The following is a 144,179-nucleotide window of genomic DNA, read 5'->3' as shown; positions in this document are numbered from 1 at the left end:
TTCTGAATGTAAACTCACGTAATGATTTTAAGGAGCAAATAACTGATGTTGATTTTTATAGATTATGTAATAGAGAAAGCTCATTAAATGGGTGTTTTTTGCTTAACTTTTGCTTTGTTTTACTCAGTTAATGCTCAATGAAGTTCTTTGTCCTTCATTCAAAGAGGTGAAAAGCATAAAAAAACTGGATTATTCTGTCCAGAAATGAAGAATAGCTGTGGGGGTATTGTGCATGTTCTTTTTTTGTCAGAGCAGGGCTATAAATGAGGAAGTTTGGTGCATTTTTCCATCTTAAACTGCATTTCCATTAATTGTGTTTTGACATAATAATGTAAATCATCTTATGTCCTATTCTATTAAAGTTTTCACTTTTAATGTTCCAAAAAAGGGAACAAATACATAGTCCTTTATTTTAAAATGTTAATAACCTATGTGCAGAACTTCTAACTTTCTTTCCGTTACACCCCAGCTTTAATTCAGTTTGATAATCAGTTGATATGTAGATAGGAAATAAAAAAAGCAGTAAACACAATTAGCAGTACAGCTTGGGCTGTACTGAAATGGTTGCATTTATAGCTGAGCCTTTGCTTTCGCCACTTCCAGACACCTTTCTGATATGCAAATAGTAAAATGCATTGTCCAAAATGTTTCTATATTAGGATATATGCTAAACTAACTTACATGTTCATAGCTATTAAACAATGTGGTTTGTTTGTTTGTTGTAGAATAGATTTTCACCCCTGTGATGTATCATAAATGTTTAATAAGTCCTCAAACCACTGTGAATTAAAAGGTTTGCTGCTGCTTGGTTGATGTTGGGAGTTGTGTTTTATTATAGAAACACATTTAAAATAATCTTATACCCAGATGGTGAAGCTGAAAGTAAATACAAGTAATGATGACAGGTGCAATGAACCATCTTTGCACTGAGTGATGCAATCAGCAGAGTGGATTGATTAGTGTTGGAAACCCTTGGAGAATCAAAGCCACTTTTCCCTTAGTCAGATGACAATTTCCACAAGTGGTTGAGGTTTAAAGATGATCTTTTTTGGATGTGAGGGTTAGTCTGAGGCTTGTGTTAGACAACATTCACATAAAAATAATGATAATAATCAATCTTCTAATAATTAGAGCACCTCAGATATATCTGGAATATTTCTACCCCCCTTCACTCTTTTGGCCTAAACGTATTGATTAAAAACTATACATAATCTGTGCAGGCAGACTTGAAACACTTAATTTTAGTCCTTTTTCATTGGCATTTACTGGGTAAACAAAACCAAAAGTTGTACAATTTCAAAGCGAGGCGTTTTTTCTTTTGTGAAAAACAAAAGTCTTTATCAGACATAATTCTGCCTTCCTTTTCTTTAGTCTCTCTTTTGTTCTTCCACTTCAATGTTGCACTGAAAAACCCCTCTATTGACATGGTTTTTACTTAAGTGGCTCTGATAGTGTTTTCAATAATTCTGAAAAGCTTTTACTCGGCAGGCATTTCCCTGCTATTATCGTCAAACCTTTACCATGTTGTTCAGATACGTTCACTTGCAGTTTTAAATACGGAGATATGTCTACACATTTAAACTGCAAGCAGACTGAATTGCAACCCAGGAAAATTACTTTTACACGACTTTATCTTATTTAAATATTCTTTGAATGACCCAGAACTCCATGCACTTGCTTACACTGCAATTAAGCAAGATGCCATTTATTTCAATAAAGACCATTACTAATATTTCAGGATTAAGCAAATTCAGAAAGATATTACAGTACATATTAACAGTAAACAGTACATATATGCTAAAGGCTCTGCTGCTGTGTATATTGTTCTATTAAAGTAGAAAACCTGCAGAGCTATTGGACTAACAACACACCATTCTCTGACAGTGGCAGTGCTCTGTTGTTTAAAAATCACACAGACCAGCAGGTTAAGGATGCAATTAATAAAGATCCAATTTTAAGACTCTGCGAGACCATGACTGACGCACTGCTGGTCTGATTTTAATGAATAGGGTGGGAAGGGTGCTGGGTGTTATAGACCGGCTGGAGGGGTTCCTGCATTATTCACAAGCGATCCCAAATGCAAGACGTGCCAGAGTGTGGAAGCTATATAATCACACTCGAATCACCTAATCCAAAGCACCAATGCACAAACAAAATCTTCAGTCTCAGTGACTTTAAGTATTTATTTTGTTTCCTGCCACCCCTCTAAAAACAGATGTCTGTTCCTGTGTTGCTCACTGCCTGATGAAGCTTCACCATTTGGCTGACTGTTTCTATATGCTCATCCAAAATAAATACCTTCTAGCAACAGCCTAATTGTAAGGTGTTTAGGGAACATTGGTAAATTGTAGCATCTATCGGCAGCCTGCGTGTGAGGCACTTAGCATAAATATATAAATTACAGCTACAGAAAATAAACTGGGTTACATTCTCCTTCTCTACACAGTGGAGTGCACATTGGTTACATTCCAGGATGCCTAAAAACACATTAAATTTTCAACCTGTTGGAAAGGCAGGAGTGAGATTTGGGCTAAAGAACAAAAAGAATCGCTTGCAGGTATGGCTTAGTTCCCTTCCCCTTATAACATAGAGCTAAGAATTAGATCAAAATCAAAGCTTTCGAGAGACACCGCTTTATATTTTTCCCATATTTGTGAGAAACCTGAATAAATTTTAATGGTGAAAGCATTTCTGATGACGATGAAGACAAGTCTTTGTCTGTCTTTGTGACTGTTCAATGATTTCTGTGACATGAGAAAAATAGCTTAAAACTAGAGACACTTTATTTTTTTTATATTACATCTCAAAAATGAGACGGAATGAAAGAGATAAAGCGTTAGTTAATTTTTTTGTTTGTTTGATGCATTCAAAGTGCTGAGTGTTGTTCCTTGAAAATATATGTAGTTTGCCACATGTATCGGGGGCATTAAACACATTATCATGTTAGACACAGCCTGTCAGATGCTGTAACTGTCTTTGAACAAGAGTCTGTTTTTATGACCAAGAAATGACCTACCTCCAATCACACATCCAGACACACGCTTGCGCACACATGCTCATGTGCATTTCTGCAGATACACAAGTGTCAATTTGAATCTCAGGTTGATTCATGCTACACTGAATCAGATGAATCTCACAGTTTCCCTCATTCTGTCGGCTGACACTGATTTCCTCAGAGGATCGGAAGATGAAAGGAAAATTTAAGTATGTAAAGCCTATAAACCATAGATGAAAGACAAGTGGAATGGGAGGGGGGAAAGAATTATGGCTCGGAGGTAAAGTCGCAGTACTATGAATTGTAAATGTGTCAAGTGACATTACATGACATGGTAAGTACAAGCATGGCGTGCTTAGTTTGTTTTTGCATTTCGGTAAGACCATCATCTCTGCATCCATTTTTGCAGGAAGATGAACATATAGTGAACAATAGCAAGACAAAATGCCGTTGAAGTTATCCCACTGATCCCTGGAACAAGCTCCCGCTGTACTGAAGACGCACAGACAGTGGAATCTTGACTGAGAACACAGTACTAAAAGCTTGCTAGTCTATGCCACTTTTTTTTTTTTTTTTTGTTGCAAGGTAAAGCAAAATCAACAATTTATATATGAAAAATCCATTTCATGTCTCTTCAAAGACACAAGCTACATAAGGGAGCAAAAAGCTAACATCAGGCTACCCTTTGAGCTAGATTTAATCCTAGATTAAGGGCTGTTGTGGAACTGTGGTTTATGCCCGTATCACAGCTGTGCTCATATTTACTATAATGACTTTATCACACATTAGGTTGTGCTATTTTATCAACAGCATTAATTAGATAAAAGCTTTAAGCACCAGCAATAATATAGCTAGTTTGTCTCATTTATTTGCCAGTACAAAACTGGACTATGACTGTATTGTTACTAAGCAAACATTTTCTTGAACACTAGCTTGTTGGATACTTTATGTATGATGTGAAATGTATAAAAGATGGAGGTAACTCCTGAATTTGAAAAATTGAAGGAAATGCTTTAAACTTGCATTCTTTAATGGCCAGCAGGGGGTGACTCTGATTGTAAAAAGACTTGGTATTGGATAAAATGTTATGACCCTCATCCCTCTCATTGTGTGACCTCAGTAAGGACTCGGTCACACTAGTGTGATCAGGAAAATCCTTAACTGGCAAGTAATTGCTGTCTCTCTAGGGCTGATAGCAAAAGTTGTGATCACTTAGAGGTTGAGCGTGCAGAATCCTCAAACTCAGGCTACCTCCAAAAAAAGTCACCCCATCTGACTGCAACTACTCTCAGACTGGTGAAGGTTAGACGAAGAATTAAATGCAGACAGATTGCTAACATGCTGCAATCAGTCAGTCAGTCTATGCCAATGACCACAACTCATCTGGTCCATCATGTGGTAAAAACTACTTTTGGCTGTTCCTTTTTCACAAGGGGATTGCCGCAGTGGGTAGGTCCTCATGTATGATTCGGCAGATTTCCACACAACCCCCCAGGGGATTTGTGTCCCCAGCTAGTTTTAACCAGTTCGAACCACCATCCTTGCAGTTGTTAAGTAAATGTGTAAACTGGTACCCTGCAGAAATACCTGCTATATCAGATAAGAAAACACAAAGCCAAGTTCCTGAGGTTTCTAACTAGCAATTTACAGCAAATTGTGTTAAACTGAATGCAGAAAAGCATGTCTTATTTTGCACCTGGTATGTGTGTGAGTTTGCTGCTAGGAGTTTTTTACTTGCTTGATTTGAGGGGGGGTGTTATCCGAAGAGGTGCATAATTGGCACCCGTGGATGGCTCAAAGCTGTGAGCTCTGTGCCAACACTTTTGCCCTGAGTAAACAGTGTACTGTCACTCTTTGTACTGTCACTGTTTACTGAATATTTAGAGCCCTACAAATCTACTCTGCAATAACACTGGTGTTTTTTGAAACGGAGCAGGACTGAGCTGAACTTATCGGAGCACTGAAATGAAAGAGGGAGCAGGGGAATCCTGATGCAAAGTGCATCTTAGGCTACGTTCACACTGCAGGCGAAAGCGCATCAAATCTGACTTTTTTGACCCTATGCGACCCATATCTGATCATGGTATGACAGTGTGAACGGCATAAATCTGATATTTTCAAATACGATCTGGGTCATTTTCGTATGTGGTACTGAATCCGATACATATCTGATGTTTTAGAAAGCGACTGCTGATAGACTGGTCATGTTGCATTAAATCCGTCTTTTACGTCTCTGACACAAGACAGACGGCAATTATCAGCGCCGGAGAAGACATCGCGAACGCTTTCGGGCCATCCAGTGTAGATGTCAGTGAAACTGTTGGGAAGACAACATTGGAGAAACGTGAACATTTTATTTGTCCTGTATAATCTGCAGATTCTGACAGAAATCTGCAACTATCCTTTGAAGCACCGCTCCTCTCTAAAACAGCAATAAGGACAATTATTAGGCCATATGTAAATAACAAAATAACTTTATAACTTAAAGCAAATTGGGAAACGTAAAGTCCGAAACAAGTCTTTATATTAAGGCCATCAGTCAAACAATACTGTTTGGTCTGGGTCTAAACAGAGCGCGTTGTGTGACGTCTTCTTTTGCGCATGCGGGCCGCTTTGAGGGTTCACACTAGAGCGCGTTTGCTGTCACATTTTATTTGTAGTGTGAACAAGCAGACAAAAAATTGGATTTGATCAAAAAATCTGAATTGAGCATTAAGACCTGCAGTGTGAACGTAGCCTTATTTTCCAGTGTTTCACACTTTTAGTCTCATTTCTACACCCCCTTCCCTCTTTTCTCAGCAGTGTGCAAACACAGAACAACATTCATGTTTCTACCTTTGTTTTATAAGATGTTAGCATTACTTGAATTCATACGCTTAGTGTTCCCAGTCTCATGCTTTCCCCTTTAGACACATGCAGTCAAATGCTACAATACAAATGATTTAGAATTACCAGAATTAAAATATGCAAAAATGACTCTGCTCTGTAATGTATTTTCAGCATCATGGACTGCAAGTTGTAACTGTTGATGATGCAGTGAATGACAATCAGGTCAAGATCTTTTCACTCACGAGGCTGGCTGCTCTCGCTCTCTCTGTCTCTCCTCTCTATTGGCCCATCACAGCAAAACCAACAAACTGTGTGCATAACATTTCTGCAAAGATTTTTTTTATTGCAAGAGCTTCAAACTTCACAAAGTGGGACAGCAGCCCTGGTGCATAACTCCAATTCAGTTTCACACGATTCATTAACACACAGATGGCTTTGGATCTGACATTATCTGTTAATACTGCTTTGTCTTCGTCTACACATCGTACACGTCATCTGTTACACACACAAGGGCGATCGTGGCTCAAGAGTTGGCAGTTCGTCTTGTAATTGGAAGGTTGCCGGTTTGAGCCCCGGCTTGGACAGTTTCGGTCGTTGTGTCCTTGGGCAAGACACTTCACCTGCCACCTACTGGTGATGGTCAGAGGGGTCGATGGCGTGATATGGCAGCCTCGCTTCTGTCAGTCTGCCCCAGGGCAGCTGTGGCTACAACTGTAGCTTGCCTCCACCAGTGTGTGAATGTGAGAGTGAATGAATAGTGGAATTGTAAAAGCGCTTTGAGGGTTTCGAAAAGCGCTATATAAATGCAATCCATTATTATTATTATTATTATTATTATTATTATTACAGACTTCAGGTTTATACAGTAGAATAGTTTGTAACAAAGTAACTCTCCGGATGAATCCTGTGCTCCACCCAAGTCTCAGTTCTCATGAGTATTTTAGATCACTTTAGATCTGACCCAGTCTGTGGTTGAGAAAGTCGCAACCATTGCAGATTCTGCGAGTCCACTCTTGGCTGGCAACAGACGACAACGGATTTGTGATTTATCACAATTAATCGCGGTATTATCGCAAACATATTGAATGTAACTGCCAACTTGACCCATTTAAACTAAAAAGTTATACAAAGTTGACTCTGTATTGTTGCTCTTTTATCCCTATTTTATGGCTGTTTTGTTGGTTTGAAGATGGCACCTGATTGGTTAGTGGTCTCAGACCTGAAACCACTGGAAAAGGGATGGATGTTGCAAGTTGATAACACCTGGTCATCAGTTCATTTTCCTTAGTGTAAATGTAACCTAAACAATTTCACGATTCCTTTTGGTGCTCAATCTCTAGTTTTTAATATTATTAACTAAAACATGAAACTCATTAATAATCACAAGTTAGTTATTTACACTGTCTGTGGTGTATGTCTACACATTGCTGCCCAACTGCTTTCTATCATGTTGACTGACATTTTTTTGTGTGTACAATGTTGTTCATTCATTTTCTCCTCTTCGTCTGCAGAAATTTCTTTTAGTGGGCTTACAGACGAGAAAGACAAATAAGCTTTGGAATACAATTAATTTTCTTATATTCTGCAAATAACCCATTAAAATAATAATCAGAATTCCCAGCAAAAAAACCATCTCACTAATGCCCACTCACTGCCTTGAACTTCCTTGCCTCGAGTGCTGCGTCACAGTTTCTGAACACCAGTAGCTCTCAGGCTCTGTTAGTTGTAAGCCTTGTGTGTCCCTACCTCTTTCTGTATCCCGAGTAACATCTGTGGCTCTGGGCTTTACTTCCATGGGAGCAGTAACTGTCATAGCATTTAGTCTGCTGGGCTGCAAGAGGACTTTTGCACCAGGTGTAAATTTGTTGTTTCTTAAACACAGTGCCCCTAGTTTGTCATAATTCATTTAATGAAAAAGCTTTATTCTTGTGACGTTTCAGGATGAATGAGTCAAGTTTAAGATGCTCATCCCTCTCCTGTATCCAAAGTACAGTACATCTGAATATCAAATACTATTGCAGTGAACTGTTTAGATTTCACCTAGACTAGTTGTTGGGAAATATTTCAAGGTGGTATATTTGCTTTATTCAGCCTTTCTAACCTCTTTGAAAACATTAGAAGATTAGAATTCCAGGTTGTGAGCAAAATTCCTTGAATCTCCAACAAGTAATAACAACTCAATGACCAAACTTAAAGCCCAAAGCAGCAGTTGCTGCTTTTCCGAATGGATTTATAAAACTGCCTCAAGACTGTATTTAGCTTGGTCTTCCTAATGGAACAAAATTTCAGTCTTACCCACTCCTGAAACCAATTCACAGAACAAAGGTTATTTTCCATACAGTATAACACTCATTTTTTAAAGTATGTATATCACATAATGTGGTTGGGTGTAGTTTTTCACGTTTGTCTCAACTCGCTAATTACCACCTTAGCAGTAATAACACGTGAAAGCGTGTGACACAAACTGACAATGGAAAAGATTCACCTTCAAAGTAAAAGAAACATGTTGGCTGCGGCACTGCGCTGAAACTTTGAAGGGAAAACTTCTCTATTGTTGCTTCGTGTCACACTTCTCACAGTTTCACTACTTTTTGTTGACAAGTTCATCCCATCCATTCAATTGCAGCAGTATGCTGGCAACCAAATCAATCACAAAGACAGAATATATGCTTTTCCCTAGCAACAGGTGGTTGCCAGATGGCCACTGACCAGTCTCTAAGCCTCTGTGATTGGAGTGTTATTCACTTGATGGCACATTGTCACGCATCCAAAATAGTAGACACATTATTGTAACATGGTTATTGGTCTGTGTAAATGTGTCAATATAATGTTTGCTACATACTTTGAAGCACCTTGAGGAGATTGCGATTGTGATTTGGCACTAGATAAATGAAACTGAATTGAATTGAACTGGACCCCCCTAGGAAACCCTTGTTACATTTAAGACTCTACTTGCATACTCGCTTTGTGCCATCATTTTTTGGATAATCAAGTGCTATAGATGATATCTCGTTCCACAACATTAGAATAAAAATACAAATCTGTTCACATTTCTCAAGCTGGTAGAAGAGTGACAGGAGCTCTATGTAAGTGCAAGAAGTCTTGTTTGATGTCTGTAGTGTGCAACTTCTCTGCCCTACTTTTTGGTGTGTAATGTGCCTTTGTTTAGAGCAGCATGTAGTGGATAACATTTATAGCACCTGAAATTAGCTGATTCACTGTATAGGAGACTATATGCTGAACTAGTGGAAAAACCAAATATATAACCTTTGTGTAGACTGCAGGATTTTTAGCTGAGTAGAAAGGTGAGTGGAAAGAGGAACAGTGTCAGGTGACACTACTGGTTGGGAAAGCAGGTAGATGAGAGCAACACTTTCTGAAACTGCAGAGTTACAAAACAAAATGACTGAAGCTGTGACTGAGCTGTAAGGGCACTCAGAGAATGCGTCCTCTGCTAATCACGTATTTTTAAACGAGGTGATTCTGTTCCACTCCAAAATTTACTGGGTGTTTTTAAAATTTTCCTCATAAGCAGAATAGTTTCATGCCAGTATGAATCAAGGCAAATGAAGAGAATATCTAAAGCTGAGAGAGCCTCTAAAAAATGCCCTCTATTCTCCATAATTACAGACACCTACATGTAATTGACCTTAATGAGGTGTCTGAGTGTGACGCTGGTATATTAGCTATCTGTGGAGCTCTGTCAAAGACTCAAGTTCAGTGTCATCACAAACCACAGACAGCCGCTTCTCTAAAGCTAATAACTTGATTTGCTCTCATTTTCACGTGGAAGTCTGATATAGTAACATTTGTATAGTTATTTTTCACATAGTTAACTTATGCCATTGTTGATAAAACCTTAATGCTTAGCAGTACAGTCCATATTTACCTGGTCAAGAAACTCCTTGTACTCTTTTGATTCTAGAACTGTAAAATATAGTTTTTGTGGGATGTTATAATAGGAATCTTGTTTAGTATTCCTTATTGCTATCACAGATCCCATTTCATGTTGCTGCTTTATAACCAGCTAGAAGTGCTGTAGCACTCTGATCATTCACCTCTTGTCTGCACATGTAATGGATACCAACCAGTCAACTTTGCACTTCCTCAAAGACCAGTCTGAGATAAGCATCTGGGAGGGCTCGCTTTTCCTTCAGCCACTGATTTGTTCTTTGATTGCCTTTGCCGCTGTTCTTCCAATAGCATCCAGGTGTCAGCCGCACCCCTGCAGAGGCTGATGATGTTATCAAAACGTCCTCCACTTACACTTTTGTCATTATAGAATATGTTATCACACTTTCACATTTTTCTGCAAGCACAACAAAACCCTGTGGTTTTACATTCTCTGCTGGAAAATTACTGAGAATGAGTTTCATCCTGAATTACAGGCAGCCAAGTCATCCCCCTCTCTGTCCTCCTGAGAAGCATCAGCCCTGATGCACTGAGAGAGAGCCAGATTTTAAATGATGTCAGATGGTGTGTTTAGAGCTTTAGAGGAGCAGTGCTAGGCACCAGCGGAATAGGAGCAGCAGCAATTCATTAATAAAATAGCCAAGAAGTGGAGTCCATTTAACCTGCTGAGGTCATCTATATGCACATCTCATCCGATAGAAAATGTGTTTTATGCTTTCATATTTCCCATTAATGTAGCTTTAGTTACTTTATGGGATATGATAACTTTACAGGAAAAGCAAACAGAATTTAGCTGCCTGGAACCCCCGTTTAAATAACTGCAATTTGCTTTGTGCCATGATCGACCTGAGTATTAATCCATGTGTGCTGGTTTTCTCAAACATGTTAATGATGCTCATGCTCTGGAAGCCCAGCGACTTGAAAAGTGAGAACAGCTGAACGTCATCTAGTTTTAAAAGCTGGCACTCTGGTGTTCCTGCGCTCACCATTGTGATATGGCAACTGAGGAGGAAATTTTTGCTGCCAAGAGCGGCACCTTTTCGATGCCAGGAAAATAAATGATCAAAAAAATTTATTAATTTTCAACTTTGGCAACCATTTCCTGGTATTGGTGTTTCACCTTCCTGGGAAGAAAAGACTAGCTGGGCCATAAAGTCAGCATATTTTTGAGTAGAAGCTATTATAATGACCCGCACATGTACACACATCAACTGGTGGATTAGGACAGCTGTCATGTGATCATGTCAAGTGTAGATGGAGAATATTGGAAATATTGGAGTTATTGTTCCAACTTAAATATTTGTCTTTATTTAAAATATAATTGTTTCTTGTCTGTACATTTTTAATACCTGCAGATTGAATAAAGGCTTGTCAAGAGGCAATATTAAATGAAGAGCAGAGGATACCAGCAAACATGCACTAGAGACTCTCCACTGAGCTGACGATATTGCACATAATTATACAAATTATACAGTACTTGTCTGAAAATTTCTCTTTATGATATTTTTAACTGTTGTCTTTGCATAAATGGAACCCACATGCATGACTGGACCGGCTACCAAAACATAAGACTGAGAATCTTGAACTAGAGCACAAACAGAGGGACTTTATTCTCTGAAGTTTGCTGCTGCACAATATTTATCTTCAAACTGTCATTTTGGTCTCTATATTTTGGAACTATAAAACAACACAAGCATTTGCAGACTGGGGTTTGTGCTGCGGTGGAGGATGACACATTCCTTGTCATCTATATTTGTGAAAACTGCAAAAATGCAGTCTCGGCTGGAGTTGTTTCAGAAATAACCTGGGATTTTTTTAAAATTAATTACTTCATTTTTTATTTTTTTTTAATACCATAAAAACCTATTATTATTATTATTATTATTATTATTATTATTAGTAGTAGTAGTAGTAGTAGTAGTAGTAGTAGTAGTAGGAGTAATAGTAATATCAATAGCATTTTTGCAACTTTGATTACATCAAATGATGATTGTCTCAATACACTTAAACAATCTGAAGTCAGTTTCTTCATGACAGCGGCAAGGCAAGGCAAGTTTATTTGTATAGCACAATTCAACAACAAGGTGATTCAAAGTGCTTTACAGAGACATTAGAAACAAGAACAAATAAAAAGCATGATTTAAAATTGAATAAAACAAGCAAATAAACTAACTAACTAATTAACAAACAAACAAACAAACAACAGTATATAAAATCAAAACAGATAAAATCAGAACAGTAGATAAAATCAGTAGTTAAATGTAAGTTTTGAAATTTAAGCTTAAAGTGTGGATTTGGTGCTTTATTCAAATGCAGCTGAGAACAGGTGAGTCTTCAACCTGGATTTAAATAAACTGAGTGTTTCAGCTGATCTGAGGCTTTCTGGGAGTTTGTTCCAGATATAAGGAGCATAAAAGCTGAATGCAGCTTCTCCGTGTCTGGTTCTGACTCTGGGAACTGATAAAAGACTGGATCCAGATGACCTGAGGGATCTGGAAGGTTCATACTGGGTCAGGAGGTCATTGATGTATTTTGGTCCTAAACCATTCAGAGCTTTATAGGCCAGCATCAGAACTTTAAAGTCTATCCTCTGACGGACAGGCAGCCAGTGTAAAGACCTCAGAGCTGGACTGATGTGGTCCACTTTTTTGGTCTTAGTGAGGACTCGAGCAGCAGAGTTCTGAATGAGCTGTAGTTGTCTGACTGATTTTTTTAGGTAGACCTGTAAAGATGCTGTTACAGTAATCAAGCCTACTAAAGATGAATGCATGGACTAGTTTTTCCAGGTCCTGTTGAGACATCAGATCTTTTATCCTTGATATATTCTTGAGGTGATAGTAAGCTGACTTTGTTATTGTCTTAATGTGTTTTTCTAAGTTTAGGTCTGCATCCATCACTACACCCAAATTTCTCGCCTGGTTTGTGGTTTTTAGATGTATAGATTGAAGTTCTCTGGTGACCTGTAATCGTTTTTCTTTGGCGCCAAAGACTATTACCTCAGTTTTGTTTTTGTTTAGCTGGAGAAAATTGTGGCACAACCAGTCATTGATTTCCTCAATGCATTTACCAAGAGCCTGTACAGAGCCTCGGTCTCCTGGTGACATTGTGATATATATTTGTGTGTCATCTGCATAGCTGTGATAGTTTATTTTGTTGTTCTTTATAATCTGTGCCAGTGGGAGCATGTAGATGTTAAACAGAAGGGGTCCCAAGATGGAACCTTGGGGAACTCCACATGTGATACTTGTCTGCTCAGATGTGAAGTTACCTATTGATACAAAGTATTTCCTGTTTTCTACGTATGTTTTGAACCAGTTTAGTACAGTTCCTGAAAGACCTGTCCAGTTCTCCAGTCGTTTGAGTAATATGTTGTGGTCAACTGTATCAAATGCTGCACTGAGATCCAGTAAAACTAGGACTGACATTTTTCCACTGTCTGTATTCAGACATATGTCATTAAACACTTTGGTCAGAGCGGTTTCAGTGCTGTGGTTCTGTCTAAAACCTGACTGGAAGGCATCGTAGCAATTATTCTGTTTTAAGAAGTAACTGAGCTGTTGAGAAACTGCTTTTTCAATGATCTTACTTAAAAACGGGAGATTTGAGATCGGCCTGTAGTTGTTCATTTGTGTCTTGTCAAGATTGTCCTTTTTCAGTATAGGTTTGATTACAGCAGTTTTTAGTGATTCTGGAAACACACCTGATAATAAAGAAAAGTTGACGATCTGTAACAGGTCTGACTCTAAAGTCTTTGAGACCTTTTTGAAAAAACTTGTTGGCAGGACATCTAAACAGCAGGAGGAGGAGTTCAGTTGACCTAAGATGTCCTCCAGGTCTTTGCTGTTAATAGGTTGAAACTGTTTCATGGTGTTTAAACAGTTTTTCGGTGGACACAGTACATATCCTGGATCTGCTGTTGATGTACCAATTGCTTGTCTAATTTTTTGGATTTTTTCAGTGAAGAATTTGGCAAAGTCATTGCAGGCCATGGTCGAATGAAGTTCAGCTGCCACTGACACAGGAGGGTTTGTTAGCCTGTCAACTGTAGAAAATAAGACCCGAGCATTATGGCTGTTTTTAGTGATGATGTCAGAGAAGTAGGACCTCCTTGCATTCCTCAGTTGTAAATTATAATTGTGAAGTTTCTCTTTATAAATGTCCCTTTTACAAGGGAAGTAAAAGTAAGTAAAAACACAATTTTAAGATGGTTGTTGTAACCTGAGGGAAATACAAAAAGCTGTCAACAATGGAGTGATATGTTTTGACCTTAAAGTAATTGAGGTGGACATGAAGCGACACTTGGAATTGTGTTTCAGGCTATTATTTGCCAACTCCTAAGAAAAATATCTGGTTTTGAAAGAGCTAAATATTCCACTTTGTTTACCATGTTGTCATCATGACAACAAACAAATGTCATCACATTTTCATTACTTGTTATAGCAGTATTGGTTTTGATGGCATTTCCCCCAGCTAGTTAAACACTTGTCATTGTAGTACCGAGGTGGTATCAAAGCTATACATTGAATACACAGGCCTTTGATGCTCCGGGGTGATGCTGAAGAAGCAAACAATACATGCTTGAGTGACGAAACCCAAATAACAGAAATATGATGGAAATCTTTTAGAGCTGAAGAGAGTCTGGTGGTAATTTTCAACAGCTAGACATTCTTGATTTAACAGTGATTGATCCGCTCCTTTATCCTTAGTTTTTCCATCGATCTGGCAGATTTCTGTTCTTCAATTCTCTGCAGCATACCTCATATGCAAAGAAGAAATGGTTTCTTTTGCTGGGGTTCTGTGGGGGTTGAGAAAGGTTAGCGGTTGACTGTTGAAAGGTCAGGAAGCAGAAACGAGTTTAGTGATAAGAGTCATCGTGCTCTGAGGGGTTGACGGGCATCGTTGGCGGCACGAACCTTCCCATTACTCATACAGCACACAAACCTCGGGTCTGTCACCTCTGGTGTGACGTGACATTCACCTTCAGCTCCACACACACACACACACACACACACACACACACACACACACCAAGGGAAAAAAAAATACGTATAACAATATATTATTGCATATATTTATAATGCAGAGAAAACAAATGCAAATATTAACCCTCTTGACTTCATAATACAGCAAATAAAGCCAGTTAAAAAAGCTCTTCAATTAAAAAGTGAACTTCCTGAATAGATCAGTCATAATTTTGCTGCATCAGTTATGCAAGCTATGCCAAATGTGTGTTTTTTTTGTTTTTTTTTTAAATACACACCAGAAAGTGAAGCAAAAATGAAACAAATCAGCAGACGAAAACTCACTGCAGAGCATCAAAACCACCCCTCACTCTCCAAGCAATGTTTTTCACATACGTTCAGAAATGGACCCCTTGGCTGTAATAAGCAGTTCATACATTTTACATGTGCCAAATGGAACACTTGGAACAAAATCACACAAAGATAAGTAAATAAAAGAAACAAAGAATGAAAGAAAGTCAATTTCAGCTGCCGCCTTACTCACAAGAGGTCACCACAGCACGTAGTGCCACATATTTGATTTGGCCGCCTTTTTTTTTTTTTTATGCTGGAGTTGTGACGTTGTTAGGTGACTGTGTAAACTACTACACTATGGCACCACTAAAGTGTTGACAAAGAAAACTCTAAAGGTGCAGGAAAAGGTAATAAAAGTAGAATTATTTTCTTTTATTCTGAAAGCGCCTTGTAATACATAACAAGTTATAGAAGCAGCACTCCACCTTGCCTTTAACAGGGGATGTTAATGTCAGAAGAAATTAACATTTTTATCAAAAATAATATTATTCTTGTCATGGTTCAGGGAAAAAGAGCAGCGGCACAACATCAAACAGAAAGGGCCACTTCTTTAATGAATAATTGTTTTAAGCGGCCATCTAGTAAAGACAACAAGATGAGCTATGTCAGGGTTTGTCTGATTCAGATTAGTAGGTGATTGATCAATTAGGCTGTACTTTTGCTTTCAGGTGATTAATCTTAACACACCTTTGCTGGGGAAAAGAAAAAGAATGGGTAGAAATAGTTTTATCACTCACCAAAAGGAGAAAAATTTTAACTAAAGACATGGTATTCACCACTCGGACATGTTTTAGCCATCAGAGAGCACAGGTGTGTTTGGTGTCTGTATTTGAACTTCACCGTCCCTTCTTCCACTTTCTTGATGTTTCAAAAAATGTCTAGAAATTGTGTCATTGTGTTCTGGGCTGTCATGAAGTCATGTCTTCAAACCTTTGGAGCATTTTGCCTTCTGACTGTTTAGAACCTCCAATGTTGTTTAATATGGCCTGACCGTGCTTTTGTAGTAAGTAGCAAAGCAACAGCAGGTAAGTGGGCAGTGCAGCTGGTCTGCCTGTCTGTGCAGAGATTAGCCATATACACAGCTCTTGAATCAGCTTGTTGGTTGCCAGGTTCTGACTTGTAAGCCTCATCTGATTTTTTATATACAGTTTATGGGAATACTTAGTGTCATAGCCAGACACTGAACTTATTGTGTCCCCCAAAGCAAAGGCAAGCAACAACTAAAATGATGTCATTCTGTTGTAAGAAAAGACTTCAACCCTAATTCTGTGACAAAGTGATTTCAGAGCTGGTGGAAGCTGGGCCAAAGCCTCCATGGTGCAGTGATTAATGAACAGAAGGGAAAGCCAGTGGTATAAATCCAACCCATCTTTTTTTTTTTTTTGAAACCCCAGCTTGTCAGAAATAATGAAATGACAGAATGGATGCGACATCCAGGCCAGGGCCAGACCAGCGTGGGGATGCAGCATTATGATGACGTAATGAGATACATTTTGGGTTTGGAAAGCCTGGACTTCAGTGAATTGCTTACAAGCCTTCAGGAGACATGAGTCAGAACCCACGACTGTGATGACCTGTTTTCCTTCATCTCAGGCAATCGCTACATACATTTCTAACTTCTCAGTATCTTGTGTTACTATTTCACTTGCACAAAAATGCACAGTTTAGACCATGTTAATCTTGAAACCGTAGGAAAAGACAATGTTTTTGATATGCATGTCATATGCTTTGATATGCATAATCAAACCAATGCATTTAGTGTTAGGAAAAAGTAAAAAGATGAAGCTTGCCTTTTGTGAAAGATTAGGAAAAGCAAACTCAAATGACCAGAAGATTTGTACTTCCAAATCACATAATTAAATTATGCAGGGACACAAGCGTCTCTATCCATAAATAAAGAGCCCACGTGGGAAATCTGGTTTAACAAGACAAGCAGCAAGGTTGCAATTGCTAACAGGATAATAAAGAGTCATATTCACATTCTGTATTCAGCGGGGATATAGTGTGATTTGTTTGTTAATTAGTGTTTGTATATACAGCTTTCTTTTTGTCAGCTACTTACAGAACTCGCAAAGTGGCAGTAGTAAGAATGCATTTGTGTCTCAAGGAACTGTCAGACTTCATGCAGAACCCTGCTTTCTCTCTCACCACACACACACACACACACACACACACACACACACACACACACACACACACACACACACACACACACACACACACACACACACACACACACACACACACACATCTATGCAGAGACAAGGCTGTTGTGAAATGTCAGCAAGATAAGCAACGCTGGCCTGCTGCTCACTGGAGAGCAAAGAGGGGATGAAAACACAATTACGTTAATGGTGGGTTTTGGTTGTCTGCACTGTAGTCTCACGGCAGCAGGTAGACCTTTATCGTGGCCAGGGTATTGTTCAGCCCACAGGCCACATCCAGCCCTCAGGCTATCTTTGATTGGCCTGTTAGGTCAATGGCAAGTCAGTAATGAAACAGCTTCAAACTTTAATAACATTTGGATAAGTTTAAAGCAAGACTGGAGAGTTAACTCTCTTTTCTTGTGCGCTTAATGCAGCAATATTATGCATTGATTGACACAAGTGATTGTAGGTTAGTTACTTGTGAAATATGTGAACTCACACTAAAGACTGAACAAACATGGATTTATGTTTTTTTTACTATATTTTATAGCAGCTATATTCTTAGCGACCATAGAGAAGGATATATATATATATTTTTAATATTTATCAAATCAAATTCATCCTGAGCATTATTAAATAAGCTGCATAAGCAGCAAAGCATCTTTACTAAACTTCACACATCTGTAGTTGGAATAGTGCAGCTTGTTTCTGCTGCAATCCAAACACAGGACAGAAACAAGAGATTTTGCAAATTAGAAGTCTTAACTTTAGATGATGAGGGAGATGATTAAGGCTGGGTTGCCTGGGGAATGAGTCTACAGAGTGGGGAGCTGGTAAATAGAGAAAGCAGAGATGGACAGGAAAGTGACAGGGCACAAGAGAGAATGGTTAGGCAGAGTGGTTAAACACTAGACTAGAGACAACTCCTTAAATGGGCTGAGAGTGGCCTGAAGTAGAAAATACAATATGGAGAGAGATGGGTGGAGAGCCAGGCTAGATATACTGTAATTATTGTGAGATGATGGAAGGCAGGTGAGCTGGCTGGGAGGTTAATGAGCTGATTACTGGTAGGTTTGCAGAATGAGCAGAACTGGGAGCCAGGTGAAGGATCCACAAAATATGAGAGAAAAAAACAGACAGAGGAAAGTTGCTGAATATGAAAGGGAAAACAAGGAAACATCATTAAGTCGTCAGAATGGGGTCTAGCTATGACTAACATAGCATAACATCCAATGAAATTGCAAGAATAGCAAGTTGAGTGGAAGTTTATCATAGTGTTTTCTGTGGACTCTGCAGTGCTGATATGCTTGAAGATCAAACAAGGACATCACAGAATATCCAGAGCATCAAATGAAAGATGAAGAGTATGCGTTCTCTTTTCCTCTTTGACTCTGAACAAATGCTATGATGTTTAACTCAGTCCACTTACATAAGGATATAAGAAGACAAGTCTTCGTGAAGAAAGACTTTGAGACAAGAATGAGACTGTCATCAATGCTGGTAGTCCCATGGTTATTGCTGGCATTGCTTGAGGTTTTGTGCAAGTTAACCATGTTGTTGTTCTTGCAACTAAGATAAAGAGAAAGAAAAGAGCACTGGATGACAGATAGTTTGTTTCAGATTTATTGAGGATGTGACTGAGAATGTCGATATAGACTACAGATGGCTCAATCTGGGCAGAGGACTAAAATATAAGACCAAAACCCAGAGATTTGGGTGTTTTGTGAGGTGAAAAAAAATTCCCTGAGCTCTCTGATACAGACTGGATGGCAGATTTTGCATTTGCTATTGGTGTAACAGCACTGCTAAATTAAATATTCATAACTGCAAGATTTTCCATCCCTTATCCGGGGAAACCAGGAATTTACTAATTTGGTGGCTGGTTCTGCAGTTGGACACGGGATCTTTCACATCCCATATGAGAATCATAACCCTTGGTTAGAAGCAGAGCAAAGAGCAACCAGTTCATCTTGTGTCCTGGTTAGCCTTAGGCCAAGGACACAGGCAAGGGGCTTTTTGCACATGAAATACATAGTCTGGCCAGAGGTTTCATGAGCTTCTCTGAAGGCAAATGAAGACAACATGTTTACCCACATCCCAACGCTGCGCGATATCGCACCATCAGCCCACCATCTACACATCCATGTGCATGGTCCGTTTACAAGACAGTTTGAAGATTTGAAGAGTGAGAGCATGATTTCTTTATCACGACTTGCAAAGTGAATAATGGACTCAGTGATGTTCAGCTTGAACTCAATGACCTGCCGTCTGATTCACTCCAGCAGAGTACTTCAAGTCAGTACCACTGCTTGTAATTTATTCTCCTCCCGGCGAGGAGACCCTTCTAACATGACAAGGTACATTCAGTTCAAGAGTTCAAGAAAACCAAGAGAAAGATTGTCTCACTGACAGCCAGGTGTCCTAAAACCTGATTTGGTGAATGCATTTAACCAGAGATTAAATTCTTTTTTTGTGATTAACAAGAAAAGAAATAAAAAACAACAACAGCAAAGAAACATCAAATTAAGTTATTAGACGATGAAACAGAATCGGAGACAATTGCCATGTGTATGTATTAGGTCTTTGAATTGATAAACTAGTGACTATGTTGGTGTTTTAACCAGACCTGCTTCACATTATGCAAGTCTTTCTGGAAAAATCCACTTGAATAATTCAGTAGACCTCCATTAATAGCTGCGTGATTGAAAACTTAAATAGTGCACTTACATTAAATGTGCAATAATGTCCTTTTTAGAAGGCATGCCCTAATTGTAACTCATACCAGCAGCTAATAGAATCTACCATCTACCAACATTTCTTTTTATAAATTCATACTGTCTGAACTGCTTTCAGCCTTTTGGTCTGGCATCTGTAGCTTCCAGCTCCTACCTTAGAAAACTCATTGCCAAACCCTGCCTCTATTTAGATTACATGAGACAGCATTTACATCAGGAAGGTGCTAGATGAGTCCAGAGTTATGGCTATAAAATGTCTTTAATGTTTTCTGGTCTCCTGATTGTCTGTCCAAAGTGACAACTTGAGGCTGTGACAGCTGCTGCAGGCAAGCATGTCATTTGACTCGAAATTGTCAGTCAGAAGAAAAAGCAATAAACTATAATGTAATTTTTTTTTTTCAAATCTGACCTTTTCAATAGCAGGACAGCTCCTGACTTCAGAAAAACAAATCAAATTTTTTGATTGAATATAATTATGATATCATGTAGCCGCAAAACAAACTTATAAATAAACATGGTCATGTGGTTTGGATCAGAAACTGGCCACAAGAGGGTTTGTAAAATGCATTTTAGGATATAATATGTTGTTTTGGGAAACTTGCTGGTAGTTCTTCGGGTTTTATTTAAATTTGCAATTAGAATATTATATTCATATTATCAGTGGGAATATAAATAGATATAGTGCACAATATAAGCAATTATAATAATTTTCCACTTTAAAACATACATAAAAAGGCAATCTGTACAACATTTGCTACATTAATTTTTTTGAATCTTTTCTCCATAAGACCCTCAGGTCCTGCATTCTGCAAATATGAACATTACATTGTGAAGACTTTGTTTAGTTCCCAGTGCTCCATTTTCTGTTGTCTACCTTCTGGCTAGTTATTGTTTCTCCTTCTCATCTTCCAAATGTTTTCCATGCCTGCAGCTTTCAGGGACATCTGCTCCTGCCAACCAATGCTTTAACATGTTGTTACATTCTGCTGATCCTCAGGGAATGATTAACACGGCATAGTGTCAGAAATACATGAAAACGTTTGATTTTTCTTATTCAAATTGAGCAGTTGAGTGAGGTTACTGAAACACATACTCAGTAACCCAGTATCTATAGACACAAGAAAGGAAGCTTTGTGTGTCTCATTTTGTTCTTTTGTGCTGTATTAGATTAACAGCTTATGGTTTAGTTGTGTCTCAGAGACAGTTGCACCGATCCTGTGTTATGTTGACTGTAGCATTTGGGGTCTTTGGGATGCTTTTCTTATCCTCATCCTCCATTCTTCTGTGAATATGTTTCTTTCTGAGCGGGATGAGAACAGCTTTCTGCTAAGCTCCAATGTGTGAGCGGTGCTTTCTGAGCTTTGTGCTTTAGTGTAGGTGGTATTTATGTGGAGAGGTTTACAGTGGGATTTTTATTTGTGTCTTGTGTGTCATAAGTTAATGAGCATCATACATCAGACGTTGCTGTCCAATAAGTTGGAAAAATAATTATTTTTATAGCAAGTACAAGAGTAGCTAAGCAGAATGATTTGACCTGATCGGTGTTTGCTTTAATGTGTGATGCGAATACAGCGACGCTAAAAAGAAAATCAAGTGGTGCTTGTGCATATTAATGCAAGACTACCCCTAACGCCTGACAGACCACTACAGACATCATCCATTTATCACACTGTTACACTTCTAAGAGTGATTATCTGCTGCATCACACACTGCATTGTGTTAGGAAAATCTACCTGGAGATGTTAGATTCTTGTAGGCAAGCTGGTTCCTGTGAGCATGAATTTCCTTTACTGTGAGTGGGAAATATTAGTACTGTGTGTTAGTCAGTGTTAAGATTTTAAAAAGGCAGTTAAAACATCTTAGAAATACTTTCACTGTCTCTCATGTTAACTATTATATTTATATGTTTAGATGGTGCAGATGTATTGATTTCAGACTGTGAGAGCCGCGGGTGAAATCCAATAAAGCAAAGCTATTTTAATGCACTGTGGAGGAGAGTTGTTTATGCAAACAAACACTGTTCACTAGATGTATTTTGAGGTGCAGGTAGCAGAATATTTTTGTTGCTATTGATCAGTTCTCCCCAGCTGCATGGCTAGAAGCGCTGTCAGTTTGTCTCCTGCAAGTTGCTCTGAAATATTCTCTCAAACTCAAGGCTCAAAGATTTGGCTTCCAAAATAGTGTAATTTTGTTCATTTGTTAAATCACACTATTCACACTTAAGTCATTTACTGTGTTCCCCCTGTGCCTGAAAGCGTGCTGTAAGAGAGATGATTATCCCATTTTTCTCATCAAGAAAGTGCGATTATAGTCGGGGTTAGCGTAATTATGCTCTTTGCTTCTCAGTAGGTACATTTAGATAACTGGACTGGGTCATCAGAATCACCGCCTACTGTTAATTCGGATTAGTGTGCCCAGCAGAGCTGTTGATGATGGCAATGGTGAGAATGTATGTCTGGGGTAAATGCAGAACAGCAGTTAATAATTTAATGAAATATAAAATATAATCTTAGGGCTGTTCGATATAACGATATATATCGGATGACGATATAAAAACGTCTATCGTTTCATTTTACGCTATCGTTTGTTTCGTGGTGTCGCAAAATAAACTGTTTACTGCAATATTTTTTTTCATCGTTTTGATGGTCACTGTAGTGGCTATATTAATTTCTTAAAGTTCTCTCTTTCTCATATATTTTATATAACCACACTATGGACGGACAAGCGCCTGTTTTTATGCGTTGTGGTTAGCAACAACGACGGTAACAGCATCGCGTGTCCGCTTGTTTCTGTTCCACATAAACCTTTCACAATAAAGCTCAAGATCCTGTTGAGACTTTTCAAAATAAACGGAATCACGTAAAAGAGCAGATTATTTATGGATGAGAATTAAAAAAGAGCCGCCAGGTGCTAAAAAATAAACCTTAGACTCAAATGTTAGAACAGGCTTTTCCCCGCAGCACGCCGTGCAATAAATACTCACAAAGAAAACGGCGGCCTTTACAACTTATGTCTAAAAATGTATAGTTTCATGCATCGGTTAAAACACTCGACTCCAGCTACATGACGTGCAGCTGGAAACACTTCATGCAAGACGAGCTGCCACAGAATTTACAGAAAATGTTACATTTTTGTGATATATATCGTTATCGGGACGATGGAATTCTTATATCGGGATATGAGATTTTGGTCATATCGCACAGCCCTATATAATCGAATTAAGAAAGTGTGACTTTATTTGTTAAAGTCATAGTGAGGGTTTGCTTGCATACTGTATATGGATAAAGTAACCATAAATGCTCAAATCCAAAATTATATAATGGTAAAGTTTCAAATGACTCCGAGGGGATAAAGGATAAGAGGTTTCACCTACTTCTGAGTTTGTCTTTGACAGGTTAAAGCTAGTATCTTCTTTCTTCTTTTTTCAGTTGATCCCTTTAGGGGTCGTCCCAGCAGATCATATGCCTCCATCTTACGCTCTCCGTAGCGTCCTGTTCTGTCACATCAAACCTCTGCATGTCCTCCTTCATACGTCTGTTAAATCTTCTCTGCAGTCTCCTCTTTTCCTCCTGTCTGGCAGCTCCATACTCAACATCCCTAGTACAGTATACCCACCATTCATCCTTAGCACATATCCAAACTATCTCTGCCATTCATTTCTAACTATCCCAGTCCAAATCTTCAACCTTCCTGTTATTTAATTTATTTTTCATCAAATTTCATGAAAACAGAGACATGTCTGTAGACATACAGTATCTGTAGGTCTCTCCCTGTGTTATTTTAAATTGCCAGTGGCCTAAGCTGTCTGATTCTTGCCGAAGACTTGCTTATTCAAAATCATGTTCTGAATAGTTTTGGAAGGACTCTGTAATTTCCAAAAGCAGTAGTGCACCGAGGCTTAGTTAACATTACTTAAACAGGGCTAATTTGCTCTGTGGAGTATATTTAGCTGCAGATTATGATGTACTTCTTAAAAATTTGAACATTTACCGCAAGTAAATGTTTTACACATGTTTATTTAATGCCAGAGTAATCCTATAAATACACCAAATCCACAGGTGCCAACAGAAATCTAAAAGTAAAATGGGCTGTAGAATCAAACACTAGAAACATACCACAAACTCTGACAAAGACTAAGGGAAAGAGACAAGATTATTTATACACCGAGGTGTGAAAAACAGGAACTAACCAAAAGACAAAGACAAGGACACGCACATTCAGACAAAGAAACACTGGAGCACAAAGACACAACAGAATGACGAGCAGCAGGTAGAAGAGTTGGGAAGGCACTGAAGGAACTAAACAGATGACAAATAAACTCAAAATAGAAACTGCAGCTAAATAAAGACTAAAGATTCAAAACTCATCCAGAACAGTGAATCAAACATTGGCATCTACAAATCAGTGAACTTCATGAACTAATTCTAATGACACCATGTGGTAAAGACAGACATCACAATCAATGAATCAAACTCACTGTGAGAATAATAAAGAAATAAAATAGGAATACAAAACTCAGCCTACCAGAACAGCAAAACCCCCTCAGATCACAACAATGTAGAATTCAAAATAAGCTATCATACTTGTGTTTGTTGTAACAAAGGGTCACTGATGTGTTTTCCATATTTTTTATATGACTACAGACTTTAAACCCTTTGTTGGTCGGCGTCTTTTCATTAAAAAAATGTAATATGGACTTGTGTTTCAGCAAAAATTTAAACAGATGGATTATTTCTGAATTTAATACAATCCTGATAATAGAGCAGGGCGATATGACCAAAAATATTTATCACGATATACATTTGAAAATTTGCGATAACGATAACTGACGATATAATTGACACTAGACAAAATACTTTACAACTCCACAACTTTATTAGTGCAAAAAACCCCATCAATGTATTTTCAATTAAACAAGCAGCTGTTTTTTATGGGCATTAAAGTTATATAAAAATGTAACAGTGCAAATGCAAATTCCTTGCTGGCAGTTTAACCAAAAGGCATTTCCAGTGGAAATTGGCTGACATATCCTCAGCATAACCATGTATAATATCCACAAAACTTAAAAAGAGGTTATACACACACAATACGGTAATATTATGTTGAAGCACAGTACATATCACTCCATGAGGCTCCTGCCTACAATAGCCGTAATGCTCCCACAATCCATCAAGCAGTGCGGGTTCGTAGCTTAGCAAAGTCGTACTAAAACATTTGACAGATTTTCGAGCGCCGTATACCACATAAAGTCATTTCGAGGTCAGTAAACACAACCAGAATTCATACATAAGGCCCATTGGATTATAAGGGGCGCTGTCGATTTTCAGAAAAATCAAAGGATTGATTTTAAGTGTGCCGTATTTTCCAAAAAACACAGTAATAATGACGGCCCGCTAGCATGCTCTACCAAAAATAGTGCTTTGTTGTGTATCTGATGGATGAAAGCTAAACCAGTTCCACACCACTGAAGTTGCAGCATTTTTACAAACCAATTCTGGTTCATCCGTTTCATTTAACGATCCGCTTTCACCCTTCTCATTCTGCGTCGCCGCCATGTGTGTATGAAAACAAAGGCACTGCACATCCGTGTTTTACCCATATTCTATCGCGATATTTCATTTTCCTATCGTTGATAAATTACACCGGTATTACCGTAAACGGTATGATATAGCCCAGCCCTACCTGATAATATGTTTTAACCCTATCACACATAGTGGTCACTACAGTGGACCGCTATTCAGAGGCTGTTTTCTTGTATTTGTGTCGGTGTTGATGGTATACTTGCACATAAACAACTACATTGGACACTGATGTATCACTCTATACCCTGCCACCCACTGATTGTTTAATGTTACTATAGATGTATGACGTGCTTTCTTTGTAATTATTGTTATTTAAACCTGTCATGCATGAATTTTGACAACCTCAATCAGGATTTTTTTTCTTAAGTATTTTTATTCATCTTCAGGCATGAAAAGATGAATAAAAATGCTTAAGAAAAAATCCTGATTGAGGTTGTCATAATTCATGCATGACAGGGTTAAAGTGGCTCAGTTTGCAGTTTGTTTAGCCTGCATGAACAGCAGTACCTGAAGATTCAGTTTATTTTTTGGAGTTGGTTACAAGCTGGTTTTCAAATGACCGATGTCTAATTTAGAAGCAAAACTCTTCAGAGATAAATAATTTTGAAAAGATTATGTGTTTTGTTGCTTTTCTGTTCTATCGAGTCTGATGTTTCCTGCATGTTGCCAGTCAGTCATGAATTCACACACATTTTCAATTTATTTTTCAAGCTCAAGGACAGAAATGCCACGGTGGCTTAGAACTGGCATTAACCCTCCAGTTAAATGCCTGTCTGAGTTTCCATTAACCTACACAATGGAACTACCCTACTGATTTTCACAGCTCCACTTTAGTAATAATTGATATTCATGATGTATGTTCTTGCAGCTGCTAGTTAAGCACAGTGTACACACTCAAGCGTGGTGGGTGTTTTAATCTGCTTGGGAACGTGTGCCATATTTAAGTCAACAAATCAGTCAAGCCTCAGCCAAACTGCAGTGATATTTGAAATGAACACATCTTTATAGCACATAGGCTTTAAATGACTGTGTATTATACTGACAAGTAATGTGCTGTTAATTGATTTGAAATGGGCAGTTTCAGCCAGCAAACTGCATAGTGATGACATGGAGCGCTCTAACTGAAAACATTGCTTACTCTTACTGACAATAAAAAAGTTTGTTTTATTTTGCATAATTGATTTAGATATCTCCTCTCTCTTTGTTAAAGGATCGGCTGACAAGAGAAGCAGAAGATTTGGCAGTTTCCAGGTAAGCCATTCAAACATCTACATTTTTCACTCCAGAAAAAAACAGGGAAAGTAGAATTTGAAGAGCTACAATATCGTGGTAATGATTCAGGTAGTTTCCTATGGTGTTTGAGATGGCTGTTGAATACATCTGTTAAGATTATTGCCTGTGCAAGCAGCACACAGCTCTTTAAACCATCTTGTGTTCATACAAAATGTGTGCTTCAGTGCTGGAATTACCTTGACAAAGATGTGATACTTATAAAGGCTTTGGTGCATAGCCTTATAATTACAGAGCCATTCAGTGGCTGATTAGGGAGGAAACACTGCCTAGCCTTTTATGCAGTACATTTGTCTTTAGACAGAGCTTTTACTGCCATTTATTCCATGAACCGTTCAATTTCTTCTTTGCTTTTTCATTTAAGCAAAAACTTTAAATAGATTGAACCATTACTTTAGACATATTCATAGGGTGCATTGTAAGTTTTCTTCTTTTTGTGGTTTTTATTAAAGCGACAGTACTTATTTACATTGCTGTGATCCTTGCACTACACGTGTTGGCTTCCTCTTCTTTGTGTATTTCCCATCTTGATAATTGCCACTTTTTGCACTTTCCAGTTAAAGAATGTATTCCTTTGCTGCATTGGTTGAAATGATCTTGAACAAAATGGGCACACGGATAAGACTGAAAGAGAAAGATAAAATGATCTGTGTATATATATATATTTTTTTTAGATGATACTGTTGCGGCTGTTGAATCTTTTGTTTCTATGGGAACCCAATTAGAATTGAGACTGTTATTTCAGTTCAGTTTAATTTAATTCAGTTTGATTTATATAGCACCAAACTAGCTATTGCTGCAGATGGAATGTCCCAGTATATAGTATCCTTTGCCATGTGTATACATGGAAATCGATAGGTGAGCAGAACTGAAACAATACATCCTCAGCATAACAGAGCAGACATACGTCATCATGAAAGATCTGACAAGATGAACTGACAGACACCACTGGTATCAGCTGTATTCTCATCCCAGTAGTTTCATAACAAACCTGGACCATTCTCAACACGTTACACTCTGTATACTGAGCAATTCTACTACCAAGAGATATTTTCTGCTACATTAGGTAAACCATTTTTAATCTATCTTTGTTTGTTTTATTAAATTTGAGGTATTTTACTGTGTGTTTAACATGTTACATTCAACTTGTACCAAAGGATTTAACTGTATTCTATTTCATTACATTTTTACTTATTGATGTTCTGTATATGGATTTATTTTTTCAATCTACAGTAACCTAACTGCTTTTCTGACCACTGTTTTACAATATACTATAATTGTAAAACAGTGCTTGCTTCTTTCAACCCCTCCACCTCCCCAGCATCCACATGCAGGCTCAAGGAGGATATTTTTTGTGTGATGTATTTGTAGGGATTAATGAGGCTGAAGCCTTAATGACAAACTCTAATTTCTTCTACTGCTTGTCATCATTTCAAATGATTAAACTTAACCCTGCTATGGTCTTTGTTTTTTGGTTACACAGGGAGTCTTGCTGGGTCTGGTGGACTTTTGGGGCTAATAATTCAACATATTCAAACCTTTTTTGTTAAAATTCTCAGTAGATGTCTACTTCATCCCATTTGCAAGTAATATAAACAAAACAGGTTAAATGTGTTCCCTTTACCGTTGTTAAATCACATTTATGAATAGGAATGCAACTCATTTTTGCTTTAAATAGAACACACTATATGAGATTTTCCAGATATTTGCGTGGAACAATATCAACTCAGTTGTTAGATAATGCGGTCTGGCTCTGAGATGAGTTGATCTGCCAGGAGCCCAGCAGACTCTGTGGTTGGCAGTTTGTGCACGGAGGGCACTACTGTATGTCCAGAAATGTTGCCTCTATCTTTTGTTATCTTCTATATTTTTGCTCAGCAATGCTCACTTCTCCCAGTTGGCTATGACCTCTGTTAAGGTAAAGTCAAGTATTCTGGAACTTGGGTCAAGAAATGTTGTACCTGGCACAGGTGTGATAGATGAGCCTGTCAAGAATATGTTGCATATTCTGGGATTCAGTCTCAGTCCAGGGTGACTTTAACTGCCTTAGTATCAGTTACACCAGACTGTGCAGATGTACATATTGCACAATTTTCTGAGCTAAGAAGCTGCTTTTATTTAAGGAGTAACCATTCATCTATTGTCATCCCCAGAATGTAAAGGAGAAAGAGATGATGTATGACCCTGACTACTATTAGAGCAACACAGTTTTATTATGTTGCTGTATTCCTCTGAGTGAGCAGTAGGGGGCAGCATCTTTGGTTAATTCAAGTATATGGGAAAAAAAACTTTTAAGCTACAGTATTTTGATGTGTGACCTCACCAAACACTTCCCTGATGAGTTTGTTGTCTTGGTCGCTGTTTCAAATTCATATTTAAGACAACTTCATATTAATTAATATTAATCAAGGACTTGAGCAGAGCCAAGGTAGACAAAATTGGAACATCCTTCAGATGTATTTTTTTAAGGAAAATGTATGCTTCTAGTTTAAAAATTGAGTAGTCTTAAATAATCAAGCTGATTAGCACTGCGTCATCTTAGTATAGATTATTTAATTCCACTAGGACAATTTTCTATCAGTAGTCAGGTAATATCAAGTGTTTCTGTCACTTTCTGCTAAAGCTTTGGCAGCCACATTTGTTTCACTTATCTTTTTATAAACCACCACGAGGCATTTCGGCAAGGAGGGCTATCAGGTTATTGAATAAATCTCTGTTGTCAGTATTCATTTGTAAAGCTTTCTCACACATTTGCAGCCACATTCTTTGTCTGGGCTGCATTACAAGATGTGGTATATGTGCAGAAAATCCAATAACATTGTCAAAGTGCAATTCTGAATAACATTCTGGCTTTTATTGGCACTTATTCATTTGACTTTTCCAGTATTCAAATATTAATGTGTAACTATTTGTCTGCATAAATTCCAGGACCAAATATAAAACAAAAAAACAGTAGTACAAAACATTAATTCACAATGCATTGAAATGATAGGAGATCACTGGACAGCTCTTTTCTCTATATGTACTAGATTTCCCATCTAGTTGTGTAATAGTTAATATGGCTGTGTACCAGGGAATATCTGCACCCAGCAGTGAAGTAGCTGAAGGATGTGTTATTTGAAGTGTAAGGTTGTTACAAATCTGCGTTGCTCTTTGTTTCAGCAGAAGCTGATTACAAATATTCAGGCACAATGCAATGCCTGCATTTCACTTTTGTCTTGCCATTAGTATTGGTTTGATCCCATCATTCATGCAAATAGCTCAATACTCACCCAAACCTTCCCTAACATACACACATAAACTGATTGTTGAGAAGTAATCTTTGGTAATTGATATTTGCATTATACCATGAATAAAAAGATGAAGCTTTTCTTATTCTGTTCTGTTACATACAAATTAAAGGCACAATGGTCAGCTGCAGTCTTTTGTCATAAGCACTTCTCACAAATTCTCTGTAGAAATTCTTAATCAGCTATGAGCTATTTTATTTTAACCAAAATATGCTGAGTGTGCCCATGACAATAATGCTGCACTTCCCCCAGACAGTCATTAATAAAGCCTTGTGGTTGTGAAAGGAATCACTGATAATTCACCATTATTGCCAGCAGCCCAGAGGGACCCTCTAAGAGTCTGAGTTAAACTCATTACAGGCTTGACTATGCAAGGTTATGGCTTCTCTGAGGAATATTGCCTCCTTCTAAATTTTTGTCCCATGGATTGCCATCATTTAAACTTTTTCTGATAGATAGATTGCGTAACCTTGCGTCATCACCAGCCAGACTATAAGACAATAATAATGAAATTCAAAGAAGAAAAGGAAAATATCATTATCTGTAATAATATGGGACCGATGTTTTTTAAAGACGGCAGTTCCTCAGTCTTTTGTAAGCATTGGAATCCAGACAATATTTCTTTAGCAGTGAGGTGCATTATGGGAATGATATCAACCTTTTACTGAATAACACTGGATCAGTTCAGGTAGCCAAAATCCATGGATTATGTTGAGTGTAATATTTAAAATAAAACGTATATTTTAAATAAAACACACTTAACTGCAACCAACTAAAAGCAATTGCAACAATCTCATCATTTTTAAATTTGCATGTTGCCTGTTGCTTGGAAGATAAACTGTGTGTATAAATGACTGAGCAGCTATATCTGATGTTGTGGAGTCTATTCTGGGAGCACATCTGAGTTATCTAAATGGCTGCTTGGATTCCCTTAAGGGTTGACACATTTTTTTAAGATAAGGTAAAACAGATAATGAGTAAGGCACTGAGGATATCAGCAAAAATGTTTTCAAATATATATATACAGTGCCTAAAAAATGTAAAGATCACTTTTTAATCAGAGTAAGGTATGAAGTTAGTTAAACTTCTGAGATATTGATCTGGTCAGTTAAATAGCAGAGGGAGTTGTTAAGCACTTTCAGCTGCACTACGGCACTGGAGGGGCAACAGTGAGACAACCCCTAAAACAGGAATGTTTTTGCAGGTTGGAGGCCACTGACATTTGTACTTATTTAATTATGTTGACTGGCCATCACCAGGGCCAGTATCTGCTCCTTTGTGTGAAGAAACATATTGAGTTCTGATCCGTACAAAATGACCAACAGCAGGCCACTGATGTAAATGTCTCTGACCATGTGAGGGTGGCCTGAGGGTCTGACATCCTCTATTCGGCCCTGTGCTCACTGCCTGGCACTGTGGAGCCCAGTGGGTATTTGCTATAGAATACTATAATGTAACAGACATGGAAGGGTTTGAGGAAGCCTTGGAGAACATCATGCTGCCTGCATCATTATTCAGGGTGACCAGTAAATGAATCAAAGACCTCTAATTCTAGGTGACAATGCACAGACTGCCAGTAAGTATTGGGATGAGATCCTTGGACCCACTGCCAGACCGTACACTGGCACAGAGGGTTCTGGGTTCCTCTCGGTGCCTGGTCTCAAATGGCGAGAGTATGCAGGCAGTTCCTGCAGGATAAAGCAATTGATACCACTGACTGGCCCTCATGCTACCTTAAACCAATAGAAAACCTCTGGGGACATTATGTTTCACCTCTGGGACATTATGTTTCAGTCCATCCAATGCTGCCAGGTTGCACCTTTGACTATCCAGGCACCATAATCCAGATCTGGGAGAAGATCCCTAAGTAAGTGTCTCATTAGGAGCATGTCCCAGTGTTGTCAGGCATACAGAAAAGCACAGGAAAAAACATTTTGAGTTTCTGCAGAATGGACAGAATAGTCTGACGTAGAGTTGGGCGATATGAGATTTTTTCATATCACGATATGTTTTTTTTTTTTTCATTTCAGGCGATAACGATATCTATCACGATATAAGCCAAATAACTATATTTGTAAGATTTAAATGTGCCGTTGCTCACAAGTAAAATGTGAAATAATCAGCAGCTTGTTTTTATTTAAATATTTATTTCCCATAATAAGTTCAACAGGGTAGATGTACTTAAGGAACATGAGACTTTTTCAGATAAATAAAGGCAAATATTGCAAACTACACAAAAGGCAGCCGCTAAAGCGTTTAAGTTTCAAAATAGAACAAACGAAACAGACTAAATTGTCAATTCCACTTAGAAACAAAATATTAATTCTAAAAATAAATCTTAGTTTGTTTTACAGAAGAACAGACAAAACTGACTAACTTTTGTCAATATCAAATAAACTGAGAACTAAAAGGAAATTCTCAATCTCTCCTTGTTGTATAGCTTAGCTTTTCAAACAGTTTTAACAGTTACTTTAGTCTGACAAAAGCCGAATGACGAATTAGCGCTTCCAGTCAGAGACTGAGGCTACGTCCACGCGTACACGGGTATTTTTGAAAACGGAGATTTTCCGTTTTCGTTTTAAAAAATAATCCCGTCCACACATAAAGGCAGAAATGAAGGAAAACGCTGCTAAGAACATGCCAAAGCAGCAGGTGGCGCTAGATTCCTAACCGTGCAGAAATATTGGCCAATCAGAAGTCTAGAAGCCTCGGTGGGAAAAAGTAAACAAAGCTGGGGCATAGAAGCAGAACCGAGTCGTATGTGTGGACGGACAGTAACTGTGTGTATATGTAAGCATTTAAACACTGCAGAGAGTAGAATTAACAGTATTGTAGAAATTCATTTCACCGAAACAATAACGTGGCGCACAGTGTGACGCATGCACCAGTTCATTGTATTTCCAGACTTGCTTTCGGCACAATTTACAGTGCACGCTACTCTGTATTTTGTCAGACTTGAAATAGCCGAAATACCTTCACACTACGGAACTTCTATGGCTCTTCCGTTCGACAATCTCTCCGGCGTTGGAACCATTATCTGTTTTCTCTTCGGTCACGCTCGGTTGATTTTTCTAGTCGGCACACTCATTTCCTCCATTACGCGCTGGCTCCATTACCCGCTGGCTGCTTCCAAAACAAACACACGTGCGGCTTGGCACTTATGCTGTACGTTACAAGTCACGCGACGTGACGCTGCGGCTGTGATTGGTTCGGCTCTGCGCTACTTAATTTGGATTGGCTGATCTTTTTTTTTCTTTTTCTTTTTTTTTTTTTTTTAAGAGGACAAGAGCGGCGAGGTCTATCGCGATAGCTTAATTTCTCTATCGAGTAAAAGTTATATCGCGATACATATCGTTATCGTTCTATCGCCCAGCTCTAGTCTGACGCATCATTTTTTCACTTTGATTTTCAGGGTATCTTTGAATTCAGCCCTCTGTAGGTTGATCATTTTCATTTCAATCAGACGATGTGGATTTCTTTCCTTTCCTAATACATTTCACAGTACTTATTAGTATAGATATCCATTAAGATTCCACTGAAGTTCTATACCACACATGCTTAACTTATATCTAATGTGAGCTGCATGCATGGACATACACAGAAAAAAAGACAGGAAAAAATTGAGTTAAGTTTCAGGTGTTTGTGTGCATACAGTATATTGTAATGTGTTTTGTATTTGTTTTCCATGTGCAACAACAGTATAATTCTTGCAGCATCCAGGTCCAGTGACATAGGTGCCTCTGCATTCAAGTCCAGAGTCCAGTTTTTTAGTCAAAGATTCCAACAATCTTTCTTGTCTCTGGTTTTCTTCACTCTGCCATGTATATTTTACCGGGTGCACAGAGAGGTGAGATTTGATCTGAGGGTATTAACAGCTGTCACAAGGTAGAGATAAGAAATGACTATGGTGTAGGATCACATATGCACGTATACTAGGGCTGAACGATTATGGAAAATAATCTAATTGCGATTTTTTTTGCCCCAATATTGCGATTGCGATGCGATATGCGATTATTTTTTAAGGTCTTTGTCTTCTGTATTATTAAACAAAGACAAGCAATACATCATATAGTATGGCCAATACTATATTACATTAATTTTAAACTGTTCTTTCCTGGAAGACAGACCTCTGTTATGATGACATGAGGTGATGCATGAATTGATGACTGACATTTTTATTTAACTACTTCAATCACAACAGTATATTTGAACATACACAATAGTTTATTTTTAGCTTACAAACATCTGAGCATAAAGTGCTGACAAGGAACCCTGGTGTAAACATTAAAATGAAAGTCAGTACAATGTGCAGATTGCAGAAATATACATAAAAAAAATCAGTGGCTTTACCACACTCAGTTTTTCGACATCTGTGAACTACTAGACAGTCATTCAATTAAAAAATAATATTAAATAAATAAAACTAATAAATAAAAAATACACACATCTTACTGATCTCTGCAGTCAGTAACATTACACATAAAGTGCAAACATAATAGCAATTGTATAAACACACACACAAACACGCCTTTAAAATTTAAAGGCGTGAAATTGGACGGTCTAGCCTTCTGATTAGCTAATCAGAAGGCTAGTTCTGATTAGCGTCACCGCTGTCTCGGTGGAGTTTAATAAACTCGGCCGTCTGCTTCTTGCTATCTAAAATATAACCAGACACTGGTGTAAATTCTCGACTGTCTCATACTTCTGTTTAATAAGTTTTCTGTTTGACGTTTAGTCAGCTGTGTGAAAACCAAGGAGGAACCCACCCGGGGGATTAATAAAGTTTTATTTTATCTAATCTAATAACTTTAATCTCAGCCAAACCGATTTACTCACGAACAAACAAAACACTGAAAAAAGCCCAACAATAACATTTTTAGGTTGTCTAAGTGACTTATATATTACGTTTAACCCGAGCAGCGAAACTCCGCGGTGATCTGAAAATGATGTGCCGGGAGTTGTGCCGTTCTCGGCCGCATCAGTAACCCTCGAGCTCCCGGCTAGCTGTCGAGCTGGTGGGTAGCAGACGCCTCTGAAAACGTCGAAGCACTTTTGCAAATATGGGATATCTTGATAAACCGAGCAGATATTTGATGTTTACACAACTACTTTCTCGCCTGAAAATATGTTAAAAGTTTATTTTGTGACCCAGAAAGATTAGTATGAGTAATTTTAAAACTTAGTAGCGGCCGCCATTGCTGGAAACTGGAGTTTGGCTGGGCCGTGCTATGAATTCTGGGATATGGTAGTAATTTGGACAGCCTTCGGCACGTCGCTGTGACGTAATCGGTCTACAAATGCGGCCTCAGGAGGATGCAGCCCATGAATTTGGACATGTCCAGAGTATAATCGCAGCCTTTGCGGTTAGAAAATTGCACTTGATCATGTCGCGATATTATCGCAAATGCGATATATCGTTCAGCCCTAACGTATACCAATCTGAGGTGTTAAAAAGAAAGAAAGAAAAAAAGAACTCTGAGTATAGAACTCTTTAGCATGTAATGCAAATCTATGTGGGTGTTATTGTTGTAGAAATAAATTCACTTTTCCTTAATGAAAGCTATTTCCAAGAGGAAACATGCGTTGAAAATTATGTTCTAACTACTAATTGCATGTCCTGAAATGAGCATTCTTTACATTAATCTCTGGGATGCAGAACAAATGTGCACTGCAGTTACACCCATCTATGCTACATCCATGCTGTATGAAATGACTCAAAGCAATGTATTCATCGTCATTCACTTATTTTCATTTACATGAAGCTCTTTATTTAAATTGGTGTATTGCGACTTTGTCCAATGACACGATATTTTAAATTCTGCTCTTTTACTGAGGGACTCAGACACTGGGCGATAGAGTGAATTTAAAATTTATTTAATCTTACATTTATTCCCCTCCTGTCTGTGATGTGACCTTGTGCTGTCTGTTATCCATCACTCTACGGTGTAGACATGGTGGGTGAGCTTTAGTCTTTGTATGAACAGTAGAGAGATGGGTTTTTATACCAGAATTAAAAAATGTATGCATGTTGAAAGCAGCTCATCTAACAGTCCTATAACTATATCTCTAATGTACCCTTGCAAGCATTTCTCCTCTGGTGGATTAGAGTTTGGATGCAGAATGAAGGGGATTGTTTTGTTTATGACTTTACTGCACAGGGCCCTTGTAGACATCTGTGTTTTCTAACAACTCCCACCAGGCGAGCTGTTTTTAGAAGCACCTGTTTACTGAATAAAATCACATTTTCCTGTGGTAAATTTTGAATATTTGTATACATCCAATTTTGTCTCACTAGATATGTAATATTTATTTTCACACTTTGAGTTGTTATTTTTTACGCATATGCACTTTTTTTCGCACTGGGAAATAAGTGGTGCATATATCCAGGCACAAAATCAGAACAGTCCAATTGATGGATCTGACTAACATTCCTGTGACTGACAACCTCTCCCAGTGACTGTGTCATGCTCAGACGTTTTCGTATTCGAGCAACTGTACAAATGCCCAGCTGGAGTCTGGGAGCCCTACAAGGGTCAGGGATCGGACATCGCCTGCATCATCAGATTTGGTGAAATGTCACAGTGGGAACAAAGGCAAATGAAAGAGCTGCTTTTCCCTTTGATGCTGCAACTGAAGTTGAGGGCCATGGCCAATGTTCATGAAGCTGTGCGAATGCTCATAGAGACATTGGAGTGAAAAGGACATTTACCTTCAGATGCTGTTACAGTTCGACATAACTCAGGGGGTTGTAATTTGTAAGAAAAATAAAAACTCACAGTGTGTTAAAAGCAAAGCATCCATGTGCAGCGCAGTTCTTTTGAGAGTGTCTGTATTTGGACGTGTGTGTCTTTACTTTTGGGGGCCATCATTTAAAGTAGCTTTTAGCTGGAACGCATCTTTGTTTGTAATAAATTAAATGAGCTGCCATTTGCCTGTAAAGCTGTACATTTCAATCATTTAAGTTGTTTCATTGAATTCTTTATAAGAAAGTGAAATCCAACTATCAGGGTTTTTTTTTAAATTTCTTTTATAACACAATCAAGAGCTAAATTGGAGCTGGAATTGGAGCTAAAATTAAATGTGCGTTATTTTGACTGAACCGATGTCTTAACCATCAGTTTAACTATCCATCCGATCTGCCTATTACAGCCACATACATAGAGATTTGTAACCATTTTTAAAATCACATCAAGTGGGTTTGAACATTTTTGCTGCGCACAGTATGACTGCAGTAAGTGTCAAGTGGTCCTTTATCGGAGCTTGTTATTGTTGCTGTCCACAGTACTGCCGCTCTCAGTACCGTGGACAGCAACTACAGACTACAAATGCACAATATACTTCATTGTATTACAAGTCCAGTGTTGCTGGGAGACAGCAGCATCCTCGCTTTCACTAGCTTTGTATGAGACTGCTTCTCGTAAGCAGGATGTCAGTGACTGTCTCAGCATCTTCATGAAATAGATGTAGTTTTTGTAAAAAAAAAAAGATAAATGTCTGATTAGTTGGGAAAATCAGAACAGACAACAGCCTTCTTCTAGTCAGTAGCTGTGACCGCATCTGCATGTTAATTTTGCAGATGGAGTAAGCGTCTAATGAGAGGTGAAAATATGAACAGCTTGTTGTGCAGGACAGAGAACCAAAACAGGGAGTTTATAAAGTGTGGACCCACTCCTGAAATTCAGAGAAATTATCTCCAATTGAATATCCGGGAGCACATTCAGCATGAATTTAGGCTGTGGCAGCAGCTCCTGAGCCATGCAGATCGCCAAAGAAGATATCCCCCAAAAGAAAGACTGTGCATTATGAAGGTCTTGAAAAATGTAATATGAATGATAGGCCCACAACTTTGATCAGTTGGTCAGGGAGTTCTTTGTGAAAGCATTTGTAGCTGTGCCACTAGATCAAGAGAAACACCAAGCAACAAAAGAGTGAGGAATCTGAATCTGAATTTGGAAGCTGTGTAGCCAGACTCCATGATAAATAGAGGCTCTGAAGATGAAGCATGCTGGGACTTTATTAAAACTGGAGATAATGGACCAATGATAATTTCTGATAATCTGTGGTCTTTCATTCTTACTACTTCACATCTAACAACTTGAATGGCAACAAGAACGGAACCTCCAATCAGCCTGTCCATGTCATTTCAGTGTTGTTGACAGTGGACAGACCCTGAGGTCTGAGTAAATGATTATTTTGATGTGGCTGCATCATTAGAAATCTATCGCTGCCTCTTCTTGGTCCTTATCTAAGCCTCTCATGTGTATAAATCAAAGTCAGGCCCTAGCGGGGTATCTGTTGCTTCTCCATCTGCCAAGTCATTAATCCAAGGATGTGACCCACGGGCAGGCTTCTCCCATTTGGTTCACCCATTGTTACATGAAAAATAATCTTGGTTTCTCTCCCGCTCCTCCACTGTCTGCATCTTTCTTTTATTTGTTCTAATGGGCTCCTGCTCCGGATTTTCATACCGGAGGATGAGTTACGTGTTGTGCTGGGGATGTTCAGTGGGATTGTGTGTGTCAATGCCCTGTAAATTGCTACACTGTGCATTCAGTCTGTGCTCCAAGGGCACGTTCACAGACTCTTCCACTCCTACGGTGATTTGTAACTTCACATTTCTTCTTTGTCTCCTCTCCAATCCAAGTCTAATGACTATAAATGGACTGCATAAAAGACACAGAGTAGAAATAGAGACAACTGTGTCTTGTCATGCCTAATCATGCCATATATACCCACACCCCTGTTGCCAATCTTGGACATGTACTCCGTTTTTTTTCTCATCTTTCTTTTCTCTGACTATCTCCCAGATTTTTTTCTTTTTCCGGAGACTCCCCCACATCCCTCTGTTATCATCGCCCGGAGAGAAGTTGTGAAATTCATGACATTCAGATCTAGCGGGGCAGGCTGATGGAGGACAAGAATAGTCTTCCGAGATCCTTCTGGAATCAGTCTGTCTTTGATGAGCAAGTAATTCAATGTCAGCGCCTCCGATAATCTCGCTCTTCTAATTTGTAGTAGAGAGAAAATCTCATTTGTTGCATTTGGTTACGGAAGAGTGGATACCTCTGTGCTGCCTGTTTCTGCTCGGTAACCTTACAACCGTACTGACCAGTAATCTGTCCGCAGCCTGAAACAGAATATTGGACATTGTTATGAAGATATAAGGAGATAAAATCTTAATGCTTTGTTCATCAGCTAGTGCGTGTCCTACTCTCGCTCCTTCTCGTTGCTGTGAAACTCATCGTAGGCGGGAGAGACTGTTGCTTGAAGGGAGCAGTCTATCTGCTTAAAATTCAAAGTTGTCTGTGTCAAACGGAGCTCTCAAACGGCCCCTGAGACACTCAGAAGCTTGAGAGGATGAAAAGTAGTTCCCCTGGCTAACAGTGAGGGGTAGTGGTGCTCCAATCCAACTTCATTAATCTTATGCCTTCCCTTTATTTTCACTTTCCTTTGTGTAGTTCCTGCATAAAATTCTGTTCTTTGTTGATGATTCAGTTGCACACTGAGTACTGAATAATGTGTGCTATTTGTAATTTAGAAATTTGTCATCTTGTTGCCTCCAAAATGTAAATAAAGAGAGCTATTATTTTAAAATTTTTATTCCCTGCTGTGTTTGTGATGCCGACCTTGTACGGTTGCAGAGACATAAAAAAGAAGGGGGGAAAAAAGATTAACAGTGCCTAACAGTACAAATTTTGGTGCAGAAAGTTTGACAAGAAGGAAGAGCAAACATGAATAGGCATTTCAAGTCACAGAGGCAGAAAGTGTCCTTACGATCTTGTCAGGGGTGTAGTTGTGTGCACAGCTGGTAAATATTTAATGTGTTGGTGTCCTGCTTTGCTGTTCCCACTGGTGAGGAACTGTACTGTAACAATGCAATAGCCCCTTAAACCTTTAAGTCTATTTAAGAGGAACTTTTGCTGCTCTTAAAATATTTTCACCCATAGAGTTTGGATGTCTAAAGAGCTTCAGAGCAAAATGTGCTTGCCCTCACTAAATTATGGAATTTTAAAAAAGCATGATCTTTTTATTTGGGATGATTTAAAATAAATATTTTTTCAATAACATAAAAATGTCTGTTTTAACAAAACAGTTTACATCAAAACCACAGTTTTTTTTATAAAGGATATACATAGCAGTGGGTGTGGAAAGTGAAGCTGCTGTCTTTACATGGCCAGCAGGGAGAACATCCTTTAATCATTTAGGATGATAAAGCAGGGCTTTGTTTAGGTGGAGCTCACCTTATGACTGACAGGCTGCTATCATGCAGGACTCTTGCATGATAACATTGGTTACTTGGTCAGATCCACGACAATTTTCAAAATAATAACATGGCACCACTGAAAATGCTCAGCTTGGTTCTTCACAACAGAACTTAACATAAGTGGTTTTGTCTGATTTGGTGATGCTCACATTTTACTGTCTCCAGCGTGTCAAACCTTTTCCTTATTTAGAGGAATTTTACAGCCTGCACAAAGCCAAGAATACTCCCATTAAACCCAGCTGTACTTTAACACCGGTGAAACTTGATTTCTGTATTATTTATGTACAGTGCCACTTTAAGTCTCAATAAAGTTCAAAGAAAATCAAACCCTGAACAGTTGCCAATGGCATTCTAGGACTTGCAGTTCATCATTACCTTTAAGCACGACTGGAGCAAAGCGTAGCTTCAGAGCACCACTAACATAGCAGTAAACTTCGAGTCTTGGTAAACTACCGCACATCAGGTTATTGTGTATATATTTATTTATATTTCTTCATACATTCTTATATAGTTCTATATTGTGTATTTTGTTGTACAGTTATTTTATTTTCAACTTTAATTTATATATTTTATCTTATTCTTTCCCAGTTAAATGTACCCTTCATTCTAATTTGTGTTGTACAGTTATTTCATTTTTAACCTTAATTTATATTTTATTCCTTCCTAGTTAAATTTACCCTTTTTAATTTTCATATTTATTTCCTATCTTATTCATAGCCTTTTCCTTTTTTGTTCTCTTTAGGTCACGAGCAGTTGTCCAAGCATTTCACTACATATCGTACTGTGTATGACTGTGTACGTGACAAATAAAATTTGAATTTGAATTTGAGGTAGTGATTTAAAACACTTGCCTGCAGCAAGAACAGCATTGCTAACTGCAATGTAAACTGCAAAGCTACTAAGTTCCTGCACCTTGTGGATAACGAGCGTCTTTAGTGTTCTTACTCTGTCTCCTGCTCTCAAGGTGATTTATATTTTTCTACTGCTGGATGGGGTGGATTGAACCTCATCTCACAGAGGGCACCTTCTCATTACTCTGGACCTCCTTCCATTGCCAGTCAAGTCCTCAAAGTCAAGGCAGGCTCGTTGTTTAGCCAGCCTGCCATGTCTCCTGAATGAAGCGACAGACATGGACTAATTACACCTGGCTGCCCTTTCCCTTTCACCTGTCTCACACAAATCAGTCTGAGTGAATAGTTTTCTTTTTTCCCTTTTTTTTGGTAATACATCATCACGAAGGGCATCTTTTGAGAGACACGAAGGAAAAGCAACAGCAAAAGGAGCTTTTGAAACTACATTTCTGGACACCAGTAATAAGTTTGTTAGCGCAAGTCTGACTCCGGAGAATTGTTCTGTGAGAGATGTGTCATGTCATTATCAGCAGAGGAAGTAGGGCGAGCTGACTGTAATAGAGGAGCAGCCTCTATAAAACATTTTTCTCTAGAAGCTAATTTTTGATTATAGATTATTTAATAAAAATGTATAATAGTCAGAGTCAGTGTGAAGTCTGATAAACAGGCTATATGACAAGATGTAAGAGGAATCAAGACCAGACATGAGGAAGGAAAGAGAGTCAAGAGGAAAGAAAATGAGAGGGGACAAGGAGGAAGAGATATCAGAGAACATCCTTTTTTTTTTTTTAAGTCATTATAAGCAGACTTGTTCCAGCAGATTGGCAGAGATATAATTTTCCACATATCCTAATGTGTGTATCACTTTGACACCTATCTCTTTTTGAAATATTCAGCAGGATCAAGTAGAATTATATTGGTTTTAGTGACGATATCTGACTTTTTTTGTCTTTTGGGAGATGTGTGATCACAGAAAAACACGTGAATGTCTTTTTCGAGCTTGAATTGCCAGGCCAAAAATAGTTCAAGTAAGATGAGAGACTTGCATCTATCAGATCTCATCCTCTTTTGAAGTCTAACTCGGGAGGGAGTAAGCTCAGATGTGGACCTGGAAATTTGATAACTAAGATATTCTTGAGCAAAATTAGTTTTTTATTTACACAGCTTTTACTTTGATTTTTGGGATTTTTTTTCAGTTGCAAGAACTCAAACAGTTTATTTGCTTTCAAGTAATCATTTTCATGGTGGCAAAGGATAATTTTGTCAGACCTCAGTCAAATTAGTATGAGTCATGACAAATGAGTGATTGATGTAAGCTGGAATAGCACCTTATTAAAACATATATAATTCATGCCACTTCACATTTTTCACTTCAAAGTATTAGAAAAGATGTTAAATTCTGTAAATATATAATCAAGGTGCTACTATTAATGCATCATCTGTGACTACCCCCGCTGTGGCATAGTTTTACATAGTAAATCTCAGAATTCGCAGATTCAGGTGTGTCATACACACTGAGGCAGTCAGCTGAACACACCAGATGAGCAGCAGGGAAAAGGCAAATTCCAGAGAACTTTCCAAAGGGTGATACATAATTATGACTGGGCTATAAACAAAGAATAAGTAGCACAGGGAGTCTAAAAAAGGAAAAAAAACACAAGATCTACCAAGTGGCAAAATAATGATGAATGCACTGGGAACAGGTGTAGCAGAAAATTGGAGGGAAGCCTGAAAAACACTAAAAGTAAACCTAACAAGAGTTGGCATAACGAAAGAATAGAAAATAAGAGAGAAAGTGACAAAACTAAACTCCAGAACCATGACACTGTTTAATATTTTCTGCCATTAAATAGCGAATCAAAAAATTTGCTTGGAACAGTTTATTGGGGTTTAGTATCTTGGTTCAAAATGGAGGAGTACAAATTACACCAGCGACTGTCTAACTTGGGGGGTGAACATAATAGCTATAAAAAAAAAAAAAAAAAAAAAAAAAAAAAAAAAAATTATTTATATATATATATATATATATATATATATATATATATATATATAAAAATAATTAAAGCGCTTTAGAGTTAAAAATAAAATGCACTAAGAATGGAGGAAACATGTGTCCATAGCTGTTTCCTCCATTCTTAGTTTAACACCTTGAGGAAGATGCCTTTTGTGGGACACTGGCTAATGTAGGGATTTTTTTGCCCTCTTGCTGTCAGAAGTGGGAATGAAAACGGTGTGTTTGAATTCAAGAAATCATTGTGGTTGTTTCCAGGACAACAGAACAAGACAGCTGGACGCACCTTTCTCTTAATCTGGCAGAGATAGGAGCTACTTAGTCAGAGAGCACAGAGGAGACAGAAAGAGGGAGGGCTGGGTTGTGTACACACACACATAAAATACCAAAAACACACACACTCAGTGAGGGCTGAGTCAAGGAGGGAGGAGAGAAGAGAAAGAGTTAGAGGTGTAGAAAGGAAGGAGAGGCGCACAGAGAAGCTAAGAGAAAAAGAAAAAGGAAGAGGTATGACAGTCCTTGTGTTGTAGTCTGCTCTGATCCTGCACACCACAGGGAAGCCTCATCAGCCATTCAGCAGGATGTCTCAGAGGAAAAGGAGTTTCACATTTGGAGCTTATGGAGGGTAAGATAATAGAGGACTAATCTGTCGGAACATCAATTGATTTTGCAGTTTGCCAGTTGACAGTTGACACTGCTGTCACAGCAGTGTACATGTACCTGTTGCATTGTATTGCCAGCCCTGGAGTAGTGAGAGGAAGGTGTGACTGCTCTGGGACTAGTACTGCATCTGCTCAGCAGCTGCTGAATAAGCTAACAAGGTCATTGACTGGCAGAACTGTGCACTCTTAATTTACACGTGAACCATTAGTAGGGGAAGCTACAAAAGTGCTACAAGGGGAGGTTTGCATATGGTTGTCTCAGTCATGGTGATCTGTTCATCTGTCTTTTTAAAGACCTCACTACTTGTAAGGTATTTAAAAGTGACTGTAGTCAACACAACAGTCTAAATGTATATAACTGGTAGCTTTAAACAGCTTCTAAATCCATACAGATATGTGATCGATAAGGTTATTCAAAGTGCAAACCGTTTTTATTCCAGCAAATAAAGCACTGATTGCCTGTCATCAACCAAAGTGGTGCATAATTAAATATGTGTGATGCTTACTTGATACTGAATAAGGAAGTCAGTGATTGGTGGCAGGGAATAACTAAATACTTCATTAGTATGGGTAAAACAGTGAGAAGAGGTAATTATCTCGACTTTGTATAGTTCCACACTTTTATTAATGTGACAGATGATTTTGAAGCAGTCAGAGTATGGATATTTGAGATGTGCTTTGGTTTATGAACAATGAATAGTGCATTACAATTCATGAGGCAGTGAAATTATTTTAATGTTGTGTCTTGCAGCCTGTGAGTTCTGCCAAGTCAGCCTAGAAAACACTCACGAGACACAAATTTGACATTTTTGTTGTAGAAGTCAGTTTGAAAGGTAGTCTGAGTGCACAAGCAGACACGGGCAACCAATAGCAGGCAAGGAAACATTTGTGGGGCACAGAAACAGCATTTCTGAAACAGCAACAGGCTTCTTGTAATAAAATGAGCAGTGAGATTCAAGGAATGGTCCAAAATAGATATGGAGTGGTGTGATGAAAGTGCACTCACTGTCACCTGAACTGCACTCATCAGATTCTTTTTTTATTTTATTTTTTTTATTTTATTAAGCCTACCACAGATTTGTGTTTTATTTAACTTGATGGGTTTCATATTATCAAATAAGTTAAACATACAGCAATGTTTACATTAAGTTTCTTTTCTGTCAGACATAAAGGGCAGGAGTCAGATTACAATAGATGAATAGTGAGAAAATGATCACAGACCTTAGATGTTAGTTCATCCAGCTGAATGCGCTCATTCCTTGACGAGGCGCCTGTCATCCATCCACAATTCTCAAGAAGCGCCACTCGTCCTACAGTATTGTTCAGGCCTACACACGATGATTGCCTTATGATTCACCCAAGCTGTGCTCAAGGTTAAGGCCAAAGTCATATTTGCTGGCACTTTTCCATTTTCACAGCACAACCTTTATGCATGCTATTTGAAATGTCACCAAATTCTTACTCCTAAAGTACTGAACAATATTCAGTTGAAACCATTTTGTAAAATTGTTAACATAAGACCAGAGTTACAGATACATTTATAATGAACAAAATGATAAAGAAAAATAAACTTGCAACTGGTTGGCAGGTGGCATGAGGTTTCTTGTTGTTGATGGGGAAAGTGGTCACAAAATGTGCATGGTGTTACTCTGGAAAAACTTCTGGCAATTGCTTTGATTGCTAGCAGACTTGTGTGTTTGCATGACAGATAACATCTTGTCTTGAAACCACTGCAAGCTCACTGAGTGATACTGTAACTGTGAAGAGTGTGACACAAACCAGAAATGGAGAGCATCTCCTTAGGGGGAAAATGTGCATTTGCTATCAGAAGGAGGGTGCCATAGATACTGATATGTCATATTAGATAGGAAGGAAAGAAAGACAGAAAGTAAAGTTAGATACTGTTATTATTTTGGAGGGAGTGGTCCTGTTGGTTGACACTATCACTGTCATGCTACAATCAGTAATGTGATTTTAAGACATGCTGATGCATTTGTCATATTATTGTATTACTGTCATAATACTTCTCAACTCAAACACTTTTATTTGCAGGACGAATTAATCTCATTTGATGATGAATGGGATTAATTTGTTCGGCATATGACTCTTTGACTTCGAAGTGGATTTTTAATCCTCAGTAGTGTGTGCAAGCCAATAAACGACAAGAAAAGCTTATCTCTTCCTTTCTGTACTTGACACATTAGAGTACTTTGTTGAATTATAAGCTGGCTAAACTACTAACTCATTGACATTTTGGTTTTTGTAAGCTGGTATTGTAACAAGTGCAAATGAAATTGTTACTATCACCTGAAAACTAAATGCTGTATTCAGCTGTTTTAAATCTCATTTATATAAACATTACATTTGCATTTGTTTCAGTCTGTTACAATCATTTGGTTAGAGCAAGCGAGTGCCTGCAGTTATTTGTCCCACTATAATGTTTTCTCACATTAGGTTGTAGACATTTGATTTTAAATTCAGGAGATTTGTAGCACTGTGCTCACAAGTCTTCTTCTTTTTCACACAAACCAAACCTGAATCTGTTGGAAAGCTCTGTTTGGCTGGGTGTCACAAGAATGAACTGAATCAATTATTTATTATATGAATTGTGGAATAAAAGCAGCAAAATCAGTGGTTGACTCCTAAAGTGCATTGTAACACTCAGCTTGGCTGAGTTGTTAGATAAAGGTGGCCCACTCCAGTTTTGTCCTCGCAGTGCACTGCTGGAACAGTCAAGTTTAGTTTTGATCTGGTATTTGATTTTGTTTCTTACACATTTACTTTGCCCTAACTCTTCCCAGCTATCTGTGATCCAGTCTAGTCTTATGTATGCTTCTGTACAATCGAAAGTAGCCTGGGGATCCTTTAAAAGCATGCATCTGTGTTAGATGAATTAGTGTGTGTTTGTTTCAAGAAAAGAAACGAGCTTTTTCATTTTAATTTGGTTTGTTTTGCAATTGCTTGGGAAATCTGTCTCTGTTTTTAAAAGCCTTGTTGTTGAAAAGCGTATCTCTGGGGAAATAATTTCCTAATGAATAACATTGAAAGGATTCTTAAACAGAAATGGATGGAGCCCAGACCTAGACCATAACATTACCATTCTGCATTTGTTATTTTGTAGTTATTTTGTAGCAGATTAATTTCCGCATACAATTTAAGGGTAATTGCTGTTAGCGGATAGCAACATGGCTATTTCTTTAAAGTGCTTGTAAACAGCTGCAAGGAAAAATGGATGAGGTGGAAAACAACTGGAAATTGCCTCCTATTTGAGCAATTTTACTATCTCCTGTGCCAGCTTCCTTGCTGATATTTTTTTTTTTCTGAACTATGTAAATTTAAAGCAAGCGATTACGTGAAGTAGGACAGATGATTTAAAAAAATAGAGACTTGGTTACGGTTGAGCTATTTTTAACTTTACTATAGGGAACTTTGAACAATATAATACCAAGCTGATGAGTGAATTTCCTAAATTTGAGCTTGTGATTGTAATTATAGAAGCCAGAAAGAATAAGCCAATGATGCTGGTATGTTTACAGGTTTTAGGTTACAGATGGTTGGTTTCCTGCTGGTGAGTAAAGTCTGCTTTAAGCCTAGAGAGAAATGGCAATGGTTCAGCCATGTGAAAGATGATTGGATTGTGCACATATCTGACTGCTCTGTTACAATTTCCCTTGCAGGTATTATACAGTAGCTACCTGAAAATGGTGTTGAGGAGGCTAGTGTGACTGTACAAACAGCCCACCTTTTGTTCTTTGCTATTTTCATCCCTCCAACATTATGTAATGTCGTTTTTTTTGTGTGGCTGTGCTTAATCTGATGGGGAGGTTACTGCTTTGTTTTTTAAGGACCCTAAAAAGTGATCACATACAGCAACCCACAATCTGTTTGTGGATTCTGGTGGAAATATTGCTAAATCAGCTTTTCTTAAATCAATACTACACATTTTAAACCTCAGAGAAAATCACAGAAAATATGAATATAAAATTAAAAACTTGAGAATACTATGATTGTGTGTGTGCTTTGTGTGAGATTGGTAATCACTGTAGAGCCAAATGATAGAGCCTGGACAGTCAAACTCCTACTCTCTTTTGAAGGTTATGTGGTCAGAGAGATCAGAGAGATGGACCTGGAGAGGTCACTGGGTTTAAAGTGAACAGCCTCACAAAAATAATTTGGATTAGGGTGGTTTTTCTGAGTAAGATTCAAAAGCAAATGCCATCGCATCATTTAAATAAAAAATCAATATAACTGTCATAATAACTGTCAAAAATGCTAATCATCATGCAAATTAGAGCTTTATTTGTTTATACTTTTTGTATAGTTGTTGTTTGTTTTTAAACTTTTAACATAATGAAAACCCATGAGCAAACTATGATCATTATACTCCTCTAGCCTTGCAGGATTGTTGGCTTAGGAGTCTCTTTAGTCATTACATTGAGGTGACAGACTTCACTAAAGAAAACAGTTAAAGTGGATGACCTGTTCAGAGGGGCGAGTGAATAGTGGGTGAACACGAGGGTTATCAGCGTTTCTTAATGTGCCATTTTTAAAATCTTTGCATGTGGAGCCTATATCCCGTTTAAAAATGTCCACCTATTTACTGAAGTCATGTTTTGAACTAGTAATGTGTGTTTATACTGCCTACATGAAAAAACAAAGTGAAAACACAAAGGCTGCGGGTGGAAGCTCTAAAAGATGCTTCAGTAGTCATTTTATAACCCCAGCAACACATCTCTGAAAAGTTCAGACAGGGACATATTTGCCACTCTTTTAACAACAATCTGTAAGACCGGGAGTTGAGAGGGATCTGCTAGTCTTTTGGGATAGGAACGCTTAGGATAGGTTATAGGTAAAGATAGGATGCCTGGAAATGTTTTGACCTTTTAAAATAAAATTTCCTTGATATTAAAACATTCAACATGTGCTTCTAGCTTTATTTCAGGCAGCCTACATTTTTCTTCCAGTATTCCTGCAACCTCCAGAAAGCTATTGACTGCTCACAGCTCAACCAGCAGCACGTGCATTGGCACACTCAATTTCTTTTGACATTCTCTTGTTCCCATTTATTATTCACATGATTCATTGTTTATATTAGTAACATGTTTACCATTTGCATTATCACTGTATTACTTTGTGTGTCTTTCAGTATGCGTGTGTGTGTGGCAGTATGACTACTATACTACTATTTAATAACTGGTTTGAAGAAACTTTTTTAGCATGTTTGAGACATTTCATTTCATTTTCATTTTCACTTTATTTGTCAGGGACCATGTACAAACAGAAATAAACATTAATCTTCTTCGAGAAAAACTGCGGAAAGCGCCCAACTAAAATTATAAAAGCCACATGGACTATTCCCCCCAAAAACTGCAACCAATATATTTCTATACCCAGTCAATGGGCAGATAAAGCAAAAACCAGTAACAGACCAAAAACAAAAAAATCATCAGTTAACAACTTTAACACAAATTCAGTTAACTGTTCAATATAATCCCAAAAGGTTGATTCTGTTCATCTGGACGTAGCATTTTGGGAGAAACGTTCAAATATAATAAGACAAATACCTTGTATTAATTATGTATCAGAACATATAGACAGTATCAAATGTATCCAGTTCCTACGCACATAAGTATCAAGTATGATTATGTAACGTCTCAAAGACATATATACTAAAAGAGACCAGAAAACAAAATGTTAAAATTGTGTTCACGTGTGTTTGGACAAATTTTGGCTCTAGGTCACAGTCACAACCATCACAAAGCTGAAAGTTTGCAGATGGTTATTGATATTGTGTTGTAAAGTTATGTGGTTCTGACTAGTAAAGAGTGATTAATAACTTTCATTCTATTTACTTTAGATTATTTCACTTATAGGAAATAACCCACAGAGCTTTCTGTCTGAACAGGCTAATGTATTATTAGATGTTCGCTCTGGACAGAAGTGTTAATATGCCATGATTTAAGCATCATTTTCAATCTCTCAGCTTTGAGGAATTTGTGTAACACTATATGAAAATGTTTGTGAGAATAAAATTAAAATAACCAACTGCAGTGTTTAATGTTTAAGATCAAAAATTATATGAAATGGGAGATTATAAAGCTATTTCTTGGAACGTGTTTCTACTTAAAAGCCTCCAAAATGAAACTCTCAGTCTGTTTCATAGCTTTGAGTTGTTATACTAACCTGTATAGCAGGATGTTTTCTTATGTTTCTCCTATCAGTCAGCCCTTGAGAAAGTTTTGTGTTTCTACAAAAGATGGAGGCGTAATTGTTTATGTTATGGCTAGTTTCTCACCCCTTCTGTTACTACCAAAACAGCATGTTGCTGAGTCAGTAGGAAAACATCATTGATATCGATCAAGCATATTGCTGATGGAAATATTTCCATTCCCCTTTACAACAAACAAAGAAAAAGAACAAAGTCCTGCGTACGTAAAGTTTACAGTCATGAACAAAAGTGACATGTATCCAATGTCAAAACCACAGGCTAGCAGTCTGTGCCATGCAAATGTTAAATGCAATAACGTATTTGATATATCAAACACTGCAGTGATGGTGTTTCACTTTCTTACATCATACCCCTCGTCTCACACACAAGTTTATCCAATATTCTGACAACATACATGCTTATTGAAGGAGGAGAGAAGCAGAGGTTAAGCTAGTATCAGGCTGGTGAACTACACAGGTAGAGGAATCACAGAGACACCAGTGTGGAGACAAGGGCTGTATCCCAATTCAGGGTCTGCAGCCTTAACGGTCCACAAGGGCCGCGTACTCAAACACCGCTAAGTGCGAGGCCTGTAAAATGGGACGGTCTAGCTTCCGTCGCGCTGCCCAGGTTGCCTAGCAACCATGATACTAACAGCTGGAAACTTTTTTGTTTGTTTGTTTCTACATGAGCTTTGATCATTCTCTGTAAGATTAAGGTCAGCTATTGAACGGCGTATATTTTAAAGTAAAGGCTTTAAAACCAAGTTAGTACAAATGTCACATAACTTTGCCGACATGTGGCCAACAGTAATGTTTTAATGTTCTTCGTTATTAAACATTTGCATATAAATAAGTGACATAATATTCAGTACTTGCTTAAAGTTTACTCTTCGGCTGCCCCTCATCCGCCGTTTTTTTTCGGCAAAATTATCCACACCCACCACCGTGCTATGCATTCTGGGATATGTTGGGCCACAAAGTCTACACCGCTACATCCTTAAAATTTAGGGAAATGAAGGACTCATTTGAGGGCTGCTTTTCGAGCAGCCTTCGAATTGGGACAGCCTTCGTCGCGTCGCTGTGACGTAATCGGCCTTAAAATGCAGCCTTTAAGGCTGCAGACCCTGAATTGGGATATAGCCAGAGGCATGCACAAATACCCAGATAAGACATCTACCTCCATTTTTACCACTTAGTTCTGTCCTGCCACCCAGTGGTATGGGCATGCCAAATATCAACCTATTGCATTTTTAAAAAAAGGTAATGATAGTATTAAAGGCATCTGCAGGGCTGAATATAAAAGATATGAATAATATTCTATTCTATTCTGTTGAACTACCAAATATATAGAAGGCTTTCACTTTAACAAAACAGAGAGGATACTTGCACATCCTTGCAAACCACTCTAAACTTCATATCACACATAAGTGCTCTTTCATGTATAGATACAAGCGTTAATATGCTAATATTTATTACATGCTTTGCTTGAAATAGAGTATTTTAAAATTGCAGTATTTCTGCTTTTACTGGAGACAAGGATCAACATGTTTTCTTTACCATTGGCAGGAAGTGCACTACCTCTGTGAGTCTGACATTTAACCAGTTTTTGGAATACGTTGCAGTAGAAAAAATGGGTTAGACTTTGCATTTAATACCTGCACATCCTAAACCCAGAAATCTCATTTATCATTTTTATCATCTTTTTATATACTTGAACCTAACTTGAGTTGGCTTTTTTCTTTGTAAATTTAAAGGAGAGAAAAAGCAGAACGGCTTCTATTATCCTGATGATATTTTCCATTTTCATTCCTTCACCAATAAGTGGAATGAATGCCTGTGATTGTGTTGGCATAAAGTAATTGTTTGACTGGCTTAGCCATGGGGAGAAAGGGATAAGCAGTGGTTATTAGTAGGCTGATTGTCCACCTCTAGCATCTGGTTCTGGAATTTGTCCTTGATCATATGTAGTGTTTCCAAACTGTTAAAATGTGTATTGTTTGCTGATGATACCACTCTGTACTGCTCAGGTAAAAACTTAGAACAGCTTCTGACTACAGCGGAAAAGGAGTTAAATATATTAAAAAACTGGTTTGATGTAAATAAGTTATCATTAAATATAAAGAAAACAAAATTGATTATTTTTGGCACTAGACAAATGAAAAATGTATCTAAAATAAGGGTTAATGGAATTGAAATTGAAAGAGTGTACGAAAATAAATTTCTTGGAGTGATAATTGATGATAAGCTGAGTTGGAAGTCTCATATAAACCACGTGAAAACAAAAATGTCAAAAACCATTGCTATTCCCTATAAAACAAAGCATGTCCTGAACAAAAAATCATTATACACACTTTATTGTACTCTGTTGCTTCCATATATGACTTACTGTCTGGAGATATGGGGTAATGCATATAAAACAAACACTCTTCCTATTTTCAAGTTACAAAAAAGAGCTATAAGAATTATAAACCAATCAAACTATATAGAACCAACTAACATTTTGTTTATTAATCTGAATACCCTGAAATTTTATGATTTAGTTGAATATAAAATGGCACAGATAATGTATAAAGCACAAAATAACTTGCTTTGCCCCAGTACTCAGAAGCTGTTCAAAGTCAGAGAGAGTCAATATGACTTAAGGGGAACATTTCTTTAAAAAAAACAAGATAAGGACAAATATAAAGCAGAGATGTGTTTCTGTTAGAGGAGTTAACCTGTGGAATAGTTATGACAGTGATTTAAAAAGGTGTAGTTCATTTTCCTTGTTTAAAAACATGTTTAAAAATAGAGTATTAGAAACATATATAAATCAAGAATGAAAAGAGCAAAAAGGAGAAAAAAAAACCCTCTTGATTCTTTTGCCTTGATGTAGTTACTTATCTAAGGTGGAAAGTTTTTTTTCTTTGTTTTTTTTTTTTTCTTTTTTTTTGGTTTGTTTGTTTGGTTGGTTGGTTTTTGCTTTGTTTTATTATTTTCTTCAAGCCCTGTGTACAGGAGCTGCATACAAAAAGATATTTTGTGAAAAGGGTTGGCATAATAAGCAAATGCTTCAGCCAATACCTTTTGATTAGCCTTGTCTCATGCTTTCTTTCTTTATGGTAGATTTTTGTTCTGTTTTCACTGTTTGTTTGTTTTTCACTGTTTTCACAGAGATTTGAATTTGAATGCTAATCAATAAAATCAAAATCAAATGAAATCATTTGATTTCAGGATAATGAATGAAAAAAAAAAAACACCAACCACACAGAAAACCTGACTTGTTGACTAACTATAATGTACCAGCAGAAGAAAACCAGCAGAAGAAAAGCACCACTTTGTTCTCTTATCTCATATTTCCTCTTTTCTGTCCCTGGCAACTAATTTGACCAAAAACCACATTTCCTCCATCTTTCTCTCTGCCATTCCTCATATCAACACATAACAGCAACAGTCCACAATTAATGCAGTTAAGCTTTACATGAGTTATGTTTGACATGATTGATATTTCTGGGTTGTGAGGATGCCTGCACAGCCACACAGCCCTCCCTTTCAAGTGAAAATGATATGTCAGGAAAACCTTGAGGGAATTTCTTCAGACTGGGCACAAATGTCCACTTGAATTTGACTGTGAAGTGATTTGATTTTGATTCTTACTGTGAACTCGTAATGAAAAAGAGTTCTTGTAAAGAAAACCAACATGAAATCTTTTAAGTTCATGTGTTATTATGAAAATATTCATCCACGTCATGCAAAATTCTTTGATTTTTCTGTATGTGTGTATAAATATTGTTGTTGTTGAATGTATTAGACCAGCGGTCCCCAACCTTTTTTGCACCACAGACCGGTTTATGCCCGACAATATTTTCACGGACCGGCCTTTAAGGTGTCGCGAATAAATACAACAAAATAAAACTAGTACCGGTACTGAAAAAAAGAAGATTTATTCATAACACACGTGAAAAGACCCAGGAAAACTGAGTTAATGATAAAAACGATAACAAAATAACACTGAAAACTGATAAAAACCCTGAAAACCATACATTTCACACCTGAGCCTCAACTCTCGCGGCCCGGTACCAAACGACTCACGGACCGGTACCGGTCCAAGGCCCGGGGGTTGGGGACTGCTGTATTAGACCACCTGTCCTTAAAACAAGGAAACAGAGTTATCTTAGAAACCTGTGAAAAACTTTTACAATGAAAAAAAATGTTTTAATTGCTAAATTTGCTGAAGTGAAATGAATTAAAAGTAAGATTCACCTATTACACAATGACTGTAATTTGACATCTTTATGTGTTTTACTACTGTACTTTTTCTGCTTTTCGTAAACCAGTACATTGGAAAATTACAACAATAATTATATGTTAGCATTAAAAACTTAATTTCTAAGACCTTCAAAGTATTATTTAATTTAACTTTAGTGTTTTGGAGCAACTGTGACCACATAATTTCTATATATTCTGATTGATTTTGATTCTGATTAACCATTACAGAAACATAAAAAATTATTTTGGAAACACAGGAAATGTATCATCACGGCTATGATCCTACCTGTCTGGGAGATCTCAGACTGTTAGTTGTAATGTTAGCTGTAATGTCGGCTTTCAGCACCGACTTGCCATCGGGTGAGAAAGCCGACATCTCACAGATTCTGATGGGTCGGGTCGGCGCTTTGTGTTTACGTCTTTATGCAGGATCCGTTTACCTGCTCTCATTTCCTGTTTTTGCTGTTTGGTGGTTGTTGGAATAGTTTTGTGAGCTTTAACCATCTTCTGCTTTGCATTTGCGTGGGAGCCCTGTCAAGAAAACCTGTCCATTATGCTAGCAAGGTCCAAGCATTCTTTTTTTTTATTCATACCCCTACTTTGGGAGCCACTGCTTTAACCATTGGATACTGTGCTGACTTGCCTAAACTACAAGCTTGTTTATCTGAAATTAGGGGCTGCTTATCTGATAATTTCCTGCTTCTTAATGCTGATTAGACAGATTTGATGGTCACAATTCAGTAGTTGTCCCAAAACATCACAATCAAAATTTATGACTATGTCATAAATTGCAGCGACAAGGTAATGAACTTGAGCATGTGGTTTGACCCGATGCACTCTTCGAGTCTCACGTAAAAGAGACAATAAGGACTGCCTTTTATCACCTAAAGAACATAGCTAAAATCAGACAAGTTTTATCACTTGACACTGCAGAGGTTCTTGTGCATGCTGTTACGATCCAGCTCAAAAGCCGCAACATAAATAAGGAGACGAACACCAGAATTTAGGTGAGAAGAGGTTTTATCTTAAAATGCATAGCAAGTTTGCTAAAATAGCTGGTACTACCAAGGCAAGGGCTAGTGAGCCTCCCTGAAAGCCTGCTTCAGGTATGCTTTTATAGACACCTGACTAGGTGTGGTCAATTGGCACCAGCTGAACACACTGAGGAGATTAGGGGCTGCAGAGGGGCATAACAATGCATTTGTGTCTTCACGCATTGATTATTGTAGTGCTCTGCTTTCTGGGTAACCGAAGAAAAGTTTTAGAGGTTTACAGATTGTACAAAATGCAGCTGCTTGCATTTTAACCAAAACTGGGAAATTTGAGCACATTACCTCAGTACTGAAATCTCTTCATTGCTTGGCTTGCAGTATTTAAGGTCCTGTTGCTCACCTATAAGGCTTCAAATGGTTTGGCACGTTCATATCTCTCTGACCTTTTGCACCTCTATGTTCCACCCCCTGCTCTCCAATCTCAGGATACTGGCCTTCTAAAAGTTCCTAAAACCAGAAAAAAGGCTACTGGGGAGCGTGATTTTTCTTTCTGTGCCCCATCTTTGTGGAACAACCTCGATGAAGATATTAGGCCGGTTCTTATTGCTATTCCCTTTTGTTTTATCAGTTTTTAAACTGTATTGTTTTTTCTGTATTCTTTATCTTCAAATAGCTGTTCAGCACTTTGTTTGAAAGCGCTTTATAAATGAAGTTATTGTTATTGTTATTAATGTGGGCCCACTGTGTTGTACTTAAAATAGTAAAGCTGCGCTAATTACATTACAATACAGTTAGGGACAGCGAATTATCACCCAAGAGTGTTTTAGGATAAGAATGTGTGTTTGAGTGGGGTTTTTAGAATCAGAATCAGAATATCTTCATTGTCATTGTAACGAGTACAATGAGTACAATGAAGTGTTATCTGTGCAATAAGTTTTTATTTATTTCTGAGTGACTGTGTTTTTAAAAGTTTCTTTTGTAATTATATTTAATTACTTCTTTCTTATATATTCTTCTTTCTTGACATCGCAGGGACTGCACTTAATTTCGTTGAACTTGTTACAATGACAATAAAGATATTCTGATTCAGATGAATGGTCCCGTTATCAGTATGCTACACCACATGCTATAGTTGTGATTAGCATTGTTCTACGCTGATGACACTCAGCTGTACATCTCCGTGTCTCCTGATGACACCAGACCAATGGATGCCCTTTTTAACTGTATTTTAGATATAAAATCTTGGATGGCAGAAAACTTTTTACAGCTTAACCAGGACAAAACTGAAGTTTTAATCGTCGGTCCCGAGGCTCAGAGAGACTCTTGTCTAAATTAGAAGCATTTTCACTATGTCCTTCGCTACAAGTGAAAAACCTGGGTGTTATTTTTGACTCTGAGCTTGGTTTTATCCCACATATTAAACGTGTAACCAAAATTGGATTTTATCATCTAAAAAATATAGCCAGAGTCCGCCCTATTCTCTCTCGGGCCAACACGGAGATGTTGATGCATACTTTTATTACCAGTCACATTGATTACTGTAATGCCCTGCTCTCTGGTCTTCCTAAAAAGAATATTTCAACTGTACAACTTTTACAAAACTCGGCAGCTCGTGTGCTGACGAAGACCAGAGGGCGGGCCCACATTACACCGGTTTTAGAATCGCTGCATTGGCTCCCCGTGTGTTTCAGGATCGATTTTAAAGTTCTTTTATTGGTTTTTAAATGTCTTAATGGTCTTGGGCCTTCTTATCTCTCAGATCTGCTTTTACCATATGAACCCTCGCGGACCCTGAGGTCCTCTGGTACTGGCCTTTTGATTGTCCCTAAAGTCAGGACACATACTCACGGAGAGGCAGCTTTTCAGTGGTATGGTCCTCGTCTGTGGAACAGCCTGCTGGAGGAGCTCAGGGCCGCAGAGAACGTACATGTTTTTAAGAACAGGCTCGAGACCCACCTTTTTAATTTAGCTTTTACTTGACGTTTATTTATTTTATGCTTATTTATTCTATCCTGTTATTCTATTATTAATTTAGGCTTTACCTAATATTTATTGATTTTATTCTTATTCATTTTTTAATCTTCTTACTCTATTTATATTTATATTTATATTGTATCCCGTTCTAATTTATTTTATCGTTTTACCCTGTATATATCCTATTGTGTCATATCTCCAGTGTTTCCACGGAGGGCGCTCTCTGCACCGGGGCTGTGATCGACCGTGGCTGCTGGGGCTCTGGGGGTTCTCTCAGCCTGGCTGGGGGGCTCCTTTGCCTCCCTCCTGCTGTGTGCCCAGCCTGGAGACTGCGGTCTGTGACCATCTCCCGGTGCAGACGGCTCCCTGTTATAGTGTTTCCTCACTTGGCTCATGCGTACCCAGCCCAATTTTACTCTTTAAGTGTGCGTGTGTGTGTGTGTGGGGGGGGGGAATATGTGTGTATTCACATCGTTTATGTTAATGAGAGTGTGGGGAGTGAGTTGGAGGGTGGGATGGGCTGCTTTTAACCATGTAAAGCACTTTGTGCTACATTTTTTTTGTATAAAAAGTTCTTTATAAATAAAGATTGATTGATTGATTGATTGATTGATTGATTGATAGATAGATGATCAATAATTTCGCAAAAAAGAAAAAACATGTAGAGAAAAAGTGCTCTGGAACAAAATTCATAGAGAGTAAAAAGGAAATTAAAGAGGAATCAGTACAGTTAAGAAAAGCTCTGATATTTTCCATGTACAAATAAACAATTTGATAAGTCTGTGTTTACAAGTGGCCAAAAAATATCCACACGGGGGCAGTGCAATACATCTGAGTAAAGAGCAAGGTGCAATAGCCATGTTTACATTTGCAAACTTTTTTATTCATAGGAAAATCAAGGATCATTATCAAGTAACATATTGTCACTTTGTTTCTTTCTAGAGTTGATAAGACCTTTTCCAGGACCAGAAGTTTATGGTAAGTCCCCTCCTTATGAAAAGCAAAGACAATTTAGTTTCACACTTCATTGGTCCCATGCACTCCACTTCACAATGTTGCATTTACAGCACCTTAGGAGACTAAGGCTTTACGACTCTCTTCCCATTCAGCACGGCCAACCAAAAATGTTAATGCATATGAAGCATCAGTTGTCTCAGTAGAGAATTAAACATGAATAGATCTGTTCTGTATGCAGTAGTTTTTCATGGCCAACACAATTATGCTGCAGCAATAAAAATTTGAATATAAAAGATACATTAAAAAAAAACCCACAAACGTACCTTTATCCACTTTAATAATTTCAGAATATTAAAGTGATGATCTCAGTAAAAGATGGCAATGGCTAATAAGGCTGCTGCTTTCCTCTCTAGCTATAAAAGTCACAGATATGCTTGTAATTTTATTGTCACTGGAAAACTCTGTTTGCTCTGATGACTCTGGACATCTGTATATGATCAAAGAGGAGCTTGTAATGTTCCATACTTGGCAGGTAGTCTCACAGCATGTACAGGGAATGTGCGGCTGGAAATACAGGGGCAAGAACAGATGGAAGGAGACAGGAAGCATAAAAATGTGTGTAATACCAGCTGGCCATGTAGAGCACATGCCTCTGAGATCTCAGCCATTGAGAGTTCTCAGAACAATTAATAATACCACTTTTACACAAGTATATCTTTCCAGGTTTCTCTGCTGGATTGAGATTCATTTATGTTTATATGCAAGTTCGTATGTAAATGTTTTACAGTTTCATAAAACATTAAACCAAGGAAACAAAGGTCAGTATCACAAACTGTTTACTATACAATAATCATTTACATGTTTACAATATCATTTGTTTTTTGTAATTAGGCTAAATGCTATTTAGATTTTCTTAATGTGTATATGGCACATGAAAATAGCATTTTTTATTTTTATATTCTTTGTTTTTTTCTTCAGGGGGAATTTGCAAAAAAATGCCTTGGTTTGTTTTTGTACATCAAATAGGCCTTAGAATTAGACAGAAATTGAGTCATAATGAGTTTGGAAAGGACAATAGATGAAATACTGAAAGGAGGAAATTGAAGGTGCATGGATAATTCAAGCTCATTGGAGGAGAATACACCCTCGCACACCCGCTGAATCTCATTATGAGGATTTCAATTTCTCTCGGTTGCAAACAGGTCTGAAGCAGATGCTAATGGTGCCTTGGGGCAGGGCTATGCAGGTACTAGTTATCCACAGCACTGCTTTGTGATTGTAATCACTGAGTCATTATGCCAATTGTGTATTCCATCAGTCTCAGGCTGCATTTAGATTAGAAAGTGGGGGGGGAAAGCAAGATATCAGCAAGATATTTACTATCAAATTATTTGGGGCACAAAGAGGGATTTCTTGAGGAGTTTATTTGTCCATTACATTTTGTTCTAACAGCTCTGCATACTTGGAAAAATCTGAACAACCACCTAAAAGTTTGCAGTCACTGAGGAAATTATACATTTTGATCAGTTAAATCAGTTAAAAAACGTAATGCAAGTGCAAGGCTTACTTATTAAAGGCTTAATACAGTTTAATTCATTTGCAGCGCAGCATTTTAGATCTTCAGTATTCTGGGGTGAATTTATTTTTGTAATCTGCAGAAATTAGTTTTAGATTAGAAAGTAGTTTGAGCAATTTGGATTGATTTGATAGGAAACACACATTTAACTTGCTAACACAGTAGGTCAATAGGGTTAATATCCTGTAGCAGATAACCAGCTGGCTACATCTTGTCTGAATAGCGCTTACATAGTCTGGAACTGCTTTTGTCATGCTGTTGCAAAATGGAAAGATCAACTTAGATCATGTTTATTCTGCATAAATGTCCCACTTTACCATCAAAAAGCAATCACGTTTTTATTTTATCTTCCACATTTAGCATCAAGTTTTTTTTATTTAGAGTTCTTTGCTTTGATCTAAAGGCCCACTATCAGTTTCACTGTTGGAATAATGTTGTTTGGATTGTATTGCAGCGGTCCCCAATCTTTTTTGCGCCACGGACCGGTGTAATATCAGACAATATTTTCACAGACTGGCCTTTCACAGATAAATACAACAAATAAAATGATACGACAAAGAGAAAAGCTGTGGCATTTTGTAAATATAATAATAAATGCGAATTCACTGTGTAATTGTGTAACATTATTAGCAGCGTCCTCCTGAAATGCGCCAACAACATTGAGAGTAAAATCCTCCTCTATCCCCCTTAATACTCTGGTAGCTATGGTAACGTGTAAATATTTCTTTCAAAATAAGACACACAACTACAAAACAAATATAAAGTACATGAAAATATATAGAAAATTTATTCATAACACATTCATAACACATGGGAAAAGACTCAGGGAAACCAAGTTAAGGATAAAAACCCCAAAAACCATAAATGTCAAGTCCGAGCCTTAACTCTCGCGGCCTGGTACCAAACGACTCATGGACCGGTCGGTGGCCCGGGGGTTGGGGACCGCTGTTGTATTGTATCTAAAATAAGCATGACAGTTGTTAGCCTTGTTCAATTGTGAATGTTTTTTTTTCTTTCGAATGATCAAATCATGTTTAAACTGACACACCTGGAACAGGTAACACAATGTGTCAATCAGAAATGGTAAATGGCCTGTATTTGTATAGCGCTTTACTAGTCCCTAAAGCGCTTTACACATCACATACATTCACACACTGGTGATGGCAAGCTACATTGTAGCCACAGCCACCCTGGGGCGCACTGACAGTGGCGAGGCTGCCGGACACTGGCGCCACCAGGCCGTCTCACCACCACCAGTAGGCAACAGGTGAAGTGTCTCGCCCAAGGACACAACGACCAAGACTGTCCGAGCCGGGGCTCGAACTGGCAACCTTCCGATTACAAGGCGAACTCCGAACTCTTGAGCCACGATCGAAAACAGAGGTGATGGCCAATGAGGCTTAGCCTCTGTATGCTCACAGTTATTCCATTAACCTTATGGAGGTTAATGCCTCATATTTGACTCCATTAATCATTAATTATCATACTCAACATTCCCAATCAATTTAATTTATTTTAATTAAAACTATATCTGTTTTTCAATACATGCATATTTCCAAACTTTTGATTGTTAGTGTGTGACTAATTGCATCTCTCCACCTCTGTTACCTAGCCTGTCCCACAGCTATTGTAAGAGGCACAGGACCATGTCGGGAAGATTTACGATATGAGCTCCAAGTGTGTGTCATTAAAACTGGGTTTCTTGGATTCCCTGCCATGTGCCACTGCCTCAAATCCATCACATTATTCTCAACCAGCCAGGAGTACTGTCGGTGTGAGTGAGTGTGACGGTGGACAAACACGCAGTGCCCGCACTTTTCTGTCACTCTTAACGAGCACCAGTATCTCCGTCACCTTACTCTAGAATGCACTTTCAGCTCGTGTTGAGCCCTGAATCACTTGGACAAAGAGGTTCACTTTGTGAAAAGTGAGAAAACACTTATGTTACTGCTAAACTGCTCACAGCACAGTTCCCAATTAAACACTCATTAACTTGATTGCTCTGAATAATGGTGGTGCTTATCTTCCTCAGTCTAAAGATCCTGTTGTGCTGCAATAAGCAGGCCATGCCATGGCATTTCTGCAAGAAATTGTCAATCTGAAAGTGGCCATATTTTCATTCTTAACAACTCAGTTTTCCACTAATGAGGGAAAGCACTGGAATAATGTAGGAGTGATGTATGCAGACTGTGATACTGAAGATACACTGGAAAAATAGTACTTCTTTTATACTGCATCTATATTTGTCATTATAAATTAAAATCACTACTAGTTAACTCATTTGGTACAGGACACACCTGAAGGGGCTTTTATTTTGGGATCGTGGGATATATTTATATTGTGTGTGTGCACAGCTGTTGCCTTGTAGCCATCTAATCTGAACAGTACAACTGCTATGAGCCTAATCAAGCCTTTGACTGACACTAGGAGATGAGTGGTAATGAAGTGCTCTTCAGTGTTAAAAGATGAAAAAGAGTGAGGCGAAGAGGCCTCTAATTGGGTATCCGTGCCACTTCAGATTGCTGTTAATGGCCAGTATTCATCCTAATATGGTGGTCAGTGTCATGGGGAGAAAGCAAACAGGAAGAGAGAGCGTAGCCAATTGCAGCTCAGCGACTGTCAAATGGAAAAACAAACTTGTTGAACCTTTTATATTTTCCACATTGGAACTCCTGTCAGGAGTCATAAACCTAAAAGCATAAATGCAACATAAAGAAACTGTAAAAAGAACTTTCCTAATATTGTGTCATACCCTTTATTTCTTCCTGTGTTGCCTTGGTATCCCACAGATGTTTATTTGGATTCAGATATAACGGGTGAAAAGGCAACTGCATCAAAATGAGTTCATTTTGGTACTCAATGAATTGGACAGTCCTGTATCTGTTGGTACAGAGTTTAACTCACCAGTTATTCTAGGGCAAGTTCATATCGTAGCATTAAACATTTACAACCTCCTACAGTATTTATATATATATATATATAATATGACATGCACAAGGTTATTTGTTCTCTTGTGTTCCTTTTTTGCTCTAAATTATGCTAGTGCACTCTGAAAGCTCATTGGTTGTCTCCTAGCACCAATTTGACCAGATCATCACTTGACTTGAATATCAGTTGCTCTGCGTAGCTGGTGTCACTCTCCTCTAACCTTTGTTCCCTTCATCTTGAGCTTCAGCACTCTGCCCCATTCATACTATTGCCTGTCTTGTTTTTCGCCCTATAGAGGGTCAGTTCTGCCCAAAGGCTACTCTTATATGTCAAGTAAGTGATCGGCTCTTTCTACATTGAACTCAATCATCTCAGTAAAAAACTATCAGTGCTTCCACTGTAATTTAACAATTATTCCTTACTTTTCTGACACCATGAAAATATAATATTAACTTTGGAGAGTGCTTCTACCAGCATAGCATAACACAAGCCTCATGCAGGTTTGCACAAGTCTAATGTAACAAAACTGAAGTTGTGTTCACAGTCTGTGTGCACTTAGTTTTATTTACAGTGGTTTGTTGATTACCTATACTTAACTCATCTTTACCTGTACTGTCAATTAGGATTTTCCAGTTATGGAAAAAGAGATTAAAGGATGCCTCGAAGATAGAAAATAAATGTAAAATTCAATTTAAATGTTTCGAGCTTAAAACAGAAAAAAAAATCACACCCCAAAACAGCCTCTCCAAATATGCTTTTGTTTTATAAGAACCTCTTATCTTATTATTCATATCTTGCATAATACAATTAGTATGACTAATGTTAATTATCTCTAGAGGCTTTCAGTGAGAACAGAACAAAATCCTTTCACAACCTTTTTTGTATCATTTTGAGTGGTGACACAGCACTTGTTTAGACAGTTTTTGTTTTTTTTACAGAAATCAGACAGCTCTATTTTATCATGGGTCAAAAGAAGTGGTATTGACTTTTGTTTTTGTATGTTTATGGGCTGACTATGTGTCATTTTGACTGGTATCCAAACCAAAAAGAGACCTCTCCTGCAACCCTGTGTGTCTATTCCAAAGTAAGTTCACAGATAAAATCATTACAACTCAGTGTGTTTGGAATCTGGTCAACTTATTGAGGTTGTTCTGAGGCCAGAGTCAGAAAGCAGCAGTGCGATGGTACCAGATGGGGGTTGCCTTATTTATTGTATTTAGGACGCCTCTTCAGTTAATTAGATACTAGCATGCAGCTGTGGATGGTAAATGATGACTTTGTTAGGATCTTTTTAAAGTACTGCCCACCTTCTCACTATTCAAATAATTTTCTTGTAGCACAGAAGAGAATAAAATTGTTTTTGTTAGACTGAAGGCTCGCACAAAGGACCGGGTAAACTGGGTAAAGCTTCTCAAGGAGATTACAATAATATTGTAATGTTTAGAGTTGAGCATAATATCTACTCTTTAAATCTCTTATAACATTACAAAAACATCTTGTTCACGTTCTTCCCTGTTGTCTCAATATAAAGACGTTTTTTATTTAATTAATTGAAAAGCTTGAGCTTATTGAGGGGGTAATGGTGCCTGATGTTGTAGTCATTTCAAATTATCAGAAGGTCAACTCCATGTAATCAAGCTCTATTACATCTCACATCAGGAGACGTATCAATTAGCCCCTGCATATATCTCTGTGAGCAGGATGAAAAAAAGAAAAGCTGAATGACGATGATGACGATGGAGGAAATTATGCATCATACCAACAGTATAACTGTTTGACTAGTGTATGCATCAGTGGTTTGCTTTGTGACAGTTATGTGCATTGTTTCTAAATGACACTATCAAATCAGTCCTCACACTTATCCAATGACGTATATGCAATTAGTGTCACATATTTCTAAGCTAATTTCCAAATCCCAGGTTGTCACTGGAGATGAAGCGTGACACTTTCTTTTGTCTGTAAAATGGGGAAGACAATGTCGTTTGGTGATGAGATTTCTAGAATGACTCATAATCACTTGATGTCGTCAGTAGTGATAATTGGTCTGAGTTTTTTTTTTTTCATCTTCCGTACTTTTATTATGCATGTAAATTTAACAACTTCTAATTATCATGTGCTACCTTGATTTTGTGTGCCTGAATCACCATTTTATTATGTGGTACATCAGTTTCCTTCATATTCTTTCTTTTCACATCATATCCTTTAAGTATAATTTCCTTCTCTTTTTGAAGTTAACTATGTTGTTTAGTTTTTGGTTTTTTTGTGCCCTTTTGTGCCACAGGGAAAAGCCAATAAAATCCCAATAGCTCTAATCACCCAATTAGTCACAGAGACACTCAGAAACTTAGGAGTGGTGTTTGTTTCAATCCACTTATGATTCTGTTCCTTCATGATTAGGGCCCTGAAAGTGTAAGGTATTGATTTTAAAACTTTATTTGTAGTTGTGTAAGTTTACAATCTTACTAGGTACACTTTATTAGGTACACCTTGCTAAAATTGAGCCCTTCTTGCCTTCAGCACTGCCTTAATTCTTTGCATCATAGAATCAAAGAAAGAGCTTGAAGCAAGCCTCAGAGAATTTGGACCATATTGATGTGATAGAATCATGCAGTTGTTGCACATTTGTTGGCTGCTTAACCATGATGTGAACCTCGCCTTAGCCACATGCCAAAGTTTTGAGATCTGGTTACTGTGGATAATGTTTCAATACAGTTACCTCAATGTTTGAAAAAACAGTTTGATGCAATTTGAGCTTTGTGACATGGTGTGTAGAGCAGGGCGATATGAGCAAAAATATTTATCACGATATACATTTGAAAATTTGCGATAACAATATAACTAGGGATGGGTATCGTTTAGGTTTTATCCGATACCGGTGCCAAATCGGTACTTTTGAAACGGTGCCGGTGCTCAAACAGTGCTCAAACCGGTGCTTAAAGAATGGAGAACACAAAATTGGTCCAAAAACCTCTCATGTTCAGCTGTTTTTTGTAAAAAGATAACAATGTTAGCCTTTTCTGCAGCTATGGGGCATATATGGTATCACTCTTGGCTGGAAGCAGTGCTTAAACAATGGAAAAAACACAAACTTTATCCAAAAACCTCTCATGTTTAACTGTTTCCCTCTTTTTCTTTGGTCATTTTAACCTTTTTTGCCAGGGTGAAGGGAGTATCTGCCATCAAACAAGAAGACAGCCGCATGTAGCTATGATGATGTTTGCTAGTTCACCTTACATGCATTAATGTAATAACGTGGTTAGCCTACGAACAACATTAAGCTACTCACGCAGAGAAGAACGGCTGCTGCTGCATCATCATCCGTCATCATTTCTGCTACACTGGCAGGGCTAGGGGCCAGGACTCTCCTCTTCGGGTTTTTGGGAATGTTGCTAACTCCGGGTCTGATAACAGGCACCACACCCGCAGTAGATGCGCTCGGTGTGAGGTCTCGCAGCAAGCTATCAAATACAGCGCATTTCTTGGCTTTTTAAAAAAAAAAACGCTATGCATGTTTCATCGGATTTGAGGTGTTACCTCCTTTGACAGTATCACAGTATCAGCTTAAAGCACTTGTTGCAGGCTGCTGAGTTTGCATATTTTGCTGTGAAGTACAGCCAGACTTTTGACCGCTTCGCCTTGGGCATTTTTAATCTGTAGCTCTGCTCTAAAAGAACGTACGTACCTGGACCCGCCCACTATCCTCGGAAACGTAAAATGATTGGCTAGAAGTGTATCACAGCTCAGGAAAAAAAAGCACCGAAATAAAGCACCGAAATGTGCGCTGCTTTTCGGTCTGGTTACTACACCGGTACCCATCCCTAGATATAACTGACGATACAATTGACACTAGACAAAATACTTTACAACTCCACAACTTTATTAGTGCAAAAAAAACCCATCAATGTATTTTCACTTAAACAAGCAGCTGTTTATTATGTGCATTAAAGTTATATAAAAATGTAACAGTGCAAATGCAAATTCCTTGCTGACAGTTTAACCAAAAGGCATTTCCAGTGGAAATTGGCTGACATATCCTCAGCATAACATGTATAATATCCACAAAACTTAAAAAGAGGTTATACACACACAATACGGTAATATTATGTTGAAGCACAGTACGTATCACTCCGCGAGGCTCCTGCCTACGATAGCCGTAATGCTCCGACAATCCATCAAGCGGTGCGGGTTTGTAGCTTAGCAAAGTCGTACTAAAACATTTGACAGATTTTCGACCACCGTGTACCACATAAAGTCGTTTCGAGGTCAGTAAACCCAAACAGGCACACGGGATTATAAGGGGCACTGTCGATTTTCAGAAAAATCAAAGGATTGATTTTAAGTGTGCCGTATTTTCCAAAAAACACGGTAATAACGACAACCCCGCTAGCGTGCGCTATGAAAAATAGTGTTTTGTTGTGTATCTGGCGGACGAAAGCTAAACCAGTTCCACACCACTGAAGTTGCAGCATTTTTACAAACCAATTCTGGTTCATCCGTTTCATTCAACGATCCGCGTTCGCCCTTCTCATTCTCCATCACCGGCACACTTTTTCCTCCATGTGCGTATGAAAACACTGCGCACGCACGTTTTACCCATGTTCTATCGCGATATTTCATTTTCTTATCATTGCCCGACATTATACCAGTATTACCGTAAACGGTATGATATGGCCCAGCCCTAATGGTGTGTTACTGTATTCTGCTGGAAGTACCCATCAGAAGATGGTGTTGTCATAAAAAGAGTCCACAATAATACTCAGGTCAGTCCCAGCATTTAAACGATGATCAGTAAGAGGCCCAAAGTGTCCCAAGACTCATCAGATCAAGCAACCTTTTTCCAGTCTCTTTTATCAAGTTTTGGTGAATCCATGTGGACTGCAGACTCAGTTTCCTGTTCTTAGCTGACAGGAGTGCCACCCAGTGTGTATAGGCTACAAGAGGCCTCTGCTGCTGTAACCCATTTGCTTCAAGATTCAGAACTCCTCTTTTGCATATCTTGGTTGTAACGAGTTATTTGAATTACTTTTGCCTCCCTAAAGCAGTCTGGCCATTCTGCCCTAAACTCTGACATCAGCGAGGCATTTTCACCCATAGAACTGCCGCTAACTGATTATTTTTTGGAAATGAGACAAGGTTGCTTGGAACCTAGTCTCAGTCTGCAGTTGCAGAAGTTCTCAAGCTAGCACAACAACAATGGCAAAATTCAAATTCACTTAAATCATCTTTCTTCCCCATTCCGATGGTCAGTTTGAACTTCTGCAAGTCCTCCTCCCTATATCTGCATGCCTAAGTGCATGCAATGAGTCTCATGCGCATTAATAAGCAGTTGAATATGTGTAGCTAAAACGTGTAAGTGTAATTAAATGTTAAAAAAAAGAAAAGGCTGATGGTGTTAAATTAATTAAACATTTTTCTTTTTTCATTTTGTCCAGCTAATCACTTGGTTTTCAGGTTTTGTTAGTTAGTCTGTCACTATAAAAATGTCAGTTTTCTTTTATTGAGTTAACAAAAAAGTGAAAAAAGTGTATTTGCGTTAAACAGTTTCAGCTGTTAAGGCTGATGAGACAAAGTTATTTGAAATTTTTAAAGAAACTAAATGAAACATCCTGCATTGATGACTTATTTTCTCCTTATTTTGCTGTTGGGGTTACATCTGGGAACATCCACTTAGGATATGGGTTTTGTTGCTAACATCTGTATTCATTGCTTTCTACATGTGAGCCAAACATCCCTGACACATTTAAAAAGGAAGTGTCATTGGTAAAAGCTCTTTGCAAACTTGTGATAAGTTGCAGGTAGAGGAAAATTAGATGAATAAACACATCAAAATCGAAATCACTGTCAAAAATCCTAGAGGAAATAGAAGAAAATACTAACATGAGCCATACATGGCTATGGTATTATTTAGGGACAAATTACAATATTTTAAAACCACTTTTGCCTAAACTGAACGTAAAAGTTTAATTTTGTGGATATACAAAAATTCATTTAAATCTAAAGACCTTCATAAAATTCAGAAAAACAGAGACTTACAGTATTGTAAGCTGTGGATGAGCTGTAATCTGTCAACCATATGGTATCTGCCGCACCATGGTCATGTGATTTCACACTCAGTTTGAGTCCAGATTATGACTGCCAAAATCAATAGAGGTGGGCACACAATATCTAAGTAATTATGGGAGCCAGTGGGGTTCTGGGAGTGCTGACAACACTGTTATTGTGAAAGGACTGCTTCCTTTTCCAACCTTACAAAGAAAAAAAAGTTCAAAGGCACGTCCTGCACCCTAATGCTACTAATGATAATTATGTGATACTATTCAATTCATTTTTATCTATATGGCACCAAATCACAACAACAGTCACCTCAAGGTGCTTTATATTCAAAATACTGAGAAAAGCCTAATAATCAGACAACTCCAAATAAGCAAGCACTTGGCAACAGTGGGGAGGAAATCCCCCTTTTTAACAGGAAGAAATTTCCAACAGAACCAGGCTCAGGGAGGGATGGCCATCTGCTGTCATTGTGATGTAAGGGGAGGGAGAAAAGACACACTGTGGAAGAGAGCTAGAAATCAATAATAATGTTTAAATGTGGTTAAAAGGGGTGTATAAAGACATAGAGAGAGAATAGAGGCGAGTGAAGAAGAAGTGCATCATGGGAAACCCCTAGCAGCCTAGGCCTATTGCATTCTAAGTAAGGAAAGGAAAAGTTTTCAGCCTAATCTCAATAGCATCAATGGTGTCTGTCCCTGAATCCAAACTAGGAGCTGGTTCCACAGCAGAAGAGGGGCGTGAAAGCTGACGGCTCTGCCTCATACATTATATTTGTGCTGGTTACAGAGTCCTAAACCCCTGGTAGAACTGAGATCAGTCTTAAGACATCAGAAACTATGTTTGATTTTTGAACTTTTAAAGCCACAATTCATCAGAAGGTACTTTTAAAAATATTTCAGCTATACTCAATAGGTCAGTAAAGTTTGTACATGAGAGGTGCTGGAGAATTCAAAACTGCAGGCTGATGGAGGGAGGATAGCTCCAAATAACACTGACGTGGCTGCATAACATTTTAAGGGAGGAAGTCAAGTATATCTTATTGTCTGCTAGTATATATGTTATGTCAAAAGGGGGAAAAACAATCTTTTAAATTAAAACGTTAGCAGTGCTTTAAATGCTGAATACTCTGTGCAGTGTGTGGTGTGTAAATGTTAAATTTAGTCAGGCTGCCTCAGGAGGGCACTGAGTGCAGACACAGAGTCACAGTGAGAAATACATAGAGGGGAACTGGGGGGGGAAAAAAGAGTCAGCATGAACCACATATAGTTGCTCCCATAATTGCAAATTGTATGGTTAACTTAACACTGCTGAATTCCCATAAACTAACTCTGAGGGGCAGAAAAAAGTAGTCATAATGTGTATAGTCAACCTGCTTCTAGCCTGACTTCCATTTGTTGTGCCCCATGTAAGCATAGATCCTCTTTCATCTCCAGCTCCACCCCGCTGGCAGCTCAGAGGCTTTAACAGGCAGAAAGGTGTTGATTGTACTTAACCTGCATGCTTCATGCTGCCTCTCTGCTCTACCTGTTGGGGCTCAACTATGTCTTGGTGATTCCTGCAAACCCTGGGGAATCTTTCCTTAGTGGCTGGTAGCACAGCTTTATCTGCTACAAAAGCAGAATATCGGTAATCTAGTGTAACAGTATCTCCTGGGCAGTAAATGAAAACTGTGTTTTTTGTGTTCATTTCATTGTTTCACCCTGGCTTGTGTAAGTGTGTATGTGCTACCCGGAACATTATATTCTCATGGGTGTGGTAGGTGTGAACTAGCATCAAAAGCCTTGAGTCACATCCTCTTGCAGCTTTTGTAATACTTGTAGCCTGGCTTATATTTCATATAGAAAATATGTGAGCAGTTAGACAGTGATGTTTTCTAAAAGTAGAGCCTTCTTTATTTCTCTTTAAAATAGTCGATCATTTATCAGACCTTCCTAACTTCTGTATGTGTGGGATAGTCTTGTATAAATAGCACTGAGTGTTAGAAAGCTGAGTCACAACCCCCTCTCCTAAAAAAATTTCTGTGACTCATTTTGAATAATAACTTATTTTCTAAAATCTGAAAGCACGAACACTTCTCTTCTACTATTCTATATTTGGTGCGGAGAGGTGGACATGAGAAGCTGGGAAACTATATGAAATCTAGTGAATGCCTTTTATAGAAGTTTTTGTGACTGTGTGCGGTAGCCATAGTGTTGTCCTTTACTGTCTTGTAGACAGGAGGAAAGTACAGGATGAGGGCAGGAGGACACAAGGAAAGGAAAAACCTGAAAACTAGACCACTAGGGGAGGGGAAAAGTCAGTTCTGTTATGTTGTTTATGTTTTAGTTGTATTGATAATAAGCGTCATAGTTTAATAAAGATTGACTCTTACTTCACCACTCTATATTAGCATTTTGAGTATAATTAATTTCCAAAAGAGACAAATACACTTTGGTCAGAAGAAGACTTGGTGTATTTGGTTCTATGACCTTGCTTTGGGACATGGAGAACAGGAACAAGACTCCAGCAAAGAACAAAGCAGATTAAGTCCGACACAATATGGAAGGTGGAGTTCGTTTGGTCTTGGGTTACAGCATGACGTGCAGAGAGCAGCAGCTGTCGTCAGGCTTAAGCAGTTTTTACCTATGTAGGTCTATGTGAAGTTTGCCAATAAGGCATAAAGAATGGTAGCAAGTGAGGCAGCAGCTGATGTGGTTTGGCATTAAGCTGAGTTGCTGTCAGCTGATATACTGGGATTGCAGACTGAGCTTGACTCTGTGGTCAGCCCAGTAATGTGCTCAATTTAAAGATGATTTTGAAAGCTTTTATTCAGAAAATTCCCACAGATGTTGTGATAGTGTAAACCTCGCTTTGGCAATAACAAAAAGAGGACATTGTGACAGTCTAAATTAGAGTAAAATTTCATCATTGTAGAGGGGAGTGTTACTGCCAGTCACAAAAAAAAATTCTGAATGAACTCTGATGAAATGTTTATTTCCAGAATTGTGTCTTTCGTCCCTCATTGATAGAGGTTTTGTAATGATTTGAGTATGAAAATTCGCCAATATATATCATACTATGTATACTATACCCTGTGAAATACATAGATAGAAAATAACTCAAGTCGTTCAAACATCCGTGTGAGATTTTGTACCTTGATTTGTAACATGTCTCTAGCTTCCTAACAAAAAGGAAAATGTGATTACTCAGTAATGCATTAGCCAACAGTGCCTGCGCTTATTCCTCTGTGGGCTGAGCCAGTGATTTTCTCCATTATGTGTGAGTCTGCTTCAAAATCTGCAACATTGGAGAGCTTTTCAGCTAACTGCCTGCCACTGTTGTGTCAAATGGACAATGGAATGGTTAGGCTAATTTGTGCAGCAGGGGTTTTATGATGTTGAAACAAGCTGTCAGAGTGAGGCAGATAATAGGACAGAGAGATCTGATATTGTAGTTCAGATTAGGTAATGTCCCTTTTCTTTATAAAAAAAATAAATAAATAGAAGCTTGCTTTCAAGCCAACATCCGACTGCAGCATTTGGTCATTTTGAATTAATAGAATCTGTTATTAAAAAGCAATGAAAATGCAAAGCAAAGTAACACTCAAAACTTGGATGGACATATCTTGATCATAGATTATCAGAAAAAGTGGGAGGAAGGCGGAAAAACAAAGGGGATACTTTGCAGGGAGGGAGAGTAAGAAACAGCGGAATAAAACCAGACAGGAAAACGCTGGCATGCATGTGAGGAATGGGAAGCGAGGGAGAGAGCAAAACAGGGAGGGCAGGACGGAGAGAGAGGATAAGGGAGGGCTGCTCTCAGCATCATCTGACAGGAGAGAGGCTGATCTCCGACAGCAGGTGTTGGAGGATAGAGAGTGAGTCAGACAAACGGAAAGAGCGATACATAGAGGAACACCAAGTTGTTGAGGAGAGATTGAGCTGCAAGTGAGCCAGTACTACAGGCGGGTAAGCATGGAAAGAGATGATGGAGCACACTGGCTCTGTTAGGATGAACTGCTGAAAGATAGATGAATTGAGCCAAACTCAACCCAAGATAGACAGATGAAAGAAAGCGAATGACAGAATAGAAACAGCTAAAGAACAGTCTTACTCTTGTGTAGGTGTTTCCGTCTGATCCTGATCTGCATTGATCTCTTTATCAAATGCCACTTTGAATGTTGAACTTTCTCTCTCGCTCTCTTTATCTCCTTCCCTCTTTCTCTCTAGTCCACCCAGGAAGTGGCTGACTGGCATCTCGAGTAAATGACTCTGCTTTCATTGTGCATTAGCTGCTGTACTTGATTAGATTAGTTGCTCTCTACTAAGTGGACCTGCAAAGCTTAGGGGTTTATGTGTACTTGTCTCTTTGAGGCTGCGCGTGTGTGCATGTGGGTGTGTGCATGTCCATGTCTGTGTTGTTGTTGGTAAAAGGAAGGATGCAGCCAAGCAGGACATTACTCTTAAAGCTAAAACGTGATCCTGATATTATTTTTGTTCAGTATTTATGAATCTCCGAAGCCCGAGCCAAGAGCAAGAATTTAATCTGCAGAGCTATTGAAGAGTGAAACCTGAAGCCGCTCCAAGGACGATGAATTGGAAAATAGCATTCTGTTGTTTGAGCGCTCACATTCATTTGAGTTTTGTTTGACTGTAATGTCAACAGTTATCAAGCAGAAAATGTGCCAGCGTGTCCGCAGAGTTTGTGCTTTGCCAAAGCAAAGTCTCTAGTTCACTCATTTTGCAGCAACTCCAGGCTCTGTTTTGTGGTGACACATCAAGGGAAAAGCTGACATGATGATGATGATTTTGATCACCATTTTAGCAAAACACAGTTACTGCTTTACACCCGGTACTAGTGGAAGCAAAGCGGGAATAAATAAATATGTTGTGGTTTAGATAATGGGGCTGTTGTTCTTGTGCTGACTTTATTTAGTGGTGGTTTATTTGTTTTATTGCTTTTTGTTGGGAGATTTGCATTTGAAATGCATAACTATATTTGTCTGTGCAAATTGCATATGTAGTTGGATTGGATTTTTGTTTTAATTTAACTATATGACCTAAAATCATTAATTGGACCAAACACAACTGGGTGGATCTTTATGATGCTCTTATTTTAGGTAAGTTTGAAAGTTTGATTTCTTCTTGTTGCATACATTAATCCTACCTCATTTAGGCATTACTTACAAAGCACTGGGTAGCATTTGTGATCTCATTTAAAATGCACCGAGGTCTCCTTGCTGTGCATAAGTTGTCTCCTAAACCCATTATGGTAAGCTTTAATGGATAAACTTACTGTACTATTAATAGGCAAGGTTACTCTACCATAGCAGCACTCGACCAGATGATATCTGACTCCTCCTGCAGTGCCCGTGGTTATCGTTTGTTTGCCAAAAAAAACAATGCATCATTGAGCCGGACATGTGCAATATTCATGTTCAGCCAGTATTTAGCCTGGGGTCTCTACTGTTTGTTTGATAACCACTGTAGATGGTAATCGCTGATGAGCCTCCCAGATGACCCTTCAGATGAACGTTTTAGATAACCATTTTCTGCTTTTTCATGCTTGTAGACCTGACCTTAGGCTGACTGAAGGCAGAGTTGTTAGACAACTGATAAACAGAAAATGACAAATTGTCAGTATATTTTAACTTTTGTGTCAAGCTGTAAAATAATGTTTATTTGTCCTGTTGTCCTATTTGTTAGCAAGATTACACAAAAAATAATCTTTCCAATTTTAATTAAACCTTTAGAGGGTTATAGCACAAGCGAAAGAGCACATTGCAATTATTTTGGTGTGAATCAAAAGGTTAATGTTTGATTTTATTTCACAATTTTGTAATAACTAACATTAACTACAACTGCAGCTTTTCTCGTTATATGAATAGATCAGTTGCATTTAACGGAGGGTATGCAAAGAACTGTAGCTATTTGAGAATATGGGCGTTTGTAACAGAGCTATAATAACTATTAATGTGAAATTGATGTTATTATTTTGCTGCTTAAAGATTTAGATGTGTGTTTGTGTTGTATTTATGTATTATTTCTTCGCGTGAAGTTTGGCACCCATCTAGTTTTGCTGGTATGGTTTCATAGTCTTGGATCCAAATGTGACTTTTAGAGAAAAGAAATTATATTTACGTGGCCAGTACATTTTACTGTTAATTTGATAAACTAAATAAATGCGTTTTCCTCTGTTTGTCTGACCATGACCCTGCATGCTCTCTGTGACTACAGTACCCCTGTAAACACAAACTACTCAAAATAATATTTTTAATCCAGTTTGTAGAGCATTCAGTGTTGTCCCGCTCATTGGCATTTGCAGGTGCCGCACAGCCTGCGCCTTGGTTGGAGAACAGGAAGCTGGAATGCTTATCAGAGCTCATGACCTGGCAGTCCGTGGAGGCTGCTGCTGGTAAACACAGGATTAATTGGTGGATTTAGATTCAGAATGCTTTGTGTCCATTTTAGAAACTTCTGGGAGCAGAAATGAAGAATAAAATTAGAATAAGACTGTAATCCAGAAATTAAAAGGCCTGAAGATCAGTATCAGTTCTTATGCAGATTCACTGTTTGTCTATGGTATCATCGGTAGTGTTGCATAGACTGAGCATTTTGCAGTTATTATTAGGTGTTATCAGTGTGTCAAAAATGAAAGCTTAAAGTGGCTCTGTGTCATGCTGTTTAACTTCCTTTTTACAGTCTGTTAGCCAAAGAAATTTGAAATTAAAATGCATATCTGGCATATTTGGGTAATTATTTATAATTATTTATCATTTATACATGTCCTATATAATATTCAGCAAATCAAGAATATGTTTTACTTGGATAACTGGAGGTAATTGTTTAAAAAAAAGACTATCTTTATTAATAGTGCCCATATTTATTTTAATTTCTCCCAACTTTCATGTGTAACCTAGATTTTGGGCTTATTTTCTTTAAATGGAGCATCTTAGAGTGATTCAGGGGTTAGGTGATGTTGCTAGGTGACACACACCTTTATACAGTTCCAGCTGTAACAAGAATTCAACCTCAAAAAGGAAAAAAAAGAGAAGCTTTGTGCACAGCATGTATGCCACGGAGAAATAGGTGTAACTATGAGATGAATGTGTTGTCAAGAAGAAAAAAACTATGACAAATTTATGTTTGTGGTGGTGACTGTGGGCTCAGCCCATAAAAACAGATGATCAAGGATCTTTTATTAACACTGGTATGAGCAATGTGTTTTGCTCAGCAGAGGAGAGAAAGTGATAAGTCATGATTTACCTTCTTTCTCTGTCTTTTCCCCCCCTTTTCTTTGTATGCACATATGTCTAAATAATACGAGTGTGCAAATAATTAATTAGATAAAGAATAAACCGTTCAATTGGGATCATTGGTTGGCTGTTTGGCAATAGACAGGGCAGCTCACACTGTTTAACCTAGCTAGATAGGTGTTTCTTGGGTTGAGCTTCCTGTGTTCCAGTCACCCAACCACCATGACACAGTGACCCTCACATCTGCCAGCTGCTGTTCAAAGGCGTGACCTGTTCTACATCCAGAGCTCATTCAAACATAGCAGAGTATTTAGTGTAACTGTGGCCCATTTTATATAATGAATGAGAGAAGCTGTGTAGCATTTAATATTAAGAAATAACACTTGTTTGTAAGCAAACTGCTTGAACGGGCATTCAATTGATAAAAAAGGAATCACCATCTATTTTCTCTTGAATGCCTGTCTGACACTCTGCATAATCCACTGTCAGAGGCCTTGAAATATTTAGTGGCTTCAATTGTACTCATTTATTTGTGTTTCTCGTTCCGCCATTTAGTCCTGCTTTCTGTGCCCTTGCCTCTCTGCCCTACCTTAATTGGTTTGCATATTCCTAATAAGTTCCCTGTGTAATTACAGCTCTCTGTAGGTATCCTTCAGTCTTTTGTGAGTCTATATGTTTATTCTACCTCTTGTGGTCCCTGTGTTTTGGTTTGTTTTCTTGGATTTTCTAGTCTTTCTGTGACTCAGTGTCTTCTCCCATGGGGTTGTCATCACTAAACACATCTAACTGTCTTCTACAAAAGTAAATGAAAGTCACCTGGTTTGGACTTTTGGTCACATTAAATTAATTTAAAATTGTATCAAATATATCCGTACTGTAATCCCTGCAGGATCATGAGTTATGAGACGAGATAGCCGTCTCTACCCTTTTTCCTAACATCTTTAATGTTTTAATTGACTAGGTCATGAGTTCAGTCACTGTAGCCACCTTCAGAGTTTAAAAAAAATTATGCATGTAGAAGATGCTATGTGATGTAGAAGAACTATGTGAATAATATAGCCTTCCTTGCAGAGATGATACAGCTCATGCATACCGTTAGTGTTCAATTAGAAACAGCCTTGAGTCATTTTGGCTCCCCAAAGATTCAAGTTCTTAGCTTTGGCAGTACTTGCCATCATTCTTGCCCCAGAGTCTCTTGAAGTAGCCAGGAAGCTCCAACATCTCAAGTACAAACGTCTGATGAGATCAGTAGTCATATTGGCAAAGACAAGTCTATGCTTTCTTCAACTTCCGTTACTGCATGGGTTCTAGCGTGAACGTCTCTATGCAAACAAAAATGTGAGTCTTTAGCACAGTTATTATTGCTGCACTTCTTTATGGTTTTGTGTGCTGAATCCTACTGAAGAAGGACAAGAAGGGCAAGGTTAAAGCCTTCCAGATGAAACGCTCGCACCAAATCCTCTTTGTCAGTCTGCTCAACCACCTTACAAGCACCTGTGTATGCCAATACTGTGCACACCAAGCAACCGTTGCAACTCTAATTCAGAAAAATCGATGCAGGCATGTCTGTCAAATGTAGCCTGATTGCTTTACAAGGCACTTGCTGTTAGATCTCCCAGATGGAAGTGTTCATCCATGGCACCCAAGAACCAGTGGAAAGATTTTAACCAAGCTGTGGTCCATCCTGGTACACTACAACCATGCAGGTGCTCCTGCACCAAGAGTGCAACAGTACTGCTCCCCGGTCAAAGAAGTGTGTGAAATGGAACAAGATCAAACAAACTGGGGAAATTCTGGTCGCTAAAACATATTGAGATGCTACATTAGGAACATTATCGCAATAATGAATGAATGAATAGCGCGGTGGTAACTGTTCACCAAAAAAACCCACAGCCCCAAGTATTGTAATTGTTGTGTAATTTTTTTCAACAATACAATGTGAACAAACCGATTTGTAGCTTTCTGTTAGCCAAAATTCACAGAAATGAGAGTCTAACCAAAATGACGAATAGAGAATGCAGAACATCCCTGGTGAATGTTCCCTTCACCAGTGAACCTCAGGCCTTCACAGCAGCAGTGTTATCATGTCACATGTCAGGATTGTGGTATTTGTTAACATGTGCTTGCTTTAATAGAATGCTCAGGCCGTATTATTTACCCAGGGAATTCTCTCACGTCATCTTGGTGGCTGTTTATGTTCCTCCCTCTGCTAACCCCACAGCTGCATGTGACACTATCCACTCTGCCATAGCTCGGCTACAGACTCAGCACCCGAGTGCCTTTATTGTGATCTCGGGTGACTTCAACCATGTATCACTGGACAATACACTACCAACATTCAAACAATATGTGGACTGTCCCACCAGGGGAGAGAAAACTTTAGACTTACTGTATGCTAACGTCAAGGATGCATACAGCTCCTCCTCCCTCCCCCCACTTGGTAGGTCAGATCATAACCTGATTCACCTCACCCCCCGCTATGTGCCAATTGTGAGGAGGGAACCTGTGACCACCAGGACTGTCAGGAGGTGGTCAGAGGAGGCAATAGCGGAACTACAGGGCTGTTTCGAGGTGACCGACTGGGAAACACTCTGTGAGCCTCACGCCGAGGACATCAATGGGCTTACTGAGTGTATCACAGACTACATAACTTTCTGCACCGACTCCATTGTTCCAGCTCAGACTGTTCATTGTTACCCAAATAACAAGCCGTGGGTGACTAAGGACATCAAAGCCCTCCTCAACAACAAGAAGAGGGCTTTCAGAGGGGGCAACAAAGAGGAGGTGAGGAAGATCCAGGTGTTACTAAAGGACAAGATCAGAGAGGCTAAGGACAATTACAGGAGGAAGCTGGAGTGGAAACTCCAGCAGAACAGCATGAGAGAGGTGTGGAGGGGCATGAAGACCATCACTGGATTCAGGCCAACCAACAGCAGGGGAGCTGAGGGAGGTGAGAATAGAGCCGACGAGTTGAATCTGTTTTTCAATAGATTCAACACCACAGTGTCTGCTCCGACCCCCACAACCTCACCTGCAGTCAGCCTGGAATCCAGAGCCACACCACTGTGCCAGCCTCTCTCTTCACATGTTGCCTCCTGTGAGATTCCTGACACCCCTCCCCCACCCATCACCTTCACTCAATACCAGGTTGAGATGCAAATGAGGAGACTTCACTCAGGCAAGTCTGCTGGACCAGACGGAGTGAGTCCCCTTGTCCTCAAGACCTGTGCCCCCCAGCTGTGTGGAGTCTTTCATAAACTGTTTATGCTGAGTCTGAGTCTGCAGAGGGTCCCGGTGATGTGGAAGACATCATGCCTCGTCCCTGTACCAAAGACGCCTCGTCCCAGTGGCCCCCAGGATTACAGGCCCGTGGCACTGACCTCCCACATCATGAAGACCCTGGAAAGGCTCATCCTGGACCAGCTGCGACCCATAGTAAGACCACATCTGGATCCCCTTCAGTTCGCTTATCAGCCTCGTCTCGGAACAGAGGACGCCATCATCTACCTGCTCAATCGTGTCTACACCCATCTGGACCAGCCGGCGAGCACTGTGAGGGTCATGTTTTTTTGACTTTTCCAGTGCTTTCAACACCATCAGGCCGACCCTCCTGGGTGATAAGTTAGCAGCGATGCAGGTGGATGCTTCTCTGGTGTCCTGGATTGTTGATTACCTGACAGGAAGACCACAATATGTACGTCTCCCACAGTGTGTGTCTGACAAGGTGATTAGCAACACAGGGGCACCACAGGGGACTGTCCTCTCCCCCTTCCTCTTCACCCTCTACACCACAGACTTCAGCCACTGCACAGAGACCTGCCATCTTCAGAAGTTTTCTGATGACTCTGCGGTGGTTGGATGCATCAGCAGGGATGATGAGACAGAGTACCGGGCTGTGGTCGACTCCTTTGTCACGTGGTGTGAGCAGAATCATCTGCAGCTCAACGTGGCAAAGACCAAGGAACTGATCGTGGACTTCAGGAAGACCAGGAAACACTTGACCCCTGTTTCAATCCAGGGGGTCAGTGTTGACATTGTGGAGGACTATAAATACCTTGGAGTACACATTGACAATAAACTGGACTGGGCTAAAAACACCACAGCACTTTACAGGAAGGGCCAGAGTCGTCTCTATTTTTTGAGGCGACTGAGGTCCTTCAACATCTGCCAGAAAATGCTGAGGATTTTCTATGAGTCTGTTGTGGCCAGTGCGATCCTCTATGCTGTTGCATGCTGGGGGAGCAGGCTGAGGGTCGCAGATGCCAACAGACTTAATAAACTAATCCGTAAGGCCAGCAATGTTGTGGGGATGGAGCTGGACTCCCTCAAGGTGGTGTCGGAGAGGCGGATGCTGTCCAAGATAAAGACAATGTTGGATAACACCTCCCACCCACTCCATGACATGTTGGTCAGTCACAGGAGCTCGTTCAGTGAGAGACTGAGATTACCGAAAAGCACCACTGAACGACACAGGAAATCATTCCTGCCTGTGGCCATCTCCCTGTACAACGCATCCACTTAACACACTGTTTGCTGCTACAGCTACACATGTTTCTTTTCCAAATATTTATTTATAAGTGACTTATGTATGTATGTATGTATATATATGTATATATTGTACTATTCTTAGTTAGCGTATTGTCTGTCTTGTCTTAATGTTGGTTTAAAATGGAGCACTGTAACAAAAAATAATTTCCCCCAGGGATCAATAAAGTATTCTGATTCTGATTCTGATTCTGATGCTGCAGTCCAGTCTCATTGAATCAAGCTTACCTCATTTACCCCATCAGTAAATCTACGCTGATTATCTGCCTTATAAATCATTTTGGTGATGGTAGAAACTGACACACACAACTTCTTTTTTGTTTGGCTGTTTCTTTTTATTTGTTCCTGGTTTACTGGTTCAAGTCACCTTCGTGCATATTTAGCATAGAGACAGCTAACTGATAACGGAAACCTCCCATGCATAAGATGCAAGTTTATTTAGAGAGACAAGAGCATAACTGCAGCCAGGTTCACTGCTTGGTCGCTTTCATTTATATTAAGTGAAACTTCAGCAAAGGCATGAATGTAAAGTAAATAATTGAATATTCTCTGAAGTAAAACAAAAACACCTTCCAAAGTCTGTGTGTGTTTGTGTCTTTTAATATACGGATAGTTGAGCAAAAATGTCACCTTAGCCTATGCAGATTTCTGACTTTTTAAACTCAGTAAGCCATTTCTTTGTCGGCAGATTTTGATACATCACTCTTTGCTCCACGCGGCATTTGACATGTTTTATTGTGTTCGAGCTGTATTTTCTGAAAGATGTAACATCAGTGTTCACACTCTAAAGGAATGTCAGTTCTAAGAAGCTGAGGATCCAGCATAAAAGGATCAGGCATCCTCTTTCAGTTATTTCCCTGAATTCAGCAGATATCAGAGAACAAAGTACTGTTTTTGTGCTATGTTATAAATATATTTCCTAACCTCAGCTCCAGGTCAGCAGTCTGTTGTCATAAAAGTGCAGCTCTGTTTACTCAGACTTATAGATTCAGACAACATAGGCAAGGTGCTGCAGTAACTAATAACAGATTTTGTCTCGGAAGAAAGAGCACTGTGTAAATCATTTTTATTGTAGCATTAGACCACTGTGGCGTGTGCCAAAATGGCAGAATGATGGAAATATGTGAGAGTGAGTGCACACATCTCCACCATTTCTCACTGAATTCTCACAAAGAATCAGATTGTGCTATTGTTCTTTGTTTCTTTTGCTCCCAAGCAGTGTTTAGAAATGCCCTCTGCTGCAGGTTTGCGAACAGGATGCATGCACAGACGGGCTGCCAGTTCTAGCAACTGACTGTTGTGTGAGACGAAGTGTGAAGTAATATGCTGTGACCAGGATCCTGGTCAGACTGGTAATTCACTCCAATCACACAAAGAAGAAAAAGGGTAGAGAAGAACAGAGAAGAAGCAGTGGGTTAGCAGATGAAAGCTGAAGGGTACTTTCTTCCTCTGCTTCATATCTATTTTCATCAGGTTTCACCTCATTTCCACACTTACATTTTCCTCTGTGTAGTTCTCCTAATGTCTTCTGATTCAAGGTCTTGCCTCTGAATACATTCACCAGATTCAACCTTGCTTGTGAGCACAATAAGTAAACACAATGGATGGGGGGTTTCAAATACTTCCAAAAAAAGATTACACTGTGGTGTAATAATAGCTTTGGTAGGAAGTGTCAATTGCATTGCAGGCATTTTCCCATGCACTTATTGCTTAAGTTAGAAACTTGACTTATGGCTACTAGTAACCTCTTTGTCTTTCTCTGTCCCCATACCCCCCTCCACCTTCTCTGACTTACAGGAAACAAGATGGAAGGATCCGTCGTATCTCTGATGAAGTAGAGCCCCCACTAGCACATTCCCGCCCTCCATTTCTTTCCCCCTCACTTTCAAAGGTAATACAAGGCTTTGACCTGCTGCTGCTACTCTTTTCTTTAATCAGGTTTGCATTTGCATTCAGACACAGTGCCAAGAATCCCACACGAACAATGTGAAACTGAGGGTTTTACCACTTAAAGTTACGGTTAACTCAGTTCCATTGATAATATTAGTAATTGTGGCATAACGTGTCATCCCCTTCTATGCATGATTGATTAATAGCATTTACTGGGATAAGAATTACAGCCCTGATTAATATCTCTTTAATTAATACTGTCACACTTATGAGTATGGTGGTATTAAAAGTCAAAAGGTCGTGTCAAGATATTGTCATATAGACCAACCTGTCGGCATGAAAAATGACATTACTGTTTCCTAGTGATCCCCCTGTGTGTCTGAATGTGTCAGTGAGAAGAGCAAACAAATGATGATTTAATCCTGCTATATGTTTTCCAAATACCTTTTTTTCATTTGGAATATATTTAAAGTAATTGTGCATTTGATATAGTCTGCACTGCAGGGAATGAATGTGATTAAACTCCGTCATGAAGTTGTGCGCTAGACTGAGTAAGGCTCTATGGATGTGGTTTCGAGCAGCTGGTTGTGATGGAACTAGAGATCAATGGGGTGGAGCTGGTTGCATCAGTCAGACACCGCAGTGACAGCTGACAGCAGCCGACAAAGAAACAGTTTTAGAGTTTGACAGCAGTTGAAATAATTGGCGCATATAGGTTGTTGCAACTTCTGCTTGGCCAAACTGAAAATTATTTTTAAAAGTATGTACGGCTACAGAAGTCTTAGTGATTCAGCTTTTATTAAATTTTACACAAGCACATTCTCACTCTCATTTTCTCACGTACTGATGCTTGGTCAGGACCTCTGTCACTTTTCGATGTGCGGTTTACTGCTCCGGAATACAATTTTACTGGATAAGAAAGAATAACAATGAAAAAAAAAAAAAGATAGAGCCTGACATGGAAGAAAGAAGTGTGACTCCTGTCTGAGACCACTGCTTTTATGTTCCATCTCCTTTTTTTCTGTTACTTTTTGTTCAGGTTGAGCCAATTAACTACTGCAAGATTTAGGAAAATATTGTGTTCAAATATCCTTTCTTACAATGCGTACATTAGAAGGTAAATTTCTCCCTTTATTGGTTTACGTCAGTAAAACATCCTGAGGCAGTGACAACACAAGCAGATCACTTGTACCTGTAGGCCTATGGTGTCTTTTTAGAAACTGAAGGACTTTTACTGAAGTGTGCTGGTCTACCTTGCATATGAAAAGGGGCTCCCATTTTCTCAACACATAACCTGGTCTTGAGCAGGTTATGTTCGGAAATTTGATTCATGCTGCTTTTGGAAACCATCTGAAAGCACCATGTTTTCACGGTTTCTTTTATGCACAGCATGTTTTAAGTGCAACAAAGATTTGCTGTGCAAATATATTTTCTATGTGCAAGTTATTAAGCTGTGCCTTGCTCTAATATCAGAAATGAGGTCCAGCTGTAAAGTTACAGCAGCAACAACTATGGATTGCATTGTCACTGGAATATACATGCATTCAGGTGCTGATGCAGAACGTGTAAGAATGTTTTTATAGTTTACTTGATTCTAATCTGTTGCTGAGTTTGTTTTACGCTGCTGGAATTGCAGCTTTTATAATACAGAGCACACACCGAGAATACCTGCTTAATCAATAAAATTAATTCATTTGATCTGGCAACAAACTAAAACTATTTCCATCTCTCCTTTATTATGTGACTTTAATGTTTAAATGTAACCAGTTTAAAGTTTCAGAGCTCTAATGTGCATCTATCACATTAGAAATAAACAGTAGCAGCCAGAGAGTGCACTCAGGATTTATTATTCTAATTACTGTGAATTGTAGTTCTTGTGATACTGACTTCACACCTCATCTATTAGTTGTAGTATCAAGTGTGCCTCCCGTGTCTTATTTCTGTGTTTGCGCCTTGGGTCCTTTGTGTTTCATTGCAAATCTTGTTGCTTTATTATGAATGTCTTTCTCAGTCTCCTTTGGCTATTTGCAGTTTTACTTTGAAGATCTGTTTTCTTTCCTGTCCTGTGTTAGTTTTGCTTCCTCTCTATTTCCTCCCAATCGTCCCTCCAATTGACTGTCTTCACCTGTGTGCGATTGCTTTCACCTGTGTCTTGTTATCCTCCTTTTGGACATTCACTAACCAGCCCACTGTGTATTAATACGTCTGTCTCCCTTTTTATCTTGTCAGATCATCTGTGCTTCCTGTCTTGCTGACATGTATTCTCTCTAGAGCTGCTGTGTGTTTCCTTTGTTCCAGACATGTGATTAATCAGCAAAATAAAGGCTCTTTTTTTCTGTACATCGTATACTTTAGTTATCCTGAATTTAGGTTCACTCTGATCACTCTGATCTCAAATCCATGTCAAGGCATGGGGAGTAAGTAGGGACTAGATCACACAAACTGGTACAACTAAATACCAGCACCATGAAATCTGATGGTTCCAGCCAGGCATTAATGTATGAAGAGCTCGCAGTGACAACTGGTTGGAGTGACATGTTTCTATGACTAACATTGCAGTTTTTTAAGCTCAATCTGACATTACATTTACTAAAGTTTAAATACAAACAGAATGCAATGAAAGCAAATCTCCATCCAATGTAGATTTTCAGCCTTTCCACTTTTGCACAGAGATTTTTCCAGATTCTCTTCTATTTAATGATATTGTGCACTGCAGATCATGAGATATTCAAAATCGTTACATTTTGACTTTGAGGAATTTAAAATTGGGAGCCTGATCTTGGTATTTTTCTTTAAAAAGTAATGGTTTCAGTTTAAACAATTGATATGGTTTATGAGATTTGCAAAAATAATTTGCAAGTCGTTACACTTCTTAGATTAATTTTACATCTTGCACGTTATTTGCATCTTAATTCTCTCACAGTAGGAGATGTAAAATAAAACTAGTTACTCTGAAACTGGGCTACATATGAAATGTTATATATGTAACATACATCTCGCCCTTAATCTGTGTCTTTAATTTTTCATTGGTGCCCTCTCTCTTTTTAGCTCATCAAATTCTTTAACTGTTACCCCCAGGTGAAAATTTTCTCTGTTGCCTTCACCCCCGGTAGCTCCGGTTGGCAGACTGTTGTGGAGCCTGACAGTCTGTGCCCTCTGTCACAGGCTTACGGGACAAATATAGATCTGTGGCAGTTGTTCCTCTCTAATAGCGTACATACCAGTGTAGGCACAGTGGGGGTATTTCTGTCATGCTTGTAAGGGAAATACAGTTTGCAAGGCATTAATAATCTACATATGGAGTTTCAGGAATAGATTTAGCATTTCATCTGTTCAAATTATTTAAATGATGTTCTTGTTTCTTAATGTGGTTTGTTGTGTCAAAATGTAGAGCTATTTATACTTCCACAGTCTCAAATGGAAAGAAGCGAGAGTGAGCTGTTATTTTTTTGTTTTTTCCAAAATGGATTACTTACAGGAAGTATGTATACATAAAGGTTAACAGGTTCAACCCACTAGTGCTGTTAAAACAATGAAGTTAATTAATATTGTAATGCTTTATTTTTTATCGCTATAGAAAATGTTAGTGGTTGAAGTTAAAAGCCCCTTAAGTAAAACAAATCCACATTAGATGAATCACAGAAATGTATAATGAATGCAACTTATTAAGTGCATATTGTGTGTTTTCATTTGATATGAGGTATACTACTACACTAATGGTGGCCTGTTAAGCTTTGCTTACAGACATAGCTGCATAGTTATAGGAATCCCTTTTCAGATTCACAAATGCATTTGCACATGTTTATGAAGTGATTTCTCTGATGATTATAAAACTCTGATTTGGTACAGTTGCAGGTCTTATATAAGAATATTACGCAGGTAAAACCAAAAAAAAAAGCCTCAGGACTCCAATGGGAACTGGGAAAAGCCTGATATATTGCCTCAGGTGATAAATGTAAAAATGTCACTTTGCATAGGGAGCTAAAAAGTACTAGTTTAAGAAAGGGGAATAAACTTGAAGATTTTGACATTTAAAAAAAAATGCTTAGCGGACCTCTGTGAACTACTCCTCATTTGTGACTGAGGTTACATTAGCTGCTCCAAGTGTAACACCCTCTTACCCTCAAATATGTTAATACACTCTCTGCAGCCAAGATGCAGTGCAACGGGTAGACGAATGATTAGAAAAAATAAAACTTTATCTCATATAAAAGCGCCATAAAAACTGCTGCATTGGTTGAGTACTTTTTTTAAATTATGTCATTAACCACTTTCGGTTTAACATTAATAGATGAGCACTAATTAATTAAACTCTTGTAAAATTTCATTATCTTTGCCGTCTTTTTTCTTGCTGGATATCTGTGTCTAAATGTTTTGTTCTTTCCTTTTTACTGGAGTGAGACAGTAGGAAACCTGCTTGGACATACAGAGAACTGAGCAGAAGTTCTGCAGACCTTAACCTCTGTGGCAATCAACCAACTCATCTGAGGCGTTGATGGAGTGGAATGGGCCATCTGTGTGAACTCCATTTGTGTCCCTGAGGCCAATGTGGCCACAGCAAGGTCAGGCTAGTTTGCGCCAGACCCGATGAATGGACCACAATGGATTTTCTCTGGCTGAAATACTAGGCTTCTCTGCCCATTGGTCGACTCTCTTGAAGTTTAGTTTTCTGTTTTACTCAAGGATTTGCCTTTGAGAAAGCAGCTAACCCACAGAGTATAAATGAAAAGAGTGTGAAGAGGTGTGGGAATATTGGTTTGGACTCATGTGTTGGCAGTTTGTTTGTCAAAATCCAAAAGGCGCTAGTTTTGAATAGTTAGAATGAGAAGTAAGCATTTGAATCAGAGCGGGATAAAAGTCTGGATTGTATGGGTCATTGATGTAAATAGTCCGTACATGTTTTCATGGACATACTATACTTAAATGTACACAACCATTCAATCAAATCAGTCAATCAATGAATTTGTTGATTATTCAGCCTCTTTCACTCGCACACTCTATCTGAGGCCCAGCAATTGGCTATAATCCACTCAAAGAAAAAGAGATGTGTAGCTCATGCTAACAGTACATTCACTGCAGCAGCTCCAAACCGTCTCTAAGGGCAGAGACAAAAGAGCAGCTTAAAAGACTGAAGGTCCTGAAGAGTGGAAGTGCAACCAACAGCATTTTTTTTTAGTAAACACTGTTCCTTAAAATCACACCAAATACTGCACTTATTAAAATCAAGATTGTGCAACAGCTTGTTGAATTTCCCACCGACTTAAGCTAAAATGTTGCACACACCAGCATGACTTTACAGTCAGTATGCTTTGTAACTGAAACAATGTTAACACTAATTGTGAATCTGAATAGCGTTCACTACTCTCTGCCCACAACTTCGTTGCTGTCATCTACCACTGTTACATGACATTTGGGCAAGTGTGTAACTTTGTAAGTGAACTAGTGCTAAAGCCAGTTTCTGAATAAACAGATTAGCTAATAAATTTTTTAAAAAGTAATAAAATGCACCCTCGGGATAGTGTTTAAATTGCATGGTGCAGTGTCACTCTACTGAATGTATACCTCTGTATACGAGATGTTCAAACCATGTCATCCTGTCACCCTATACTCTTTAGTTTTCCTCAAAGGAAATCAGTGAAGACCAGTGGCTATGTTCATCCTTGATTGTAAAATATAAATGCTTTTTATACTGTATATTGCTAAAATGTATCCTTTTGAAAGCTTCCCTCTGTTTTTGAAGTGGGTCAGTGCAGATATCTGATACTGGAGGAGGGCCTGATCAAGAGACGAGCCAAGAAAAAGTTCTGCTTGTAAGGAACAGCTTCCCTTTCATCCCAGAGTGCCTCCCTGGTCTTTTTATCTTTCTCTCTCTTCTACTTTCTCTTGCACTCTTGTGTCATACCCATCTTTAACTATGCACAAATGATTTTTAGAATTGCTGAGGTTCACTGAGCAGATTTTAGCTTCACTTATTTACCCCAGTGGAGGCAAGCTTTGAGCTTTCACGTTGTTGTTTTCTTTCTGTTCATCGTCTTTTTTCTTGATTTTCTCTTTCATTTATTTTGGGCTACTTTGTCTTTTAATGAAGTGATTCTCAAAGTGCAAACCACAGGGAAACTCGAGCTGTAAGGTTGGTCTTTAGTTATATAACGGGAAAGAGATGATGAGACTCATGACTTGAGAAATTTGAGATGAATGAAAAGAGGAAGAGAATGTTCTCATATTGTGATACAGCAAAAAGAGAACTATGCAGTTTTAAGTCCACATGCAAGTGTGTGTGCACGAAAAAGAGAAGACGGTTTCACAGAGTACAAAGGGAGGGGAGCAACATTGTTCCTCCCTTCGTCCTACTTCCTTTACCATAGCTCTATTTGCCGTGGGGGTGTGGAGGGTTGGGTGTGGGGGGTGAAAAGGGGAAGGAAGGGCAATAATATCCTCACATTACAGCACATGCTGCTTTTACCTCACACACAGATATGGGTTTTGATGGACAGCTATAAGTTTTTTTTTTTTTCCCCACAAATCCACTGCCTGAGCGACAGTGAATGTAAAGTGTCATTGTCAGGCTCGCCTTTCTCCTTGGGGCTGACAGTGACATCAACACCCTCGCTCTTGTCAGCTTGACTGCATCTGTACTTGTGGAATAATGACGGAGCTCAGCATGGCTGAGAATGTCTTATTGGATAGACTGCTCAGTAGTCCCCCCAATAAGCCTTTTTTCAAGAGACGATGCTTAAGTGATGTGAGTATTTTTCATTTGCTGGAACTGAGTTTGTTATTTCTGTTATCTTGCTTGACTTAAGTTTGCTCGGGAACACAAATATAAATATAGTATGTGTGGTGTTGTAGAAAAGGAAGTAATGAAATTGTGTTAATTGCACAGACAGATAACACTTCACTAATCTTTTTGTTTTAGGAAGGAACTGTTAATAGCACATACCTTGGTAACCTGGTTTCATTATGTAAATATTTTGTATGTCTCATAATAAGATGGTTTTCCTTGCATTGTTAGGGTTTGTGTGCTGCTGTGCTCATAGAGTGCCTCCACAATTTGGGAGTGCGCCGCTTCTTTTTCTCTCTCTCAAAAAAAAAAAAAAAGAATTCGGCACTGACGTGGCTGCTGTGGAGTCTGTGTGGTTCACTGATAATCTGTTCAGCCTAGGACAGTGTTTGTTGATGTTTGTTTTGCAGTCAAGAGAGCAGTATCTCCTTGAATATCATATGGCACTGTTTATTTTCACATAGAACAATAGACTGGGGCTGCACCTTTGGCTTTACTAGGTCAGGATCAGATGTGTGTGCATTTGTGAAGCATGCTTTCATGGGTGGAGGCGTATATATGTATGAGTTTGCAAGTATATTTTAGCACATGCATGTGTGAAATGTTTGTATGCATACATGTGTATTCTATCCTGTTGTTGTGTGTGTGTTAGTGTTTGTGTGTGTGTGTTTAGCAAGCCCCTGCAGTGCTCCTCAGTAAATTTAATCTGTCATGTGGAAACATCAGCTTGGCACTTCAGTCCACTTGTGTTACATGGTGAACAGAGGGCTCGCCCCACAACAGGCACTGCTGTCAGGGCTGCTGCAGTTCTCTCCTCCTTCAGCTCAGGTTGGAGCTGCTTAAAATCCTTAATGTGGCCTCTGCAGATGAGGGTGCATGCCTAAGGGCATTTTCTTTTGCTTAACCTCAACAAGTGATTCTCCTAATTGAGCAAAAATATATTATTTAGGGTGTAATGAAAAGCCAGTAGTGGCATTGAAATCTGTGTGTCTAATTAGCAATATTAGTATCAATTCCCTAAGTGGACACGTGCTCATTACCAAGCATCATGATTACACCATGGCTGATATCAAACAGAGTTGCCAGATCATGTATGATAATTTATTTTAATGTCATGTTTTGGACTCTTCCTGTTGCCTGATAGGTTGTAGTGTGAAGTGTGTCTCATTCACACATGTGATGTGACTGTGTGCTTCATACACCAAAACCTGAGTGTCTTCCAGCTAATTGCGCAGAGTCAGATGAGCTGTTGGCTTTAGCAACAGAGAGAAGCACCATGGAGCTTTGATGCTCATTTCCCCCTAAGAGTTACTTGTTTACAGTGTGTTTGTCTTGAAGCGTGGAGGAGCGAGGGATTCTCCAGGCACTGAAGGGAGCCTCAGTGATATTGGTGTCAAGTGGGATGTAGTTAGGGTTAGGGCATTAGGGTGTACTAAAATGAGGCGTTAAATAGTGCCAGGGATTCCAACAGGAAATTTTTTGCCTTGAGAGTGCACAGGAAGCTTTTTCACTCAGCAGAGATGAAATCAAAGTAAACACCGAGAAGGAAAGCATATCACCACAAATATACCCTTTTTAAAACTTTGGATTTCTTTCCTCCAGACCTCGGACCTGTTTGCCATGATCGAGAGGTTGCAGGTACTGTAAATGTTCTACTGGCTCAGCTTTCTGCTTAAACCCGTTCTCCCTCACAGACTCAGAATTTTCACTTTGGACACAAAATCTCTATTTACTTCTATTTTGAGACTCCACTTTTTTTCTGTTTTTCCTGCTATTTTTTTATATTCAGCACTGTAACTCCACTATACAGGAACACTGTGTGTCCATGTATTTACTATTAATGTGTCTTCTTGCAGCAAGAAACCTTATTCTTCTGAATGTGCTGAAGAGATCCTTTGTGTTTTCCCTTCACATCTGTGTCATCAAGTAGCTTGACTTGTAGAAATCTAGTTTTTATTATAGCCAATGAGCTAGTGCTTCAGTGTAGCACAAATTATAAGCAAGTACTCCAGATACTGAGTAAGCCAGTGGAAAGAAAGCAAAACCATTAAAACGGGTTGTTCAAAAAGAGTCTAATTATGTAGGCATCAACCACATTATTTAGCATTGAATAGGTAGCCTATAAAATGAGAAAGGGTATTTCATCTTACGTGATGTTTTTTTTTTAGGGATCAAAGTATGTCAACACAGGAAACTATTTTAATCTAAATGGTCTACTGTGATAATATCTTATTCCCAAGAGTCACAAAATCATTATTTAGCTTTACAAAAGGGCTATAAAGGCTATGCGACTGGTTTATCCATGAAGCTGTAGTGCTGAAAGGCATAAAAAGCATGAGGTGAGATACATATTACTTATATAGTCTTTTGTACCGTCCACAGAAGGGTCAAGTGGATGATGGAAGTGAAAACATGAACAGCTTTCAGAGAATAGATTTGGTGAACACATGTGCACTTTCCCTTTGATTTGTCTTCTTTAGACAAAAAATTGCTTGGATATGCAGATCAGGAAATATTTCTGTGTTTTAGGAACTGTCAGCGTTAGTCAATGAAAGAATAAGAAGAGAGAGATTATTTATAACCCTATTATGGCCCTTGAGTAGACTTGTGGATAGTGAAATCATTTGTATAGCTTGATGGACGCACTCTTTCTGTTCTTGCCGCTTTTTCTGTCTACTATAGTTTCTAATTCCTTGGTCCTCTTTACTTCCTCTTTCTCTGGTAATTTCAATCACCTTTCTCTGGTGATCTAGATTATTTTCTGTCACAATGAACTGTTGAAGGTATTGTAAAATTACCTTGCATTACGCTGCTGCATAAGGTACTGACAGCCAGCATTGTCCTGAATCTGTATTTCTTTGTATATGTGTCAACAGCTGCTTAGATATCCTACCTGTGCCATCAGTATCCTGTCTATTTTTTCCTTCTCATCTTAACAGGGTTACAGAATGGATGAGCAAAGATGTCCCCTCCCTCCTCCCCTCAAAGTGAGTCGTAAATCCTCACATCTCCTCGTAGACTGCAGTCTGGTAAAGCATCTGTAATGGCAAAGTTAGAAACCTTTTCCTTATCGGCTGTCAGACAGGCTTTAGGGTGCTCACTGGGTGAGTTAGGAGTTCGACAGGGACTAGCACTGCAAAATCTTCTGTTACCCTCTGTCTGTTACCTAGACAGCCTAATGCAGGTACTATTCAAGGCACAAAAAAAAAAGACACACAAAAGGTGGTAATCAGCAAACAGAAGAACATAAATTCTTGCAAAACCCTGTAACTTGGTCAGGGTTTGGCTGACTTCACCTGTGTACAGCTTAGTTGTAAAACAATTTTACGGTCAAATTAGGAATGCACAAAGTACCATCTCTATAAAGAATCACACATCTCATCTATTATCTTTTGATTCAAGCTACAACTGTATTTATCCAAGATTTATGTTTAAGAGACCCCAAACTCAATGATGTACAAGGTGTGTTAAAAAACCTCTGAGAGCAGGTGCATAAAAATCAAAAGCCTTGCATGATTTAAATTTGGCCTTTCTCAAGTTCAGGGTTGTATTCTCATGCACCTCTGGACTGTTTTCAGTGCAGCTGCATGTTTTTTAGATCTCTTGGGGGGGGCTGTTAAAGCTTCATTGTGTTCCTCTGCGATAAGCAATGCATCTCCTGGAAAGCAGTCCAAGGTGGTGGGCAAAGATTATATCGGCATGGCCAGAAAAACAGCAGGCGATGGTTAGCTGCCATGAAACCACAGCTCAGATCATTTCCTCCCAGTGATCTCTTTTAGATGCCTCCGGATGTTACAATAGAACTCTACATTTATAGTCTTACCCTGGGAAATGAATTTGTGGTGCATAACCCAATGAATGTTGGGAAGGGGGGGGGGACAAAAGCATATACTTCTTCTCTCATTCTTCAATTGCTTAATTGCCTTTGGGGCTTGTGGACTTGTCTGCTAAAAACTGTGGAAAACTACTAGGCCATAGCCAGGGACCCAGCACGTATCACTACTGACAGTTCTCCACACGAATTTTGGGTCAAACAGAAGTTCATATGTGTTTTCTGCCCATGTCTGAGTTTCATGGTAAAATTGTAACACATAACTTGTAAGTCTGAACAAGACATCCAGGGAGGGATCTAAAAATAGCACCGGTGCAGGAAGCTGTCTGGACATGGCCGAGAAGATGGCCAGAATTTAATTATGCAAGGCTTTTGATATTTGTGGTTTTTATAATCACATCTGCTTATACCTTGAAATTAAAAAAAACAAGTGATTATTTAGTGCCAAACAAGCCTTCTTTGTATTATCATGTTGGTATCAAATCCTTTGTACTAATATTTAATATTAACTTCTCCCACTAACTTTAGCTCATACCATGAAAACAAACAGAGACCAAATTATTTGCACAAATGTCAACAGAAGCATATTTTGGGTAAATTCATTAGCCAGGAAATCTTGTAAAAGACCATCAATGGAGAGTTGCTTTTTCCATCAACTGCTCCTGCACTTGATGTATGAATGACAGCATCTATCAGTTAAGTCGTTCACTATATATAAATTGCCATAAAATTGCTTACATTCTTACTGGTCCACTAAGTTTCTTCATTTCTGACCTCTCCCTCTGTGCATTGTCACAAGAACTGTTATGTAAGGGAGTGTGACCTTCATTTACACATTTCACAAAGTTCTCAGTGTCACTTCTGCCACATGTTGCCCGTAGCTTGTAATGAAAGAAATCTTGCTATGCTTTGCTGGAAACATGAAACATTCTTGAGGAAAAGAGAAAACCAGTATATTAAATTGAGCAAATGTTGGTATGGAGTGCAACAAGCATTAAAAATTAATGCTGCAGCAAGTGAATACAAGTGTAAGAGGATAAAATGAGAGAAAATATTTGCTATTACGTGTTGTTCAGGGATTTTTTTTACTACACATTGCAGCACATATTAGCTACCAATAACTGAAAGTAAGCCTTTATAATGTCAACTTTTAGACATCCAGATGAATATAACTGTGGGTGAAGGGTTGTCCTGTTATCATTTTGACCCTGGGGGGTTGTAACACCCAGATACTGGAGGTTATAAAATATGTAAACCTTTGCCAGATGACGGCCAAGTTTAAATAACATTTTAATAGTTACGTAATCAAAGCTGGGACAATGAATACAGACTGAAGCCTTAGATAACAGTTTCTTGAATAACAAAAGAGCTAAAGCGTTTATTCATTTATTATTTCTCAAAGAAAGCTGACAGTGTGGCCTCTTTCGTGATTTCAGAATAAGAAAAAGTAACAGAACAATGCAGAACTGAAACCTACTGTAGTTAATATTCTGTCACAGTGTCTGTGCTCATCGTTGTTTTCCAAAGAACCAAAACTGAAAGTATGACTACAAGCGGCTGTTTGCCAGCCTGACTCATATTCATTTCTGTCCCTGCAGACAGAAGAAGACTACATCCCTTATCCCAGCGTTCATGAGGTATAGTCCACATATCCTCCGTATAAATAGTTTACACACTACAAAGCAATTTTAAAGATGTCAGAAACTGTAATGCTAAAGATTCAAATGGGAATACACAGTTTCTGAGGCAGTGAAAGCAATGCAGTGCATGGTGCCAAACACTCACTATTAATAATGGTACTATACTTTACTTTTCTCTGTTATCATTATTTCCTGTGACCTCCAGGTTCTGGGTCGCAGCAGTCCTTTTCCACTCATACTCCTGCCCCAGTTTGGAGGCTACTGGATTGAGGGGACCAATCATGAACCTAAAGACCCACCAGAGGCAGATCAACCTCCCTGTCCTACCTCCCACATTAAACTGGAAACAAACAGTACTGCAAAGATCTACAGGAAGCAGTTCATGGGCAAGGTAAAACTCAAGAAGCAAAATCTATTCTTTCTTTTCCTTTGTTTTAAAGGATTAATCTTTATTTCTTCATTTTAGTATGTAACCTTGAAATGTGCAAGTATATTGAGGAAGACCCATCTTTTGATTGAGCCTCTTATAAAATAACACTTGTTTCTAAAAACTCCTGACACATCTAACACTTAGGCACAGGGCAATGAAAGCAAAGGAAGAACGTGTGTGTTTGTGTCATTTGTAAACATTAGGCACAGAGTAATAGTAGTTGGCTTTCTGAAGACTTACAGTATAATTATTAGCATTTTCTTAAAACTGGCAAAAGTCTCATCTTGTGGTGTGAAGCCAACTGTCTACTTTAAATGCAAATCTATTGTGTAGCAAAAGAAATTGGCATTGCAACACAAGATTTCGCAAAAGTTGTCTCAATGTACGCTCGTACATTTTCTGCAAGAGGAGGTCAACCACTTTCCTTAAACAGAAGCCTTTTTCTTTAAGCCTCTTTATTTGTAATTTACAAAAACATTTTTATTATTCTATTGCTAACTACTGGAACAATATGTATTCTTCCATTAAAATTTCCTCTGCGTATCTTCCCCTAGGAACACTTTAATTACTACACCATGGATGCTGCCCTGGGCCACTTGGTCTTTTCAATGAAGTATGATGTCATTGGGGATCAAGAGCATCTGCGCTTGATGCTTCGGTACAGTTTCCTATTATCTTTATCTCTGACTTGTTTCCTGCACCATTTGTGATTTTATTCACCTGAGTTTTCTTTTATAATCACAGCCCTTGACTTCACTCCCCTACCCCTCCACCACTTACCTTTATCTCATTTTGTCTTTTCATATTTCTGTTTCTCACTTATTTTCTGTCTTCACTGCCTTTTCTTACACCGAATCTGCAACAGTCCAATAACTCTCCTTATTTGTTTTCTTTGCATGTACTGACAGTTTCCAAAATACACCTATTAAGTACTGAGTATTTTTTTACATGCCTCACTGGATACATTTTCTTTTTGTTCAAAAATAACTTTAAATCAAGGGAAAATGTCACAGAGCAAGGTAGCATTCTCAGTTCCCCCAATACAGTCAGTGGTTCTCACAGGTTGCCTCAGTTATGCATTTTAAAATGCAATCGCCAGTAATAATGAACACTTAGACAAGAGTCCAGCTGAGCATTGTATCAATCATTTTATTGTAGTCAATATAAAAGTAGGTGATATAATATACAGTATAATTACAAACACCTTTGTGTACAAATATGGATTTAAAACTGTTAAAAAGAAGGATACTCAGCAATATCTGCGCTGTGCATGTGCAGTGCCACCCACAATCACCTAAATCTCACTCAGTGAGCTTCACCACTCCTTCATATTCTCCTTGAGACTGATGAGGGGGAGTGAGGCAGAACTCAGTGCACCGTACAACCTGTGAATTAATTTTAGCACCTGAGAGATTCCTCTTGATTTTAAGAGCTGTGTTTCCTCTTTGTTAATGAAGCCTCAGAGTGGATGAGTGTGCAGTGAGGTAACAGCCACTCTGCCCACAACATTTTTCACACAGTGATGTTTCTCAGTGGGTGGGCACCACCCACAGTCACCTCGAATTGTGTAGCCATAGGCAGTGACGCACAGTTATATTTAAAGCACCTGTATGATTTCCATGATAAGGCATAACCTGTTTTTATTGTTTTTACTGGAAATGCCCCTATAGACAGCAATGACACGGTATTTTCTCACCCCGAGTTTACATCCAGCTTTCCTGCATCACATGCCATATAACCTTTAATGTATGTATGCTATTCACTCACAGTTCCTTCAGTAACTGCATAAGTGCTACTTATGAATGGTGGTATTATTATCATCTATACCCTTGAAAGTATGATAATCTAAGTATATATAACTCCATATTATTGTTCCTGCAGAGTACAAATTTAATTCCATGCCAAATATATAATATTTTATGCATGAGTTTGTATGAGTTTTTGAGACCTCTACATAATAAGTTTGATTTTTGAAATTTCATCAGAGGGTACAATGAATACGTTTTCAGGGAATCTCTTTTTTAGTGAGTCAGTATACATGATTTAAGCATGTGGAGAAATCCAAAGCATGCAGGCTGAGTAACTTTTAAGTCATGCTTGCAACCCTGTGAGTGGTGTTTGAGGGAAAGTTTTGCACACTAGAGTTATATATTTGGAGTTAATTAGCTTTAGCGCTGGATTTTCACTTTTATACAGAGGCAGACTTTTTGCTAAGTTAACTGGCTGCCTCTAGCCTGATATTATCTTTGTATATATATCATGAAAGTAATATCAATCTTCTCATCTTTAGCAACTCTTGATGAGAAAGATCCAAAAGTGAAGTGCTGCTGTATGTACTGTTTATTGTTCAGAATTTCTGGACACAGACTACTTTTAAGCATTCACTGGGTGCGCAGATTTCCTAGTATTGCTTATTGTACTCCTTGTACTCCCCACCACCACTAGACACACACACACACACACCCCATTCAACCCTCTTCCAGGCAATTTTGGCTCGGAAACATCATGTGTAAAGACCATTATGCTCCCGCCTTCACACAACATCTATAGGAAAGGTCCTCTTTGAATTGACAGCTCAATTGCTTGGAGGCAAAGCATCATAGAAAGAAACCAAAAACCCAGCAGGATTCCTTTGGATTAGAAATAGAACAGAGGACGTTTTGACTTTTCATATTTTTTGCCTTTCAGCACAAAACAAAAAACTTATCATGATGTGATTCCCATTTCCTGCCTTACTGAGTTCCCCAACGTGGTTCAGATGGCCAAGGTAAAAACGTATGATTATCTTCATACACACAAAAAAATCTCTCTGCATATAATTTGACTTTGTCAAGTGTATTTTTTCATTCACAGCTTGTTTGTGAAGAAGTAAACGTGGATAGGTTTTACCCTGTCCTCTATCCGAAGGTAAGCAGTACTCCTCATTGCCACTTTATCTTTTGATCCGCGTTATCCCGCAATACTAAAGTACCATGAATCGGACTAGAAACTCAATTTTCTTTTATCCTCAGGCATCAAGGCTCATTGTCACCTTTGATGAGCATGTAATTAGCAACAATTTCAAGTTTGGGGTTATTTATCAAAAGTTTGGTCAGGTGAGTGCACTTCAGTGATGCTGCTGCAGCTTATTTCAGCTTATTTCAGCTTTTGAAGTCACTCTTCCTGAAAATTTTATTTGCTTCTTCCCTGCAGACATCAGAGGAGGAGCTATTTGGGAACATGGAAGAAAGTCCAGCCTTTGTTGAGTTCTTGGAGTTTCTGGGCCATAAGATTGAACTTCATGACTTTAAAGGGTTTGGACAGTTTTGCATTATGAGGTCTTTCCCCCAAAAACAGAAAAACTGACCTTTTAAAGCACTTTTGGTTATTCTCACTCGAATATGATGTGAGATGCATCATTCTATTGATCAGTGTTGGCTTAAAGAGCAATGTAAAAAGCCCTGATATTTGTAGTATTGACTGAGGGATTAAGCAAGCAAAAAAAGTGCCCTTGGCATTTCCCCAATGATGAATCAGTATGGATGGACAGTTGTCAGAGAGCACGCACCTATGTTCCACTTTTCCACTTTATCATTCTCGTCTTGTGTCTCTCTGCTGTTAACCACAGTGTTATACTTGCCTTCTTCTCTTGTTTCCTCCTCTCTTATTTTTATTGCCTCTGCCCTTATCTTTCTTTTGTCTTCTCTTTCCTTTCTTTTTCAGTTTTCGGGGGGGACTCGATGTCACTCATGGCCAGACAGGGACAGAATCCGTCTACACAAATTTTCACAATAAGGAGATCATGTTTCATGTGTCCACCAAACTGCCTTACACAGAAGGAGACTCACAGCAGGTATAGTGATAATGCCAATGATTAATCATTTAGGAAACCAGTTTGTGTTTTCAGGACCTTCAGTAATCGATTTGTAAAGGTCTGTGCTTGTGACACATTCATGCATCTGCAGCAGCAGCTGGCGGGTCAAGGCATTTAACTCAATGCTGATAAAGGAAGATGAATCATGTTCATTTGTAACTTTGATGTGCAAAGTGGAAAAAATAAGGATTAAAATTGTACATCAGGGATACTTCTTTGCTTTTTTGCTGAGAGTTGTTGAGAAGAACTGCCCTAATGTTCTTACAATAAACACTATATTGAGACTAAAAACAGCTTGAAGTAAACAGCTTTTCTGGCTCGTTATTAAAGGTAACGAGCGAGACTCCTCTAACATGTTATAAATTTGTTTATTTTTTTCTAATATTGATTTCTGGTGTTTGACCTTAGTTCAGCTTTTGATGCCATCAATATCACAATTCTGAGTTCACTTTAAAGGTCGGCCTCAAAGAAAGAAGCCTGGTTTACATCATATTGGTCAGATTAAGCTCAGCGACTTTGACTGGGCCTATTTCAACACTGATTGTTTTCTTTTTCAGCACATCAGTTGCAGATTTGTTGTGTGCTTGGGATCATTGACCTGTTGTGTGACATAATTTAGGCCAAACTGTCAGACAGATGGCCTCATGTACAGAGGAGTTCATGGTTGGCTTAATGACTGCAAGGTGCCTATGTCCAGGACTGCATAGAGCCCTTCTAAAGCTTTTGTTTTCAGAACTGTACATACATATCTTCCATGTTTGTTTGCTATTTTTATTACAGCATTCCAGGGATTGGCAGATATTAACAATGGAAGTAATTCCATGTTTGTTGTGCTCACTTACCCCAGAGAGAAATAGCATTTTTAAGGGTTACCATTTCCACTAGAATTACAGTGGTCTTTTTTGTACTGAAGTTTCTCCTCTCTTGAAGACTTTAATCTATTTGATGTTATGTTGCAGTGAGCTGCATTAGTCCTTAGCTGCTCTTCAGTCCCTTCTAGAGTGGTTTGAACTTTGTTACCGCAGTAACCCTGTACAGATGGTCCATATTGCCTAGGCATGGAGAGATACAGAGAGCATAAACAACACCCACATGAGATGATTCATCAGGGAACTCAGGAAAAGAAGGCAAGGTGCAAGAGTAATAGCTCAGTATTCAGTACTTCAGGGAGGAAAAAGTAAAAGATTTCTGTTGCCAGACCTTACTGAATGTAATCAGATTTGAAAGGTCTTACAGTAATAACAGATGTCAAGTGTTTCAAATCAGTGACACATACGCTAAGCCTGTTTGTGTGTGGTGATGGTATACGATTGCAGTGCTTGGAAAAATTAGATAGAGCGTCTTCAGCTGTTTGGTTTCAGAGAGTCGTTGTGTGAGTAAATACTGAAGCCGACAGATAATCAGCTCAGGGGTGATGCAGTAGTAGCCTGGATGACATGAATCATAGCCATGTGTAGCCTATCTAATTCACCTTCATTACTGTCATAAAAATGCATTCTTTACAAAACCTTACAATATTCAGCTTTAATTGATAAAAATAGTAAAACTTGACTTAATTCCTGTCAGACTTTCAACACAGTTACATAAAACTCATTTTGCAGATAAACTCAGTTGTGATAAAGTTATCAGAAAACCATCAGCTGTGAGACTGATTGAGAGCATCTTTGATGTTTTTTCACATAATTTCACCTTTTTTTTTTTAAGTAATAAACTGGCATATTTATAAACACTTCCCAGAATCAGAAACACATCTTCTTCATATGAACAAACAAACAAAGTTATAACCTTATTAAACTTCTAGTAGAAAAGCAAACACCATAATCATCTCTAAATCCTATTTGCTGTATTGTATTTTGCTTCCAGTTGGTTGACTCTAACACGAGCACCAGCCAACACAAGAGCTCTTTTCAACAGGTGTGAAGTAGCTTTAGAAAAAGGCTGTTAATTAGTCTGTCAAAGACAAAGGCTAATAAGTGAATGCTGCTGCTGAGCAAGTGTCACAGTACTGGGGAGTTTTCTGTGGGTCCTTTTTTTTTTTTTAATAAAGGCTGCCTGCAATGAGAATACATCCCTCTGATTGATTGATTTCCTTTATCACCAAATTGTATCCATTTGCAAAATCTGATATATCTTGCCTCCACTTATATGCAGTGGTAACATTTGGGTCACACGGTTTCCACGATAAGCATCTTTCTTCTAGTTTGGTGGGCTGAACTGAATATGATATGATATTCCCACATTCAGTAGCTTCTCAAATTATTTTACTGCTTGGTTCCTGAAAAGAAATATGGGACGCTATTATGTCTCAAACAGGAAATATGCTTTGACTCCTGGAAAGTCCTTTTCTTCTTTTAGAAGGAAGAGAAAAAATTAGATAGTCTTCTTAGATAGTCATCGAAGCTTGTGAGCTGTTTAATCAAAGTTCCTAGCAAAAAGGCAATGAAGTGACAACATCTATTCATGCTTGAGCAAAGGAAGAAGATATCCCTAATGCAGAGCTTTTTGAAAGATACCGCTTGGATACAAATTTTAATACTTGAGAACAGTCCCTTTGTCCTCCAGATGCATGAGTGTCCTTCTGGCAACTTGAAGCTTTTGGCAGCAAAGAAGATGAAGTTATTTTGCAGCCATGATAACATTCAGTCGTCAGCAGATTCATAAAGCATTTTCTGTTTGAGTTTGCAGTACCTCCACTGATACTGAGAAGTGTTAATTACCAAAATATCCACACTTTTCTGAAATAATTCGAACTCAGTCTTAAGTCTGTCTTACAGTGAAAAATCTGTTTCCCAAAGCAGATTTCTGTCTGTACTTTCAGAAATGCTATATACACCCATGAGTTGCATGTTTTTTGTATATATATTTATTTTCTGTAAAATATTGAGATTTTTCATCTTATTAAATTGTTGGAACAAGAGCTTCAAGATGGATTTAATTTTTTGGCTGATGGCGTCATGTGTTTCAGAGGGAGAGATTGTGCTCTTTTGGATTAAAGTCATGTCTACCTTGCCAGTCAGTCTTTTAGAGCAATTGCTGGCAGTGATGTTTTTTTTTGACAGGCCTGTATTTGTGTTAGCAGAAGTGGTCATTTGAGATGTTTCCGCTGTTGTTAGCTTTGTTTATCTGTGCCCCCCAGCTGCAGAGAAAGAGACACATAGGCAACGACATTGTGGCCATCGTGTTCCAGGAGGAAAATACGCCCTTTGTACCAGACATGATCCAGTCCAACTTCCTGCATGCATATGTGGTGGTGCAGGTGGAAAATGCATGTACAGACAATGTCACCTACAAGGTTGGTTCTAAGGACAGTCAATACTGTATCAAGAGGATTTGAACAATAGGGACTTGTAACACCCATTTATAGATTTGCTCATCCATAATTAAGGAATTTTATTCTGCTCTCTAGTTTCTAATAGTGGCATGTGTATTTCAGTCTCTAGGCTTACCTGCTTTCTTTTTTAGGTTTCTGTGACAGCAAGAGATGATGTACCCTTCTTTGGGCCTGCTTTGCCTGACCCTGCCATCTTCAAAAAGGTCAGTTAACGCCATATTTTCCTTTTTCACCACACAGATAAAAAAAATATTTTACTCTGACCTCTCACCTTTTTATTTGTTTTATTCAGGGCCCTGAGTTTTATGAGTTCCTCTTCACTAAACTCATTAATGCAGAATACGCCTGCTACAAGGCTGAGAAGTTTGCCATGTTAGAGGTGAGAAGCACACTGGAGCAAATTGTGCCAAGGGAGTGTGAATGTGTGTAGTGTTGATGCAGACTTAAGCACACGCCTGTTTGCACAGGTCTGCATCCTGCTGGCTGTACTGATACGAAGTGGAAACATAGATTGTTGTCCAAATCATCTCAGGCAACAACCCTGATTCTTATCAGCATTGTTGCTGATGTTTATCATCCTGAAGCAATTGTTCAATCCCTCCTTTTAAATGGTGAATATTAGGTTTATGGTCGGTATGAAAACGAATTGTCTTGTTTGTTGTTGTCAGGAGCGAACTCGTTCGGCACTTTTGGAAACACTATATGAGGAGCTGCACATAAACAGTCAGTCCATGATGGGTCTGGGTGGCGACGAAGATAAGCTGGAGAATGGGGGTGGTGGAGGAGGTGGAGGAGGAGGAGGAGGCTTCTTTGAATCATTCAAGGTAAACTGTCATTCCTCATTTGATGGAGTGCCTTGGTAATCTGCAACTCTACATGCATGAGAGAGAATAGTGATGAGTGGAGAAACTTTTAAGGTGCTTTATTTTGTGCGTCCTCTGTCTCTTGGCTGGGATTCTGGGTATTCACACATCAAAAAACAAAGCATTGAAAATCTGCGGTATCTCAAAGGACCAGTCCTGTGGCATTTGCATTCCTTACTTGGCTGTGACTGCTGAACTCAGTGTGCTCTCACATGATGGTATGGTTTTGAGGCTGTGGAGTGTCCTGTTGTGTATGAAAGGCACTTTGCTCTGACTGAGAGCGCTCCATCAATGACCATTAGGGTGGTGGAGCGTAGCTCAGCTGCTGAGGCACGGCAGTAGAAGCTGTGATGGTGTGTGCCTGATGAACGATTTAATGACCCCTCATTAGGGAGCTGATGGTGCAGTTTGGATGTCTCCTCATGGGCAGCATTCCTTTGCTGTTTTGCTCTTTGCTCTGTGATGATCACTAGTTCTAGGTCATCTTTTCTGCTGTTTCTCTGCAACTTCAGAGATATATATAAAGCCTTTCTTTCATCCTCTCTTGCTCTGCTGTTTGCTAATGTCTGTCTTTCTTCCATACATTCATAAACTTATATAGATGAGCACAGATGAGCTCCCACCCAAGAAATCCTACCTCATTTTTCTTTCTCACTGTCGAGAATGGTCTTGCCGCTTGGTCTTTTTTCTGGCTCTCTATATACTGTTCTACTCCCTCTTCTACTTTCTCTCATAATAGTCTTGGTCTTTTTTGCTCATGACACAAAACCCAACTCCAAAACTCACCGTGTTAAGTGCCAATTTCCATCCTTAATGCCTGCAAAGCCTACACTCTCTTAAATCCTCTGTGAACCTACATGTCCTCCACACAGGCTCTCCCCTCTACATGCTATCCTGCACTGCCCCTAAGTGTTCAATAAATAATCATGCATACATCCATACACTTGCATATGCACATTTAAGCACACCAATGCACACATACATGCCCATATAAACACATTTTATCCCTTAGCTTTATCACATTTACTGTGATGTACATTTATGTAATGTATAGCATGTAGCTCAAAGAATCATATTGATATGAAATTAAAGAGAAACAGTGGACCAGGTGGAACAAATCTCAGTTGGCACTATGTGGAATATAGTTGAAGAAGTACATGTCAGTTAAATCATTCCACTGATTTCCACTAAAGGTTTTAGAATGCATAATAATACATAGAGTGGTCTGCTCTAGCAAAATAAAAAAAATAGAAAACACATAATTATTTTAATTTAGATTAGATTTCAGTATAGATTCACAATCATTTGAAGTATATAATGCTTTGCACTATTCATCAGGGTGTTGTGTTTCCACATATTAACGTGGATCCACTGACAGCATCTCCTCATTTCTCTCTGTAGCGGGTCATCCGCAGCAGAAGCCAATCTATGGACGCCATGGGCCTCAGTAACAAGAAGTCACACACAGTCTCCACTAGTCACAGTGGCAGCTTTACCCACAATCCCGCAGAGAGTCCCAAAACCCCAGGGATTGTAAGTAGCCCATTTTGGTTCACACGTTGCCCACCTAACACTTAGATTCAGGGTATAGTATACTCGCAGAGCAGTGGGTTCACGTACAAAATAAATTAACCACTATTCTTTCTCGTAAGAAGCACTTTGGGAAATTACTCTTGTTGGCACATCGGAGCACTTTACTTTGATCAGTATGTTAACATCAAACACTCACTTTCATTCCCTAGATTTTAAATTCACTGCTGCTTTTACTAAATCAGATTTCACTAATCAGCCTTTTTCCAAGTACAGTTCATAGTGTTCATGTTAATACCTTTTTTTATTTGGAAAATTAACAGAAGCGCTCATTCGCCATTTGTCATTCATCCTCATCTGTTTAAAGAATCGTTATCTTCACAAAGAGTGACAGACTTCTAGGATAATGTTATAAAATAATGTCAGCTGTGGAATTAACCCAGTGATTTTCTTATCAGTATATATAGATGAATGATTGCTTGTGAGCCCCAGTCTAGTCTCTATTCCAAGTTGTGAAGTGAGCTCAGTCCAGCTGCTGTATGACTACCCAGACTCCCTTGCTCCTTGCTGTGCTTTGTCATATATCCTCCTGCAAATATTGTAATTTTTTTAAGCAGCCTTGTGCATGTGTGGCTGAAGAAGATGCATGGCACAAACCATAGGAGCTCACTGTCTTGTTTGTGTCTCTTTGAAAGATAGATAATTTATTTTCAAACTTGTTTAAGATTTGCTGCAGCGTGCCATTTGGTTACTAACTTTACTAATCCAGTTAATAAAAGAAGACACATTTTGGAAGCTACCCTTTGGTTTGCATCAGCCTTTTTGTCCCATTTCTTCTTTTTCTGAATGTATCACTAAACTAACTTGTATCCCTCAGGGCAGAAACTGCTGGCTTGCCCGCTACCTTGAGACTATATCCTGCTGTGCCCTCCTATGTTGGACCCCAACCCGCTTCTGCTCTATAACGCCTTTCACTGTTTCCTCGATATTATGTCTTCTATGTTGAGTCACGTTGCAGTCTCCTTTTTAAGCATTTTTTGCACCTTGCTGTTTAAATTCTCTGTGCTGTTCGCATGAGATCTTATGATGTGTTCTTTTCTTTTCCTTCCCCCTCTTGCTTTTTCAATCTCCTCTCTCTCTGTTTCTGCTTTCCTTGCCCTGTTTTGTGTACCTCAGTCATTGCTTGTCCCAGGGAAAAGTCCCAGTAAATATGGACGTCGAGGCAGTGCCATAGGGATAGGAACAATAGAAGAGGTCCACGTATATTCTACCTACTTATTTAAAACATTTCTTTAATTGACTATTGTCTTTGTATAATGTAATGTTTAATTAGTATTTACCCTGTTTTAAGTTTAAAATACGGTTTCATTCCTGTGGCTGTGAGAGGTTTTCAGATTTGAAGAATTTATCAGTTATAATGATACTTGTCGGGTTATAGTTTTAATTACAATTTCCTTCATTTCATTCATTTGCACAACCATCATGGGTTTTGGTAGACAGAAGGCAGATCAGTGTCAGGACTTTCATTCACGAATGTGTTTGCACCATTTTACTTTTAAGTTAGTTAAAAGTAACTGCAAGAGAAAAATATATTGTAAAAGGAGAAGATAAACAAACTCCCACTTATGTTCTCATAGACAGTCGCACATCAATGAATCATACTGCGTCTTAAATTAAAAGTGTGCACCAGCCAAGCTGATGTACACGCTGCACCTAAGAAAATAAAATGTCAGAGATGATGAGATGTTCAGAGATAAGAGTAAAAATAATCAGTTATAGAATATATAATGAATTTTTGTCTGGAGCCAAGTTCATCACGGATTTGTAAAATAAAATGTTTTACAAGTTTGTCATAACTTTAACTCAGGATTTATCCAACCGTTACTTCAGAATTCCTCTACAAGATATTTCTACATGTAGAAAGCTTCACTTTATGCACTGCATATCATGTTTTGTTGTTATTACACTATCCCCAAACTGTGTGTCTTACTTTCCTCTCCCTACCCACCGTCAGTCATTGATCATTCCTGGGAAAAGCCCAACCAGGAAAAAGTCTGGGCCGTTCAACTCCCGTCGCAGTAGTGCTATTGGCATCGAGAACATCCAGGAGGTCCAAGAGAGGAGGTGAGAGGACAGAGCAGAGCTGATCAGCAGAGAGTGGGTAGTGAAGAGAGAACAGTGTTGTAACAGATGGAAGACAGGACATTAAAATGAGGGATACAGCTATTAGAAAATGCACTGTGTAAGATCAAATCCTAAGAGAAGGGCTTGTCAATGCTTGATTTGATTAAAAAAACAACAACTGCACAGCTGTTGGTTGCTGTCAGTGGTTCAGCTCATAATGCTCAGTTTTAGGGTGGAGCCATGCTGAGTGATATGAATGCACTGTAACCATTTATTGTTAAACGAAATCAGATGAGCTATTTTGACTACTTTATATCCTTTCCTGAAGCCGAGAAGTATCACCCAACACCCAGAGGACACCAGAGAGTAGCCACATGTCACAGGAAAACAAATCAGACAACTCCTCCAATCACAGTTCTCCAGAGTTTCCTACCACAAAGAACAGGTGACTGTTAATTTCATTATGTAAGAGTATACTACTTTGTATTATAGTCACACACATTGAATCCGTTTGAAAAGGCTGCATTGTATTTTGTAGAATGGAACAGTGACATGGACGATTGCTCTCCAAGTCATAGTCCTAATCCTCTTCAGCCAAATGAATATAACAACCCCAAACATTCACATTATTCAGTCAAACTGTGATCAAACTATGGTTCTTTTGCTTGTAACTGCTTTTTTCGGGAACAACAGATGAACTCTGACATAAAGATGGCAAAGTAATTAGACTTTTAAAGTGCACTTTATTTTATTTTATTTTTTTAACCTTCCTTAATGAACTCAGTAGAAGGAAACCACAAAGTGATTATGTGATCAGAGTGACCCAGGTGTGTAGTTTGGCAATGTGTTGCAGGGCACCATCTATCCCTGAGGCGCAGGACCTTTCCCGCTCCTCCTCCAATGCCAGCAGCTTTGCCAGCGTCGTGGAGGAGCATGAAGCAGAAGAAGAGTACGACACTGGACTGGTAGGTGGAGTAATTACACATTATCAAGTGCATGCATAAAGGTTACTTCCTCCAAAGCCAAAATAAGTCATCAGCGTCCTAGCATTGATGATCCACAAGTGCTTCCATCAGCATTTATTCCACATTTACTGCAGTGAAAGTATCGCTTTGGTTCTTATCTGTTATTTGCTGTAAGCTGAACAACTGGGGGAAAAAACCCATGAGAAGGCTTGATGGATATCACTCCATTCTAGTTAGGACATTCTAGCTATTTCTTTCAGATAGACTGTCTGCATTTACAAAGAGACAAAAACAAATGCACAACTGAATAAAACTTTAGTTTTGATTATGCTGCCTTCATCTTATTGTAAGTTATATATCAAACTTACTTTACTCTTCTTCCAGGAAAGTGTGTCGTGTGTTACACCAGTCAAAAAAGATTCATTTGTGTACAGCTCTGGGGTGGAGGACAGTACCAGCCAAGGAAATCTTCCAGGTGAGCTTGGGAGCTCATATTACTGTCTCAGTAATATCCTGAAGTTGTGGTTACCAAAAGGTCAACTGTTTCACATGTCAAGAGTATCTGGGGGAAATATATATAGGGCAGTTGCAAAAATAACACTCTGTGTTTCCTAAGAAATTAATATTAAAGCACCCTTGAGTGATGGAGCTCAGCTTCCCCATATGGAGCTTACCAACAACAACAGCAGTAGGCATGATTTGTACAATTTAGCGAACTCTTCCTAAATAACTCACATTTACTCTGAAAATGTATCTGTTTCCCACATGAAACATACCCCACATTGGGGTTTTTGTATTTATAACAGCTGGCAGCATTATATGCTTGAGTTTATTAACCATGACAGCAACACATCTGTCCCCTTCCTTCCAGCAGCTTCACGTCTCCAGCAGCAACCGGACGCAGCGAGGACATTAGAACCAAAAGGGACAGACAGCCGGTCAAAGATGGAGCGCACTCAGCAGGAGCACAAATTCTCATCGGTAAGACAAAGTGCTTGGTGCAAGTCATCAAATAACACCGCAATGCTTTCAGAAATTGGTAGAATGATTTAATAAGCGACTTGAGTAAAAGGACCAATATTCCTGCTGGTCATTTGAAATTGTTCTGGGAAATTATATTCGCCTGTTTTTGTTCTACTAGTTTCTGATGCTGTACAGAGTACAGTAATACATCTACAGGCGTGAGGGTACGGTGGTTTTAGGTCCACATTCACTTAACATCTGAAAGCATGTTAACTGAATGCATGCTTAAACTAACACTCAAAAGTCTATAACACAGATGTCATTTGTTCGGAAATGATCTAGTAATCAGCCCAAACAGAAACCAGAGAATCACTAAACACCCATTCTCAGAAGAATGGGTGTCTATACAGACTTTGAGCCCCATGCATGTTTAGTTGGATGTATGTATGTTGAGATATTTGACATAATAAGTTGAACTTAGCTTTGCAAGAGGAAAGTTAATTTGTGCAATTAACATAAGTGTTCATCTTAATTAAGGTGTATTGTTCCTTTTAAATCAAATAAATATAACATGTAAATATAAAGACACTATGCACTAGCATGGCTGAAAACAGAAAGGTGAATCAATGCAAACCAATAAATATTTGCATATTGACTGCACCATGGTTTCTCATTCCTTATCTGTATGCAGAACTGTTAGCCACTCTGTCGCCCCATCATTGACATCCATTTTTCAGGTAGGTTATAATGTTGGTACAGCCTAAGGGATAAATTCCCACATTCCTCCATTCCCTTATTACTTCATTTACCTGATGCTTCTTTCTGCCCATTTATGTATTTCTCCTTTTCTCCCCTTTTGTCTAAGCATTCCAATAAGGGGCATCTTTGTCTAAAAGAAGCAAGCCAAGGGCATGTCAACTCCATCAATGCAGAAAAGGAGCAGTTAGAAGCCAGATCAAGCAACTGACAGATCATACTTTTTTTTTTTTTGTTTGACTTGGATCTGCTGCGTGACATGACAGACACCCAGACACCTACCTACCACCATTTCCATGCGAAAACCTCCGTTTTGTTCAGTACAAAGGAAAAGGACCTCTGCACTCATGCAGCATCTCTCAGCTGGCAATGCACAGTACATGTGCCCGCCTTCTCATTCTTCAGGCCAGTAAGCTCCGAAACCTAATTCTTACTGTAAAAACTCAAAGATCGGGATTCAAATGGAGATTTAATCTTGTCACTGAAAGAGTGGTTAAAGAAATCCACACAGCCGGTGTTTGTTCAGCCTGTAAAGAGTTGAACTACAGAAGAAAGCTTTGTTTTTTAATGTCAAACTCACATCCCACTGTGATATTGGTTTGACTTTGATGTATCAGGTGTATGTGGCTGCATCTAAGGCCGCATTTTGTCTTTAAATGTTGATGTATTCTTTTCCGAGTATTCTTCAGTAGATATTTGTTGTGTTTTACAACTTCAGCAAGAGTATGTCATGTTTTAATCAAGGGTACTTTCATGATACTGTTGCTGGTGGATGTAAAAACTATTATTCACCTTTCTCATTTTTAATTGATGGGTTACATATAAAAGACAAAAACTGTGCCACAGTGAAAAAGAGACCTATTTTAAGAGAAACGTTGACCCTATTGGTTTAGTTTAAGACAAAAGCAGAGCTACTGTAGTGCCCAAACCAGCGACACGCATCATCAAATTTGCAAACTTAAAGCAGTTCTTTGAACTTTTCAAAGATCTTTTTCACACCCCATTTGTTGATGTCTGTGTACAGGTGTGTATACAGCAGTAATGTGTATGGTGTAAATCTGCTTGTCAAAATCCTCTCCTCTGGAAACTGGTGCCATGCTTGACATAAAGGTGTTGTCCTTGTGATTTGTGTTTTACCGAAAAACCAGCCGACATCTCCAGATGCAGTGCACACTGCTAATAGAGAGCCAAATGTCAAAGTTTCCTACTTTGTATGTAAAGTGTAATATATGTATGTGACTTAAACACTACATTTTCAGAGATACTCCTGAACGTTGACCTTTTTGAAAAACCCGATTTGTTGCTGAAAGTAAATTACACTGTGACTCGTCTTGAAGTTGCCTTTATGACTGTCATGTGAGCTGCTTTAAAGAAGGGTTATTTTTAAAGGCACTGTGCTGCTGCCTGATTGCGTGAATGTAAAATGAGGCAGAGATGGATTCATTTGTACATATTTGCTCACAATAGTTGTACTGTGTTGATTCCTGACGACAGTAAACATGAGCAGAGAGGCTTTTTTTTTTAAGTTGTGAAGGAAAAAGCTCATATAGGTATGATTTATTTCAGTGACGTGACTGAAGCAGACCTTTGTCTTTTGTGAATTAACGACAGCATTTATAGTTAAAGAGACAAAAAGTTTAAAACACTGGACCAAATGTACTGTTTAATGTACTCATCAAGTTGTTTATAGCATAAATCACTCTCAATACAACACATGCACAGAAAAACATAGACAAATGTAACAGTAACACATGTCAGTTACAGCCTTTCAGAATCGTTTAAGGAAGATGTATTCAAATCATTTTTCCTCCTGAATCCTTGAGTAGATAAAGCCTGCCCTCGTGTGGCTCTGAGTTATTATAGCACATCACTATGTGGTACCATCATCTATCTGTGCTTGCACTGTATGCTAACCACAACACTGGAAACCAGTCTTCTCTGTGCTTGATTCAAATGATTGTATTGATTCTTGTCAGCTTGCTTAAGCCCTTGTTTAAAAGAAACGTTTGTACATATAGCTTTTTTTTGTAAAATAAGCTAACTAAAAAGTTTAATAAAGATGAAAATGCATAAAGTGAATAAAGTTTCATTTCTGCAATAAAAAAAAAAAAAATCATGTTTGCCATTTAAGTATTTCTGTGTGAGAATGAAGCACATTCAATATAAAATGATTGATAAGAAACTGAAAGGCATTCCTCATTCATGAAGGCAGAGATGATTCTCTGTAAGGCTTTAAGGAAGCTGTTTTCCAAGTTATCTAATACACCAACCTAACCACCACCATCTGCTCCTTTTAAAGTTAAATCCCCCAAATTTTTATGAAATCCATTCCCAGACTGGATACCAAATACATGTTTTAACATTCTGTAAGTACATCTTTGTATATATGTAGATTTGTTAGTATCATCGTTTAGTTAGTCCACCATTGCATCACTGTTAACTGATTCCATTTCGAGCCACATGAAACATAGCATGCATGCCTTACTTACCCTGTTTACAGTGTGTCAGAGCTACATTAAGATACTGTTAATGCAATGTAGTCTGTTCCCACAGCTGTTTTCATCATTCTCTGCATGACATTAGAAAACAGTTGCATTTATCACCAACCACCTTTCTAATTTCTTATTTTGTAAAGCAACATTTGCTGATCTTTAGTATTCATTACAAAATGATGACAATGAAGTGTTTGCTATGGCAATACAATGATTTTCATGATGGGCGTCACCAAATCAACCAGGGCTGAACTCGTTCTATGCCATATCTATATTATTTACATCTCCAGGTTCCACCACTTGAACTCAAAGGGCTCCCTGCGGACATTGGACCCACAGTGGACCTCTCCCAACAGCTGGTGGTAGGATGAATAGTCGTCAATGAACGTGCAGTTGAGGCCCAGGCCTTGCATTAGAGAGCACATCTCAGCCTCGAGTGCACATCGTCCATTCACTTTGGGGCCAAAGGGCTTTGGGATACCAAGGTTTTTCCCCAAAACAATCATGTTCACCTGGAAACAAATATAGCAAATAGTTCTTCTGTCAGCCCAAAGATTTATTTACATCTTTTTTCAACTAGCAGGAGCTTTGATGCCTAATAAAACATAATGTACAATTTACCATGTCGGGGTAGTAAGCTACTGCTCTATACTCCTTTTCATCCTCCACTAGTTTGAAGAGGATTGGCAGATCAATGATGTCTTCATCGTCTAGGCCTAGTTCCCTCTTCAACACATCCCGGTTCCAGTCGATGCAGCTCTGGAAATAAAATAATGATAATATATGCCTCTAAAATTATTCTCATTTTGCTTGTTAAATTACTGTGCTCAAAATATAAAACATTTTTCCATAGTGGTTCATATGGTAGTTTTGGTTTACGTACCACCAAAATCTACCCAAATACAAATGTACCCAATAGTATGTGAATATCAGCCCTAATATGCAGGTTAAGATCATTTAGCCACATTAACTGCAAAAATTTCTCTAAAAGAAAAATCATGCATACATCCATGCATGTGTCTTTGACGAAGCACTTGTCGCTAAACACGGGGTCACACTGCACAGCTCAGTGACTTTAGAGTGGCTTGGTCATAGGAGGCTATTTTTACACTAAGTCAGTTTGACAAATGTCTGGCCAGTGTTGTTACGGAGTGCAAATATCTATGAGAAGGAACAGCATGTGTAGAAGTATGCTACATAGGTTCATAGGCTGTAGAGTACTGATGCACACAGTAAAAATTAAACTTAGGAATTAAAGGACAAACGGCTTCTGAGAAAAACACAAAAACTTTTTGTTTGGACCTTTAAAAGTTGTAATGACAAAGGGGCTCAGAAGAGTAACTTGAGCAATGCCAAATGCATGCTAGGGTGGGGTAGAGTACAATGCAATTGGACTCTAAAGCAGCTGAAATATCTTAAATGATGAATCCTCCTTTACTAATGCTGCCTGAAACCAACAGTAAAGCTTGTTGGAAAGATAATAATGTTGTGGGGCTGGTGGCCATGAATTAGTGCTGATAAAAAAAATTCCTAATGTACAGCATCCTGGCATTCCCCATTCCAATACCTTTGGCAAGAATTGAAATGCTGACTGCGTGCCAGCCGCTCTCACTCAAAAACAGTTGTGCTTTCACTAATGCCATTGTGGGTGAATGGGAGCAAATCCTGCAACGAGGTTCTAAAATCCAGTGAAAAGCCTTCCTAGAGAGTAGAGGCTGTCATAGCACCATATTAATGCTCGTTGCCAGAATGTGACATTCAGCAGTTAGACGTGTTATCTTTGTTTACATACTTGTGTCTTCGTGCCTGAACTAGCATACCATATTCTTTTCTGGTCTTCTTTCTTTTCATCTTCTTTCCATTTCTATAATCTCACTCACCTGTACATAGTTATTTTCAGCTTGGAGTTTTTCATCCTTAAGGATTTCATCCAGTGTTATTTGTTCTGCATTTGTCAACCCTGTTTGGGAACATCATTCAGAGTGAGTGATAAGGCTTGGTGCCATGATGAATTTGTGCATTGCTAAGATGCCCTTGCATATATTCTACAGACGTTGCAGATAAACACTGGCCTACCATCAAACAACGTGGCTTGTCCGTGTCCACTGCTCTGTAGGCCTCTGAATAGTTTGTAACCTGCGTCTGGGCTGGACAACAGCAGTCGGAAGCCCTGTGAACAGACAAACAAGAGACAAAGATAACAGTGAAGCTCTCATATCCTAAAACCTTATATAATTCCACAATATACAAAGCAGCAAGTCACTATCAAGCAGATGCAGCACCAGATTCACTTCAGTAGAAAATTTAGTTACCTTTCTGTCAGGTGCAGGAACGAAAGTCATGAATTCATCCACGTGGCCAACAAGGAGCCAGTCAGAGAACAAGGCAATGGGCTCCTGAACCTTCTGAGCCCACAAAAAGTCTTGAACTACTTTGGTCATATTTCGTCCTTTAGTTGCCCTATAAGAAATAAAAAGGTTTCACTTTGCAAAAGTCATCTGTAACATTTCTGCTCTTGGTACATTTGCTTACAAGTCAAGAATTGATCTTTGAATTTTTTTAGAAACTCACGTAGGGAAGGCAACCCCAATGATGATTCTACCCAGGGGGTATTTTTTTCCATTTACTGTGACAGGAGGACTGACCTCCAGATTGCCAAACGAATCTAAACTGCTCACATGTTCATCTAGGGCCACCCTTGTCACATAGCCAAAGTCGGGACCCTAGACAAAGTAAATAATTGTTTGTGTTTTTTTATAAATCAGCGTAAGTAATGTAATTTTCTGCTTTGAGCCTATAATTTGATTAACAAAACCAATGTGAATAATATACAATCAAAGCTTTAATGACATCAACAGTAAAAACTTATTATAAGCTTTTCTCCTACAAGCAGCTCATCGTATGGAAAGTTTGCTAGCTCGCCATCTCTCGGGGAATCCAGAACAACAGGAAAACGATGATGAGGTGAATCGATGTAACCAAATTCCAGTTCATCCTGAAAAATAGAAAATATGTGTTATATTTATGCTGTCCTCTTGGCTTAGTTGATTAGAGAATTTTTTTTCTTCGTGTGAATGAATAGATATGTACGTGTTTGCAAATGTTTGTGGTTTTCCGTTTTGCAGTGTGGTTGTTGTGAAACCAGTTGCTATTGTGTAATCTTTCAAAGAAACACTTTTCGTGGTTTTCGTGTTAATGTTCGTCTTATTTACTGTTCCTGTTTACTTGGAGTTATAAAACCACAATGTTACCATCATTAAAACTCATAACCCTTCCTTGTTTAAAAAAAAATGGCTTACCTGCATCCAGCGGTCACCTCTGTTTACATATTCATGACAAATGTTCAGCTTGTACCCACTCTTCGCAACAAGGTTCCTCATTCCTTTCAGGAACTGGTAGTTATCAGATGTGCTAACAAAGAAACCGTCAAGCAGTTTTTAGATTGTGCCACAACATAAGTAACATATTTGAATTTGTTTTAGTGAGAGCTTTAAAAACAATTTAAAAATTAAATTGTAAAACAACAAATGTCTGTGAAAGCAGTATTTACAGTATTTACACAGACAAACAGGTTTGGCTTTCTTGGAAAGAAGGCAAGCTAAGGGGAATGTGTGACAGCAACAACAGCTGTCACCATCATGCTCATTATTCATGAGTCTACACTAACCTGCAGACAAACACCTCTACAGGTCGAAGCGTGTTGGGTGTCATGATCCATGGTGCGACTTTAAACACAACTTTGTCAGTAAAAATCGGCGTCTCAGGGAGACCCTGTTGAAACATGCGAGAGGCTGTTGAGTACTGCCGGTTATACTCCATTCTATGTTTGTAATGCAACATTAAAAAATGGATTCAAAAACTTCATGTTAACTGGAGTCACAAAATGTATCCGCTACAGTTATGCTGTAGTTAAGGGTGTAAAGAAAGAAGGTGATTAAATAAAGCAGTGTTACACTGTAACGCTATACTCTGGAACTTACATCAGAGATTGGTTCTAATAGACTGAGGTTGATGGTGACGAGTCCATTGAAGTCTTTGTCAGGAAACCTCAGGCCCTCCACATAAAAGTTCATCTCTGCCACGCCTCCAAGGTAAGGCACTTCCTTGGACAGCACATCACTGCTCAGCACCAGTGGATAGTCTTTCACAAAGAGATTGTAAAGTTTCTGCGCTGAAGTAAGAATGACAGAAAACAGGTTAAATACTTAGGCGGTTAACTTAGAAACAAAAAGAAAAAAAAGAATGTGTTCAAAACATGCTTTTACAGATCAGGTGACATGCACATCAGATCAAATGTTCCGGGGCTTTTCTTTATACCCACTTCTTTACTCACATAGGCCACTATTTGACACTTCAGTGGATCGGTTTCTGAAGACTCGAACACTCTCTGCATCTCCCTGAGAGATGTGCATGGTTAGTTTGTAGCCCTCTGGGAGTTTACCCGGGCCTTTGGTCCGCAGCACCATGACAGACATGTCCTTTAGATCTGTACATCCATAAAAATTATTAATGCCGTTGGCACCATAGAATTTTTTCCCCATCTCAGGTGTTGTGCCTGGTATCTGCTGTAGTCACTGACTTACAGTAGGGGCTTTGATCCCGCGCTATAGTGCAATTTGGTACCTTCCATATCTGTACTAGTTACTCCTTCAGTGCTGAAGAGACTTTTTTTAACTGCTCCACATGCTGCAGACGTCAGTCAGCATGTGGTAGTGTTTCTGGTAACTGTAAACCTTTGACTGAGCAAAAAAATGACTTAATCTGACTAACAGTAAATCTTTTTTGACAGTTAACATGAACTTGATTCATGCTCTTGATAGAGGAAATGCTGAAATCAAGAAATGTGACATACTGACTTGTGACAACAGCAATGTCATGCAATTACACAGTTTCCTTTGGGATTAATAGAGTATTCTGATTCAGATTCAATTTTGTGCTACTATACCTTGCTATCATTTTCATGTTGACTGGCACTTTGGTACCTTCCATACCTGTACTAGTTACTCCTTCAGTGCTGAAGAAACTTTTTTTAACTGCTCCACATGCTGCAGACGTCAGTCAGCATGTGGTAGTGTTTCTGGTAACTGTACACCTTTACACATAACGCCTGACCAGCATATACTATCAAATTTCAGCTCTACTGGATTTTATCTTTACCCTTGTGAGTCTTTGTCTCTCACAAGGTTTCTTTATCAGACTGATTTACCATATCACCATTTGAATCTGCTTAGTACAGACAATAAGAACGGCTTTTCTAATGCTAGGGAAAGTTTAAAAAAAACTTGTGGGTGGTACAGAAAACAAATGAAAAAATAGAGTATTTATTGGTGAAAACTGAAACTGCACTGAAAGTGGTTTACCAGACACTTTATAAATGCTTTTGTCCTCGCTGTCTGGTGTCTTCTTGTAGGTCTTTTCTGAGTCACAGTTGACCAAAAGGATGGCCCCATGCCCATTAGGACCCCATTTCCAAGAACCCTAAAATATTTTCAAAAAAATGAAAATGTGAATTTTGTGACTTAAAGACTTCAGCAAAATCTTCTGAAAATAATTGCAAGCTGAATAAGCATGTTTGCATCTTGTCTTTACTGACATACAATGGAAATGTGATATTGTGTTGAAGTAGTTCTGTCATGTAAAGCTGAAACATTTTAGATCACCTTTTTAGGGTTGTTTTTCTCCACGATGCCATCTCTATCAGCATCGACATCCAGTGAGAGCTCTGCATAACAGAAAGCTTGTTGATCACACACACTGCTTTTCCAGATACAGGCTCAGATCGCAGTACAGCTATTGTTTTGTTTTTTCATATCACAATCATCATGATATGAAACTCTGGTGAATCGTACATCATGTTTGGATTGTAATGAGCAATAAAATGTACTATTTTACAGACAAAACAACAAGTTCTTAGTAAAATGCATGTTGCGTCATTATAATTTAACTTACCAACAGCTGTCAGATGCACAACTGCTCTCCCTAAGACCTCTTTATTCGCCCCATAGTACTGGACTGACAGCTTTTAAAATAAAAGACATAAGCTGATGATGTGCAGAAATTTAACAGGTATTGATTTTATATTGTTTGATTGTGAGTTGTCCATTGTAAAGCAAATAGGAGTGAGCCCTGGTAATTTCAACAGCTACAATTCAATCATTAACTAAAGTACAAATCCTGACAGGAGTTCGGTTTGACAGTATTTTTACCCACAGGTGCAGGAAAACTGAGCAAAAAAATGACTTAATCTGACTAACAGTAAATCTTTTTTGACAGTTAACATGAACTTGAATCATGCTCTTGATAGAGGAAATGCTGAAATCAAGAAATGTGACATACTGACTTGTGACATCAGCAATGTCATGCAATTACACAGTTTCCTTTGGGATTAATAGAGTATTCTGATTCAGATTCAATTTTGTGCTACTATACCTTGCTATCATTTTCATGTTGACTGGCATGGTCCCTGCTGATGAGCAGGACTGAGTTTTCAGTGAGAGGGATGGGAGAGAGGTGGGATGTGTCCCGAGGAGTGGGGCTGATGCTGTACTGAACATTGGCAGTGCCTTTCACGGAGAAGAACTTGGAGGTGGGAGGGGCACTCCTGAGAACCAGAAAAAAAGCACAATTTGATGACAGGTGTTTTATACAACACAAACATATTGTATTAAACATGAGGTCCACTTCAAAAAGCGCATATTTTTCTCCATGTACATATGAGGAAGTGCTCTGACGTACACAGACAAGCCACAAGCTTTAGTCACAGTGATATCGGTCTGCTTAGAAACTGACCTGATAAACTGAACAAGTCATATTCTTGTCATTTCTGTAGCTGTTCGTGCTTTTTACACTAATTTTTCTTGAGGCACTAGGAACATGATAATCTTGTATCATACTAGGTTGCAGAGGGTTTTTTTTTAACCCATGTGTCATCTGTTTGTTTAGCAATAGGCGCCATTGAAACAACTGAAAGAGTTGGTCTGGCAAAGCTGAGACCACAACGTAGACAACTTGACGTGGCACAAATGCTGATGTCTTTACAGCAAAAACTTCTTGAAGGTGACATTTACTGAATGGTTTAATAATGCTCTATAACACGATGATGGTTGTAGTAGACATAATTTATTGACTTTGCACTACATAAACTGGCAGCTAGAATATGTCAGAATTCTATTGTTTAACCTGAAGGATGATATTTGTGTGCAGTTCCTGGTGGTGGCAAATCTAATAGTCTTTTGTTTGTGGAAAGAATTAACAGTGTTTCATTGTTGCTGTTAACAGGAGAGACTTTGTTTTCCAAAGAAATGTATGGTGTACATTCTGCCAAATGCCAGCCTACATAACAGAGAGACAAGGGATTACTGACTCGGCAGAGTGGGAGACTGGAATATGGACGGGACCACCTGGGCCTCAAAGGGGTTTTAGAATATCCAAAAACACTTTCTATCGAGAATTATTTTGATTTTAACACTAACTTCTTTTCATTCTATCAGTCCCTATGTAGAGAACACTGACAGAGATACTGGAGACTGATTCCAACGTGCGATTTAAATGTTAATCACCAAGACAGCTCTTGTTTTGTGTACAAATGAATAATGAACTTCAGATGAGTTTTCTAATTCCTGAAATAATGTTTTTGACCAATCATGGCTAACCAACAGTACTACTCTTTTAATGGAGAAGAGAAAGTCTTTTGGCTGTTTGATCACAACCATCACAACCACACTGCCAATAAAAGGTAATGAATAATAACACATGCATTTGATTTATATTATCAATATTGTTTGTAAAAAGGATCTGGGTGGACCACACCTGGATGTGGAAAACAGCTTGCTCTCTGGCCACCCAGCTTTAAAATAAAATCATGACCTCTTTTGGCCAGCAGTCCCTGACTTAATGATGTTAGTAAAATAGGACTAATAATTTAAAGTATAACATACATTATATGGACCACACAGTATTGTGCCGAGCCTCTTAAACTTTGAGTGCAGGCATTTTAGTCCCATTGCCACAGGTGTATAAAATCAAGGATCTAGCAATGCAATCCGCCTTTACCAACATTTGTTAAATAATGGGTCGTAGAAGAGCACTGGTACTATAATAGCATGTAACTTCTCTGTAAAATCTCTTCCCTTTTAGATAATCCAGGAGCAGCTGCACCGTTGCAAATTGGACGGTTCAGTTACTACAGAAACTTGGCCACGACGCTACCAAACAGGGCCGCAGGGTGCCAAGACCTATATTACCTGGAAGTCTTCAACGCTCTGCTGACTCAGTAACTACTTCCAAACCTCCTCTGGTATTAACATCAGTACAAAAACTATGTGCCGGGAGCTTAATGGGGGCACATGCCCGAGCAGCTTCTGCAGGTGTAATGTTTAAGTGTCCCAATACTTAGGAACACTTCTGCCCCAACATAGTGTATAGTGCTACTATTCAAAAACACAACCGATAGTATGCCAAAGGTATCATATAATTGAATCAACATTTCACTAAATATTTTAGCAAATAATTAACTTCTCGAACATAGAATACTGCACGGATGTTCTGTTAAATAAAAAATAATAATAAAAAAAACAACGCCAAAGCAACGCTTGTGAAGCGTGCGTATTTTTAATGACAGTGAAAATACAATCTGCACACAGGATACATATGGACAATCGGCTACGATATTTGATAGAACATTAATATTACCACAAAGCAACGCGTTTGCTTATCAACCCCTAAGCAAGACATTTCACATAACTCAGGTGAGCTTTTTGGCGAAGAATGTATTATAGCGGTTTGAGCAAGACCTACCTGTTCAGGTTGACGTTTAGCTCCGAGCCAACTACGTATAGTACCGTCGTAGTTTTGCCGTAATCTATTCTGAGCGTGCGGGGATGGATCATGACTGTCGTCTTCTCGCACTGTTAGACAGAGACTGACCACAAACGTCCAGCGATTGCTGCGACAGTACAGAGAAGTGAAAGCGCAAACTTCTAAACTGTTTCAGACCAGCGCGACAACTCATCATAAAAGCTGCAGGTACGTTGCTAGGCTTAGGCTTTGTGCGGTGATTGGTCAGTCAAATTCCACTCCGCCCCCTCCAGTGGCCACTTATCCTATGGCAGTTCTTTATTCTTATCTATTGATCTTTCTATTTACCGAGATCTTCTGGAGGAAAGTGGGCTGGCTCTGTGCACATTTCAACTATTAATAATTGAATAGACTGATTTTATATAGTTAACTACTTTTCCTGAGAATTCAAAGCGCTTTATACAGCTTGCCTCATTCACCCATTCATTAAAAGCACTTTTATCCATGCTTTTTCTACATAAGAGGTTTCTCTACATTCACACGCATTCACACTCCGACGGATACATCGGACCAATTTGGGATTAATATCTTGCACATGATATTTAGCATGCACACTGGAGAAGCCAAGGATCGACCCACCAACTTTCCGATTAGTAGTAGATGACCTCATAAGCTATAGCCAACCCAGTACGAACAGATGACTTGTATTTTTTTTCTGTATTTACTTTAGGTTTTTACAGACACATTGTGACAACTGACACCAACCAGCGCACCCACCCACTGCACCATAGAGCCGCACCCTTCGAGATCTCTCAGCAGTATGCACTGAACAGTCACTTGAAAGTTTTCTACGTGATGTTCTCGCCACTGTTACCAACATTATAACGTGCATATAGAGCTGAGTATGTGTGTTTAGAGTCATGTTAGTGTTTCACCTTACCTGTTCACCTTTGCTGTCAAAGAGGTTCCAACAACGTAGAGAAGTTGCTGCGTTTTTTGTGTGTCTAGACGACATGTAAGTTGACTACCCGTGGTAACTTTTCTTTTCAAGAAAGTAGGTATATGTGGAGGGACATTGGTTTGGTAAACGTCTTGAAACATGGTTGACTGCTGTTTGCCTCCTGTGAAGAGTAGTAGGTGTGTGCAGATGTACTCATATCTGAAAAGCCTAAGTAGCTTATGTAATTTGCAGTAGGAGGGACAAGCTTACAAGCCTTCCCATCTTTAAAATAATTTGCCAAAACCTGTTAATTAAAATCTTCAGAGGAGTTGTGCAACTTATGATTGGTTGAGGCCAATGGAAGTTTTTGTTCCGCACCACAGACATTGCTGTATATTGCAAAGGCATGGCCAACCTGCTAGGGCATGTCATAGGTTCAAGGACTGTATTGTACTGTGTGTCTGTATGTACAATCATTTTGTTGGTGTTTGTGGGAATAAATAAGTAGCCCTTGAAAACTAGGTTGCAGAATAAGGGCTAGGTTCTGTTTGCTGTCACCATCTGGGTGTTTGGAGGTTAATGGTTAATCTGCGTTTAACACTGGATACTGTGTTTCCTCTTAAAAGGAAAGTAAAAAAATCAGAAAGCTTTGACTCTCTGATATAAATCGCAAACACACACCTTAAAGCAGATAACCTGTAAGCTGGAGAGGAAATTGTGATGCACTAAAGATTTTCATTCAGTTTATAAAAGCAGTTTTCTGTTCTATAAAAAAAAGTGCAGATTTCTACAAGGGTGTTCAAAAAAGTCTCACCATTAGTTAACGCAGTCACTTCAAATATGATAAGTTTATCTCTATTAATGGGGTACACAAAAGCTGTAATTACACAACAACATGAAAAGCTTTTACTTGATCCAGTTGTCTTAGCTAATTATAACCCAATCTCCAACCTTCTTGTTATGTTAAAAAAAAAATCTTGAAATCAATGTTATCAATGAGCAAACTGATCATTTACAGTGGAATGGTTTATTTGAAGAGTTTCAGTCAGGATTTACAGTCAATTTCTATCATAGAACATAAACTGTCATGTAACTGAAACAGAATAGAAACAGATCCTGCTGCAGAGCTACCTGTAGGACATTTTACTGTACTATTCATCAGGATAACGTTTCTATCATAGAATAGAAACAGCACTAGTTAAGATTATAAATGACCTGCTTATGGCCACTGGCAGTGGACCTAGCTCTGTGCTTGTCCCATTAGACCTCATTCTATACTGCTCATCATAACATTTTAATACAGAGATTGAAAACATTCTTAGTATTAAAGTCAATGTACTCCAATGGTTTGAATGGTATCTACCTGAAAAGTTCCAGTTTGTGCATGTAAAGTAAAGTTAGTCATGGAGTTCCACTGGCTTCAATGCTGGGGCCAATAATTTTTACATTATGCATGCTTCCCATATTAATATAAACTACTGCACTCTTTTTTATTACAGATGATGCCCTGATATCCAGGTATATCTGTCTATGAAGCCATAAATCAATTAGCTAAACTAGTGTCATGTCTTAAAGATGTAAAGGCCTGGATGTAATTTTCATCTGCTAAACTCAGACAGAACTGAGGCTATCATGGTTGGCCCTAAAAATATGATGTCTAACAGGATAATCTGGATAGCAGTATCTTGGCCTCCAGTAAGACTGTGGGGAATCTTGAAGTCATTTTTGATAAGGATATGTTAATGTGCACATTAAACAGACATTAAGGACAGCCTTCTTTAATCTGTGCAGTATCTCTGAAACATCCTGTCTTAAAGTGAGACTGAAAACCTAATAAATGCATTCATTACTTCTAGGCCAGAGTTTTGTAAACCATTATTATTAGTTGTCCCCAAAGTTCCCTGAATAGCCTCTAGGTAACTAAAAATGTTGCAGCTAGAATGCAAACAAGAATGAGTAAGAGAGATCATAATTTTCCCATATTAAATTTAAAATCCCTCTCCTCACATTCAGTATTAGCATCATATTGTCCTAACAGAGCACTTCAATCTCAGACTGCAGGCTTACTTGTGTTCCTTAAAATACATAAAAGTAGACTTGGAGGCAGACCCTTTAGCTATCAGACCTCTCTCATATGGAACCATCTCCCAGTTTAGATTTGGGGGATAAAGATAGATATCCTCTCTATTTTTAAGATTAGACTCAAAACTTTCAATTTGATAAAGATTATGGTTAAGACTAGATCGGGTAACCCTAAACCATCCCTTAGTTATACTGCTAGAGGCTTAAACTCTTTTGGGAATTCATGTGATACACTACGACTTATTTTCAGCTTTCACCTTCTACTCACCTCTTTTCTCTCTCTACATGTTTATATGCCACTTCAGTATGTCAGTAAATGTGCTTGCTCATTGGGGATCATCTGATTGTTGGGGTTGGTTTTCTCCATTCTGAGGAGACTGCTATTGTGGTTTGGTGGTATATAAATAAACTTGAACTGAACTTAATTGAATCAAACTGAACTGAGCCACATCAACTGCAAACAGATCTATGAATATCATGCATACATCCATGCATGTTCCTTTAAAAAACCACTGGTGACAAAACATGGGGTCACACTGCACAGCTCAATGACTTTAGGGTGGCTTAGTCACAGGATGCCATCTTTACACTAAGTTAGTTTGACAAATGTCTGCCCAGTGTGGTCATAGCAAAGTGTAAATATCTAGGAGCAAAAACAGCTTGTGAAGCAGTATGCTACAGAAGTCCCTACACTGTAGAGTACTCATGCACACAGGAAAAATGTTTGGAAGTTAAAGACTGCTTCTGAAAACATGTAATGGCATGTGTACACAAGACATCAAGGCAAGACATCAGCAGTGCCAAATGTCAGCTGGGGTGGGGTAAAGTGCTATTCAATTGGAGTTTCAGGTTATGGTTTCCTGGTCCTGCAGGTTAGATTAAACCTTTTCTCTTCTTTTTAAAATTGTATAGTTACATGTTCGAAGCAAATCAATCATTTTTCTTCTTTCAGCTGCTCTCTTTAGCGGTTGTCACAGTGGATAATCTACCTCTATCTCACTGCAACTTTAGGATCTTCCTCTATTACACCGTTTCCTCCTTCACTACATTTGTGAATCTTTTCTATTATCTTCCTCTTTCCCTCCTGTCTGGGAGCTCCATATATATCCACTATCTCTCCTCTGCACATGTCCAAACCATTTTGACCTTGCTTCTCTAACTTTGTCTATAAATTGATCTGATATACTCATTTCTAATCCTGTCCCTCCTGGTCATTTCCAGTGAAAATCTTGGCATCTTTAGTTCTGCGACATCCAGCTATGCCTCACATTCACATCTTTTTGACAGTGCTATATTTTCCAACCTCTCTCTCTTTCATTCACATGTGTATTCTGTCTTGCTTTTACTGACTTCTATTCCTCTTCTCTCCTGAGCATTCCCCCACCTGCATCATACGGCTCTCTTCTGGCTGCTCCCTATTCTCACCACAGATCACAATGTCATATGCAAATATCATAGTCAAATTGTTTTCCACTGACTTCCCCCTTACCGATTTGCTGCATTCATCCATCCTCTTTCTCCCTCCCTTGCTCCCTGCTCTCTCTCTCTCTCTCTACATTAATTAGCTCAACAGAAAAAATTCTTATAAAATTTAAATTGAATGAGTTGAATTGGCAGCTGTCTAAAGACTCAATAATTCTCTTCACAAATATAAAATTGTATTGCTGGGCTGTTGTATTATTTTTTGATAAAGCCCACTTTATTCTATTCTATTCTATTCTATTCTAATTGTCAAGTGTCAAATTCTATATTTAATGAATTTGTTAATTGAAATGTTATATAGCAGTTGATATAAAGATTGAAAACAAGGGAAAATTTACATACATAGGTTTCCAGTTTGCCATAATTTTGAATAAAATATACTCAGAATGCAACAGAAACATTTAGCAAATTTGCCCAAGTATGATGCTTATCTCACCGTGTGCATAAAGTAAAGCACTGAAGTTCACATTAAATTCTGAGCTAACCACATCCCCCACCCCACCCATTCAGTGTTTATTTATTCTAGAGGGAAGTATTCTAACACAATGGATAACACTAGAAATCACAGTTAATCTATTTAAAAATAAAGTATTAAGTTAAGATCACACAGTCCAAATCTTTTTATATACATAAACAATTAAAAATATCAATGAGTGCATTTAGGCAACCAAACAACTTTCATATATCATCAATTATAACGATAGATTATATATTCACAAATCACACTGGTGCTGCTTTTTGTCTTTGTAGTGGAGTATAAATATGTAAAGCAGTCATTGTAGGATCATAATAATCAGTTTAATGCTTTTAGAAATTATAGATTCTTTTTTTTTAAACTTTTTTTTTACTGCACACTCTTTGTTATTTCTTTTATTGTGTATTCTTATTTTACTTCATTTTCTGATTTGTATTTTTATATTGTTATTGCTACTACTTACTCCCTCTACTCACAGATAGGCCTATATATATATATATATATATATATATATATATATATATATATATATATATATATATATATATATATATATATATATATATATTATAATGGTGTTAAAAGCAAAATTTAAATGTGCTCTTTACTTGTGGCTATGTGTTTGAAACTGTGAAAATGCGAACAAATCAAAACAAAACATTTTCCTAAATCAAAAAGTAGATTTTACCACTAACAACCGCGAGGATCTGGAATACTATTTCATACTTCAATAGTTCTTAAAAACTTTTTTCCTGCAAACAGTGTCGGACAAAAACACGATCCAATCAAAACGACGCAAATGGTTGACAAGCAAAATCACGGACCAATAGAATAACTGTAAACATGCTGTAGAGGGGCGGGATTAGGGTATCCTGTGTCATCAACTCACGGGGCTTTGTTGTTCTTTCGGGATGGAAAGACGGGACAAAATTTCTTTAATTCTTTGTAAACAGTCTGAGTTAAACGCCCGTAACATTTCATTTGGATCAGTATAATCAAAAGCGGTTATCGTACGGATTTGAACTGATCTCTTCTGGTGAAAAGTGGCGTGTTTGTGGGACCAACTCAGTTCAGCGGTGAGCTAGCTAACCTCTCCGGGAGGGTGTCCTGGCTGGAGCGGAAGGAATTCCAGCCACTGAAAGAAGAGCAGAAATCTCTGCTGGGATGCCCCGCTTAAGTTGGAAAAAACTGCATTTTACGATTCCACCTGGAATCGTGACGATATAAATCTTAAATATGTGCTTGCTTGAATGGTCGTAAACTACAAAAACAACTCTGTGGTTTTATAAGTGTTAAGTTAACGTGCCAGTTCTAGCTAGCCACGTAGCTAACTCTCAGTGGGAAGGCATTTAAAATGGCGGAAGGCTGGCCCATTCCTTCGGCCCTTATCTTCATGCTGCTAAGTTTGGGTGCCTGGGCCAGTGAGACTTGTCCTGCTCCTTGCTCGTGTTATAAAACAGAGGATGAGGTTCATATTCTGGACTGCAACAGAAGAAGGCTGTCGATGGCTCCAGTGGAAGTCCCAGATGGGATAACCCAAGTGTAAGTACACATCTGGATGAACATAACTGAAGTTAGCAGAGCTAGTCCTTTACTGAACCGCTGCACTGATTGGTTGCTCAATAAAAGATTGGATAGTAATATAGAGATACAACCAATTTGAATACATTTTAACCACTTAACCAACACCTTTGAGTATTTTAAGGATAGGTAAGATTATTTTTGGAAATATACTCGTTGTTTGTAACTTTTGTTTTGTCATGAAGAAAAGTGTGATATATAAACCTCTGCTCACAGTTTATAAGGGACATCAGAGTAAATTTGTTTAAAATCTCAGTTATGTATGGCTATTTGACTGATGCAACTTTTTCATTTTTGTTTAAATTTGATTTCAGTACTTTGAATCACAATGAGCTGACTGTTTTTCCCTATCTTGGCGATGTCTCCTCAAACATCACAGGACTTTCTTTGTAAGTACAAAATCCTCTTCAGGGTTTGTTTTCAGTTATGTTTTTTTTGGTCTTTTCTATCAGCACTCAAACTAATTATTAAAATATTCCTTGAATTCTTCTGCACATTTAAACACTTTGTAAAAAAAATATTTGTACAGTATTTAATGTTGGCTGAATTTTTATGCTTTGTTGGATGTTAGATTAAAACATATTTATACAAAAACAGTGGAAGACACCACCAGAGTCAGTCTTTTGTTATTCCCCCCCCCCCCCCCCCCCCATTCTTTCACCATGTTAATAATATTTTAATTAGACTAAGAATGCTTTAGTAAGCATTGACATCATTAAAACTAATACCTTTTTATATTTGATATATTTCAGAGTCCACAATCGGATCACTGAGCTGTCAATGCTTCACCTACAACCATATGTTTCCCTGGAGACACTGGACCTTACATCCAATTCCATCTCTGAGCTCAAAGTTGGATCCTTTCCATCTATGCAGCTGAAATATCTGTAAGTCAAAGTCATCTTTATTATCAGTACTAGGACAGTGTGTGAGACATGCAGTGTTAAAATATGGTTTAACTCTACATTGACTTGCTTGTATGACCGTGAATAAGTTTGCAATTGGAAACATTCTGTGTAATACAACAGTAAGAAGATATTCATAGTATTGGAGGAAACACATTAGAGCAAAGCGTCACATGCTCTTACGAGAGTACTGAAAACACCTTGTTTTGTTCAGTTTGGCCTAGAAAGCATTTTATTGCAAAGCAACCATTTTTGTAAATATTTACTTCACACAGTATGCGTAACTACAAAGGAAGAATGATTCCTTCTGCTAAATTTGGTAGTAATGTTTTTTCTTTTTTTTATCTCATAGTAATTTAAGCAACAACAAGATCAGCGTCCTGGAGCCTGGCTGCTTTGAAAACATCTCCAGCTCCCTGTTGGTGCTGAGGCTGAACAGGAACAGATTGACTGTGCTTCCATCCAAAGTCTTCAAACTTCCACAACTTCAGTTCCTGTAAGTATAATAAAATGCTGTAACATTATCACTCAATTGGTGAATTTTAATTTATATAACAGATGCTCTTATTTTACTCCGTTTTGCGCAGTTTTACAGTTAGGTTTGTAAGTTATTGGACATTGAAACTTTTAAAAAAAAGATTGCTTCTGTACACAACCGTGGATTTTCAAGTTAAACAATTAAGACAGAATTGAAGCTTTAACACACATCGTGCCCTATTTACAGAGGATAAAAAATAATTGGACCGTTGCCTGACAGTTCCATGGGCAGGTTTGGCCTTCTTCCTCATTATTTAATGACAAATTAAGCTGATAGAAAGATAGAATTGTTTCCAAGAGTGTAACTTGCATTTGGCTGCTTTTCCCAGAAAATCTAAATATGAAGTCCAAAGAGATATTGATGCAAGTAACGGGGGGGTGGAAAAACCACAATAAACCAATTTGAGAAAAAGAGCCAAAATTTTATGCTTGGCCAAATCGACGATCTGGTACATTCTTTAAATGAAGGAATGAACCATTCAGCTCCAAAAGACCTAAAGGCTTGGATGACCACAAAAGTGAGTGATTACACAGTTCTTCCCTTGGTTACATAAAACTCTTTTACAACATCTAGCGTAGTAAAGAGCAATCTTGAGGGGATAGGTGTTTCATTGCTAATGCCTACAGTTAATAGATGCCTTTATGGATGTGAATACATCATGTCAGTCACCTGTTCTGAAACTAACAGAGCATACCTTTCAGTTACTGAACACAAAACCTAATTTAGAAAGACCCAGACACAAGTAGCAACTGAATGCAGCTGCAGCAAACATTTGGCAGAACATCTTAAAGTTCGAAACACAGCATTTGGTGGTGTTTGTGCATTTCAGATTTCAGGCAGTCTTTGTCTGCAAATTGTTTTCAACAAAGCAGTAAAAACAATCCTTATGTAAAATTATGTTAGTTTGTCCAATTATTTCTAAGCCTCTGAAAAAGCCACACTACGTATAAAAATGGCCATAAATCTTAAACAGTTAATGCAAAACATTTCTAAAACCTTTGTAATTAAAAGCCTGCAAGTCTTGAATCATATCTTGATTTGTATAATTTTTAAAACCACTGGATTTAAAATCGAGCAATGTGGTGTTGTACAGAGGCAAAATTCCAAAAACCTATGGATCCAAATGTTCCTATTCGAGAAGCTCTGTTGTGTGAGTTTGTTTATGTATAAAAACACTTGGTTAAAGAAAATGGATTCTTTGTGTTTGTAGTGAACTGAAGCGGAACAAGATCAAAATTGTTGACAGCCTTACATTCAAGGGGATGGACTCCTTGAAATCACTGAAGATGCAGAGGAATGGCATCACTAAGCTCATGGATGGAGCCTTTTTTGGACTGAACAACATTGAAGAATTGTGAGTGCAATCTTTTGGACTTTGGCAATATATTTAGCAAAAAATGTGCAGCACCTATGAAAAAATCTTGCTGAAAAAAAATCTTCCATAAAATGTTCTCACCTATGGTTCCCCCTGCAGATATGTTAAAGCAATAAATTGATTTAATACAGTTATTTTTGTCAATAATGTCGCCCCCCCCAGGGAGCTAGAGCACAACAACCTAACAGAGGTTAACAAAGGTTGGCTGTATGGCTTGCGCATGCTGCGTATCCTGCGGGTCAGCCAGAATGCTGTTGGCATCATTGGACCAGACGCCTGGGAGTTTTGCCAAAAGCTTGAGGAACTGTGAGTCTGTTTGCTTCGTTGCTACAATCCCAATGTAGCTAAGAGTACTTGGAGCAGTTACTGTTATCTTGCTGCACTGTGTTTGTCTGGGCTGGTTCAGTGAGGTCTAGCTTCTACCTAATGCACCATATATGGTGTTTTTGTGAAAACAGCTCATTTCATCCTTAAATGTGGACTAATATTACCATACAGAACATAGGGAAATTGTTTTTAGTTAATGTTTGTCATATTTGTGGTTTCTTTGAACAGAGACTTGTCTGGCAATCATCTGACTAGACTTGAGGAGACAGCTTTTAAAGGTTTAGATTTCCTGGAGAGCCTGAACCTGGGAGAAAACTCTATCAGCCATTTGGGAGAGGGAGTGTTCAGTGGCCTGTCAAGTCTGCGCACCCTGTAAGTGCAATGCCCGAATCTGTCTGCAGTATGTGTTTATTATTTGTGGTTAGAAGTTTAATGAATCTCTGTAAACGAATTAACTCAAGTCCTGTTGGCTCTGCATTCTCATTGAAGGCTTCTTGCAAAAGTAGGTCTGCACTTGTTTCTTTCTACATTTGTAGTTTTAGTTTTTTGTTCTTGAATTCTTTCCAAGTAGTTCAGAGAAAACTGTAGAAAGTACCACTATTTCAAGTCCCCATCTTATTGTAGTGCCATGCAAATCTTTTGTTGTCAATGGTGTACATTTAGATTTAGATTAAACCACTCTGTGTGTGTTTTCCATAGATGTATGTTTTTCCGGCTTTGTGTTCTTTGTCCTGAAATTTACTTACACACAATTGTGATTCTTTTTTTTTCTTCTTCTTTTTTTAATTAGTTAAAATGTGAAAAATCTACGTGAGGTGTGTGCATCTCCACCCAGATAGTAAAAGTTTCAGGTTTACAGTGTTTTTGTCAGTAGCCTCTCAACATTCATGTTGGAGAGGCTTCACTGTCAGAAGCACTTGTTGGTTGATCTAGACCACATGTTGGCAACCTTCAATATCAAAAGGGCCATATTAGGCCCTTCCACCAAACAATGGGAGGACTAATGTAATTGGGAGAAGATAAATAAGTACATATAGTGTATGTATTAATAGGGTTGGGGTTAGCTCTAATCCTAAACTGCAGCTTTTCAAAGAGTATCTTTTGGGGTTGGACAGTGAAGTGACTGGAGAAAAAGGTAGCAGGAAAGATTTTGGTATGAAGATGGTTAGCAGCAGGGAGATTCTCCTTGGTCTCATCTGTTGTTGTATCATGATGTTCTGATATTGAGTCAGGCAATTTCATCTTCACCACTTTAATGTAAGGGCTGGGCAAGGTTACTGTACTGGAATTCCTGGATAGCACCACTGTTTTGACTGCCGTTAAAGTAGGGCTGCTCAATTAATCGAATTTTAATCACGATTACGATCTGGGCTTTCAATGATCATTAAAAATGACTGAGCCGATTATTAGCCCCTCCCTCATTTATCCGCGACACCTTATAAACCGGTCCGTGGCGCAAAAAAGGTTGGAGACCGCTGATTAAGAGGACCCGAGGGAAGCTTGGAAAGCTAAGCAGAAGTTATTTGGAGAGGAGAGTGACTGCCGTTGGTTGAAAAGAGAGGTAAAAAAAAACTTCAGTGGTTTTGCACACTATTTTATATTATTTTTTAAAGTCATTGTTAACCCTTTAAATCCGGTCAGAGCAGCACGCTCCATTTTGTGTAACTATTTTTAAATCCCTGTAGAACCTGAACCGTGTAAGCTAGCTCAATAATTTGTTTTGCATATGAAACCGGAGGAGTTGTACTTACATCTTATGCCATCAGCTTGTCCTCGGTCACGGTTTCCTTCCACATAAAGCTTTGCAAAAATTGCATAAAAAGTGCTTGCAGCAACAAAAACATAATATTCGAGAAACACGCTTTGCCAATCCGATCAGCTGTTTGTAACACTTCCCACAGTGAAACAGATGTCAGCGCGAACTATCGCATGTCCGCCATTTCCTGGCCGAAACCGGAAGTGACATCATTTTCGCGGAAATGTAGTTTTTTTTACTTGTAGGCCTTAAAAGCCTATACTGGTCATGTTTGACTTTTCTGAATAGTTGCTGGGATGCTTAGAACTCGAATTGCACTGCTGGAAATAGTTTATTTTGATGCACCTGCTGTTTTCTTTGCAAATTTGCATCATAGGATTGTTTTTTCGTTTTTCCTGCAGTATATAAAAATTGCTGTATCTCCAAAATAAAACTATGAAGACACTCAAAATAAATTTCCTGTTGTTGTAAACTATTTTTTGCAACTTTTTTTGTATTTAAACCTCTTAAATTTCTCCAAGTAGAAATATATGTAAAAAAACCAAAAACGATTTTCAATTTTTTTTGTAGTTTATTGCACTTTTTTGCAATTAATGTAATTAATGGACTTAATGCATACATATTATTAAAATATGGGCTATAACAGTTGCATAGCAACTTGAAATGCTCCCACAAATGGCACTACAACATGTAAAAAAAATAATATAAGCTCTGGCGGACTTGGTTCTATAGTAGGTCTTAAAGGGTTAAATAAATATCGTCAAATAATCGAGATTTCAATTTCAGTGAAAATAATCGTGATTATCATTTTTGCCATAATTGAGCAGCCCCTACTTGCTTTACAAGTAGATTATTTGACACAGTCTAACACGGTTGTTGTTGTTGTTGTTGTTGCTGCTGATCTCGAGCTAGGACATGTTAATGAGAGTTTTTCGGGTTTGTTTGTTTGTTTGCTTGTTTGTTTTAAAGTAAGGGCAGTATTTTAGGTTTAAAACCAAAGCTATTAAAATTCTGATTAGCAAAATATCAGCCCAATTAATCGAGTATATCTTCTTCATCCACAGTTTATCTGTGAGAAAGTTATGAACTCATTATTTGCTGCACAGAGCTCTCTTTAAGCCAGTGAACTACAATGACAAAGGGGTTGTATTTGGGATTTTGACCATCTCGGGATCTTTCATGGGAGAGGGGAACTGGTGAGTGCAGAACTTCTTTCAGAGGTAGCCAGGCATGAGGAAAGAGAAACAAAAGAGCCCATGACCCATCCTGTAAACACAAGGCCTCCCTGGACTTGCAGTGGACCCATGAACTGTCTCAGTGCTAAACAGAGCCAATTATTTCCCCTCATCACAGCGGCAGGAGCAGCAAGCTGTGACATAGTGTGGAAGTATGGTGTCTCAGATTGTTAGTCTTCTAACGAAGAGTCACTGCTGCTGGCAACCCCAGTGGTGGTAATGTGTGCTCTTTGTTCTTTGCAGGAGAAGCCTTTAGATGTTCAGCCTGTGTGTACTGTGTTTAATATCTAATATGAGTCTCTTTGCTTTTCAGAGATATCCGTAATAATGAAATCTCCTGGGCCATTGAAGACTCCATTGGTGTATTTGATGGCATGAAGAAGCTAAACACTCTGTGAGGGCATGATATGAATTTTAAAAATTGTATTTTTATATATAGTATGCAAGTTTGTAAAATGTTTTTGTATTTAGAGAAATAGAGCTGGTTTATGTTAAGATACTTTACAGTGCATCAAACAAATGGCTGCACAAATTTTCAGAAAGGTTAAATTATATTGTAATGTTTAATATACTACATATCTGTTTTTAACACATTTGATTTATTTAGTTCTCCAATTTATTTCAATTTGCAGTGTAATTTGTTTCAGATGTTATAGCAGCCTTCACAAAAGCTGCTGGAGCAGTGACTTGTTTTTGTAATAAAGGATGGCCTAGGAGCAGGCTAGTTTGAACTGTTCACTTGGCCTCGTGTGAAATATCTTTATTTTTTCCAGAATCCTACAACAGAACAAAATCAAATCCATCACAAAGAAAGCGTTTGAAGGCCTGGAAGAGCTCGAGCACTTGTGAGTAAAGCCCTTATCTAATACTTTTTAGCCATGCAGTCATTTTGATATCTATTATTAAATGTTTAAACATAGCAGAAAGGTTTATTGTCCTGTTGTTGCGTTACACTTCTGACAAAAATGTCAATTTGATCAAACTGGTGTGTTTAATCCATATTTGTGTCCCATCTTTAGGGACCTCAGCAAGAATGGTATCATGTCGATACACCCAGAGGCGATGTCTCATATGAAGCTGAAAGTGTTGTAAGTAAAACAAAACCAAACACAGAAATATCCTACAGCTCTCATGTGCATGTATTAGCTGGTATTTTCCTGTGTTAATGTTTGTTAGACTGATTTATTGTTATTGACCTCATTAAAAAGGAATTACAATGATTAAGAAACACTGCAGGGGCAGTGATTTACATTTTAAATTGGCGTCACTGAAGCTTTTAAACAGGGAGTCATTGTTGATCCACCATAGCAATTTTAATTTTGTTGCCCCATTTAAAATCTTTATTTATTTATTTATTTATTTGGTTGGTGAAATTTAAGGCTAAATATATTTACTGGGTTTATATCTCCAAAAGTTGATTCTGTTCATCCGGACGTAGTGTTTTGTGGGAGAAACGTTTCGTCACTCATCCAAGTGACTTCTTCAGTCTCAGCTGACTGCAGCGTGTTTTGGGGTTTAAAAGCCACAGAGACCCGGTGTTTAGAAAAAATGCGTCTCAACTGCTCCGATACTCCTGACACATACGTCCAGATGAACAGAATCAACTTTTGGAGATTTACTTTCCTGGATGATTGAGAATGCATCAAGATACTGGGTTTATACTTTTTTTTTTTTTTTTTATTCGCAGTTGGCCAAGCAAAGACTTCTGATTTAGTTTTTGAGTTGCAGCAGCCTTTACTTAGTTGGGACAGCTGTCTCCTGTGTGCGAGGAAAGGGAGCGGAAATGCAAAGTCTCTCACTGTTTTGAGCTTTTGATCAACCCATCTTAGGAGTGTCTCTCAAGCAGTGGCTGGCTAAATGCCCCAGCTGCTGTCAAACTGACAGTACTCATATCCTCTTGTTAGTAATTAGTGTGCTACCTTAATAGAATTTAACAGTATCTGCTTTGCAAGCGGATAAAGTGGCTTGGTTTGATAACTTGACTAGAAGAAGATGGCAGCATTCCTCTAATTAAAATGTATTTTTGTACAAAAAAAATAGAGCGCAGTTCTGGAGGCTTTTTATAGCCTTGAATCCAATTTCATGCCACAATTTAGATCCTTTTGCCATGGTCCAGCTGACAGGTTGACTAAAAGGCTTTATAAACAGATTTAGATGTTCACCAATAACAATTCCCTGTGTGTTTCACAGGAATATAGCTTTATTTGGAAGCTATATAAGCTTTATTTAGATATCTGTAAATGGCTCACTTTAAATTATTTAAGATTAAATCTTCTTTTCAAGTTAGTATGTGGAGGTTTCTTTTCTAAAAGAATAAATTCTATTAACTCTCTGAAGAGTGAGTTCAGATGAATCCCTGAAATCCCAGATTAATTTTCCCTTTATTTCCAGTGGTTCAATCTCATACTTCATTAGTAGAATCATTCCGTCTTATATTACTATGAGTCATCTCATGTTTCCCAAATTACTCCTCTATTTTCAGTGTCCTGAACACAAGCAACCTGCTGTGTGACTGTCACATGCAGTGGCTGGGTCCTTGGTTGACAGACAGCCAGTTCCAGCAGTCTGTCACTGCTATCTGTGCCCATCCTGTGAATCTGCTCGGTCGCAATGTCCTGTCCATCAGCCCGGAAGAGTTTGTTTGTGGTCAGTCTTTTTTTCTTGTTTTAATTATTCCCAGCCTGCCATTATAGATTCTGTTGAATAAGCACAAAACATATAAAACAATGTTTATTGGTATATGGAAGAAAAGACTAAAATTAATATTTATTTTGGATGTTTTGAGAGTGTCCAGCGGATTATTTCACTTAAAAAGATCCAAAATACGTGAAAAGTTGTTTTGTTTTTTAACTTGTCATTTTTTGAAAAGCTGTATTTGTTTTTTTGTTTTTTGATACTGTGTTGCATTCTGGTGGAGCTTAAAATCTTATATATATATTTCAGTTAGAAAAATGTTTCTTTTATTTCCTTTGTTTTTATTTTCCCAAACACATGTGCCTACACAGATGATTTCCCCAAGCCTCAGATCACAACTCACCCAGAGACGTCTGTTGCACTGCGGGGAAACAATGTGACTCTGAGCTGCATTGCGTCCAGCAGCAGTGATTCACCAATGACCACAGCCTGGCGGAAGGATGGGGAGGTGCTGTATGATGCAGAAGTGGAAAATTATGCCCGGTACCAAGAGGGAGAGCTGATCTATACCACTGTGCTTCACCTCCTCAATGTGAACTTCACCGATGAGGGGCGTTACCAGTGTGTGGTCTCCAATCACTTTGGTTCCAATTACTCCAACAGGGCCAAGCTTACTGTCAATGGTGAGGATGTGTTATCTCTTTAAATGAACGTGATCAGTGATTGCCAGTTCTTTTTTGGTTTGTTTGTTTTTTGGGAGGTTTTTGCGTCTTGTTCACTTACCCTGTTTAGGCTTTGGGTTGCTGGTTTTGCCAATTCACTGCAATATATCTGCATGAAGTTGATACTTGTATATAGTTTATTTGTTAAGTAGTATTGCTACCCATTTGACAGTACAGTAACTGGGGAAAAAATTAAATAAGAGAGAGGTACCCTAAGGTTTTATCTCGTTTTCATACATATATGGTATATATCAGTATTTGTTTCTGTCTGTACCATTGTATTCCACCCTTGACTTTCTATTTTCTGTCTTTCAGAGATGCCTTCCTTTCTTAAGACCCCCATGGATCTGACAATCCGGACTGGGACTACGGCCAGGCTGGAGTGTGCTGCTGAAGGCCATCCATCACCACAGATTGCTTGGCAGAAAGATGGAGGCACTGACTTCCCTGCTGCCCGAGAGCGCAGGATGCATGTGATGCCTGACGATGACGTCTTTTTCATTGCTAAAGTGAAAACAGAAGACATGGGAGTGTATAGCTGTACCGCTCAGAATGCTGCTGGCAGCCTGTCGGCAAATGCTACTCTGACTGTTCTGGGTGAGTCAGCCATCTGATTAACTGAGTTTTTTTTTTGTTTTTTTTTTATCTACTGGGGTCATTTCAGATAACTCACTACTCCAATTGGCCGCTCATTTATGTCTGTTGCTCATTACAAGCTCTTGTTTATGTGTTGCCGCCCTGCCAGTTTTAACTAATGATGACGTAAAAGCAAAAATTCCACATGGCCTTGTTATAACACGACCATGTGGAATATTTAAAGGAGACTGCCTGGCGCATATCCGAAATCAAATATAGTATTATATTTCTTAATTAATGTACTTGCAAAATGTGACTTGAGCTACTTGCAGGAGTATATAATGACTGACTGTCCAATTGGCGGAGTTTGTGATTAATCATTAAATATTAGTGCTGGAGAAAAATTGTTTAAAAAATAGCACACATCCATCTAAACTGGCCACGGATGACTTAAATCAAAAATGAGTTCATCCTCTTCTTTTTTTTTTTTTTCCCTTTTCCTCTGCAGAAACCCCATCCTTCATGCGGCCACTGGAAGACAGAACAGTGGCCCGGGGTGAAACTGCTGTGCTTCAGTGTATAGCTGGAGGCAGCCCTGCTCCTCGTCTCAACTGGACCAAAGATGATGGGCCTTTGGTCCTAACAGAGCGCCACTTCTTTGCTGCAGCCAATCAACTTCTTATCATTGTTGATGCTGGTCCAGCTGATGCTGGGAAATACACCTGCATCATGTCTAATACTTTGGGTACAGAGCGTGGCCACATATACCTGAGCGTCTCGCCATCACCAAATTGCGATACAGGCACAGTGTATGACCAGGATGCCTGGACCACTGTGGGCATCGTGGTGATTGTGGTGGTGTGCTGTGTGGTTGGTACTTCGTTGGTCTGGGTCATTGTAATCTATCACATGCGTAGGAAAAGTGAGGACTACAGTATTACCAACACAGGTAAGTAGTTTGGACACACAGCCATCTGTCCTGTAACATAAATGTGCCTTATTGAAAGCTTTATCCAGAAAAGATGGCTGCTTGTAAACTGAAATGTTTCCGTGGACACTTTGTTTTGAAGTCATGACATAGAACTGAAAATATGTTTCCGTTACAGATGAGATGAATTTGCCAGCAGATATTCCCAGCTACCTATCCTCTCAGGGTACTTTGTCTGAGCCTCAGGAGGGTTACAGTAATTCTGAGGCTGGGAGCCACCAGCAGCTCATGCCTCCCCTCTCTAATGGATATGTCCATAAGGGCACGGACGGTGGGTTACCTGCCCTTTGAGTTTGAAACAGAAAACAATAGTTCCCTTCTGCATCTACAAACCAAACTAGATATTTCAGTAGTATCCTGTCAGTATTTATGAAGGATTTTTCTTGTGCTTTAATGTAAACCTTAAGTGACATGAACCATTTCTTTTAATGTTAGTGGTCTGTTGAAAATTAGTCAGCAGTCTAGTTTAAAGTCTGAGGGTATGTCAACATTGTGATCACAAGACTGCAGAGTCTTGTAAACAAGTCAGTGCTGAGATGACAAAAACAGAAACTTCCCATTTTATAATGTACCTTTTAAGGGTTCGGTTGTTCGGGAAATTCCAGTGTCTCTTAGGTTCCTATTCCTTCATTTATGTTTTGGATCAGCTCCCCGCTGAAATAAAACTGTAACTAATTATCATGTTGCTCCCAGGTGTGTGTTATGGAGACACAGGCAGTGAGGTGGAAACTGAAGGGAACAGCATGCTGCACTGCAGGGTTGGCTCGCTGTTTACTGGCCGTAGCAGTTTCCACCCCGGGGAGCCTCGTGAGGGACTAGCTGGAGTCCCCCCAGGTGAGTGTCATTAACACAAGTGTTTGGGCTTGCTGCCTCACCAGCAACGGCCTTGGCTATAGGTATTATATTTCTGCACTGACTCTTAAAGCAATTAATTGATTTAACAAATTTGTGTTCTGTAGTTATTGTTTTAATGCCATCAACAGCTAAGCCAACCAACCAAAATATTGAAATACAGCTAAACCTAAATATACATAATCTTTAAATGTGTACTGGTTTGTATGCAGACTGTTTTAAAATGTAAAATTCTGTTCCAGGTCTTGTCTATAAAAAACAAAAAGAACTTCAGAGTTCTTTTCAAACTGTGGAACCATATAATCCACCTTTCATAATAGTTTTGCATAAAATGTATGGTCATAGTAGTTTTGAGAAGAATCTTAAGTACACAGATTATTGTATGGTATGACACCAGTCATGTGCTTATGTAATATTTGTTCTTTGTTGCCAGGCGGTGCAGGTCCTCTAGTCATTTGCTCTGACTGCTATGACAATGCCAACATCTACTCTCGCACGCGGGAATACTGTCCCTATGCTTATCTGGGGGAGGATGATCCACTGGACAAGACTGTGCCAGGTCTGAAGGAGAACCTCAGTGAGCATGCCCAGCATGAGGACGCAGCTCTGAATAGCCTCACTAGCAATCAGGACTCTTCTGTCTTTTTCACCTCACATGATAAAAGACTAAGCAGCCACACTCCTCCAGAGCACTATGGTGAGAGTTGTAAACAAAAATTTCAGTTCTACTTTTTAAATCAATATGTTTACATCCTAAGTTTATTGCAAACTACCAAGCCCTTCCCACTGAGGCAAAATTTTGAAACTTTCCACTCTGACATCTAGTACCTTCTTCAGTGTTAACAACATATTATTTGTAGGCTCAAGGTTGAATTTTGCAGACATCTTTTTACACATAATGAACATTTCGGACATCAGTTCACAGTTCAATAAATTTGAGATTTTCCAGTGAACAGGTAAAAAAATACTGGAACACATCTGAGTTGAGTTTGTAAATGTGGCATCTCATCATTAAAACTGCATGATTCTGAAAGTTATAAGCTAAAACTGATTGTGGAAAAAGTTACTTTGTGAAAGCATAACAACATCTAACTACACATTTAGTAATATGAATATAATATTTGAAAATAAAAAGCCTTGGGCCTTGGGTACTAACAATGAAGGTCGAGGTCAAATGCTTAGCCAACCAAGGTACCAAGGCCCAGTATTTTGTTTTGAAGTTTGAAGACGATTCATAAAAATTGGGCAATATAAAGTTTTTACTGATTTTTCACATTTGGTGTAACCTTGACGTTGAAATCTTGATAATGTTATTGGTATTTAAAATCACACAAAACCTGAAATTATATTTTGAAAACCCTTGATGCTAGATTTCTAAAAAAACAAAATAACAGAAGCGATTAAATACTTCCTTCGGGGGAGAATGATTTTAAATTCTTCTTGAACTTAACAGTTCTTTAAGGTAAGACAAGCCAATGCAAATAGCACTGAATGGCACTATTGTTGTAAACAGCTATTGTTGTTGAATGTCTTTGCAGATTCACTTAGCAGGTCTTTCTGGAGAGAAGCAGAAAATCTATCTTCGAAGCCACCGCCTGGAGCATCCCAGATCCCAGTGACTGTACATAGGACGCCTCCTCTGACCTCTGCAACTGATGGAGCAGTAGAACAGAGTGAAGCAGAAGTGGGCTATTCACCCAGTCAATGCAACCAAGACCACAGAAGTGCCTCTAATAGGACTAACCCTCAGGAGCATCCAGCTCCCACATAGGGTTTTTCATTCTGGCCACATTCTGCCTCTGACACTTTGTTGCTGCAACCCCCCCATCTCACATTCACCCTTCACCCACTACCTCCAAAAAGACTCCTCATATTCTGCCAAAGATGCTCTCTTGTATGTTTACATTCCCCTTTAATCAAGAGGACATACTAGTGTGCTCCAGTGTGGAAAGACTTGCCACATCAGACCGGATATGTGGACAGGTGATTAAAGTGACCTCCTTTCTGACATCTCCACCTCTGCAAGACCTCTTTCCTCCCAGAGCCTCCACTCTCCTTTGTTCTCACCCAAGAGAAAACTATGAATGTATGCTTTAAGAGCCATGTCAGATGCTGCCATGAGAGAACACAGAGACACGGTCGAGTCCTCACAAGCTCTCGTCTGGCCCTGGTACTGTGAGACTAACATATGCTGTGCCAGTTGATGTCATGCTGGCAGTTTTGTCTCATTATTCCTGGTACAGACACCTGTTGGAGCAGCCTAGATGACTTGAGAAGAAGTCGCTAGAATACTGCCTCTCAAGCGGGAAAAATGGGGGTTAAAGAGGGCACAGTGGTAGTTCCCTGACCAGCAGTTTTTGATGGATAATATTGGAAAGACCCTTGAAGGCATACCTACATTCCCACAGCCATCCTGACTGACTCAAACTATGCTATGGTATCCATTTATGCAAATCCCAGAGACATGACATCAAAATATGGTGTATATTATGAATATATATGGATATATCATATATTATCAAAACTTAGTTTTTTTTCTTTATGTCAAACGCAGTTGATAATTCCATATTTTATGTCTTCGTAATGATGAGCAGTTTGAGGACAAAGGGTACAGTTGTTATTTTGGTGTGTTTGTTTTTATTTTGTTTTTTTGCACATGAGACAATCACAGTTTTGCTGTCGACCACTTTCAGTTATTGTCTAATGGATGGCCTTTTAAACAAGCATTCTCAGTAGCCTTGATCATGTGACATGATATTTTTCATGCTTTTTTTTGTTTGTTTAAATACAGTATGCACTGATTTGTTTTTCCTTTTCTCCTATGTTAACAGGCACTTAATTTAATGGTGGCAAAATTAATTATGCAGTGTGCATGACTTTTTTTTTTTTTTTTTTAACAAGTCGATTTATCATCATAGTTTATTCTCTCAAAGCTATTGTTCCTTCTATGAATATTATGTAACCCTAGGTTTCCACTTAGGACTGTGAACATGAGAATGTAATGTATTATTTTATACATGTATGTATGTGTACATAATACTAGTTATTAAATTCAATGTTCTAATAATCCATTTGCTGACAGGTTTGACGGATGAGCTGCAGTAGCTTTGAAAACATTAAGCTTATTTGTTTTAGGTTTCTGTTGTCCCACAGCTATTCTCAAAATCTTATGTTCCTTCAAGTAGCAAGATAACATTTTTCTTGATAATGGGGTGTTATTTTCTTAGAATTGAAAGACGGCACTCCCAACAGCTGCCTGGCCTCAGCAAGCTGTGCTCTTTCCAAATAAGAGCTATTGTTATTCTTTAGGTTTGCAAGCAAAAATGCCCCCGTTAAAAGAATGTCCTGTCCCATCAGTTTTGATCTAATGAGTTGTTCTTAAAGTCTTCTAGATTATTGCACTTTGAAGTTGTTCATCTATGATTGTTTCTGAGTGGTATTTACTCAGTATTATTCGAAAATTACACTTAGCTGCCAGTGTATTAGATAAACCTAGCAAAAATGAACTCATTCAAATAGTGTTATTTTGCCGTTTGCGTACCATTTTAATGAATTTAAAGTGTTTTTATTTAAATTTTATTAGCAACTGACTCAACTGTGCAGTCATTTTGTTGGGTGTAGTTAAATGTGTTTGTGCTCTATACCAATGTGAATAGAAACATTGCTTGTATATAGTCAAATTGACTTCTCCATAATGATTATACAGTTGAGTAAATACCTTACCAAAGTTTTCTTTTTTTTTTTTTTAAACCGAACAAGTCTAATGAATAAGGATTATCCTAACTGCATGAGTTTTTAGTTAGGTGCTCTAAATAAACTGGCAGCTGAGTGTATGTCATGTTCATATTTTTCTAGACCTTTTTTTTTTTTTTTTTTTTTTTTGCATATAGTTGACCAACACACGTTTGAGAAATGGAGTATTCAAAGGTACTGAGTCGAGGCACAGAAAAAAATCACAAAGTAAAAAGTTCATCTACCATGCGCATTGTAATGTAGCTTGATGCTGTGTCTTCCATGTAATGTCAGAATATCTAATTTATGTGTCATCAGTAACTTCTCAAAAATGCATTGATTAATATTTTCCAAGAACTTCACCTCCTTGCTGGTACGTGCAGACATGAATTGTATTTTGTTTCCACTTTCTTCTACCTGCACATTCCTATAAATTCCTTTGAATAACATCAACTGTTATTGGCATCAACTTTCCCGGCCCCTCTGTATTTTTTCTATTTTTTCCACATTTCTTTTTTTCGGTGGTGGCACATTTGTGTGTCGATGTTCCCAGACCGTTGGTCAAAGTCAATTTCATGCCCCTCTTAAGCGATACAAAAATTTAAATGAAAACTCACTGCGATAAGTTATCCTAATGAAGCTACATATCTGGGAGGCCGAAATCAATTCAGTGTTCAATACTTTTCACCAACGCAGCCTAAAATAATGTGCATTTGTTTTGTTTTCTGAAATGCCCTTTATGACTTTATACCAAAGTTTAGCAGTAACTGCTCTGGCAATATCCAATGCTGCTTTTTGTTTTTTACCTTGTTTCCTGTACATTCTGTAAAGCATGTCTAAAAAGCCTTTTTGTTACATAGCCATTATTCAAACATTAAACGTGAATTCTGATCATGTCTTTTGAATCTTTGTCTCCCTCTTTACTTAAAGTGGATTTTCTTTCTTAAGCTGTTGTTAAACATTTTCCAAAAAATCTTCGGATGCTCTCTGAAATGTAAATAAAAGCAACACACTGATTTGCACATCCCTTAAACTGCATCTTCAATTTAATGCAACATCTCAAATGTAGTGTTGATTTTGGAGGAATTCTTTCATATGTTAGCAGATTGGACAAATTGGTCCATAACTTACT

General features: G+C 38.5%; 3 protein-coding genes across 8 annotated transcripts; 2 read left to right on the top strand and 1 right to left on the bottom strand.

The window, feature by feature from the left end:
• The first annotated feature begins 43,656 nt into the window (after positions 1 to 43,656).
• Positions 43,657 to 111,099, top strand: rap1gapb (RAP1 GTPase activating protein b). 5 transcript variants are annotated; one of them, XM_080891303.1, is made up of 26 exons: positions 43,657 to 43,846; positions 58,250 to 58,285; positions 82,399 to 82,492; positions 90,875 to 90,910; positions 92,212 to 92,259; positions 94,703 to 94,741; positions 94,950 to 95,135; positions 95,729 to 95,832; positions 97,863 to 97,941; positions 98,028 to 98,081; positions 98,186 to 98,269; positions 98,367 to 98,467; positions 98,877 to 99,006; positions 102,164 to 102,319; positions 102,490 to 102,561; positions 102,651 to 102,737; positions 103,027 to 103,182; positions 104,623 to 104,754; positions 105,928 to 106,005; positions 106,766 to 106,875; positions 107,204 to 107,320; positions 107,711 to 107,840; positions 108,225 to 108,315; positions 108,712 to 108,821; positions 109,495 to 109,540; positions 109,669 to 111,099. In XM_080891303.1, the coding sequence occupies exons 1-25, from the start codon at positions 43,803 to 43,805 to the stop codon at positions 109,501 to 109,503; spliced, it is 2,283 nt and encodes a 760-aa protein (XP_080747429.1). In that variant the 5' UTR covers positions 43,657 to 43,802; the 3' UTR covers positions 109,504 to 109,540; positions 109,669 to 111,099. The 5 variants fall into 5 exon arrangements, with proteins under 5 accessions (XP_080747429.1, XP_080747430.1, XP_080747433.1 ...); XM_080891304.1 differs by lacking the exon at positions 105,928 to 106,005 and having other exon boundaries at positions 43,659 to 43,846; XM_080891307.1 differs by lacking the exons at positions 104,623 to 104,754; positions 105,928 to 106,005 and having other exon boundaries at positions 43,659 to 43,846.
• Positions 111,100 to 111,209: 110 nt separating this feature from the next.
• Positions 111,210 to 121,073, bottom strand: padi2 (peptidyl arginine deiminase, type II). Its single transcript, XM_080891309.1, has 16 exons — positions 120,848 to 121,073; positions 118,481 to 118,652; positions 118,001 to 118,070; positions 117,712 to 117,773; positions 117,412 to 117,529; positions 116,385 to 116,537; positions 116,032 to 116,222; positions 115,719 to 115,822; positions 115,351 to 115,462; positions 114,939 to 115,046; positions 114,623 to 114,774; positions 114,364 to 114,511; positions 114,128 to 114,221; positions 113,932 to 114,011; positions 112,673 to 112,810; positions 111,210 to 112,563 (listed from the first exon to the last, which is right to left on the bottom strand). Exons 1-16 carry the CDS (start codon positions 120,937 to 120,939, stop codon positions 112,330 to 112,332), a joined length of 2,028 nt encoding a protein of 675 aa, XP_080747435.1. The 5' UTR covers positions 120,940 to 121,073; the 3' UTR covers positions 111,210 to 112,329.
• Positions 121,074 to 126,678: 5,605 nt separating this feature from the next.
• Positions 126,679 to 143,943, top strand: lrig2 (leucine-rich repeats and immunoglobulin-like domains 2). 2 transcript variants are annotated; one of them, XM_080891010.1, is made up of 18 exons: positions 126,679 to 127,368; positions 127,722 to 127,796; positions 128,160 to 128,294; positions 128,665 to 128,808; positions 130,061 to 130,204; positions 130,388 to 130,531; positions 130,781 to 130,924; positions 133,857 to 133,937; positions 134,317 to 134,388; positions 134,563 to 134,631; positions 136,026 to 136,189; positions 136,549 to 136,860; positions 137,215 to 137,496; positions 137,984 to 138,424; positions 138,582 to 138,734; positions 139,157 to 139,297; positions 139,749 to 140,012; positions 140,854 to 143,943. In XM_080891010.1, the coding sequence occupies exons 1-18, from the start codon at positions 127,181 to 127,183 to the stop codon at positions 141,084 to 141,086; spliced, it is 3,186 nt and encodes a 1,061-aa protein (XP_080747136.1). In that variant the 5' UTR covers positions 126,679 to 127,180; the 3' UTR covers positions 141,087 to 143,943. The 2 variants fall into 2 exon arrangements, with proteins under 2 accessions (XP_080747136.1, XP_080747137.1); XM_080891011.1 differs by lacking the exons at positions 126,679 to 127,368; positions 127,722 to 127,796; positions 128,160 to 128,294; positions 128,665 to 128,808 and adding an exon at positions 128,945 to 129,367.
• The last annotated feature ends 236 nt before the right edge of the window (positions 143,944 to 144,179 follow it).

Source organism: Rhamphochromis sp. 'chilingali', assembly GCF_963969265.1.
Source record: "Rhamphochromis sp. 'chilingali' genome assembly, chromosome: 9".
Taxonomy (NCBI): domain Eukaryota; kingdom Metazoa; phylum Chordata; class Actinopteri; order Cichliformes; family Cichlidae; genus Rhamphochromis; species Rhamphochromis sp. 'chilingali'.
The sequence above is the reverse complement of the archived record's forward strand: the minus strand, read 5'-3'. Positions and strand labels throughout refer to the sequence as shown.

Excerpts from the sequence above, each read along its gene's own strand:
- rap1gapb (XM_080891303.1), top strand. The coding sequence starts at position 43,803 with ATGTCTCAGAGGAAAAGGAGTTTCACATTTGGAGCTTATGGAGG. Across the intron at positions 94,742-94,949 it reads CTTATCCCAGCGTTCATGAG|GTTCTGGGTCGCAGCAGTCC; the intron begins GTATAGTCCACA and ends TGTGACCTCCAG. Across the intron at positions 95,136-95,728 it reads GGAAGCAGTTCATGGGCAAG|GAACACTTTAATTACTACAC; the intron begins GTAAAACTCAAG and ends ATCTTCCCCTAG.
- padi2 (XM_080891309.1), bottom strand. The coding sequence starts at position 120,939 with ATGATCCATCCCCGCACGCTCAGAATAGATTACGGCAAAACTACGACG. Across the intron at positions 118,653-120,847 it reads CTAAACGTCAACCTGAACAG|GAGTGCCCCTCCCACCTCCA; the intron begins GTAGGTCTTGCT and ends TCTGGTTCTCAG. Across the intron at positions 117,774-118,000 it reads TGTGCATCTGACAGCTGTTG|AGCTCTCACTGGATGTCGAT; the intron begins GTAAGTTAAATT and ends TCTGTTATGCAG.
- lrig2 (XM_080891010.1), top strand. The coding sequence starts at position 127,181 with ATGGCGGAAGGCTGGCCCATTCCTTCGGCCCTTATCTTCATGCTGCTA. Across the intron at positions 128,809-130,060 it reads CTTCCACAACTTCAGTTCCT|TGAACTGAAGCGGAACAAGA; the intron begins GTAAGTATAATA and ends TTGTGTTTGTAG. Across the intron at positions 130,532-130,780 it reads TGCCAAAAGCTTGAGGAACT|AGACTTGTCTGGCAATCATC; the intron begins GTGAGTCTGTTT and ends TTCTTTGAACAG.